This window comes from Aedes albopictus, chromosome 1, assembly GCF_035046485.1.
Source record: "Aedes albopictus strain Foshan chromosome 1, AalbF5, whole genome shotgun sequence".
NCBI classification, from domain to species: Eukaryota; Metazoa; Arthropoda; class Insecta; order Diptera; family Culicidae; genus Aedes; species Aedes albopictus.
In genome coordinates, this window is record NC_085136.1 from 318,219,042 (window position 1) to 318,360,220 (window position 141,179).

The window sequence follows — 141,179 nt, forward strand, 5'->3', positions numbered from 1 at the left end:
TTAATAGTATACATTATACAGAGTAATAACTTTTTAATGATATCTGTTAGTAATGGGTGGAAGCCAGGGTACTCGTGGCAGCTCGAGGTTAGAAGGTCACATTTTGAGGGATGGACAGGGTAAGGATTGGGTCAAAGGTTTCGCTGCTGCTCATCCGGTGGTGAATCGCATCTTGCTAGCGTATTCGGTGCCTTGTGGTGTTGGTACCAACTTGTTGTGGGACTTGGTTTTCCGAATGGCCAGGAGCAGCTTGGTAACACAAAGAGGACAAAACAGAGAAAAAAAAAAACTGGAGAAGAAAACACAAGCAAATTAAACTTTTATACCAGCAGAGCGAAGAAAGTCGAAAATACATCCCATGTATGTGACATCGCGGGTCCCCAACACATCTCTCACAAGAACAAAGGGTTGTCTACCTCGGGCCTCAAGGGTATCCAAAAGTAGCGCTCTGGAGGCGTCATTATCCGGGCATTGCCAAACTACGTGGTCGATGTCATCATAACCGGAACCGCACTTAGTACAAACATTGCTCAACGCGAGGTTAATCCTGTGTAAATGCGCGTCTAGCGAGTAATGGTTGGACATAAGTCTTGACATCACGCGAATGAAATTGCGACTTACATCCAGACCATACCACCACACTCGCAAAGAAACATTAGGAATAATGGAATGTAACCACCGTCCCAGCTGGCCATCTCGCCAATCATTTTGCCAACTTTGAAGAGAACTCTGGCGAACAAAATGGAAAAATTCATCATGTGAAATTCTTCTATCATAGATCTCACCTTCCTGTGCGCCCACCTTTGCGAGAGAGTCCGCCTTCTCATTGCCATAAATTGAGCAATGTGAGGGGACCCATACAAAGGTAATCTTGTATGATCTTTCGACCAGTGCACCCATCTGCTCCCTTATTTTTGTAAGAAAGTAAGATGAATGTTTTACAGGTTTCATCGACCGGAGTGCCTCAATCGAACTAAGGCTATCCGAGAAGATGAAGAAATGGTCTACGGGCATGTTGGAAATCATCCCCAAAGCGAAGTTGATTGCTGCCAGCTCAGCAACATAAACCGAACAAGGTTCCTGAAGTTTGCGGAAGGCGGTAAAATTTTCATTGAAGACACCGAAACCAGTGGATCCATTTATGCGAGACCCATCAGTGAAGAATCTCTTACAGGAATTGACATGTTGGTACTTTTCGTTAAAAATGCGAGGAATAGATATACATCGAAGTTGATCTGGTATTCCATGAATAGCTTGTTTCATGGACAGATCGTATTTAACAGAGGAACTGTCATTAGTGAAGTGTACACGGGGAGGATTATAACTTGGTAGGCTTATGTCAGATGACATGTAGAACAGATAGATTCTCATGAATTTTGATTGAGTGTTCAGACTGAGCATTTCTTCGAAGTTTTCAATGACAAGTGTGTTGCTCACTCCACACTTGATAAGTAACCTTAGCGAGAGCTCCCAGAATCGGTTCTGGAGAGGTTTCACCCCTGCCAGGACCTCTAGGCTCGCATTATGCGTTGAGTGCATACAGCCGAGAGCAATACGCAAACAACGGTATTGAATTCGTTCCAACTTTATTAGGTGGCAGTTTGCTGCTGAGTGGAAGCAGAAAGAGCCATACTCAATAACAGAGAGAATAGTCGTTTTGTAAAGTTTTATGAGGTCTTCCGGGTGAGCACCCCACCATGTTCCGGTAATTGTGCGTAGAAAATTGATCCTTTGTTGACATTTTTGCACCAAATACTTGATTTGGGTACCCCAAGTGCCTTTTGAATCAAACCAGACCCCAAGGTATTTCGAAGTCAAAGACTGGTCGATTTCTATTCCCAAAAGATTGAGTTTCAGTTGGGCTGGGTTCCGCTTTCTAGAAAACACAACCAATTGAGTTTTTTGCGGAGCAAACTCGATCCCCAAATCTCTTGCCCAGATTGACAGATTATTTAGAGAATTTTGCAATGGTCTTTGCAACATTTCTGCATGTGGGCCTTTTAGAGAAACCACAGCATCATCTGCAAGTTGTCTTAGCGTGCATTGTCCTTCCAAGCAACTATCAATGTCTTTCACGTAGAAATTATAAAGCAAGGGACTTAAACATGAGCCTTGGGGTAGGCCCATGTAACTAATTCTGGAAGTTGTCAGTTGTCCGAGATTGAAACTCATATGTTTTTCTGACAACAAATTATACAAGAAATTATTTAAAATTCCTGGAAGTCCACTATTGTGCAGTTTTTCTGACAATATTCCTATGGAAACTGAATCAAAGGCGCCCTTAATATCCAAGAAAACTGAAGCCAGTTGCTCCTTTTCCGCAAAGGCCAGTTGAATATCTGTTGAAAGCAACGCTAGACAATCGTTTGTTCCTTTGCCCTTGCGAAACCCGAACTGTGTATTTGAAAGCAAGTTATTCGATTCGACCCAATGATCGAGTCGTGATAGGATCATTTTTTCCAACAATTTCCTTAAACATGATAACATAGCAATTGGGCGGTATGAATTATGATCAGACGCTGGTTTACCAGGCTTTTGAATAGCTATTACTTTGACCTGTCTCCATTCATGCGGAACGATGTTGTTCTCCATAAATGAGTTGAACAGGTCCAGTAATCGTCTTTTCGCGATATCTGGGAGATTCTTTAGAAGATTGAACTTGATCATATCGCGTCCCGGAGCGGAATTGTTTGATGAAAGAAGAGCCATAGAAAGTTCCAGCATAGTGAAGGGTCTGTCCAGAGAACCGTCTCTTGGGGATGTTTCCCAAGAAATCGGTTGTGCTGGGACTGAGTCTGGGCAGACCTTTTTCGCGAAGCTGAATATCCAACGGTTGGAGTATTCGTCACTCTCATTAGAAGAAGAGCGGTTTCGCATGTTGCAAGCCACTCTCCAAAGCGTTGTCATTGAAGTTTCTCTTGAGAGACCCTCAATGAAGTGTCGCCAATAACTACGCTTCTTCGCTTTCAGCAGGTTTCTCAACTGTCTTTCGAGCTTTGCGTACTCTTGATAAAGATCTGAGGTACCGTGCCTACGAAAAGTTTTGAAAGCATCAGATTTTTTAAGATACAACTGGGTGCAATCATCATCCCAGCCTAGTGTGGCTGGTCTTCTTTTGAAGGTTGCACTTGGAACACGTCGTTTTTGTGATTCTAATGCACTCTTATATATCAGTTCAGACAGGAATCGATACTCATCCAAAGGTGGGAGGGGATTGAATGATTCGATGCCAAAAGATACCGCTTCTGCATACTTTTGCCAACCGATATTCCTTGTGAGGTCAAAAGGAACCTGAATTGGATGGTCTGACCTTTCCCTATTATGCTTTATGGTGGTTATAATGGGTAAGTGATCACTACCATGAGGATCCTCGATTACCTTCCACAAGCAATCGAATGATAGTGAACTTGACCCCAGTGATAGGTCGAGACGACTTTCTTTGCCGTCAGATGCAATACGTGTCACTTCACCTGTATTTAAAATGTTCAAATTGAAATCGTCGCACAAATCATAGAAAACGGCCGCTCTATTATCGTCATATGGTTCGCCCCACCCTGTACCATGCGCGTTCATATCACCCAGAATTAAAACTGGATGTGATAGTGCAGAAACCGCATTCCAAAGATGACGGCGGTTAATTGAAATTCTTGGAGGAATGTAAACGGAAGCTACGCAAAGTTCTTTACCCCTTACGTTTATTTGGCAAGCGACGATTTCTACGCCAGGATGAGTCGCGATTGGAATTCTATAAAATGAGTAAGTCTTTTTGATCCCCAAAAGAACTCCCCCATAATGGTCATCTCTATCCTGGTGTATAATGTTAAAATCGTGGAAGTTGAGTTCATCTTCAGAAGAAAGCCATGTTTCACAAAGGGCAAATATATCACAGTCAGAGTTGTGAATCAAAAACTTAAACAGGTCTAATTTAGGTTTTAGACTATGACAGTTCCACTGTAGCACAGTGATCATATCTTGTACCTCACTTGATGAATTATCCATCGAAAGATATGATCGCAGCAAGGAGGGGCCATGATTGTGTCAGATTCCGAAGATATTCTTCTACTGTAGGTATAAACATATCAATAATGCCTCTAAATGTTTCTGGAAGGCTGAGGGCATCATATAAGCGATCCACAAGAACCCTAAAAGTAAACAGTCCTCGCTTGGGTCTAGGAGGCTTGTTTGAACTGCGAGGAACTTTGGTAGCTTTTTTCTTGCTACCTTGTCGATTATTTCTCTTTGAAGTGTATTTAACAGGCGGAGACGGGGGTGACAGGTTCTTGCTACAACATGGATCTGAAGCTGAAGGAACCTGATTCATCGGAGTTTTTAAGTTTACCCCGTCTCCTTTAACATTAGACAAACTTTTGAGGGAAGACTTTAAAAAGACCTTTCGGCGCAATCCCGGGGAAGATGATGACTTCCTTTTTCCAGGTGCGTGTACCTCCGAAAGAGATCTACCCTCATCAGTTTCGCCATCGTCCTGATCATCGGAAGACAACTCCTGATAGGGATTTTCAACTGGGACAGCTGATTCAGACACGGAATCTGGTGTTTTAAAAGATTTCACCATCTCCGCATATGTCTGTTTGGAGCGCTTTATGATAGAGCGACTCTCATTTCGAATGCGTCTTTTGTAAGCCGGGCAAACTTGCAAGTCGTGTGGATCTCCGCCACAGTAGCTACATTTTTCCGCTTCCTGTGTGCAAGAGTCCTCCAAATGAGCTTGGTTGCATTTGCCACAACGGGGCTTGTTGTCGCAAAAGCTATCACTGTGACCAAACTGCTTGCATTTGGTACAATTAAAAACCTTCGGCCTAAAAAGATGCACTGGGTAAAAACCACCATCAATTACAACAAATTCCGGGAGGACGGAACCTGGAAAAGTCACTCGAAAAAACGCTGAAGGCGAGTACACCTTTTTATTTCCTTCCATGGAAACCTTAGATAAGCGTTTACAGTCTAGGATAGCCACATCAGGAATTGACCTATTTTTGAATCGACCAAAGCCGGTCTTGATGTCCTCACATGTCAGCATTTCGTCGAGGATCTTCCCCTCCACCTCCACTTCTCGTGCTGGCACATAGACGGCGTATTCAACAGTAAACGCTTCGTGTTGAGCAATTTCATTTGCTGCTTTGTAGCTAGGTGCGGTAACACGCAGCTTGGATGCTTTCACTTGGTGAATAACGGTCCCAGGATACTTACGCGTCAGCTCTCGAGAAATCGAAAGCATATTCAATGGTTTGCATTTGCGCCGGAAATAGACAACCCAAGGTCCAGGCGAAGATGGCTGATAAAACCGCGTACGAGCAATGATATCATTAGGAGGCGTTTCGCCTCCAATCGAATCGTCCATGTGGAAACAAATTTATGGAAAATAACTCAAAAGTGCAAAAGAGGAAGAGAAAAACCTTAAAGTATTTACAGTGCACTTTCTTCCTTAGGACGACAACTGTCTGGTATGTAAACCAAACAATGTTAATAATATATAGAAAAAAAAATAAAGCAAAAAAAAAAAAAAAAAAACTTGTACTAATAATATACTAATTCAATTCTTATGTTTATTTTAGCGCAGCCTGTAGGATGCAAAAAAACGGTATTGAAAAAAAAAAAAAGAAAAAATAGCTAATAAAAAAAAACAAAAAAAAAAATGGTCCGTTATTTACAGTTTGTACACCCTTACCCGTATACAGTAGTTTGGGAACCACTGTTATGGATGTCAAAAAAAAAACACGTGGTCGAATGTGGACTGGGGATACAATAGACAAAAGCGATCAAAACAAATTGGGCGGACAAAAGAGTGTATCGAAAGAGTGATACTTATCTGACCGAAGCAGGTAGATATTTATCACAGGCAGGTCGATGGTAAAGCTGTCCGTCGCGTCTGCCTTCGCACCCGTCGCCGCCGTCCTCTTCGATGACGGAGGGGCTGATGATGGCGATAAAGATGACTTTCTTGGATGCGATGCTTCTTCTTTGATGTACGATGATGCAAGCACCTCGCTTCCCGGGTTGCGCTGGATACCACCTTGCGACACTACACTTCGCACAAGCAGGAAAACGTACGATATAAAAAACCTTCCGCACTTGCGGGGGAAAAAACTCCACTTATACGAGGTCTATCGCGTGGTGAGATACGGAGCACACGTCCGACTCGTCCAAATGCACAACTGGGAATGGAGGTAGGAAGATTGCATTGATACGATGGTTTTGGTGGTGTAAATCAAAAGAGCAGAATTTTCATGCGCTGAGTGCGGACAAGCCTGCTCCCTGGGCATAGTGTATCATTGTGCTTGCCTCACAATATACAAATTCATGCAATGGCAGGCAAAGAAAGCTCTTCAATTAATAACTGTGGAAGTGCTCAAAGAACACTAAGTTGAAGCGAGACAGACCAAGTCCCAGTGGGGACGTCGAGCTATAAAGAAAAAGAACAAGAAAGATTCTCATAAAAGAATTCGGGAAATAATTGTTCGAATCTTGGAAAAATGCCAGTGAAAATCCGGAAGAATCGTCGGGAGGAATAGCATGGAAAAAATACGGACGGAAGGAATGTGAGAAGTCCCAGGAGGCATTCCAAGAGGTATTTCAAAAGAAGTTCCAGAAAGAAATCCCGATAGATTTACTGAGAGAAAAAAAAAACTTGAGAATTCTTTTCGCCTTAGTAAACGAATAACTAAATGGTCATCCGCAATCCAGACGCGAGACCATACATCCGCAATCCGCACGAATAAACAGTTTACCCCGGGTTGAGCAATAAAAGTTTTTCCCACCTCCACTGACACTGGTGTCCTGGCGGAAGAAAGTGGCCCACGATTGCCACATGTAAAGTGTGTTTCCTGAGGAATTCCGCTCTTTCATGTAACCCGTCGCCGTCGTCGTCGCCATCGTTTGCTTTCACTTTTCTTGTGCGCTCCATTCTTAAGGCGGGTATGGTCTGGAGGCAAAACTAAACGCCGCCGCCACCACCGTTGGAGAAAGAAAGTTGAATAAATAACAACATTGAAACGGATTTCGCCATGCCGGAAAAACGGTTTCTAATGTATGGATGTGTTGTTGTGTTGACTGTTACCACATACCCACTGCTGATGTCTGTCCGGGGAGGTCTTCTAAAGGCCGAGCCACACAGCACTGGGAGTGAAACGACTGGGAGTCGGTATAATAAAAAATTAAGAAGGATAATAACACTAAACGATTACGATTGCCCAACGGTGCTACTGCTGCTGCTGCTGGTTGGATGGTAGGGGCAGGCAGTTAATACACAGTCATATTGCAACTAAGCCTGGTAATAGTGAACAATTGAATGGGAGCGTTTGTGGTGTGGTGTTGCAATGCAGACCCCGGGGAACAAATCAATGACCGGGGTTCACCCTGTCAACACCATCGACCAGCGCAGCGGTTGCTCGCTGGACTGATTGTTGCGGAAAGCTTTTCCTCTGTTGACTAACAGAAGGACGGCTTTTGCTATTACTACTACAACTATGAAACGGACGCTTTTTACCTCCCTCGGGTCAGGATCCATGGATTGTGATAGATTGTCGACAGGATGGTAGTGACATATCCTATCGGGATTGGGTAAGGCTACAATGAGGGGTGTGGGGGTGGCTATAGTGATAAGGGGTCACTGTCTGGCCGTCTGGACCTCCAGGGGAAACACAGGGAACACAACAATGTATCTTCATCAAACGGTGGCAACGACGTAAGTGTTGTTTACATGAATAATTGATTCTCAATGCACTTCGCAGGATTGAAGATGGAAAGGGAAGCCTTCCGTAGGATTTGATGGCTTCAAAGAACCATAAATTGACACAACCGGTAATAGCTGGGTAACTGTTGAATTTCTCGATCGATATTCGATGATTGTAGTGTTCAGGTGGCATTGACCTAGATTCACATGTGGTACATTTTTTTCTGGCTCATTCGACGGAATATTATACAGGGGCTGGCCAAAATGTTTTGGATAGGCAACTTTTTTTCTTCGAATGAGTGTAATCAGTTTCGTACCTTTTAATTCCGCCCTATGTTGCTATTCCACTGGATAACTGACACTGAGGAAGATTACAAGTGGTAGTCGAAATACGCGTATCTGTCAAAGGATAAGCAACATAGGGCGGGATTAAAAGGTACGAAACTGATTACACTCATTCGAAGAGGGTATTCTGCTTAGAGGGTTCGAAAAGTTGGTACAAGAACTTTTTTTCTCACAAAAAAGTTCAACGAGCTGAAACTTTTCAAAGAGAGCATCAAAAATTCTTAAATTTTGACGGTTTATCGACCTATTTAGATGTGCATAATTGGTACAAATTTGAGCTAGATCGATTAATCTTTCGCGAAACTAGAACCGTTCTCGTGAAACATTATTTTTAGAGAACTAATTTTTTAACTGTCATATTTCCGAAACCAATGAATCAAATTCAATGAAAGTTTGAACGTTTTTCAACAAATATATTGGTGTTTTAGTTTTAACCTTTAGCTTTGCGAAAACAATATAAAAAATCTCGAATTGCATTTCACATTATTCTTAATTTTTCAAATTTTTAAAATTCGCTGTAATTTAGATATAATTGATTGTATGAAAAAAATGTCTAGTTTTTTTCTATTGAACATGAACGCAAAATTTATGTTTGATACAAAAAATCTGAAAAAAAAATAGATTCGCTCGCACTCATCATTTTGAAGGCTCAACCGCGAGCGTGTGAGAGATGGTGCTTCGAACCCAGTTTGACTTTCTATTTCAAAGAATCGTAGCTTGTCCTATGGTTTAGTTGGTTAAAGAGCCGGACTAGCGATTCGGATTCGTGGGTTCGAATCCCACCAAAATAAGTGATAATTTTTTCGACACATTTATCTCTCAATTTGACAGTTAAACACACACTGTGTCTTCGAAAAAGTATAAGTTTTTTCGTCGAAGAGTGAGGTTTTTGAAAAATTAAAATTGTATTACATCTTACATAGATACGCGATGAATATTACTCTCAGCATATTTTTTCGAAAAGTCCTACAAATACATATCCTGAAACATCTTCGAATATATTATTTCAATCCAACATACCCTTTACGAGTTATGTTTTTTGCTAAAAATAAAATGTTGGTGTTTTATACGCTCTTTTCAAAAGTTTGGTAAGGAAAAATGGTTAAGTGTTGATGCAAAAGTGAACGGTTCATGAAATCCAGCGCATAAACAAAATCTCAACTCAAAAATAATATCGAGTCATTTTCCGTGTTTTGGAAATATTTTATGGAGGAATCCTTGAAGGAACTTTCACAGTAATTTATAAGTATTTCCTAGAGAAATCCTCGGAAAAAAATAAACATTATTTTGTCAAGGTATTTCTGAGGGTTATTCAGAAAAAAAAATATGGAGGATTTGAGGAATTTCTGGTTAAACTTCGGCGAATTTTCTGAATAAATCATTGGAAACAGCCTCAAAGACATTTAACAGGAATCCTGAGACAAATATTCGGTGAACTTTCAATTGAATTCTTTAGACGAAACTTTGCGGAATTTATGTAGATTTTTTTTTAAATCATTCTTGGATGAATCTTTGGAAGAATTTCTTGAGAAATTCCTAGAGAAACCCTTGTATGAACTCTGGATTCCCCGAGCAAACCTTGGAAAAATTTCTAAAAATATCTTTTTAGGAATTTCAATAGGAATCTTGAATAGAAACTCTGAAAAAAATCGCTAAGTGGAGAAGTTGTTGGGAGAATTCTCGCAGAAACTAAAAAAAATCTGAAAATGTTCTCAAAGAAATTCTTAAAAAAAAAAACAAACAGGAGATATCTTAGCAGACATTCTTATATAAATCACCCAACCAATCTGCAGGAAATTCTGAGTAAAACTTTCGAAGTAATTCTTGGTGGAAATTCTGAAGTAGTCCTGATAAGGATAGTGAATTTATTTGACTGATTTCAAAGGAAAACTAAACAAATTCAACAATTAACAAAAAGTCCTGAGATGAGAAGATAAAACTTACAAGTAAACAATTATAATGTTACGTAAATAATATGGAACCCTACAAATGCTCTATTTTATTTTCCGCGAAAACTAAAACAGAACACTACAAATATATTACAAACAACATCACAAATTTGCAAAATAACATCCAACTCAGAATTGAGAGCCTGGTGGATAAAAACTTCCATTCACAGGATGACAATGTTTCATTGAATGTTTTTGGGTTCTATCAGTCAATCCTGAAATTATGTTTTATTTGGCAGTTCGCCTTTAAGTGCGCAGCATCTGTTGCTGCTTTCATAGCTTGTTTTTGTCTAGAAATTGTAACCCTAATTGGCCAATTATACGAAATCACATAAAAGCTGTCTAAATTTTGATGTCCCTGTTAGGGAACGGTTTGCTAGACTTTTAGATAATCATTGTCCAATGGCCTGGAAATAGTAAAATAGGGAATAAAATTATGGCTATATTTCATGAGCCTATTTTATTCCAGAGCGCTACAAATGCTCAAATAACAAAAACAAAAGAAGATATTTTTATACATTTCTTTTTTTATCAACAGAAACTTATATACAAAAAAAATCTGTAACAAATAGTTTTGAAAGTTTTCTAGAATGTCTTACGAACATTTTCTGAAATGTTCCCTGTAATTCTTACAAGAAAATCTCTAGAACTTTTCTGAAATTATCTCTTAAATTTTTCTTTTCCCTGGAATTCCGTCTCAAATTCATACAAATAGTATGTCAATTATTCCCGAAAGACTTCACTAGGAATTGTAGAAAATTGTATTATACAGGGGATGGCCAAAATGTTTGGGATTTGCAATTTTTTTCTCCCACAAAAAAAAATCAACATGCTGTAACTTTTCATAGAGTGCATCAAAAAATCTCAAATTTTGACTGTTTGTCAACCTATTATATGTGCATTATTGGTACAAATTTGGGCTCAATTGAATAATGTTTCGCAAAGTTAGAACCGTTCGGGTAAAACACTATTTTTAGACAACTCATTTTTGAGCTGTGATATCTCGGAAACCAGTGAATCGAATTGAATGAAATTTTGAACGTACACTTACAATATGTAAAGGCTTTGCGAACTTTTAAAACGTCGGTACTTTTTAAACGTTGAAAAAAGTTATCATAGATTGACACTTCTTGGATTTTTCTCGAAAAAATTTAATTTTTTTTACATCAATGTCAATAAATTTTAGTGTTGATATCCAAAGATTTTCCCCTTCTGTTCTCAAGTTATATCTAATCGAATATATTTGAGCCTATTTAGATTGAAGAAAGAACACATTTAGTCATTTTTGTGTGGTACATATTGTAAATTCGACTTATTTTCCTCTATATGGGTTAAAAATTCAACCCGGTATAACCTTATTTGTCGTAAGATAATATTACATTTTATAACTTCGTATTAAGTATCAATATATTGTTGATAAACGTTAAAAATTCATTCAATTCGGTTCACTGGTTTCCGAGATATGACATCTCAAAAATTAGTTGCCCAAATAAAAGTGATTTACCCGAACGGTTCTTACTTCGCAAAAAATTAATCGAGCCCAAATTTGTACCAATGATGCACATATGTATAATAGGTTGACAAACAGTCAAAATTCGAAATTTTTTGATGCACTCTATTAAAAGTTACAGCATGTTGATTTTTTTGTAGGAGAAAAAAAGTTGCCTATCCCAATCATTTTGGCCATCTCCTGTACATTCCTCAAAAATTACCGAGTGACCAATCTAACGAATCAGACAAAAAATGTTTCAAGTATCCAAAGTTTCCTCCAGGAGAACGTCTTCATAAACTAAAAATGCAGTCAAAAATTCCATAGTTGAGAGAAAAACACAAAAATCCGAAATACTCTTAGGGTTCTTGTCATTTAAGTAGCTAGGTGTAAACGACTTACTGTCAGAAAATGGTTATGAATTGGCTTCAATGGGTATCAAATTTAGGATAGATAATAAATAAATGGCATCCAAGATTAATTATGGAAAAGAAAATACAACTGGCAACACTGCTAAATGTCATATGAAATTCAATTTGAATATAGTTAGTAGTACATTTATGGGTAAAAATGACACCTGCTTTCTCCTCATTGCACACTGTTTTCAAAGGCCCAATTTCGTGATCGTTATCATTTTCAACCTTCAAAGTTGATTTTAATGGTTTAGTGTCTTCGAATAAGTTGGTTTAAATATTGAAACCCTTCTTTTGAAAGTATGACTAGCAAGATCACTAACGTGATGGTTAAACCACGTAGAAGTGAGAGTGAAATTCAAATTTTTCATTAGCAGCCACATTATTTTGACCTTGGTAAATTGAATTACCAGGCTTAATTTGTTCGAAGATGTGGTTCGATAGGCAAGAATCCTTCTTTTGAAAGTACTACTTTTTTGATCAATTCACCTAGCAGTGAGATGAAAATTCTGTTTATACTAGATGTGTACTGATTGATGACTAAAGAAAAGTTGTAGGAAATATCATTATTAGAAAATTTGCCGAACAAACTTTTGTTCTATCTGTTCCATTAGAAAGACATGGGTCATTTTCTGTAAACGACCCCTAAATATCCGATTTTCTTATTGTAACTTTTTTCAGACATTTTTAGGAATTTTCAAGTGTTTTACAAAACTTTTGTCTACGATAAAATACTTGTTCTCTTCATAGATTACAAAGTTGTATCTGCAATACTTTTTGAGTTTTGTGAGAATTTCAGTTACAATCTAACATATTATGTAGCTTCATTTCTATGTCAAAAAAGCTACTGCCCAGCATAAGTTGAAACAAAATTACCACCTACCATAAACTTTTTTCATATTCAATCAAAAAATCTTGCCCCATTTTGCCTCTGTAAAAGTTACAAAGTCATGAAAAGACTATTTTTAACGAATCCTTAAATATCTCTAAAATTATCAAGGATACAATGTTACTCTATTAAAAAAACGCGTATTTTGTTATAGTAAATAACTTTGTAGAACATTTCAAAATTCCTAAAAATGTCAGGAAAAACTCACAACAAATAAACTGATTTTTAGGGGTCGTGTTCAAATAATGGCTGATATCTCTAGAAATTGAGCAGATAGAACAAAAATTCATTCGGCAAGTTTTCCTATAATAATTTTTTCGACAATTTTGCGCAAGACATTGACACGTTATCTTCACTTATGAAAACATCAAATTTATATCTCACTTTTACATTTGTTATACTTTCTAAAGAAAGTCTCTGGTATGCTTAACAACTTTTTCGTGGACACTTAACTTCTAAAATCATTTTTTTATGCTTAAAATAATTTCGAACCGGGGCCCGTGACGCAATGGACTTACGTTCGCTTCATAAGCGGATGGTCATGGGTTCGATCCCAGCTCCGACACCTGCAACATTGCTTTTTACCGGATTGAGTAGAAAAATGAAAACACCATAAGGGCAGCCAGTTAGTTCGATATATTAGAATAGAATACATTTAGGCGCTGTACGAAATGTAGGTGCAGCTGCCAATGGCAATTGCACACGTAGTGCCCTAGTGGCAACAGAGCTATAAATTAGGTTACGAATTAAAAAAAAAATGGAATTGGACCGTTGGAAACAGTGTGCGTAAATTTGCCGTAGCTCTGGTTCAAAACAATGTCGGTGTGAATATACGTCCAGTGTAGGAGAATCAATTCATTTTAAGACTTAATCATCCAACATTATCCAAGAATTTAGTATTCAGTAGTTTTCATAGCACTTGACTTGAAGTTTACCATAAATGGAGGTTGAACCATCATGTTTCATTTTTCAACTCCGAGCTCCATCGAATTGTTCAAATAAATAACCCTTATCGCGAACAAAATTCAAACAAACATTGCCGCAAACAAGCAACCGCACTCACATAGCGGATAAATGCGCGTTTTACGTTTCGTTCATCACGTTTTAGTTTCATATGTTTCAGTTCATTTTTTTTTTTTCGTATGCCTAACTGAACATTCCTACTTCGTCTGTAGGTACCTACTATACAATCATAATCTGCATTTTGTTGATGAAACGAGGAAGCTCATGTAAGGCACGCATCAACGCACATCGCGCATCGTGTCCGTCCGGTTCGTAGCTCAGGCAAATATATCTGCAGAATTGCGTAGCGTACTGACTGCCACAGAACTGGCAACGCGGCTCGTATGTAAGTAAGTAAGGTAGCGGTATCAGCTAGGGGTTGACCTTCACCGACAGTTTACATACATATGATGGCTGCGTACGGATGAAGCAACGTTACCGGTAGTACCCTAATTATCAAATCTATTAACCGGGTATAGTGGGGGCCGTTCTGTCACAATTGGAAGCGACAACTAAATGTGGTGATGAAATACGAAAAGTGAAATGATGTTCGGTGTCTGAAGATAATGTCGTCAATGAAATATCCATGAGCTTTCAAGGGTTTCTTCAGAAATTTTTTCAGGAATTCCTCAGGATTCCTTCAGAAATTCCACCAGGGATTCCTTCAGGAATTTCTCTAGTGATTCCTTCAGGAATTCCTCCAGGGATTCCTTCTGGAATTCCTCTAGAGATTCCTTCAGGAATTCCTCCAGGAATTCCTTCAGAAATTCCTCCAGGGATTCCTTCAGGAATTCCTCCTGTCATTCCTTCAACAATTCCTCCTGGGATTCCTTCAGGAATTCCTCCGGGGATTCCTTCAGGAATTCCTCCGCGGATTCATTCAGGAATTCCTCCGGGGATTCCTTCAGGAATTCCTCCGGGGATTCCTTCAGGAATTCCTCCGGGGATTCCTTCAGGAATTCCTCCGGGGATTCCTTCAGGAATTCCTCCGGGGATTCCTTCAGGAATTCCTCCGGGGATTCCTTCAGGAATTCCTCCGGGGATTCCTTCAGGAATTCCTCCGGGGACTCCTTCAGGAATTCCTCCGGGGATTCCTTCAGGAATTCCTCCGGGGATTCCTTCAGGAATTCCTCCGGGGATTCCTTCAGGAATTCCTCCGGGGATTCCTTCAGGAATTCCTCCGGGGATTCCTTTAGGAATTCCTCCGGGGATTCCTTTAGGAATTCCTCCGGGGATTCCTTCAGGAATTCCTCCGGGGATTCCTTCAGGAATTCCCCCGGGGATTCCTTAAGAAATTCCTCCGGGCCGGGGATTCCTTCAGGAATTTCTCCGGGCCGGGGATTCCTTCAGGAATTTCTCCGGGCCGGGGATTCCTTCAGGAATTTCTCCGGGCCGAGATTCCTTCAGGAATTTCTCCGGGCCGGGGATTCCTTCAGGAATTCCTCCGGGGATTCCTTCAGGAATTCCTCCGGGGATTCCTTCAGGAATTCCTCCGGGGATTCCTTCAGGAATTCCTCCGGGGATTCCTTCAGGAATTCCTCCGGGGATTCCTTCAGGAATTCCTCCGGGGATTCCTTCAGGAATTCCTCCGGGGATTCCTTCAGGAATTCCTCCGGGGATTCCTTCAGGAATTCCTCCGGGGATTCCTTCAGGAATTCCTCCGGGGATTCCTTCAGGAATTCCTCCGGGGATTCCTTCAGGAATTCCTCCGGGGATTCCTTCAGGAATTCCTCCGGGGATTCCTTCAGGAATTCCTCCGGGGATTCCTTCAGGAATTCCTCTAGTGATTCCTTCAGGAATTCCTCCGGGGATTCCTTCAGGAATTCCTCCGGGGATTCCTTCAGGAATTCCTCCGGGGATTCCTTCAGGAATTCCTCCGGGGATTCCTTCAGGAATTCCTCCGGGGATTCTTTCAGGAATTCCTCCAGCGATTCTTTCAGGAATTCCTCCAGGGATTCCTTCAGGAATTCCTCCAGGGATTCCTTCAGGAATTCCTCCAGGGATTCCTTCAGGAATTCCTCCAGGGATTCCTTCAGGAATTCCTCCAGGGATTCCTTCAGAAATTCCTCCAGGGATTCCTTCAGGAATTCCTCCAGGGATTCCTTCAGGAATTCCTCCAGGGATTCCTTCAGGAATTCCTCCAGGGGTTCCTCCAGGGGTTCCTTCAGGAATTCCTCCAGGGATTCCTTCAGGAATTCCTCCAGGGATTCCTTCAGGAATTCCTCCAGGGATTCCTTCAGGAATTCCTCCAGGGATTCCTTCAGGAATTCCTCCAGGGATTCCTTCAGGAATTCCTCCAGGGATTCCTTCAGGAATTCCTCCAGGGATTCCTCCAGGGATTCCTTCAGGAATTCCTCCAGGGATTCCTTCAGGAATTCCTCCAGGGATTCCTTCAGGAATTCCTTTAGGAATTCCTCCAGGGATTCCTTCAGGAATTCCTCCAGGGATTTCTTCAGAAATTCCTCCAGGGATTCTTTCAGGAGTTTCTCCAGGGATTTCTTCAGAAATTCATTCATGGATTCCTTCAGAATTTTCTCCAGGGATTCCTTCAAGAATTCCTCTAAGGATTCATCCAGGAATTCCTCCAGGAATTTTAGGAACTGTTCCAGAGATTCCTCTACGAATTCTTCTAAAACTTGCTGTAAGGATTCTTCTAAAAACTCCTACAAGAAACTTTGCATCATAGAATATGTACCAAAACCAATAGTTAAAGTAAAATTTGTCTTCGGATCGATTAATATAAGTTCACAGAGAAAATCAAAACACTCACCTTATCTGGAAAGCCGGCGTCAATCTTCGGACTGCTGTCGTTCCATCCCGAGATTCCTAGAAAGAATTTCATAGCTCATGTACTTTGATTTGTCTTCCTGCTGAACTCGGGAGTTGAATTGTGGTTGGTTATGGTTGTTGTTGTTGTTGTTGTTTAGTTGTGAGCAGCTGAGCGCGCTAGCTAGTCTCGTGCTTCACTCGCATCCAAGTGCGGGGGTTATATGTAATGTACTACTACTCTCAATGCAGGCAGGGTATAATTATAGAACAGGTGCACTGCCCAACATTGTTTCAACTAAGCACTCTCCTACTGCCGACCGACGGTATGGTGACGGTTTGTTTTGATTTCGGGCATGATAAACGTACACAGAAAAACAACAGAACACAATAAATAACGGCCAATGGTGTTTTTTTTTCTTCGCAAGCGATTGCTACTTATCTACTGAAAATAGAGTAATGGGCTAAAAACAAATGCACAATATCTAACAACAGCTAACTATACAGCTAGGTACAAAACATCGAAGGATCGCCATCGTCGCCGCTTGCATCACCGACATCGCATGCTTCTTTTCGATTCACTTTCTTCGACTAAACTCAGCCGGTTTTCCGGGGGCCGGCTTATCTCTATAATTTCGTCGAAAACGAGTGGGTGTTTCTGTGCAGTTTATCGAAACGGATCACTTGTGCACTGGCACTGGCCGTTCACGTTGAACACCCCGAACAGATCTGTATAGCAAATCTGCATGAAATTTTGTCGTGTGTAGACATTTGTAAGGTTCTAAAACATTTGTTATGAAGATCTTACATGATACTCTATGGAGGATTTTTCCAGATTTTTTTTTTCAAAAATTCGACATCTATTTTTGGGTGCACGTTTAGCAGTTGATTGGTCACACGACTTGAAACCGAAACAAGTAGCGTATGTAATCTAAACCCCAGTCGAAAAATTAGTTTCCCAGCCAAGCTGTGTGTGGCAGTTTGCAGTGGATTGCTCATTAAAATTCCCGCGCCGTTTATTTGTTTCGCTTCCCGATCTCTTGGTGCGATATTTATCGCCTTCTAGCGTTCTTCTTTTTAGTCGTTGTTGTTTTCTTCTTTCACATACATTGCACTTCCCCAAAATGCCCGATGGATGGATGTCTCGTGAATCTCTGGCGCTGTGGTTGCGAAACTGTATATTTCTTCTTTCTTTTGCAAAGCAAATGTAAACAATCACGGTTGGGTTGATCGAACAGGCGGCCGGCGATGATGGGCGTCGTTGTTGGATGATGTCACACCACACTACAATCTCTGATGACGATAGCTCTCTCAGACGGACCAAGATCATCATCGCCTTTCTCTAAGGGGGTGGAATTTAGCAGTCAGTCGCATTTTGTATAAAATTAAACACTGATGTTTACTTCTGGTGGGGATTGGGAAATGCATCAGATGCGGAGTGTTGTCTAATGAAAAACAAGCTCCAATAATAAATTTTGGATTGATATGATGTTCATGGTCGTAAGAAGCTGTGACGACTTTACGTTAACAGTATCCATTCGACGGCTGTTTGAGCCTGTACGAAGTTGATCACACGAAGTTCGCCTCAATAACTCTGCCTGGACAGCGGTAGTACTTGCCTCAACTTTGCTTAGAATAACACTATCGATTGTCTGTCCTAATAATTAGAGTCCCGGTGACCCCTAATTCATGGTGTGCTACGTCTATATGCTAACCATACCCAGAAAGGCATGGTTAGAAGGATCTAATAAAACCCCAACCTGTAACGGAGCCTTTGGAGTACTTACAAAGAGTTAAGCCCTTCCTATCTTGGGAAAATGGTTACGCCTAAGACAGCTCAGCTCTATCTTCAGCATAAATAACAGCAATGATCCATCTTTGCAGACGCAAAATGGTACAACCCAAGTGAATCAAGTCCACGATCCTTACTTTCGTTAAGGAAAATTCTACCTAGGTCTACCTTGTGAATTCCGTGTTTGCTACTTTCAGTAAACATGGAATGGCAAACACGCGTGTCGTGTGAACATATGTAGTTGTCAATAACGCAATCGTTGCTGCAATTCGCCTCTGCACTAACTACGAGAGATGTATGTACTGTGACCACGGTGCTTCATTTACCGTTATTATCAAAAAAAATATACCATCAAAACCTGAAACGCCATTCTCTTTCTTCATCATTCCTACACCTCTGGACAAATTTTTAAAAAAATCGTTAGACGAAATTTTGAGTTACGCCCTTTTAAAGGGCCTAACCCCTAAAAAATCAGATTTTCTATAGAAAAACATCATATTTCATAACAGAAGCATGTTTCTGCCATCAAAATTTGAAACGCCATTCTCTTTCTTTATCATTCCTACACCTCTGGACAAATTCAGAAAATAATCGTTAGGCGAATTTTTGAGTTACGCCCTTCTAAAGGGCCTAACCCCTAAAAAATGAGGGTTTCTATAGAAAAACATCATATTTCATAACAGAAGCATGTTTCTGCCATCAAAATTTGAAACGCCATTCTCTTTCTTTATCATTCCTACACCTCTGGATAAATTTTGAAAATAATCGTTAGACGAAATTTTGAGTTACGCCCTTTTAAAGGGCCTTACCCCTAAAAAATAGTAGTTTCTATAGAATACCATCATATTTCATAACAGAAGTATGCTTCAAAGTCCAAAATAATGAATAGTATCATTAATAATGCTACAATATTGAATGCATTGTGTATAAAAATTAGCCATAACGCCAGTATAAGGGAAGTATTCTTTAACCTGTAGGATACGGACGTTGTTGGCTTCATTTACTATTATAGCCAGAACAATATACAATGAAAACCATAAACGACAGTTCATTTACTTTTTCATTTATATAGTTAATGCACACCCATAAACTGAATTTCAAAAATAATGTTGGTCAAATTCTCCAGTTACGCCCACTTGAAGGTCATAAGTACTTATAGTAGAATTATTATAAAACTTAGTTTCATTTAATCACGTTTATTCTTCGGTAACGTAGTTTAGCAGTTAAATATAGAACTATCATTACAATTGATCATCATCATAGTTTTGTATGTTTATTAATTGAAAACAGCATTCACCAATATATCTAACGAATGAGATAGGCACATGCCATCGCTTGTTTTGTCTTTAAAAAAGCAATACAAAAAACTTACGTCCCACGCTATGAATGGCAATTGATACAAACATGATTGCTTCCTACATGTTTGAAAATACTTCCCTTATATTAGCATAATGGCCAATTTGTATACAAACATCAATACAAATAGCCAATATTAGCGCATAGTATCAAATTGTAGCATTATTAATAATACGTTTTATTATTTGGGACTTCAAGGCATGCTTTTGTTATGAAATATGATGATTTTCTATAGAAACCCTGATTTTTTAGGGGTTTGGCCCTTTAAAAGGGCGTAACTCAGAATTTCGTCTAACGATTATTTTAAATTGTTTTTCAGAAGTGTAGGAAAGATAAAGAAGGAGCATGGCGTTTCAGGTTTTGATGGCAGAAGCATGCTTCTGTTATGAAATATGATGGTATTCTATAAAAACCCCGGTTTTTTTGGGGTAAGGCCCTTTAAAAAGGCGTTACTCAAAATTTCGTCTAACGATTATTTTAAAAATGTATCCAGAGGTGTAGGAATGATAAAGAAAGAGAATGGCGTTTCAAATTTTGTTGGCAGAAGCATGCTTCTGTTATGAAATATGATGTTTTTCTATAGAAATCCTCATTTTTTAGGGGTTAGGCCCTTTAAAAGGGCGTAACTCAAAAATTCGTCTAACGATTATTTTCAAAATGTGTCCAGAGGTGTAGAAATGATAAAGAAAGAGAATGGCGTTTCATGATGGCTTAAACATGCTTCTGTTATAAAATATGATGTTTTTCTATAGAAACCCTGATTTTTAGGGGTTAGGCCCTTTAAAAGGGCGTAACTCAAAATTTCGTCTAACGATTTTTTTTAAAATTTGTCCAGAGGTGTAGGAATGATGAAGAAAGAGAATGGCGTTTCAGGTTTTGATGGTATATTTTTTTTGATAATAACGGTAAATGAAGCACCGTGGTGACACCATTGTCACCATTGTACATCTGTTGAAAATCTCAACAGCAAATACGTCTATTGTTGGGCTTATTTACCGCATGGAACTCTGTTTTGGCCATGTTGATGAAGGTGGAACAGACGTCGTTCGGTTGGATCGCAGGGTTTCAAGTTGACTCGCATCGTAAGTCCTTCTGCTGGTCTGCTGAACGATTCAGGCGGAAATAAGTCTATCAAAAAAATTGTTTCCAGATTGAGGCAAACAAAATTCTTGTAAAATCTATGGACTTCCGAGTGAATGAACTTTGTTTCTCAAATAGCGTGAAGGATGACGATGAAGTTCTAGATTTTTTATTCAATACATACTTCCAAGGATAAGTGAACATTATATCTTCGGATGAACATGACGTCTTTTCTGGAATTTGGGATTCTCTGGCTTCAGCTCGAAGTATAGAATCGATTGCATGGTATTTGATGCTTTGCACCTTCTAAATCCTGAAGTACTGTTTGACTTATCATATTTCCCAAGTAATATTTTTATTCAAATAAACTAGAAGAGGTTCTTAGAACCTTCATAAACAAAATAAAAGGTATAAGGTTTTATGGCGGTTCACAAGACTTCTACAAGACTAATTGGACGTCAAAATGGGGATTGCTCTAGAAGAGATTTGAATACATACTTCAAACATGTTTTGAATAAAGAAATCCCGAAAATGAGTCGTGCGTCACATGAAGAAGCAAAGAGTTTCATACTAATCAGTTTGGCCTCCTGTCTCCTAAAATGTTTAGACTACATTGTCCACCATTCACATCCGTGATGTACATCTGGCTGACATACCTCTTTATGTAAACTAACATATTTTCAATTACTTCAAGGGCATAGACAAGGATGTTAAAATCCAAAGATGACCGCAACAATGACCGCCTTGCTATTCACATTGCAACTTTCAAGAGCACAAATCCGGTTATCGAACAGGTCAACAAGACTGAAAATGCTTCATGCTTCTTGCTCACTCACAACCAACAATGAATTACATTTTCAGCTCGCTTTGCTCGGTGGATCTCTGGAATTGTGCTCTCGAAAACGTGAGGAAAAATGCATAAATTGGTAAGTGGGCACAAGGGACCTCAACCTTATGCGAAACATCCTTAGCAGTGAAGAGAATTGTCAGACAAAAGAGGCACAAAACAAGCAACAAAGAAGACGCAACGATTACTCTTTATCCCATCTGGTAACAGATAATGATATGATCTCGAAATTTTTTGAATTTTGAATTTTGATTCACTGATCCTTAGGCAAAACGCCGCGCCCCTGCTTGCGGATGCTCCCAAGAGGAAGTTTTATCACCACTTATGTGAAATTTATGGAACAGTATTTCGATCAGGTGTTCTTCCAGATATCAGGAATTCCTTTAGTTAGAGATTCCATTAGTAATTCCTTCAGGAACTCCTCCAGATATAATTCCTTCAGAGATTCCTTCAGGAATTCCTTCAGAGATTCCTTCAGGAATACCCCCAGGAATACCTTCAAGGATTCTCCAGGGATTCTTTCAGGAATTTCTCCAGGGGTTCCTTCAGGAATTCCTCCAGAGATTCCTGCAAGAATACCTTCAGAGATTCCGTCAGGAATTCCTCCATGGATTCCTTCAGGAATTCCTCCAGGGATTCTTTCAGGAAATCCCTGGTGTAATTCCTGAAAGAATCCCTGGAGGAATTCCTGAAGGAATCCCTGAAGAAGTTCCTGAAGGAATCCTGCAGCAATCCCTGGAGGAATTCCTGTTCCTGAAGCAATCCCTGGAGGAATTCCTAAATTAATCTCCGGAGCAATTCCTGAAGAAAACCTTGGAGGAATTCCTGAAGGAATCGCTGGAGGATTTCCTGAAGGAATCCCTGGAGGAATTCCTGAAGGAATCCCTGGAGGAATCCCTGGAAGAATTCCTGGAGGAAATCTTGAAGTAAATCCAGGAGGAATTTCTGAAGGAATCCCTGGAGGAATTCCTGAATGAATCCTGAAGGAATCCCTGGAGCACTCCTGGAGGAATCCTTGGAGGAATTCCTGTTCCTGAAGCAATCCCTGGAAGGATTAAAAAGAGACACGGACACCGTCTTCAGCCAGAGGCTGTACAGACTAAACGACTGAATTAACACTAGACAACGGACACACGGATCATGCACCAGTGGATACGGAGAAGAAACTATTCTCACGAAAAGTTTCATCGCCCGGAGCGGGAATCGAACCCTCACCCCACAGCATGGTGCGTTTAGAAGCTTGATGGTGACCCTAACCGCACGGCTACGGGGCTCCAAGAGTTCCTAAATAAATCTCCGGAGCAATTCCTGAAGAAAACCTTGAAGGAATTCCTGAATGAATCCCTGGAGGAATCCCTGGAAGAATTCCTGGAGGAAATCTTGAAGTAACTCCAGGAGGAATTCCTGAAGGAACCTTTGAAGGAATTCCTGAAAAAAGTCCTGCAGAAATCCTTGAAAAAAATCCTAGAATTTTGTGAAGGAATTCCTTGCCGGACTCCTTGAGGAATCCATAGAAGAATTCCTGAAGAATCTCTAGAGGAATTTCTGAAGAATCCCTGGAGGAATTCATGAAGAATCCCTGGAGGAATTCCTGAAGAATCCCTGGAGGAATTCCTGAAGGAATCCCTGGAGGAATTCCTGAAGGAATCCCTGGAGGAATTCCTGAATTTCTTCAGGAATTGCTCCGGAGATTCATTTCCAGGGATTCCTTCAAGAATTCCTCCAGGGATTCCTTCAAGAATTCCTCAAGGGATTCCTTCAGGAATTCCTCCAGGGATTCCTTCAGGAAATTCTCCAGGGATTCCTTCAGGAATTCCTCCAGCGCTTCTTTCAGGAATTCCTTCAGGATTTCCTCCAGGGATTGCTTCAGGAATTGTTCTGGGGATTCCTCCAGGAATTCCTTCGAAAATTCCATCAGGAATTGCTCCGGGATTCCTTCAGGAATTCCGCCTGGGATTCCATCAGGAATTCCTCCAGGAATCCCTTCAGGAATTCATCCAGGGATTCTATCAGAATTTCCTTTAGGGATTCCTTTAGTAATTACTCCAGGATTTTCTTCAAGGATTGCTTCAGGCATTCCTCTAGAGATTCTTCAGAAATACCTCCAGGGGTTCCTTTAGGAAGCTTTCCAGGGTTTACTTCAGAAATTCTTCTGTGGATTCCTCCAGGAGTCCTACAAGGAATATGCCTTCACAAATTCTAGAAATTTCTTCAAAGATTCCTGCAGGACTTTCTCAGGAATTCCTCCAGAAATTTGTTCAGGATTTCCTCCAAAGATTTCTATAGGAATTTCTCCAGGGATTCCTTTAGGAATTCCTCCAGAGATACCTTCAGGAATTCGTACAAAGGTTCCTTAAGAAATTGGTCTTTTGGAGAATTCCAGAAGTTTCTCCAAGATTCCATCCATCCGTTTGCCGGATTTGCTCCCAGAGTTCTTTTTCAGTGTTCTTGCCGGGACTCCTGCGAGTTATTTCTAGGATATCTTCCAGAGTTTCATCTAGTTTTTCACGGAGTTTCTGCAAGAGCCCTTCCCGAGATTTCTTCCAGAGGTTCTCGGAGACCCTAACAAAGTTCTCCCAAAGTTCCTTCGAGGATTATCCTTTATGGTTTTCCGGGAAAACTTTCCAACAATCGTTGTTGAACTTCTTCCAAGGATTTCTCTCAAAAAGTTCTGTGGGTTTATCTTGGAGTTTCTCACCAGATTTCTCCGAAGTTTCTCTCTTTTTCTCGGAGTTCTAAGCTGATGGGGACGTTTATAGAAATGAGCAAAAGGAGGTCCCGGAAGATCTAAGGAGGTAGGGGCAGGGTGTTTTACGGAGGAGCAATAAGGATCGCAGAGAGGATGTTCATGGGCTTCGGGGGAGGTTTCGTGAGGGTTTTAGGAAATTCAGGAGCGTTTCAGGCAGTCTCAAGGTGCCTCGGAGGCGTTCACGGAGTCTCAGGAGGATTCAGTAGCTTTTCAAGGGTGTTTTCAAGGCATTTCAGGAGGTTTCAGAAGGTCTCAGGAGTGCTTCAAGGCGTCTCAGGGGCGTTAACTCAGGAGAATTTCAAGGGGTTTCAAGGATATTTCAGCTCCAGAGATTTAAAACCTTCGGCTATTAAGGGAGTTTAAGGTAATTTCAGGGGACTTCAGGGAGTTTCGAGGAATCTTTGAAGCCCAAAGGTCTCTAAATGAATTGCATCTCATGAGTTCCTACGCCGCCTGAACCCTATAAATGTGCATTAAAATTAGGGGAATATTGGCAAATTGAAATAAACCATAAAACACAAAGAACACTTGAATATTAAATGTAAAACACATTAAACAATTATTCTGTATTATTTATGTAACAAATATTCACACCCGTGACAAGTTCTACGAAGAACAGTGGAAGTATTCCTGGAAAAAAATCTGAAAGAAATCTCACGACGGTCACAGAAAGAAGTCTAGGAAACAACTACGAGAAAAAGCCAGGACAAATCACAGATAGAGATCAAGGGGAGAACTCCATGAGAAATATTAACAAAAACTTCCTGTAAAATTCAAGGAAAAAATCTGAATGAACCTTGGAAGAAATTTTGGGAAAACGCCTAAGATAGTTTCTGACCAACTCTGAGACACATCCGGCAGGGAACACTGAAAGGAATCTTCCAAGGTAAATCCTTTAAGAAACATCCCAGGAGAAACAATAGACAAAAGCTCACGATAACTTCTTAAAGACATTACAGGAGGAACTGTGCGAGAAATCCCGTGAGGAAAATTGGGAGCAATACAGCGAAAGCCTGTGGAAGCAATTCCAGGGTAAACTCCTGCAGAAAAATCATAAAAAACTTCTGAAAAATCCTAGTAGAACTTTAGTATAAATCCCCAGAATAACTCCTGCAGAAATTCTGGAAGAAATAGTTCAAAAGCCTCTGAGAGAAATCCCGGGAAGAGCTATTGGAAAAATCCCGGGAGAAACACCGGAAAGAATCGCGGAAACTAATTTAAGGGGAATCCCGGTGAAACTCTAGGAGAGTCTATCCTGAGATATCCTGAGAGAAACTCCGGTCCCATGAAAAATTCCCACTTAATAAATCTGCAGAAGTGTTCAAAGACACAGAACTGCTATGCATGGAGCCAGTGTCAGTTCTAGTTGGGGTGTAATGCAAGGCTCGATACCCTGCTCGATACAAATAAATACCACATCATTTTAAAGAATGATAAGGTTACAAGATTCTCAGAAAAAAAACAACCATGCGCCTCCTTCGCATTCATTCCATCACAAACCAAGCACTTGAGCGTGGTCACTGCAATCGCCTCAACATTTTAGCTATAGATACAAAATGCACCGACCCCAAGCCATTCAAAAACCTTTCAAATTCACTTCCAGATAAGGCACACTGACTGTTGTATCACAGCACCCGCACCACACGTGATTCCGCGCAGTAAATTTAGCTATTTCGAGCACTCAATTAACACTTAGGCTCCAACCATACATCCTAATCAATTCCGCTCGAACATGTTGAAAATAAACAAATCACCACCCCAAAGACCCATATGGCGGCGGTCGCGGAACAACCCGACCGTGATCGTCGTTGTTTCTTTATAAATCACACCTCGCTTGCTCGGAAAACACAATCAGTTTCAACTTTTTTTCGTTTTATTTGTTTTCCTTCACTTCAGTTCCTCATTCGCTAAATTTCTCCCTTGCCGTTGAGCTGTGTTGCGGTCACGGTTTCAGCGCTGCTGTCCAAACAATTCAATTTCGAATCAAGGCCAACGGAATGTCCACAGCAACCCACGCGGCGCACACAGTTCAGTCCGTTGATCAACGAATCGCGCAGTTTATAACTTTTAAGAAAAACCGTTGAACTCTCTCACTACTGTCTCTTTCAAGCGATCAACGACGACGACAACGAAAACCGACGAAAGTGCATCATAATAGATCACTTCCAACAGTCGCACGCAGCAGCAGAAAAAGCCAATCCCCGAAAACAGGTTAATCAGTCAATTGGCCTCCGCGCGCGGCCGCACTTGATCGCGTACGAAACGCACTCGCTCGCACGCAAGTGCTGTTGCTGCTGCTGCAGATGCAGTCTTCTTTCGCGCCTTCCGCGCGCAGAAATTATACCTCCAAACTCGACCGACCGGACACGACTAACGTGTGTAGTACTACTGCCCATCGGTTAGTCAGTCAGTCAGAGTAAGTATACGCCGCCGCCCGAGGATGTGGACATGTGGACGGTGGTGGTGCTGAAGCGCCAAAACAACAACAGCACCGTCGTCGGTCGTCAGTCAGTGCGGCCCTCGTGCAGCACAGCCGAGTCATATCATTATCCACTACCACACACCATTATTGGCCACCGCGCACGCCGCCGGCCAACAAAGTCAGGCGACACTTCCCTAGTATAGCGTGTGTGGAATGGACGGTGGTAGTACACCTATCTACAATGAAGTAAACCGAACACACTACTGCTGCTGGGCCTTAGTAGTGGCCCCACCGGTCACCAGCGTAATGGTTAATAACCGTGTCCTCACCACTCGTAGCACCCGTGTATGGGGAGGACGGGGTGAAATGTGTCCCATGCGGATCTATTCAAGGTTTCCTCAAAACATTATTGAGCATAAGTCATCGAATCTACATGCATACTCACTTAAATTAAATCGCCGACCTCAGCAAACGGATTGCCGAGAATCCAACAGCCGAGAATCCGGTAACAATTTTCACTGAATCTCGGTAAAAGTTTTATCGAGATGTCGTTAAAACTTTGCCGAGATCTCGGCAATCCAACTTTTCACCGAGATCTCGGCAAAGTTCACCGAGACTCGGTAATGGTTTACCGAAATCTCGGTAAAATTTTTACCGAGCATCAGTAAATATTTTACCGAGATATTAGCTGTTGGATTCTCGGTAAACCGTTTACCGAGATCAATTTCTGAATTTAAGTGTGAGCTTGTGTGTTTAAATAAAATTCATACTTGTGCTGTCAAATTGTGAGTTCAATTTTTCAAAGAATCTCTTAAGCTCCCTTGAGTATAGATCATCGTATCAACAAACGTAATCAGTCTGGAACATCTTGAGACCCTTCTGAAACCGCCAAAAATGTTTATGAAACGCTTTGAAACATCTCTGAAATGTTTCTAAGGGTCACCTGAAAGTCTGTAGGCCCCATTAAACCTCCTCAAACCCGCTGTAACGCTTCTGAATCGTCCGAAATCCCCCACTACGCCTCTGGAATCTGCTGAAAATCCTCTGAAAATGCTGCCTCGAACCCCGTCTAACGTACATGAAGACTACTGAAACGTGAGACAACGCCTCTGAAATCCACTGAAAACCCTCTGAATTTTCCTGAAATACCTCCGGAAGCCCCCCGAAACCCCCCGGAACACTTGTAGCGCATCCGATACCCTCCTAAGCCCCCGAAAACGCCCCAGTAACGAACGTTTCTGAAACCCGCTGAAAATTTTCTGAAATCTCCTGAAACTTTCTCGGACCCCTTATAACACACCTGACAACTCCGGAAAACGCCCCTGTAAAGAAAACCTCTTGAAACCCCCTAGGACCTCATGTAACGTATCTGAGACCCTCCAAAACCCCCGAAAACGCTCCTATAACGGCTCCGGAACCTCCAGACAACCAATCTTTCAAAAAAGCATCCGAAAACTCCCTGAAAACCCTTCAGACCCGGAGCCATATAACGCAGTTGAGACCCTCCGCAATCATTCCTGTAACGCTTCCTGAACCTCTTAAACTTCCTGAAATGCCTCCGAAAACCTCCTAAATCCACTCGGACTCTCTGTAATGCACCTGAAACCTTCCTAAACGCTCGAAAACGCCCCTATAACGCTTCTGAAACTCGCTGAAAATCCTCTAAAACTTCCTGAAATACCTCCGAAAACCTCCTGAAACCCTGTCGGACGCCATGTAACGCAGCTGAGACCTTCCGAAACCCCAGAAAACGCTCTTGTAACGCCTCCGGAGCCTCCTAAAAATCCATCGGGCCCCATGTAACGCATTTGAGACTCGCCGAAACCCCCAGAAAACACCTCTGACAACGCCTCCGGAACCACCTGAAAATCCTCTGAAACTTCCTGAAATGCCTCCGAAAACCCCCTGAAACCCCTCGGAACCCCAGAAAAGCACATCAGAACTCTCCCGAAATCGCCCCTGTAACGACTCTGAACACCGCCCTCCCCTTCTGAAACTCCCTTGAAAGCACTTGGAAACCCTGCCTGCATGGCAGTATTCTAGCCACTCCCTCTCCTTAAACTTGTTAGCAACCATCAAATCCATTTGAATTTCACTGTACATAGTCGTGCATTTAAAGGGGTTTCATAGGGCGTTTCAGGAATGTTCCAGGGGGCTTCAGGAACGTTCCAGAGGCTTACAAGCGGTTTCAATGGCGTTTTAGGGATGTTCCAGAGGGATTCAGAGGTATTCCAGGGCGCTCCAAGGGCATTACAGAGGTTTTCAGGAGCGATTCAGGGGTTTTCAAGGGGTTTCAGATGCGTTCCAGGGGTGTTCCAGGGGTTTCTACGAGTGCTCCAGGGGCTTTCAACAGCCAAGGTGTTTGAGGGGGTTTCAGGAGCTTTCTGGGGAGTTTTGAAGGGGCTTCAGGGGCTTTCAGGGGATTCCAGGGTTGCTTCAGGGGGTCTCAGAGACGTTCCATGATGTTTCAGGGGCGTTCCAGAGGATTCATTCCTGGTATCTCTTGAAACCCTAAAAAAGCTTGAAAACCTTCAATACATTCCATGAAACTTTTTTTTTAATCCGCTTGAATCTTTTCGAATAATGTTGCAGAAATAAATGAATGTGAACATTATCCAACAATTTTTATCAATCACATTTGTCATATTGAAAACGTTTTAGTCAACCAGAGCTCTCTTCAAATGCAAATGATAGAGCACCGTTGGATAACTTTTGGGTTCATGTTGAATTTGGTGGCCAAAATAAAAACCGATCAATGATAGGTTTATGTCGGGTTAGACGTCATCAGTCACGAACAAAGCTTGAACCATTCAACAATTAGCGAGAACCGTCCAACATTAGGATGAGCTAGCTTAAGAAAGTGTTCAACATTTGGGTCTTTCTATGTAAACTTTCTGTTGTCTATTAGAAAATGAAATTTAAGGATGTTCAATTCAATGGGAAGTATAAGACATGGGTGGATCTAGACGTTCTCTAGGTATTCTTCAACAGCAGGGGAATTATGCACGTAAAAACAAATAAAAGCAAAAATTTCAGTACTAACTCTCCAACAATACTCTAGTTGATTCTAGGTTCATCCGCTACGTGGCGCTAGTGAATCTTAGAAATTCTAAACTTCTGTATCTCGAGAATCAGACTACATAGAATAATCTAAAAGGTAGATTAGGACATCAAGAGTTATCCTATAGTGAGTTAGTATCTGTATCTCGAGAATTAGACCCAACAGAAAAACAAATCAAATACGGCAAAGTTGATCAGGACATCAAGAGCAATCCGATAATGAAATAATTGTATATCGGGAATCAGACCAGATAGAAAAATTTCGTCTTCGGAAAAGTTGATCAAAACGTCAAGATCTATCCGATTGTGAACTCGTTGGTTCTAGGTTTGCCCGCGAGGTGGCACTAGTGAAACATAGAAATGTTGAACTGCTGTATCTCGAGAATCAGACCACTATCCGATAGTGATGTAGTATCTGTATCTCGAGAATCAGACCACACAGAAAAATTCCGTCTACCACAATGTTGATAGTGAACTTATTGATTCTAGGTTTATCCACTAGGTGGCTACTAGGTGGGAGTCAGACTACGTAGAATAATTTCGTCATCGGCAAAGTTGATCAGGACAACAAGCTGTCCGATGTTGACCTATTTGATTCTAGGTTTACCAGTTAGGCGGTGCTAGTGTATCTTACAAATTCGAAACTACTGTACCTCGAGAATCAGACCACATAGAAGAATTTTGTTTTCTATTAGAAGGCATCAAAACTTCAAGAGCTATCCGATGATAAGCTATTTAAATCTACGTTTACCCGCTGGGTGGCACTTTTCTTTCTTTGCTGTCTTCTCTGGATAAGACAGTAAAAAATGCTACACAGCGGATAAACGTAGATTCTAAAAGCTTATCATCGGATAGCTGATGCCTTCTTATCAAAAACGAAATTCTGTGGCACTGGTGGCACTTTTTGTTAGAAATTTTTATTTTTCCGATAATTTATAGATTTCCAAAAAGGGGTTTATTATCTGCGGTGTCGACGTGAAATATTTTAGTATCACATCATTTACCAAAGTGAATACAGATCATGTGACTTTTAACCCTCCCTACTAACAAAAATTTCTTCCCGTGGAGGTCGTAGATACGCAAAGGTGATCTCGCTCTCTACCCGAGCAAAGTCCAACAACAAAATCACAGCAAATCGAAAACATGATTTGTATTCAGCAACAAATTGATATCACATTCTGATATCATTTTATCTCTAGTTTTATCTTTACTTAATTCGATTTCAAATTTTGCTTTCGGTTTGCTGTCATTTTAAATAATGTAAATATATAGTGTTACAATAGTTTTTAAATCTTTTATTAAACTACTAGCTGTCCCCGGCAAACTTTGTCTTGCCTACTGCGTTTTTTGACGTTTCAAGATTCAATGCAAGACCAAGTCCCCGGTCACAAAATGTATGGAAGATTGATTTTCTAAAACTCTCAATTTTTCCATGTTTTTTGCTTCATAAACCTTCCTTAGGTGAAAACTAACAGAACAAAACTAAAACGAACAAAATCGGACCTTCCGTTCGCAAGTTATGCGCGGTCCCACGTATGCCACTGCATTTATATATATATATATATATAGATGTGAAGTAATTCTAGGGATATATCATTAGTGCAATTGTATTATTGCATTTAGGATTTGATATCAACCGAAAAATTCTACATTTAACGATTTTTCAATTTCTTACGCTGATTATAAAAACAGTTATCAATTTGCTATCACCGATAGCAGGAATGGTTTTCAATTTGCTGTCACAGGAACATTTTTCTGCTCTCATTTTTGATGAGTTATCAAAATTTGCAATATCACAACATCAAAATTAGTTTTCAATTCAGACTTTGCTCGGGTAGTGCATTGATAACGTTATACTAACATTCCTTCAGTTCCTCGATTACCATAAGGGCAAGGCTGGCGCCGTATTGACTTGATAAAGTTTGGAGTCCTCGAAGGTGCACATTGAGAACGGTAGCTACTCCCAAGCTCCGTTTGTTGCTTCCCAAGTAACACACTTGTCACCGAAGAGTCACGGCGGCGCAGGTTTTTGTTGAGCAGAAGTCACTGTGACTTACTTCTAACAAATAATCACTTACTTGTTAGAAGTAAGTCACAGTGACTTCTGCGCAACAAAAACCTGCGCCGCCGTGACTCTTCGGTGACAAGTGTGTTACTTGGGTTCCTTGTGCAGTTTCGATTGTTCCGTTCAATCACGAATTATACGGTCATCTATGCTCATACTTATGCTCTTTTTAGTAGATTTTAGTTTCAGAGATCACCTCAACAAAATTGTCGAATTTCTGTAACGTTAGTAGATTTTTGGCAGCAGTGAAACCACTAACACTTGATGGAGATAAGAAGGCCCTTAAGGAGCTGAAACACAGCAAGGCTGCTGGGAATAACAAGATTCTGGTCGAACTTCTTAAACACGGAAGCGTGCTGCTACATCAATCAATCCACCAGATTATTGTAAAGATTTGGGAGGATGAAGAATTGCCCACCAGCTAGTTGGATGACCTCATAGGCCCGATCTACAAGAAAGGGCACAAACTAGAATGTGTGGATTACAGAGAGATTACCCTTCATCGGCGAATAGCAGACTGGTTTTCACTTGGGACGCTCAACAACGGATTAACCATCTGTTAATAGTAGCAGCGTACAAATCAGTGAAATTTTTTTGAAACATAATGCCAGGACATGGTTCTCCGGCGAAACTGATTGGGCTGATACATGCAATACTGGATGGATCAAAATCAAGCTTTCGGATTGCAGAAGATCTACCTCATTTATGATCTTGGATGGATTAAAGCAGGCTGATACTCTTTCAAATTTACTGTTCAACATTGCACTCGAAGGAGCGATTAAGAGGTCTGGTGTACAAAGGAATGGTACTATAATCACACGGTCACACACGATCTCATCGGCATCGATCGTAGGGCAGTGAAGGAAGTTTACGCTACTCCGAAGAGAGACGATTAACTCTACCAAGACGAAGTACATGATCTAGTGGCGTTAGCGATGTGTTTAAAGTTGTTGAAGAATTTGTTTACCTTCGAACACTTGTGACATATGGCAATGACGTTTCTCGTAAACTGAAAAGGCATATTGCAGCTGCGAATAGGGCATTCAAATCTTACGGCGCATTTCATACCGATAACACCTTCACGACTAATCTAGTTTGATGAACAGTTTAGCTGCCAATATGTGATGTATGAATCGGCAATCAGTCATCGTAGGAGCGGTACAAAAACCAAAGATTTAAACACTAACACAGCAGTATCCAAGCCATCATCATACATCATCATCATCATAATCATTATCATAATAAATGCAGTCATCGCCGTTACCCTCAAGCTCAATATGCATATTCAATAAAGTCGAACGGGTTCCCCAGCCATCGATTCCAATCGAATAACGTTCATAACGGCCGTCATCGACATTAATATCGATGTTCAATGGGCAGATACTATAGGTAGGGGGCACGACTCCGAGTGTACCGAGCGACACTGGAAGAAATTCACACGCTTAATGCATATGTTAGCATGGATGATATCTTAGCAAACATCGACAACACGAATCATCGTACGTCATGTGTTATCATATCCTTCTTATATTAGTTTAAGTTTAAATCCTTAGGACATTGAAGCCCCACGAAGTTATATATATATATATATATATTTTATACATTATTGTAAATGAACGATGGAATGTTCAATCACTTGAATCAAGAAATTGATCTATTCTTTGATTGCGCCTTTGTTACAGTCTAGTATCATTAAGAAAGCACAAGTGATTTCATGCTTTTTGTTTGATTGCGTAAGGCTGACACAAATTTCGATTTTCTCTAATGTCACCGCCCCCTCGGAAAATTTTGGTCGGAATCCGACATTTCGAGGGGGGACACAAATAAATTATTCAAGAAATTTAAACTTTTTAAAATGAAATTAGAGTCGTCGAGAAAATTTCTTAACAAATCCGATGAGTTTGACGCTTTTGCCTAATTGTTTGGGTAATTTTGCATCAAATGCACTTATTATTTATCATCCTCCCCCTTAACGAGTCAACGAGTAAAGTGACAAAAGAAGAAAATGAGATTTGTTCCGGCCTAATGTACAAGAGGATATCGTTTTAATATTCTCATAACAATAAATCGTAATGCGTTTGAATAAAAATAATAACACCAACGACAACCCATTGGCATTACCATCATCTCCATCATCATCGTTATCATTCACTCTACCATCATATTTAACACACCCATCAATGACGATCGTTTGGTTGTATGATTAACTTTGTCGTTCGTACTCATTCGACCACCAAAGTACCTATGGCATATTCCCTTTTTACTGTATATATTGCTATATGCCGGTATTTTCGTATAGTCATCGTCGTTGTTGTCTAAGTTAGTACACATTGTGTATTGCGCATTGCGCGGTTATAAGTGCGACGATGAAGTGCGGAATCTCAAATAAAAGTGCGATTTTGCGTCAGATCGTTCCGGTGTCTTCACCGCACTTATTAATTAGCTCGTGATGAATAAGTGCGGTGAAGACACCGGAACGATTTGATGCAATATCGGCGATATCGCACTTTTATTTGAGATTCCGCACTTTGTCGCAGTCCAGTTAGCAATGCAATAAACTATATGTGATTCATACTCTTCTACAGTCTTTTTTTTCTCTTTTATTTAAACATTTGTCAACGTTTTGTAGTTGCTCCAGCAACGCTGCCGTGTGCAGCATAGATGTCCCATGTTCTACGGGAATCCCTATTAAATGGGACAACTATGCTGCACACGGCAGAACGGTTGATTGAAATTTTAGCGTAAACATAACCGCTCGTTGACATTCCATCACATCTACGACCACAGTGACATAAGTGGTGCTTTAAAGTTCTGTTGTTGTTTACATCCCAATCAACCGGCCTTTCAACCGAGACCGGGTGAAGTAGGGAGCAAGTGCACATTGTTAAAAGAGCAGTCATGAGAGGAATCGTGTATGAATTTTGAAAGCAACTTGGCGATGGCGCGAGACAACTTTTAATTTCGTATCATAACATAAATCTCTAATAAAACGAAACTTCAGAAGATGTCAACTTGATTGAATGAATTGAACTGTTGATATAGTTTTGCTGAATTTCAGCAAACAACAAAACATAGGCTGGATTGCGGAATAAGCATCAGTTACTGAACATAATGTCACAATCGATGTCATTTGGGAACGCAAGTCACCCACCAACAGTACTATCGCAACGGTGACAGCACCCTTGGGAGTGTCATTACCCACATCAAGTCGACCCCACTTCAGTGAGAGTGAGGTGAGTCGCCTGCACAAACTAGACACATCATCGTGTCATCATCGTCGTCGTAGTCGACGTCGCCGTCACCAAAGGCGAAGAAATCTTTAATTACAGCAACTTATTATACTGTTAACTCATGCTGCAGCAACCACCACGGAACGCAGCTCGTGCTTATGTCAATATGTGATGTGTTGTGCACCTGCAAATTTGTTGAATGTTTCTCCAGTATTTAATGACAGCCTAAGTACAGCCCTAAGTTTAAAATTACCCCCGAAATTTACGGTCATAACTAGGCACCCTTCCGATTCAGGACAGGAAATGGAAATCATAGTTGACCGCATCCTGCAGTCAATGCATTGTGATTTCCTAACACTGTAATAGCTTGCACGAGAAATTCCTGAAGTCAAACGATGTTACATCATATATTCACATGCAAATAAATCCTTCAAAACACCCATCAAAGCATCATACAAACACGACAATAACTATGTACATATAACTGAAGAACGCGAACCACATCTATCACCATCACCGACCACAAAGGAGGAAAGGCGTTCTAACTGCAGTTTGTCATGAAACTTTTTCCGCCCATTATGTACTTTTCGCCGCATACAGCCGATGCGGTAAGCGCACTGGTATTCAGCATGACCAGTAAACTTTGTGTGCAAATTCGAATTTTCGGTTCAATTTAGATTTTGGGTAAAAGCGGAAAGAACAAGCTCGAAAGCATTTTCGCTCAAGTTTGCTTGTTGGGTCGGAAAAGTTTTCGATGGAAAACGGGGCAATCATGAAACTCAGATATGGAAGTTTGAGGATCTCTAAAGAAGTTCTGCGGTGATGTTAGTTTTTAAAGTTGAAGGATTCGTCATTGACATAATCGTCATCATTGAACATTCAAAAGCAGTTTTCTATTTGATTTGATATTGTTCTACCATCTATTGTAGCAAGGCAGCTGCCTATAGCACTGGAATAATCTGAAAAGCGATTTGATCAAGATTGTGCTGTTGTTAGTGGTCAGTCATTCTCCTATGAAGGGCCAAAAAGGGTTGTGCGGACCCGCAAGCAGAGACACTTGCGCGAAACCCGCGTCAGGGGAAAAGAATCTCCTTCCAGAAGAAAGTTCTCACGAACTACTGCAAAATCAAGCCCTCGATTGACAGAATACTCCCAATAGATGGAGTCGAAGAGCCCGCCCTCAATCCACGAAATGTTAACAACAAGGAGGAGGCAGTTCCAAGCTCCTGTCCAAATCGTTTCAATCGGGTGCCCTGATGGTCCCTCCCTTTCCCAATATATGATGAGATATGTATATGTAATGTATGTAAGTGTGTGTTGTGTATGTTTTGTTATACATTTGTTTGAAAAACAATCATAATCATGATTAATAAGCATTTATAAAATACGCTAAACATTTACCTCATTACTCCTGAAATCAAATGTGAATTAGCAACAAAACATTAAAAAAGCACATCAAATCTCGATCCTGGAATGTCTGCTCACCACAGATCGGCCTCTTTAGGCATGAAAACGTTAACAAGATCGAAATTTGATGTGGTTGTAGATCTTACGCCGCAACGCACCATTCTAAGGTGATCTACACACGTTACGGGGCAACATTCAAAAGCATTTTTCTTGCTCGAAACATGAATGGTAACATTGAAAATGTATTCACTATACTCCATTCTGCATCCACAATACAGTGAATACATTTTCACTGGGAATTTTCAGCTATGAACGAGAAAACAGCTTTCGAATTTTCAATGATGACGATTATGTCAATGACGAATCCTTCAACCTTAAGGACATATCTGTAGGGATCGTAAGTGAGTAGAAAAAATAGAAAATGAAACTAGAACTTATATGCCAGAAACCTGAAAAATATCGCACGTAACCAGCTCATATGAAGATAGAGGGTCTTTATCTAATTCCCGTCTATCTAAGCACCGACTAATAATGATCGAATTTATTCTTGCACCTCCTATAACGCCTTAATGTCGTGTAACAAAATATTGTGAAACAACTATCATTTCCTTAAAATAATAGGATTATCCCTCGCATTCTGTTTCCGTCTAGTTTGCGTCCATTTTGAGCACAACCTGAATTCAATTCCCGGCACACCTTCTACGTGACACTATGGAACATATGATGGTCAAAAACTATGATTTGATCGTAGGTGTTTATTCGAAAAGTCGGTGAAATTCTTCGCAATCCAAATCAAATCAAGTATTCAAAGTACGATTGATCAGAAAGCTTTTGAATTGAAATGGATGTATGAATATTTCAATTAATTGTTTTGCCCACCAGATCATAATACGCCATAACAGTACAGCAAAGAAATCTTTCTCTGTGGTTGTGAAATACTATGTTTCGTATGCAAGAAAACCCACGCACACATGTGCTTGTAAATGCTAAGGCACGGTAAAGGCTGGCTATGCTGCGTAATTCAGATCCCACCACTAGCCTCTGCCCAGCAGCTCCTATCCCTACCTCCTCGTTGTACCGGCCAGAAACTATGAGCAACCTTAGGGAAGATCGGGTAACCAACCCCGTTGGGAACTTTGGTCGTAGGCTGACAGGGAAGGGAGGAGGGGGGGGGAGGATTGCCTCGACAAACCTGAGCGTCTGTTCTCCAGGAGGAGCGGCTCACAACAGCGTCTGATCCCCATGTTAGGGACGGCTGATCTACGTCCGAGTGCCAGGGAAGGACTCTAAGCTCAACTGTGCACAATTATCCTCCGGAAAGTGGGGGGTTGGTATCAGGACCTACGAGCCAGTCGTAAAAAACCATTGTAACGGAAAATCAGCAGCAGAATAATACGAACCGAGACCAACGGCAACGTCCCCAGCGAACAAAAAGGACTTGCGATTGGAAAATCGGTACGTGGAACTGTCGATCTCCCAACTTCATTGGGAGTACCCGCATCAGGTATCAGAAGGCCGGCTCCAGAGGCACGTTATCCTCCATTTGGGACATTTGTGCCATCGCCAAAATAACAGCCTATTTCATCATCTACCTGAGGGAAAAGGAAGGAAAAAGGATTTGGATGGGGATAGGGACAGGTAGGGAAATAGGAAAAATACCCTGGAAGAGGGTACTAACGCACAAGCGTACCACAATGGGTTCGAACAGCGCCCTGAAAAGGGCACTGTAATAACGCATAAAGCGAAAGAGAGCCTATAGCTCTTTACCACAGCAGGTTAAGAACAACAGAATATCCTGAAGATTCAGGTTTCTGAAGTCAGTTTCACTTAATAAGTGTTTACCGAATACTCGGAAACGCAGTTGCGCGAAAACTGGACAGTTACATATCAAATGAAACGAAGTTCCATAATCGGATTCACAGCTATCACAGGCAAATGAATCAGCTTGATGAATATTCGCCATGTGATAGCTGAGTCGGCAGTGGCCAGTCAATGCTTTGACCAGCATGCTGCAATTCTGCTTAGACAGATTAGTTAGATACTTCGCCACCCGTAGAGATGGCTCAGCACTATACAATTTGGTTTGACGACATGACTCCAAACTATTCCAATATTGTCTGTGTTGAGTGACAGCCCAGGTGTGAATCTGAAGCTTAATCCAACACTTCGATATCGGAATAGCTGGCTCAGGGCCAATGAAGTCATGTGATGCTCCAGAGCGAGCTAACTCATCAGCCAATTCATTTCCAGCGATGGAAGAATGACCAGGTACCCATAAAAGGTGAAAAGCGTTTGCTGAATTCAGCTCCTCGATTTGAGTTCGACAAGCGATAACTATCTTCGACCTGGAGTTGGCCGAAGCAAGTGCTTTAATAGCAGCCTGGCTATCTGAACAGAAGTATATTACTTTGCCCATTACGTGCTGCTGAAGTGCTGATTGCACTCCGCACATAAGAGCAAAGATTTCGGCCTGAAAAACGGTGCAGTGTCTACCAAGTGAGTAAGACTGATACAGCCTTAGCTCACGAGAATAAACACCAGCACCTGCTCGACCTTCGAGAAGGGAGCCATCAGTGTAAAATACGATGCCGTCTGAAATACTTCTCTCCAGATAACCAGATGTCCACTCTTCCCGGGAAGGGAATTTCGTGGAAAATGTCCTATATGGAAAATTACAAGCAATTGTAAGATCACTTGGAGCAAGGACAATTTTGTCCCAATTCACTAAAAGTGGAAACAACGAGGTGTGTGTTGATGTGCGGTTCACAGGAGTTTCCTCTAGTAGACCGAGTACCCGTAACCGGTAAGTGCAAGAAAGGACTTCTTGTTTGAGATGAATGTGTAGTGGGGAAACGTCAAAGAGAACTTCGAGCGCTGCCGTGGGAGTTGAAGAGAACGCTCCAGACATCGCCATTAAGCACATCCTTTGGAGATGGCCTAATTTCGATTGGACCGTTCTCACTTCACCCTTCTGCCACCACACAAGATATCCATAAGCCAATATTGGCCGAACCACAGTTGTGTAAATCCATTTGATATACTTGGGTTTTAGACCCCAAGTTGTACCAAAAGTACGCCGGCATTGCCCGAAGGCCATACAAGCTTTCTTGATTCTGAACTCAATGTGAGGTGTCCAGGAAAGCTTGGAATCAAGAATGACTCCAACGTACTTTACCTGTTCAGTCACATCGATTTCAGAATCAAAGAGACGCAAAGGTCGAACGCCACTACGGTTTCGCCTTTCCGTGAAAAGAACAATAGATGTTTTACTCGGATTAACCGAAAGGCCATATTGGCGACACCAACCCTCAACTACCTGAAGGGCGTTTTGCATCAGGTCGAAAAGGGTGCTGATGCACATACCAACTAACAATGTTAGGTAGTCGTCGGCAAAACCATAAGTAGGAAAACCGCTATTATTGAGTTGCCTCAATAGCGTATCTGCTACGAGATTCCACAAAAGCGGTGATAAGACTCCCCCTTGGGGGCAACCACGAACACTCAATTTCCTAATCCCTGCTAGACGCAATGTCGAGAAGAGATATCGGTTTTTGAGCATTTGGTGAATCCAATTGGAAATCATTGGAGATATACCATGACTCCGTGCGGCTTCCAATATGGCATCGAAAGGCACGTTGTCAAAGGCACCCTCGATATCTAAGAAAACACCCAAACAAGATTGCTTTTGAGCGAATGCTTTCTCGATATCGTAAACAACCTTGTGCAAAAGAGTCACAGTGGACTTACCAGATTGGTAGGCATGTTGGTTCATATGAAGAGGCACGTTGGCCAGATGAACATCACGGATGTGATGATCCACAATGCGTTCTAAGCATTTCAGAAGAAAAGAGGTCAAACTGCTAGGTCTGAAACTCTTTGCTTCTTCATACGACGCACGACCCACTTTCGGAATAAACTTTACAGTAATATCCCTCCAGGATTTGGGAATATACCCTGTAGCAAAACTGCAAACAAGTAGTTTTTTCAAAACATGTTTGAAATAATCAAATCCCTTCTGAAGCAAAATAGGATAAATCCCATCTGCCCCAGGAGATTTGAAAGGAGCAAAGCTATTAAGAGCCCACTCAATCGATTCTATAGTTACAATACTCCGAGCCGAAGCTAAAGAATCATAACTACAAGAAAAGACATCAGGATCATCCAGAGATGTAATATCCACACATCCAGGGAAGTGTGTGCTGAATAAGCATTCCAAAACTTCCTCATCAGAAGAAGTCAGATCACCATTTGGCAAACGAAGTTCGTTCACCCGGAAATCCTTAGATTTAGCAAGGATTTTGTTTAACCGACTGACTTCACTCAAGCTGGAAACATTTGTACAAAGGTTTTTCCAGCCGGATCGTTCAGCAAACCGGAGAGCTTTCTGGTAGGCCTTGCGAGCCGACCTGAAAGCCTCCGAACCAGCCGAACGTCGTCTGTTCCAACTCTTTCTACATTGTTTCCTGAGTTTCGCCAGATCAGAGTTCCACCAAGGGGTTCCTCTTGTGATCTTCACAGACCGTAGAGGGCATGCTTCTTCAAAAGCTTCCATGATGAAGGTCGTTGTAGTATCAACGGCGTCATCTAAATCACTTGGAGTGTCAATGGATGGTGAATATCCATGAAATTTGGCTGCAACCAAATCAGTATAAAGATCCCAGTTTGTTGACCGAGGATTCCTGAAACGCAATGTTTGCTAAGTAACATTTAAATGTTCAAAAAAGATATAGCGATGGTCAGATAAAGATTCTTCATTTGACACATGCCAATTGGTCAGCTCGTGACTAATTCTGCTAGAGTAAAGCGTTATATCTAACACTTCCTCTCTAGCAGATACCATGAAGGTTGGGCAGTTGCCTATGTTAAGTAATGCAAGATCTGTACTACTTAAGTACTCCATCAAACTGGAGCCTCTCAAGTTAATGTCTGAGCTGCCCCAGATGATATGGTGAGCATTAGCATCACTGCCAACAATTAGCGGAAGGCCTTTTGAAGTACAGTATGCGATGACTTGTTTGAAAGCATCCGTAGGGGATGGTTCATCATGCGGTAAATACACAGAACAATAGACGTATTTCCTGTTGAGGTTTCCAACAGATACATCAATTGTGATAGCACATACATCTCTGGTGGTTAGTTCAGAGATGAGTGTAGCAACTATTGCGTTGTTGACAAGCACACAGGCTCGAGGCATGACACGCGAGTTTGCCATTTCATGTTTACTGAAAGTGGCAAACACCGGGTTCACAAGGTTTCCTAGATAGAAATTTCCCTTACGAAAGTAAGGTTCTTGTACCAAGGCCACTTGGGCTGTACCATTTTGCATAAGTCTGCAAAGATTGATCGTTGCTGTTCTTTTATGCTGAAGATTGATCTGAGCTATCCTAACCGTAGCCACTACCCAAACTAGGTAAGATTGAACTCTTCGCAACAACAGCACAACAAAGAACAGCAACAATAAAACCAAATCGGTATCGATTGGAAAACGCCAAAGGCGAGGATACACAGAATACACTGTGTAAATCGCATAATGCGAAACCATATAGGTGAAAATTTAAACTAATTAACAACATCTTCATAATCCCGCCATTATTTAGCCTCAAGTGAGACTAAAGAAGGGCAGCTGATTGTCTCGGAGAAACACAAGGTCCACTGCACCATTGCTCCGGTTAGCGCAGTAAGGGCTACATACTGTGGAGGGCGCCCTGGTACTCCACAGGCTCCGTTAGCGGTTAGGTTTTTATTAGACCCCCCTAGCCATTCATTCCTAGGCACGGTAAGCATAAAGCCGCATCACACCATGAATTAGGGGTCACCTGTTGGTGGATTCTTACCACCGGAACAGGCGGTCCGTAGTGTTATTCTTAGCCAATTGAGACAATCGCTACCGACACTACACAGCTATGTAGGCTGAGTGAGAAAAGAAGTTAATATTGATGATCAACTTCATACGGGTTCGAACAGCCGAAAACCCCGTTGGGAACTTTGGTCGTAGGCTGACAGGGAAGGGAGGAGGGGGAGGGAGGATTGCTTCGACAAACCTGAGCGTCTGTTCTCCAGGAGGAGCGACTCACAACAGCGTCTGATCCCCATGTTAGGGACGGCTGATCTACGTCCGAGTGCCAGGGAAGGACTCTAAGCTCAACTGTGCACAATTATCCTCCGGAAAGTGGGGGGTTGGTATCAGGACCTACGAGCCAGTCGTAAAAAACCATTGTAACGGAAAATCAGCAGCAGAATAATACGAACCGAGACCAACGGCAACGTCCCCAGCGCACAAAAAGGACTTGCGATTGGAAAATCGGTACGTGGAACTGTCGATCTCTCAACTTCATTGGGAGTACCCGCATACTCGCCGATCTACAGAAGGACCGCGGGTTCGGCATCGTAGCGCTGCAGGAGGTGTGTTGGACAGGATCCATGGTGCGAACGTTTAGAGGTAATCATACCATCTACCAGAGATGCGGCAACACACGCGAGCTGGGAACAGCTTTCATCGTGATGGGTGATATGCAGAGGCGCGTGATCGGTTGGTGGCCGATCGATGAAAGAATGTGCAGGTTGAGGATTAAGGGACGATTCTTCAACTTCCGCATAATAAACGTGCACAGCCCACACTCCGGAAGTACTGATGATGACAAGGGCGCATTTTACGCGCAGCTCGAACGCGAGTACGATCGCTGCCCAAGCCACGACGCGACGTCAAGATCATCATAGGAGATTTAAATGCTCAGGTAGGCCAGGAGGAGGAATTCAGACCGACGATTGGTAAGTTCAGCGCCCACCAGCAGACGAACGAAAACGGCCTGCGGCTCATTGATTTCGCCACCTCCAAAAATATGGCCATACGTAGCACCTTTTTCCAACACAGCCTCCCTTATCGTTACACCTGCAGATCACCACAGCAGACGGAATCTCAAATCGACCACGTTCTGATTGACGGACGGCACTTCTCCGACATTATCGACGTCAGGACCTATGGTGGCGCCAACATCGACTCCAACCACTATCTGGTGATGGTCAAACTGCGCCCAAAACTCTCCGTCATCAACAATGTACGGTACCGGCGACCGCCACGGTATAACCTAGAGCAACTGAAACAACCGGATGTCGCCTCAGCATACGCGCAGAATCTCGAGGAGGCCGCGTTGCCAGACGAGGGCGAGCTCGATGAGGCCCCTCTAGAGGACTGCTGGAGTACAGTGCACAATGGGTCCAGAGCCGTATTTACGAAGACAAAAACGTTTGTGCGTAAACCATAAGTTTTAGATACATGGTGTCTTTGGGAAACTTTCTTTTTATTTTTCGACCTTTTTTCTCATTATTGTGAAATTAGGGTGGTCCCTTTAGTTTCCCTGATCCAAACATCTGCTTTTAAATATTTTTATGAACGTTCACAAAATGTTCTACAAAGTTGTAAAAGAACTTATTTGGAGCAAGTTTGCCGAAGAAACCATTATTCTATCTGTTATGGTTCCTAACTTATATTTTTTTAAAGATTCATGTTAGGGTGATCCATGAATTTCAATTTTCCTGAAATATCTTTTTATTCGTTCGTTTTTAGTAAATACTTTGTTCCGAGCACTTTTAGAACTATCAACGACGCATATTTTTTCCAAAGATTTCAAAGTTCTAACTCTCATAGTTAAAAATATATTGGCATTTTTCTTCGAAAAATCACTTTTTTTTCAAAATGTCATATCTCAAAAAGGAGCAAATGGATTTTCAATCTCTCGGTTGCATTGGAAAGACCGTACTCTGTTCTATTTATGGTGAAAAAACTGCAGGTACCTTTTTTGTTTAAAACTTTTTATTGAATTTTGAAAATGCAACTTTTTTCATGGAAAAGCAGCTGATACTTTGAAAATCGATGAGATACAAACTTGGCGTCTTCGACAAAATTGTGAGTTTTTGGCTGCTATAAAAGTGCCCACAACAAAGTATTGCGACAAAGTCAACACATAAAATGATATTGAGTAAAAACAGATTTTCATATGAAAAATGACACATTTCAAGCAAATTCAACTCGCCTTTGTTAGATAGATCAAAGTAGCTTGGTAAATGGTCATCCATTTCATTCTAGAACCAATGTTTATTTATACTGTCATCACCATTTAGGCACAATGTTGAGAAGATATTGTAAATCATGTAACTTTGATAGGCTTTTACGTTAACATAATAACATAAGTGATTGACATTTTCACTATCCATACATTGAAGTGATGAAATTGAAATTGAATTGATGAAAATCAGCTCAAAATCACATTTTAAGCTGAGTTCGTTGACTAATTATGGACTAAAAGCAAATTTAAACATTTTCGACATGGTTACTTCGATCTATCTAACAAAGACTAGTCGAGTTTGCTGAAATTGTTCCGCTTTCCATATGAAAATCGGTTTTTATTCAATATAATTTTATGTGTTGATTTTTTCGCAATACTTTGTTCTGGGTACTTTTAGAGCAGCCAAAAACTCACAATTTTGTCGAAGACGCCAAAGTTGTATCTAATCGATTTTCAAAGTTACAACTGCATTTCCATGAAAAAAATCGCATTTTCAAAATTCAATAAAAAGTTTTAAACAAAAACGGTACCTGCAGTTTTTTCACCATAAATAGAACAGAGTACGATCTTTCCAATGCAACCGAGAGATTGAAAATCCATTTGCTCCTTTTTGAGATATGACATTTAAAAAAAAAGTGATTTTTCGAAGAAAAATGCCAATATCTTTTTAACTATGAGAGTTAGAACTTTGAAATCTTTGGAAAAAATATGCGTCGTTGATAGTTCTAAAAGTGCTCGGAACAAAGTATTTACTAAAAACGAACGAATTAAAAGTAATTTCAGGAAAACTGCAATTCATGGATCACCCTAACATGAATCTTTTAAAAAAATATAAGTTAGGAACCATAACAGATAGAATAATGGTTTCTTCGGCAAACTTGCTCCAAATAAGTTCTTTTACAACTTTGTAGAACATTTTGTGAACGTACATCGAATTATTAAAAAGCAGATGTTTGGATCAGGGAAACTAGAGGGACCACCCTAATTTCACAATAATGAGAAAAAAGGTTGAAAAATAAGAAGAAACTTTCCCAAAAACACCATGTATCTAAAGCTTAAGGTTTAGGCACAAACATTTTTGTCTTCGTAAACACGGCTCTGGACCCATTGTGCAGTGAAAGCAGCCATCAACGACGCAGCCGAGAGCACCATCGCACGTGGCTGATTTCGTCATTTTAGCCCGCTTAATTAATAACTTTTTAACTATCACGTTTAGCGTCATGGTGTCTTCAAGAAAGCTTTTCACTATCATCGGGTACGTGGAACGGAATCGACCGAACGAATGGTTCGACGAAGAGTGCAGAACGGTTTTGGAGGAGAAGAACGCAGCAAGGGACTCGACAGAACGTGGAACGTTACAAACAGAGGCGCAAACAGCAGACCTGCCTCTTTCGGGAGAAAAAGCGCCGCCTGGAAGAAGCGGAGTGTGAAGAAATGGAACTGCTGTGCCGTTCCCAAGAAACACGAGCCGAAATATGCAGGGATAAAGACGGAGGTCTCTTGACGGACGGACGTGAGGTGATCGAAAGGTGGAAGCAGCACTTCGATCAGCACCTGAACGGCGTGGAGAACGTAGGCACGGGAGCCCACGGCAATGGAGGAAACGACGACGCCAGTGCAGCGGAGGACGGAAATGAACCAACTCCCACGCTGAGGAAAGTTAAGAATGCCATTCACCAGCTCAAAACCAACAAAGCAGCTGGTAAGGATGGTATAGCAGCTGAACTCATTAAGATGGGCCCAGAAAAGTTGGCCACCTGTTTGCATCGGCTGATAGTCAGGATCTGGGAAACCGAACAGCTACTGGAGGAGTGGAAGGAAGGGGTAATCTGCCCCATTCACAAGAAAGGCGACCATTTGGAATGTGAGAAACTTCAGGGCGATCACTATTTTGAATGCTGCCCTACAAAGTGCTATCCCAGCTGACTAGACTGATTAAAGCAACCATGGACGGTGTGCAAAACTGCGTAAGGGTTTCGGGTGAACTAGCCAGTTCATTCGAATCTCGTCGGGGACTGCGACAAGGTGTTGGACTCTCATGCCTACTCTTCAACATTGCTCTGGAAGGTGTGATGCGACGAGCCGGGCTCAACAGCCTGGGAACGATTTTCACAAAATCCGATCAATTTGTGTGCTTTGCGTACGACATGGACATTATTGCCAGAACATTTGGAACGATGGCAGAGCTGTACACCCGCCTGAAACGCGAAGCTGAAGCAGCAAAGGTCGGACTGGTGGTGTATACCTCTAAAACAAAGTACATGCTGGTAGGCGGAACCGAACACGACCGGATCCGTCTGGGTAGTAATGTTACGATAGACGGGGATACTTTCGAGGTGGTGGAGGAATTCGTCTACCTCGGATCCTTACTGACGGCTGACAACAACGTGAGCCGTGAAATTCGGAGGCGCATCATCAGCGGAAGTCGGGCCTACTACGGGCTCCAGAAGAAACTGCGGTCGAAAAAGATTCACCCACGCACCAAATGCACCATGTACAAAACGCTAATAAGACCGGTTGTCCTCTACGGGCATGAGACGTGGACCAAGCTCGAGGAGGACCTGCAAGCACTCGGAGTTTTCGAGCGACGCGTGCTTACGACGATCTTCGGCGGTGTGCAGGAGAACGGTGTGTGACGGAGAAGGATGAACAACGAGCTCGCTGCACATTACGGCGAACCCAGCATCCAGAAGGTGGCCAAAGCCGGAAGAATACGGTGGGCAGGGCATGTTGCAAGATTGCCGGACAACAACCCTGCAAAGCTGGTGTTTGCAACTGATCCGGTTGACATAAGAAGGCGTGGAGCGCAGAGAGCACGATGGGCGGACCTGGTGGAGCGTGACCTGGCGAGCATTGGTCGCGACCGAGGATGGAGAGCGGCAGCCACAAACCGAGTATTGTGGCGTACTATTGTTGATTATGTCTTGTCTTAAATGTGATGTTGAACAAAAAAAAGTATGTACGTTTAACAAAAATTGGCAATTTCCAACACACCATACCAAATAAGTAACCAATGAAATAGCTGCTTGGAACTAACAGGTATGTTCAATGTGTGAGTGTTGATGATGTCTCCCACTTTTAGGCGAGGAAGCGTCTTCAACGTCAAGTTGCAGCTCAACGTGAAGAAGAAGGAGAATGGAGGGATGATTGCAATCGTTGGCTCACGGCATGCAGTACATATCACTGCGTCTGCACAAGTTCATGCTGGTATCGGAGTGATATTGGGAAATGGTTGTCTGGCAGGGGGTTCACGTTTGATCAGAGCTGCTAAGTATCAGTCTCAGGCAGTCGTTTTCAGTTCCTCGTTATGAAATTTGGGAAAATTGGAAGGCGGATGCATTACCGGAAAAATGGATGGAAGGTATCGTGTGTCCCATCTACAAAAAGGACGACAAGTTTGATTGTGAGACACTACTGAGCGCTGCCTACAAGATACTCTCTCAAATGATATGCCGCCGTCTTTCACCGATTATTGCGAGAGAGTTCGTGGGGCAATATCGGGCTGGATTCATGGATGAACGCGCTACAACGGACCAGATGCTTGCCATCCACCAGGTGTTGCAGAAATGCCGCGAATACAGCGTGCCCACATATCACTTGTTCATCGATTTTAAATCGGCGCATGATACAATCGATCGAGACCAGCTATGGCAGATTATGCACTAATACGGATTCCCGGATAAGATGATATGATTGATCAAGGCGACGACGGATCGCGTGATGTGCGTAGTTCGTGTGTCAGGGACACTCTCGAGCCCCTTCGAAACTCGCAGAGGGTTAGGACAAGGTGATAGCGTTGATAAACACGAGTGGAATGTTAGGCCAAGAAGAAGGAAAAGGTTGAAAAATCGAACAACTTTCATCGCAAACCGATGTTTCGTTCTTGAAATTTGAACTATTGAAAATGTGAGTACACATTGACCTCCAATACTAGTGCTTTTACGCTATTTTAATATGCAGAAGCAACAGCTAAATCTGTTCACTCCAAAAAACCCTCCTCAACAGATCCATTACCTTTCAACTAACAGGATTATATGTCACTTATCTTATGAAAGCCATCTGCTCCTGAAACGAATTACAAGAAACAAAAAGACAGATTTGCACACCTAAAGTAATCCGACATCCGAGCTACATGGGGCACATACGGTACCCATCTGTAACTTCCCGGGAAAATTTATTACAACAATTTTCCCACCTACACTGACTGACTGCAACGACGATGCCGACAGCATTCCCCCACACTAGCACTGCACCGGTTTCTTCTGTTTGAATTTGACCGACAGCAGGAAAGCCCATGAGCCCTAACCCAAACTCAGGTGTGAGATGTGAGTATTGTGCCGTGTAAAAACACGAGAAGAAAATAATAAAAGAAAAAAAAAAAAGCTGCCGGGGATCGGATTCCGAAATGTCAATTCCTACGCTCTGTTTGATTTGGGTTTTCCGGAGAACTTTTAACCTAGGGAAAATCGTGCCTCCAACTTTTTACATGTGCATATCAGGAATGTTTGCTTTTTGAAGTGAAACGAACGAATAACAATACACCCTATTGTGGATTCCTGCAAGTGGGTACCACCCGCGCAGACTATGAGCCAAAGTTGTTGAAAGTTGTTTACTTTTTTCTGTTATTGGGACAGAGCGAGATGGAATTCCGGCATTTTATCCTTCAATAGATGCTTTTCCACAGAATAATTTTAACGGTTTTGTTAAGTTCTACATCTCGTGGGTTGTTTTGCATACAAAAAGCATTTTTGTCAGATGACATAAATTCAGAAGTCACGTACTCAAATCACAAATCGGTTCCGATAATTCCATTCCGAACAGAGTGGCGTCGTCGTCTGATAAATTCTTTCACTGATCGACTGGGATAAAAAATAAGCCAAACGAGCGTATTAATTTCCGCACTCAACGAGCGTGGAATTCTAACGATTGCAAATTGGCGTTTTTGCCTTCTTTTGTGCGATATCGATTTTCACGTTCAGAAGTGTCTGCACGATATGGACGCAATGGTTTTTCCTTCTGCTGGCTTCTCGGTGGTTCATTCGACCAAGCACAGATGTACACAGCAAAAAAATATTATTTTTCTCCAGCCACTATATTTGCATGATTTAATACGTCGAGTTTGGGAATCTGAATCGAAACAATCCGAATTTTGATAAATACAAACTGCCAAATCGGGTTAAAATAAGAAACCGTTGATTTAATACAATGTTTGCATATCGTTTTTTTTTTCAAAAATATATCTCAAAGTAAACAAAGTTAAATAGGGGCTGTCCATTTATTACGTAAGGGAATTTCCACGATTTTTCGACACCCCCACCCCCCTTGTAAGGTTTGATGTATGAGAACCAAAATATTTTTGTATGGCCCGTATGTTTAGGGTTTATGGGGGAGGGGGGGTTTGAGAAATCTTACGCGCCATACAAAAAAATTTGGGTTGTCATACAAAAAATCTTACAATGGGTAGAGGGGGTGTCGAAAAATCGTAAAAATTCCCTTACGTAATTAATGGACAGCCCCTAAGAGACTTTTGATAAGATTGCCTTAGATATTTTTTTTAGGAAATTTGAAGGAATTGCTTAAAGTATCACGATTTGTTTTCGAGTATTTTACTTAAAGTTCCAGTAGAGGCAGATCAATTACAAAAAAATGTCAGGATTGTTTCAGATGATTTGAACACCCACCTGGAACTTCTCCAAAAAATCAAATTCTAACTAAATAGAAACTTAAATAATCTAAATATAAATATAATCCTATAAATCCTTTGGAATTCCTTCAGTATTTTACCCTGGAATTTCATCCGATATTCGCTAAATTATATCATTAATTCACTAAAAGGGTTTTCAAAGAAATGTGTTACGATTTTTTTCCCAACATGTTGTGTTTTATGTTACAGTCATTGCTTTTTTTCTCGATGATTTGATATTTTCGAGCTTTACTACATTTTCCCAAAATTCCCGACTAGGTGGACACCCTGTAGTATTGGCTGAAAGACTAAAAGACACACAAGGGTTTCTGAAATCCGGTAATAATTATGTTTTCAGAACTTTGAAAGAACATTGAACAACAAACGTACCCACTGTTACGACATTCGGAGATTCAATATACCACTTTTCTATGGAATGGCAATTACATTCGAAATTATTTCCGAAGTTTCAGAAGTGTCAGAAACTTTTTTATGAGTTAAGATTTCAAATGGTAGGGTGGAGAATTGCAGGTAGAGTTATTTTTTTTCTAAAAATCCGTCATAATTTCCTTTCTCCGAAGTTGTCTTTCTCTCTGTTTTTTTTATAAGAATTCCTACAAGATCCATTTTTTATCAGAAAATGTTTGCCAGTTTTACCAGAAACTCTTTTGGAATAACCGAATACTGATTTTAACAGTGGAAATCTTATGCAACTGTCAGAAATTCCATTTCTAATTTAATTACATATTCTTCCAGACTGTTTCTTCAACAACATGCCTGTACGCAAAAGCATATCGACTAATCAAGCACATGTGGCATTATATCTAAAACAAGAAAAAGAAAGTAAACAAGAGCTACAACAATAGCAAAAACTAGAACTTGAAATCGAAGCAGTCCTCAAAGGGAATCTATAACAATAGTTTAATACTGAGATTTTGCCAACTCCTCCAGGTTTCTAACTCACATAATTCTGCTAATAATACTTCCGGGATTCTGCTAAGTATCCGGATTCTACCAAGAATCTTCACATAATTCTACCAAAAGTCCTCACGGAATTCTGCTTATAGCCCTAACATGATCCTGTTCCGAATCCTGATAGGATTCTCCAGGAATCTTCGCAGAACTTTGCTAAGAATCTTCGCTGGTTTATATCAACAAACTTTGCAGGATTCTTTCAGGAATTCTCGTACGATTTAGCCAAGAATACTCACGGAATTTTGCTACGAAACTACACGCAATTATGCTAATAATTCTAACAAGATTCGGTCCGGATTCCTCGCAGAATTTTCCTAAAAACTTTTCGCAGGATTCTGCCAACAATCCTAACAGCATTTTGCTAAGAATATTAAGTAGAATTAGGCTGACACAAATTTCGATTTTCTCTAATGTCACCCCCCCCCCCCCTCGGAAAATTTTGGTCGGAATTCGACATTTTGAGGGGGCACACAAATAAATTATTCATAAATTTAAAAATTTTGAACTGAAATTAGAGTTGTCGAGAAAATTTCTTAACAAATCCGAAGAGTTTTACGATTTTGCCTAATTGTTTGGGTAATTTTTCATCAAATACATTTATTATTTATTATCCCCCCCCCCTTGACGAGTCAACGAGCAAAGTGACAAAAGAAGAAAATGAGATTTGTTCCGGCCTTAGAAGATTAGAAGAATCAACACAGAATTCTAATAATTCTTACAAGATTCTGTCACGACTTCTCATAGGATTCTGTAACAAATCCTCGCGGGATTCTGCCAAAAATATTCACGGGATTCTGCTAACAATCCTCACAAAACTTCTAGGGGTGGTGGGGGTAAAGTGGACAGGTGGGGTTAAATGGACAAGGTACAGTTTCATGGCTTTTATTGTTTTTCAAAATGTTTCAACGATTGGAGTTGATGCCTAAGCATGAATCATTATACTTTTGCTGATCTTGAACATTAAAATCAAATAAACCTCTTCAAGATGACAAAAACTTTGAAAATCACGTGAAAAATCGGAAATGATGTAAAATCTGCTTATAATTGCTAAGGTTTTCTCGTAAGTTATTTTCAAATTTTTACAAGTTTTAAACCCTAAACCAATCAAGTCCATGTAGAAGAATATATTTGACCGAAAAAAAAATTAAGTATTGTAAAAAACAAAAGTTTCGGAAATAATTTTAACAAAATCAGACCGTGGGGGTAAAATGGACAATCGCTTCAAATTTCACCAAAATTTTATATTTTTTTTGCAAACTTCAGAATCATCAGCCGTCATACCTATCGTGAGATAGTTGAAGTAAAAAGGTATAATTTTTTTTTATCGACAAAATATATTTTTTATCCAAAACAGTGCTTGTTTTATACACTATTTTTACAATAATTATTTAAGTGTGTTTTAAAGTTTGTATTAAAAGTTTGAAAACAACAAAATAAAGGTATCGTATGTAGAGGTGTGCGCCGCCGCGCCGCGCCGCGCCGATGAGAAATCGGCGTGAATCGGCGTGCGGCTCCCCAAGCCAACAAGAATCAAAAATACTATATTTTTTAAACGGGGGATAGGTAAAGGGGGGTTATACCCATGCACTGGTGGAAAAAGTTTATGGTTATGTTGTTTGAAGCCGATCCAGGAAGCATCGGCGTGTCGGCGTGGCAAACTGCGGCGGCGGCGGCGTGAAAACCGCACGCCGATCGGCGTATCCCTTCTCAGAAAGGCTACCATCATCAAAACCAAAAAATTTCTGCAGCAGCACATAGCTAGATGTCCATTTGTTGCAATCCAATCATTGAAAAGTAGTTTACTTTGTTCATAATTGTTTGAGAAGCCCCACGCCGATGCACGCCGATTTTACGCCGAATATTCGGCGCACACGTCTAATCGTATGAAATTTGATAGTTTGTATTTAAAAACATAGAAACAATATGCTGTTATATAACTTTTAACGACTTGTTCATTTTACCCCATTGATTGTCCATTTTACCCCCACCAATTTTTTTCACGCTATTTTGATGCACGATTTTGTGAAGAAAATAATCGAAGAAAACAATATTTTTTAAATGCAACCCCTTACAAGATTTCTAGAGTATATCATTACCTTCCATGTAACTCGGAAAAGCAGATGGATTTTGCCGCATTTCCGCGGGAAACGACCAAAATGCTTAGGTTGTCCACTTTACCCCCACCACCCCTACCAAGAACCTTCATAGGTTTCATCCAAGAATCCTCACTGGTTTCTCGCAGGAATCTGTTTAAAATTTTTACAGGATTCTGCTAAGAATCCACGCTGAATATTACCGAGAAACTTCGAAGGTTTGTGCACAGAATCTTCGGAAGATTCATCCAAAAATTCTCGCAGGAATATGCCAAGATTCCTCATAGGATTATTCCAAGAGTCCTCAAATAATTCTGCCACCAATCGATTCATGATTCTGACAAGATTACTCATAGGTTTCTAGCCAAGAATCCTCATGGCATTCTGCCAAGAATCCTTCCACGATTCTGCCAAGAATCCTCCCGGGTTTCTGCCAAGGGTTCTACTAATAATCTTTCCAGCATTCTGTCAACAATCCTTTCAAAGACTCTTCCAAGATGCCTTCATAGAATTCTGTCGTGAATCATTAAAAAGAATCCACCAGGATTCCTCTCAAGGATTCAGCCAAAAATTCTCCAAGGATTCTGCCAAGAATCATCCAAAAAATCTGCCAAAAATCCAAGTTTTCTGCCAAATATCTTCAAAGGATTTTAGCTAGAATCTCCGAGTAAATCGCAAGAATCTTTGATGGATATTGGAGAACCTTTATGTTGCTCTGGCCAGGATCCCTCATGTGAATTAGGTAAGAAAAATTGCGTTTTCTGATGAGTAACACGTCGTTCTAAAAATGAGCGCTGTAACTGTAGCAGTAACCTACAATCTTTGACGTAATATACGTCAAATTAACATAGATGCCTATTGCTACCCTTGACGACTATCGCATTGCCAAAACCTACATACGTCCAATGACCCTTTTTGAGACCATGAGTAGATGGGATCACAGTTTAGAAGATTCACCGGCGATGTGTACCCTGTATGTTGTAACTGTGTAAAGTTTACAGCCTTGGCCCAGAGTTGATCAATCTATAAAACGAATACAATCCGAAACTAGTCGCTGAACATTGTAGTCCAACTGATGTGGGTCCTTCACTATTTCCATGGTGACACGCAAGCACTGCTCTTAGGTCAAATCCGTCACCAAGCAGAAGACTCCTATTAGAATCACAAATCAAATCACGATGCATCGATATCTCGATGGTTGAAAACTGAAACTGAAGCAATCGCAACTGAACTGACGTAGTATACGTAGTGTCTCGTAAGCCTCGGAGTGTGGGTTCGATTCCTGCTTCAGTCGGGGAAAACTTTTCGTTGTCCGTTGTCAAATTCAAATGTTAGTAATGTACAGTCTGTTACGGCCTCTGGCCAAATACGGTGTAATTGTTTTTTTATACGCTCAACGTTCCTGTCGGGGTCAAGAAGAACGACTAGGGTTAAGGGGCTGTCCATAAACCACGTGGTCATTTTTTTTGGGACTTTTCAACCACCCCCCCCCCCGCGTGGTCATTAGTCCATACAAAAAATTTTATTGGTCCATACGAAATGATCATTGGCCGAACCCCCCCCCCCCCCCCCCCCCCCCCAATGACCACGTGGTTTATGGACAGCCCCTAATAGAAATTATCGTGAATAAACTACCAAAGCTCGTAGTTTCCTTGGGTGAGCATCATACTCCCAGTCTTTTGGTCCTCGAGCACTATGTTTTCCTGATCTTCTTGTCTGCTGGGCTTTTGGTCCTCTAATATCCTGGTCAATTGTCCTTCTGGTCTTCGGCAAATTTAGCTCACTTGTTTTTTTTTTTTGTCTTTATTTTTGAGATTTTCAGCCCTAGGCTGGTTCATCTCAATGAGCTCACTTGTTTTCTAGATAACTGGTCTTCTGGTCTTCTGATTTTCTTAATTTCTGGCAGGATTAATAAGCTGAATTTGTGGTTTTAGGGTCTTCTAAGCTTCTTCTTGGCAAGTCTTCTAATCTTCTGGTCTTTCGGTGTTCAGGTCTTATAGTATTATGATCTTCTAGTCATCTCGTCTTCTGATTTTCTGCGTCCTGTCTTATTTTTTTTTATTTCTGTTTCTCCAAACTTCTGGTCTTTTGGTTTTCTGTTGTTCAACTCCCCTGGTCTTCTAGTTTTATTAATCTTAGTTTTCAGGTTTTTACGTTCTGCTGGTCTTCTGGTCGTCTGGTCTCCTGTGTGCTGTCTTATGACTCTTGGATTTCTGGTTTTCCAATCTTCTGGTTTTCTGTTGTTCGACTCCCTGGTCTTCGGGTTCTATAATCCTCTGGTGCTGTAGTGGTGTAGTCTTAAAATTTTCTGTTTTTTTTATCTTCTAGTCTTCCTGGGCTTTTGATTGTCTGGTACGCTAATTATTCCGTATCGTCTGTGGTTATGGTCTTCTTGACTTATAGTCTTATGGTCGTCTGTTTTTGCTCTCAACTCACTGATCTTCTTGTTTTCTAGTCATCTGATCAACTAGTTTTCTGATCTTCTGATCTTCTGATCTTCTGGCCTCCTGGTTCTAGTCTTTTGATCTTCTGGTGTTCGAGTGTTCTGGTTAGCCGGTGTGCTGGTTGCCTGATTTACAAACCCACCGGTTTCATGGTCTTCTTGATATAATGTCTACTGTTCTTCTATGTTTTGCCTTCAAATCTTCTGGTTTTCAGGATTTCTAGCCAACTTACTTTTCGGGTATCTAGTAATCATATCGTCTGTCTACTTATTGATTTCTTGGTCTTCTTGTCTCCTATGAATTTTGATGCTAATAGATCTATATCAATATCTTTGAATTTCTAACAATCTAACAATCTGTCAGACATTCCGCCATGAATTTATCCTGAGGCAGTGCACAGTGGGAAAAATCGACCCAAAAAACGGATCTTTTAACGCCGCTGGTTTCGGTACGAGAGGTTGACCATTTCTGACGTAAAAAATTACGAGAAATCGATTGGTGCTATTTTTATTCACCGCACGGCACGGGAAGTGGTCCATTTTGCTCCATTTTACCCAATTTTCATACAAAAAGAAAATCTAAATGTACTTTCAAACAACTAACACGACTGTAGATCATTAAAAATAGCTGCAGTTGTAATTGGAAGTTAACAGGAATCATAAGAATACATGAAATATTATTTTAAATGCTTATTTTGCCCCATATGCCCCAACAACTGTCGGATATTCACATTTTTTCCTAATTATGAATGGATTTTTAATGTTACTGACATGAAGTTGATTTCTTTGGCATAAACAAAAACCGCTAGATCTTTTATCACCAGAATCATTTTCGGGAGTTGTCCAATTTACCCCATTTTGCCCTATTTTCATGAAAAAAATAGATTTAAAATGTATTTATGAAAAACAAATACTGCTATGAAACGTTGAAATTAGTTTTAGGTACAATTAGAAGCTAACAGTTATCATGCAAACATATGAAAGATATTTACCCTATTTTACCCTACATGCCCCTAAAACTATTGGATAATAACATATTTTGTATGATTTTGTAATGTCGCTGGATGCAAAACATGAAGCCCTGGATCATTTTTATATAGACAAATGCGGTTTATCGATTAATACTACAATCATTCTCGGAATGGTATAAACAGCTGTCCATTTCACCCCAATTTGCCCTCATTTTTGTCATGTAATGAATAAATCAATTTGCACTGATTTTTTGTCAAGTTATGAATAAATTAATTTCCCTTATTAGCATTGGTACTGAAACCAATGTTATCAAAAAGACACATATATGACTTTTTTTTTAAATTTAAGGGCATAATAAGCACTTTATAAAATATGTCAAATATGCGCTAAACTGATTAAATAGGGCGTCTCAAAGCACCAAATTATATATATTTAAGATGCTTCATTTAATCAGTTATGTGCATATTTGCCACAAATTAAGATTAGGATTAATGCCTATTATACCCTGTAATCCCCACCAAAGCCATATGTTTTAACAGTCCTTTCGATTACATTGGTTTCAGTGACAAAAGTCCATCAATTCGGACTGAAGCAAATGGGAGAAATCAATTCATTCATGTGGCGACAACAAATCAGGGCAAATTGGGGTAAAATGGACAGCTATGTGTACCCTCCCGTGAATGATTCTAAACCTTATCGATAAACCTTATTTGTATATATAAAAAATGATCTAGGACTTCATGTATTGCAACCAGTGACTAAAGACACTGTATGCTAAAGACACGAAATCTGATGATTGCGGCTGTTGATGATGATTATCGCGTCATGACGATGATGATGTCGGGCAATACTTTCAAAGCGCGTTTGACAGGCCTCCTGCTCAATTGGAATGACATTGACAGCAAATTTGTAATTCCAATTGGAACATTTCGTGTCTTTGCATATAGTGTATTTACCAGTGACATTACGAAACAATAGAAAAAATGTTATCATCCAGCAGTTTTAGGGGCATGTAGGGCAAAATAGGAAAAATATCTTTCATTTATGCGCATGATAGCTGTTGGCTTCCAATTGCAACTAAATCTATTGTCATCGTTCCATTACAGTATCTGTTTTTTATAAATACATTTTAAGGCCCCTTAGCGTGTCATCGCAAAATGGCTTCTTCAAAATCATTGACCGAAATCAACTTTACACAACATTGCACCAATACATATTTGTAAAAAATCGACACTTATCTTATTCTATAAAATAATCAAATTCACGCGAGATATTCGGCATAAAAATGTATTCACACTACTTCAAATACAAACCTCTTTCCAAGTAATCACAATTACTAAGCATTAGTTCACTCGAAAGTAGAATTTTTTAACGATTTGGTTCGATCGCACTAAAAATGTGGTTGGCGCTGTTTACCACCCACCGCAGTACCAACGACGACGACGGCAGCGCGGTGATGTCTTTTGGCGCGCACAATCATCGATCATTGCACGCAGTGATGTCGATCCTGCTGGCCAAAGCATCGATGAAATTGATCGAAATCAATTAAAAAATCCAGTCAAACACATTGGTTATGCGTCATTAAATCAAAAATAATTTCTGGGGTGAATATTTTTGAACTTTTTCAACACAATTGTTAGTGAAATAAGCAAAGGATTATAATTTACGAAAACTTCACCAAGCGGTCCGCCAGCACTGCTGTTGCAGCAAACATAAACAGTGGGAGAGCGTACCAAAATAATTCGATCTTTTCTAGCTTGTTACATAAAAAATCTAACATTTTTCGTGACATTTGGATATGTTTCCTTGTTATTCGTTGAAGTAGAGTAGTTTACTGCATGAGTTGCTTTCAAATGATTCATATTCTCGAAATGTTTACATTGGAGGTACCGAGACAAAGAGGTGCTATTTTTGTTTGTTTGTTTATGGAATTGGTATAGAAAGGCTACACAACTACTATCGTGCTTCATGATTGTTTGGAATAAGAATCAAATAAGAAGAGCAAAATTTGAGCTGACACGCTAAGGGGCCTTAAATCTCATTTTTCTATGATAATAGGGCAAAATGGGACAAATTGGACAACTACTTAAGATGGTTCTGGTGATAACAGATCTAGTGCTTTTTGTTTATGCAAAAAAAAAAAGAAATTCAAATCAATAACATTAAAAATCCATTCATAATCATGAAAACTCACAATTTCCAGCAGTTGTTGGGGCATAGGGGGCAATATGAGCATTTAAAAGGATCTTTTATATATGTTTATGATTTCTATTAACCTCTTATTACACCTGCAGCTATTTTCAATGATTTACAGTCGTGTTAGTTGTTGGAAAGTACAATTTGATTCTCTTTTTGTATGAAAAAAGGGCAAAATGGGGCAAAATGGACCACTTCCCGTGCCGTGCGGTGAATGAAATTAGCACCAATCGATTTCTCCTACTTTTTTATGTCAGAAATGGTCAACTTCACGTATCGAAACCAGCGGCGTTAAAAGATCTGTTTTTTGGGTCGATTTTTCCCACTGTGCAGTGTAGACAGCTACAGATAGACAGCTTTTCAAAAAATCTGTCAAAATTTTCTCCCCACTAATGAAGTTGTTTTTCTTTCTATATTTTTTCCAAAAATTCTGTTCAATATTCTTCTAAATATACTGCCTGGATATGTTCATTAGGTGTTCGTTTAGAAATTCTGTCAGATACCCCTTCAGGGATTCCTACTGGACATTTGTCAAATGTTTTTCTAAGAGATCAAACAGAAAACACTTCAAGATTTGTACTAAAAAAACCACCAAGAAATATCAGATCAATCAAAAATTACCAGTTTCGCAAGATTTTTTTCAAAAACAAAATACTGGGTTCAATTGAGAATTGAACCATCAAAAATGTGATTTTTCAAATAACTCAACGTACATATGTACAGATGGGTGAATTATCTGTTAAATTGGGAAAAAATCCACAACTCAGGTGAGATTTGAACTGACGACCCTTGTTGTTCAAATCTCACTTGAGCTGTGGATTTTGTTCCCAATTTAACCAATATTTTACCAAAAAATGATAATTGACCACACGGATTGGTATTACCGAAAATTTGCACTTTGAGTGAATCAAAAATCTGTTTTCTAATTTGGCTGCATTTTCGCAATTTTTTTTCTTCAGAAATCATGCCGACAGGGTCCCAAGAAAAGTTTTACTATATCGAAATTTCTGCAAGTAGTATAGCCACAAAATCCCTGAAATATTTCCTTAACAATACCTACAATAAGTATTTTGAGAAACATTGCAAAAATCCGGAAATTTCACCTAAAAATCGAACAGTCGTTCTTACCTACGAACGTGTCCTAGACCGCTGTTTATGAGGTTTGCCTCCTTTACTTGTTTACCAAAGCACAAAGATTTTGGAAAAATCTCTAACTCTTCGGCAAGATTGACGTATGCCTCCAAAAACCGATAGCTGCTCTGGCCACGTCCTTGCGACTGCTGAGAGATGGGAAGAGATGGCTAGTTGGACACCCGAGAAAGATGTAGAAAGCTCTACGACCTCTCTCTTAGGCCTAGGTTTCAAAGGAACATGGATGTTGTTAGTGGAAAGATAACATATGTCTTACTGAGATTGCTTCAGAATAAAAACTCATATTTTACTAAAACTAAAAAAAAACTGTGCTGCAGAGTTGGAGGGAAGGAAAACGGGTATTAAAGCCGTTTCTGGTATATGAATACATTTGAGGTGTATGTATTTGCAGAAAAGAGGGAGAAAGTAGATATGAAGATACAAAGTAGGAGGAAGCTAATGAAATTCAGAAACTTCTGCATCCGAATCAGAAGCCACTAATCCTTCAAGCCCGTTCATTATCCCGAAGGTTTTCAAATTTCTTTTGAATTATAGTGAAAGTAAATCCTTCTTTGGAATAAGTTCCAAAGTGAATTCAAAACATATTTAAATTCCGATGATGGCTACGTATGTATTTTAGAAAACTTCTTACTGTGCAACCGAAGCGACGACTAAATGGTGCGTTCTCTCGTCGTGTATGGTATTTAGTCTGCCATCCGTCTATCCGTCCAGTCCGACCGTCTATCGTCGATAGTTAGGTCGAGCCCAAATGACGCTGCCGCTGGTTGGTTGGAATGGAACGACTGAATGGTTTTTGGAAAAATTCAAGCATAAAATATGCTGAGCGCATTATTCTGCCTATGTGCCGTGGATGGAATTTGCGCTTCGTTGCCGCAGTGAGAACTGAGCAGTGTTGGGAAAAGTGGGCTTTCTAGAACCTCTCTAGAATGACGATGACTTGGGTGGGGAATTTCGTTGATGTAATTCAGCAAGATTCAATGGAATTACATTGTATGTAGCACAATTTTTCATGATTTCAGAATAACGCATGATTCGAAAGAAATTACAGTTTTTATTGGATGGGTATCCGACAAATGTCTATACGTTGTGAGTACCATTCAAATCAACACACGTATAGTGTGAAGAATCAACATCCGTTAAGATAAGATAATTTACCAATCACAGCAATTGATAGGAGACTATGCAATTTAACATAACTGAAAACAGTCTGTTGAAATGCATTCGTTTTCTGAATAAACCCGTTGGATGCTGACTCATCATCTACGTGGGATTCTAGCCATCACCCAAACCGACTTTCTTAATAGAAAATCATCATTCCTACGGAACCTCAACAGTGCACTTTTCGCTACAATTACACTGCTCCCTCATCCAAACATTCAAAGTTCGTATTATTACCATCAAAGACCCAGCCAAGCCGGGAAACTTTCCGGTTTTCCATCCAAGCCCCGCCGGATATCTCGTAGCCATAAATTTTCCTAATGAGACTCAACGGAAGGAAAACCACGGAAATGAGGATATCGTTTTTCATCCAACGAAGACGACTCGACGGCAATTTCACGCCATGCCACGCGACACCTCATCACCACCGCACCGGTTGGTTGGTTTACCTACCACCTGACACCACACCGTCAAACAACGACGAAAGAAAAACGCTTGACAAGGGAAAAGACTCAAATTTGAAACGACGGAAGTAAGAGCTTTATCCTCCTTTTTTTGCCGGTTTTCAATTTTTCTTTTCACCGGCCGACGACGAAGTTCCATCAAAGCCCCAGTTTGTGCCCAACGAAACGGAAGAAGATCGGCTTAAAATCAGCTGGCACCAGCCCAGCCAGCAGCGCCAGTGCTTTGTATCATCAAAGGAATCGATGGCTGCCTGCTACCTATGTTGCGCGATGAACGGCTTAACGCCACCGCCGCACACACAGTGGGTGTTTCGTCTCAAGTGGGTGGTCAAAACCGCTAGCTTTTTTTTAAATAATTTTCCATTTTTTCTGAATGTTCGATTATATACACATCAAACGCTTTCAGCAAAATGTTGCTAAAGTTCTAGCAATTTATTTTTGCTGATTTTTCAGCAAATTTTCTGAATTTCAGCAAAACGTTACAGGTAATCAGTAGAATTTACTGAAGGATTTAGTAAATTTTACTGAATTTCAGCAAATTGTTTGTTGATACCTTAAGCTTGGTAAAAATCAGCAAAAATTATTTAGGGTGTACCCTAAATCATAAAAAAAAGTTTGAAGGATTAATCTGAGAAAGTCGCGATCCGTTTTGGCCGTCAGGATACCCACAGTGCACCGCTTCTCCGTCCGGTTGATTGGAGCGAAACAACACGGTTGAAAAGTCAGCTGATTAAAATTCACCGACTCCGGTTCCATATTTTGACTGTATATACTGGTGGGATAGGTGATTCAAAACTGTAGCCGGGGGAAAAAGATTAAACCCAAAAGGATCGATATTTGCACCCGTCGTCGTCGGTCAGCTGATTGACATCGGAGGGGGACTGTAAATCACGACGCGTGGGATCTCCAAGACTTTGAACAAACCGCAAATCACTGCCATTAAATTATAAATGTGAGGTATTTGTTAGACATCTTATCAGAAGGCCGATTTTTATTTTTTGTGTCGCATGATAGATAACTGAAAATCGACCATTTCAAATCTATTCAACCGTCGTCTGAACTTTATAATTATGAAAACTCTCATGGCACTACTGTAGGACCAATATATTTAGGAACAGGATGTTTAACTATCGCAAAAATGACTAAAAATACCCGCGTTCCACATTCGGAAGACTTGCCGTCGGTGAACTTATCTTATCGGAAGCTTGACCGAGTTCGAAACAAAACCGAAACAGACTGACTTATCGGGACGTGTAGGTGGGCGGGCAGGGATTATCATAAATGTTACTTAAAGCCTTTGTGGACATTGATAGCTACAGCACCACAAAAGTTGTACCTATTGATGATTCATAGAATTAATTGTTTTTGTTGGGAGGAGCGGGTGATAGCTTGATTGATCGTCCTAGTGCTAGTATCGCCAGATCAGCTAACACTTACACAAGGAATTAATGAGACGACTGCTTGAGACTAGCAGGCATCCTTAGTGTATATGTATATACTAACGATCTTCTATTTTTAGTCGAGAATGGCGCCGGCCATGTTAGAAGCTTTACAGAGCTTCTCTGGTAAATCTCATAAAACATCTCCTGAAAATCTTGGAAAGTTTTTTTCTGAAATCCTTAAAAAGGTCCTCTAAAAAGCCCTACCCCATTTGGCATAATGCTATTTGACGTAATGCCGTTTAGCATAATACGAAGAACAGCCATTATGCCAAATGGCTTCATGCCAAATGGGGGAGAGCCTTGGATAGCGCCCTGCTGGAACCCTTACAGAGCCACTACTGGAAGCCTTACGGAGCTTTTCCTGAAAGGCTAACACAGCTTCTTTTCGAAGACTTTCAAACTTTCTTTAAAGAAAACTGGCAGAATTTCCCTGGTAGTCTACCCAAGTAACAATCTTGATTCTAATTGGTTTTATTTGTTTTTATGATAGTTTTATCGGAACATTGCATATTCTTGTTGATCTTATCGGAGTTTCAGCTGAGCACAACTATTCTTCGTCAATATGTGGTTTTAAAAATACCTCCAAGAATACTTCAGATTCAGTTCATAAAACCACAAACACAACAAGAACTGTTGAACTTATTTTCAATTTTATAAGGCTCTTGTAGTTAACTTCAATCATCCGTTCTTGATCAAAAACAACTGTTCTCGCATAAGAACAGTTTGGTACATGAAAAATACAATAAAAAACTCAAGCATCAGATTTTGATTCTCATCGTTCCATTATTGCTGCCAACCAAGAACAGCTACCCGGAAACCAAACCGCGACGCGGTGCGGTGCAGTACCAAGTTCCTCCGGTTGCAGCATCCGAAATGAGGTGGGATTGGTCATCCAGGACGTCGATTCCCGTGCAATTCGGGTTCCACTCATCGATCTTGAAAATCAACAACTACTTACCTGTTGGAAATGCTGACCGGAGGAATGAGGCACTGTACCGCATCAAGGCCGGTTATCGAAAAAAGTCTGCCTGCTTGGCAACGGTACCGAGCTGATGATAAAATTAATCGGACGAGATTCACAAAATCCACCGCTGAGCGATAGTTTATTGTTTGTTTACAATTTGGTGTACATGATTTATTATGTTCTCGGCGGAGTTTGCATAAACCTACATCAAGAACGTTATAAACCTGAGTACTCTTGAGAAATACTTCTCACCCTTGCTTAAGATGAAATAAATTTAAGACGTTCTTGATGGAGGCCAACCAGGCTGCATTGAGAACGTTATAAACCCTAGTATTCTTGAGTTATGCTTTTAGCTCTGGCATGAGTTGAAAGGAGTTTAAGATGATCTTATGGTGATGTTGATTGAAACCATCGATAATGGACCGACCACCGGCCTAGATTTCAATGGAAGCCATGTTGAGAATACTCATGAACAATGTTCTCATGACCAGGAATACTATGTTTGAATATTTTATTTGTGCATTATAATGGAAGCGCGTTGCAATTTTTGGAAGTATCTTGCAACATATATACGATGAATTTTGCTTGGCATTTGGCATCCTTGTTACACCACGGAAATATTTCCAATTTGTGTAATAAATTAATCCCAATTACAATAATGTATCATTTTCATTGTGTTTTTTTTTTATCAATTTATTTCATCAAACTTTTCTGTCGACATAAGAGGTGCATCAGCAACAACACTGACAAATTTATTTTCGTTTTATCGTGCACTTGAAGAATTCCACAAGGAGAGAGCAATTCGCCTTGAGGACAACTTGGGAAGTACAACAAGTTTTAAGAGAAATTTAAAAACAACTCTCCAAGAGCATCTTAGGATGGGCCTCTTTGGTCTTATGGCGGGTTTATGGTTGAGTTGATGTTGTTTTGCAGAGTAATTTGGTTTATGCATGGTTTTAAAGCACAGGTGTTGAAGAATACTTCAAAAGCATTATAAAATTAATGTTGTTACTTGGGTAGTCTAGTCTACACATACACAGACATCACTCGGAAGAATCCGGGAAAATGAGAGATGCGATACAAGTATTGAAGCGGCCAGGTTTACTGTGCAGCGTCATTGAACATCATCAACAAATCATAGAACGGGGACATCTCGTACCAACCGCTCCGTATACAATATAATAAAAATATAAGGCAAATACGTTGGGAGTGACGGTGCTAAGAAAGTTAATGTCACTCCGTTGATGAACTTCTTCCTAGGATGGGACATAGGGATTCACCTCTGCTGTTCAAGCACAAAAGCCATGGCTTAGTGCCAATACTCGCTCTCTGAAAAGATAAGAAATGTGGTGATCCCTCCGCAATTTTACAAAGTAAATCAAATGAAAAAAACAAATATGAGAAGATTTCACCAGTTTTAGGGGAATCTTGACATCAAAGTTCACTAACGATATCCTCTCTTGGCGTAGCATGTCTTCGATTGCATTTCTTGAGCGTTGTTTTAATGTACAAAACGTCGAACGCATCATCTCTTGTAGATTGATTCTGAAATGCGCTTTTTCAGAGAATGATTGCCGAATGGGGCATTCACCACTTTTCATTAGCCTGTTCCAGACACGAATGCTACCACCAAACGTGGTAAAGTGTCTTTAAGGACAAGGCATTTGGAGTACATAGCTCAAAATTTCTAGAGCACCGTTTTTTAGAACCGTTGAACAGATTTGGATGAAAATGCATCACGCTAATTGTTCAGTGGTTGTCAACAGCGTGATGCATTTTAATCCAAATCCGTTCAATGGTTCTAAAAAACGATGCTCTAGAAATTTTGAGCAATGTACTCCAAATATCTTGTCCTTAATTAAAAAAAAAATAATAATAATAATAATTATCCTGTTCCTCTATCGAACATTGCCAACTGGAACCACGGCTATCTTCTTAATCCAAATAATATTTTAGGACTTTTACAAACACATATATTGTCACTTCTAGTGATAGTACACGCACTTGTTCGTTTCTAGCTCTGTTTTCAGGCACTATAATTTTCACTTTTTGCACTAGATTTTGACCCCATCCTTCATCGTTCAGAACCAACCTAAACTGGTCACCACTTCCAATTTCACTTTCACAAATCCACTGCCTCTCAAGCCTTCTCCCAACACCCAAAGTCAACATAATCACTACAGAACCATGTCCGTTTTAACACACTGTCCAAGAACCGAAGACTTACAGAGCTTCCCTGGTAGTGTAACAAAACTTCTTCTGGAATCGTTACGGAGATTCTCTTAGAATCCTAGAATCTAGAAATACAGTTCAAGCTCCAATACAAAATTTGGGATAGAATTGGAAAGTATTTAACTTGGAAAAGACGGTAAGTAGAAATGTCGTGCATGAGAATGTTCTTCTTCAAAGAATCATTGATGAAGAATCAGTGGAATTAAATGAAGAAGTGCTCAACATGTAATTACAAGACGCTTATGAAAGCACATTTGAAATATGCAAATTTTTAACTACTGCCAGGTTATGTAATTAAAATGAATCTGAAAATCTCTCTAATAAAGAAAAAATATGTGAGAAGTTTTATTCCTAAAACTACAAAATCTACCCTAAAATCGATTTTTGGGAAATTTAACTAATAATTTCTGAGAAAATTCCTACCACATTCGTTTGGAAAACTCTTCCGGCAATTCTTTTTATTTCTGCAGTACATTTGTTAATTTTTTAAAGAATTCTTTCCAAATTTTTTATGGAACTCCTTTGTGAATTTACTTGTCAACTTGTTGGAATTTTCTTGTAGTAATCCTTCGGAAATTGCTTTGAAAATTTCTTCGACAATTGTTTTGTGAAAAAAGGTAGAAGGGAAAAGGTAGACAATTTCATTGTAAATTCTTCGGAAATGCATAATATCATCGATACTTACTTTATTTTTTTTTTTTCGTTGATTACTCTGAACAAATACTTTAAGGAATTGATTCGGCATACCAAAATGATTTTGGCAGGCAACTTTTTGGAAATTGCTTCATTATTTATCTTGGAAAATTTTAAGGCAACCCATCTGAAAACTATCGGTAATTATTTCGAAAACATCCTTCCCAGTTCCTTGGGAAATCTCTTCAACAATTATTTTGTCAATTACAAAGCCGATCCTTCAAATTTCTTAGGGATTTTTTTCGCCAATTGTTTAAGGATCTTTCCAAGCTCTGTGTTTTATCATTCTGTAATTCTTTCAGCAGTTTCTACGAAAAATGTTTGAAAATTACTTCAGAAACTACTCCACAAAATTCATTTCAAAATTTCTTCTGAATTACTAAAGGAAATTGCATAGAAAATTTCTTCAGCAATTGTTTTGTAAATTCTTTTTGTAATTCAGGTGATTAAAAGTAGACCATTGCTATGCGAATTCAACGAAAAAGCTGCAATCTCTGCAATTTCTTTAGAGACTGTTACGATAATTACATTGCATCGGAAGCTTCTTTAGCAATTACATTGGCTCGGTTCTTACTTAGAAAATTTAAAGGAGAATTTCTCTGTAAAATCCCTTAAGCAAGCAACTTTGTGGAAACTCCTCCGGCATTACTCTTGAAAAATTTGAGGGGCAACTTTGAAAACTTTTTTGGTAATTATTTTGGAAACGTCTTTGGCAATTCTTATGAAAACTACTTCGGCAATTCTATTCTGGAACTAATTTGACAATAACTTTGGAAATTTCATAGACAATGCTTCAAAATTTTTAGGAAATTTCTTTGCCAAACATTTAAGGATTTTTTAAGCAATGGTTTTTCAAAAACTATTCAGTAATTCCTTCGGCAATTCCTTTCAAACTCCTTCAAAAATTATCTGGAAATATGTTCAGAACTTTCTTTCTTCGTAAACTACTTTGACAAATCAATTTCGAATTGATGTGGCAATTTATTTGAGAATGCATCATTTGATAATTCCCTTGGAAAATGCATTGGCAATTCCTTTTAGAACTTTTCAGGATGTTTCTTTTATTTTTTGTAATTGTTCTGGAAACTGTTATGGCAAATCCGTTTTGAAATTATTGATTTTGAAAACTGTCCATTCTATTCGAAATTCCTTAGATAATTATTTTGTGAATTCCTTCTGTAATACCTACATGAATACGATTGGCTGAGCTCTTTTGGAATTTGCCGAATTTCCTAAGGAATTGCCTGCTAAATTTTTGAAGGAAATGCCGAAGGAATAGCCAAAGAAATCATTAAAGGCATTCCCAGTGGAGCTGCTGAACAAATTTCAATTGCTGAAAAAATACTGAAAATGCCAAAGGAATTTGAAAATAATTGCCGAAGAGCTACCCAAGGAATTTACCGAGGTAATGGGGCACGTTCGGTGTAGTACTAGATTTGTAGTAATGAGCTGAATTTCAGTATGGTGAGAAGGTAAATTCCCCATTTCTGCAATGAAATGGTGCAATAGCAAGTTAATAATTACGAAATTGCATAACCTCGCATAGCATATATCTTGTTTTGTAGTTCTCAATTCGTTATAATCAAACTATTAGTATACATCCATTGTATAACATTTCAATAATATGTTTTGTTGATGTACAAGTTTCAATATTCCTGAGAATGGACAGTATTTGATAAACAATAGCACAACAATAACAAGTTTTTTAAAATAAAAACTACCTCATTCGAGATATGTGCTGTTTACGTTGTTTTCCATGATGGGGAGCATGTGCGTACATACTTCATGTCAGTTACTCTTTTTAATCTTTCTAGCATTACATCCTAACTAGGACAGAATCAGCTTCTCGTTATCACCTGTTTTTTTTTATTCCGTTTTTCTGTTTTGTTTTTTTTTATGTATTCAGTTTTGAATTGAACCCTCTGAAGTAATCCTTGAGTAATCACTTGATAAACACTCAAAAAATTTTTGAGCAAACTGTGGATTAAGTCCTGGAAAAACGTTAACAAGCACTCTTGGCACAATAATCGTAGAAATTCTAAGAAAAACACCCAGAAACTGTTGAAAGTCTTGGAAGAATCTTCTGAAAAAGTCCTGGAGAATCCTTCGAAAGAACTCCTGGTGAAATCTTCGAAGGAATTTTCAGAGTAATCTAAGGGCAAAATTCTGGACCAATGATCACAGGAATTTCTTGAGAAATCCTTGAGGAATTCTAAGCAAAATTCTGGAGGAACTTCTAGACAGAATCTTTGGAATAACCAATCCGTGAAAGATTCCGCGGAAGAACTGTCGGAGCAATTTCCTGAAGATTTTTTGGAGTAGTTTATGAAGAGAAATTAATAACGGAACGTTTGATTTAAGAAATTGACAACAAATTTCTTGAAAAAAATATCGTGGAAGTTTCTGGATTAATCCTTGGAGAAATCCCTGAAGAAAAATAGAACGAATTCTTGACGAAATCTGTAGAGAAATCGTTGGAGGAATTTAAAAAAAAAGAAATTTCAGTTATTTTCTGGTGTAATTCCTGTAGGAATCATTAGAGGCAGATCTGGAGAAATTCTAGTGAATTTTTTGGAGGAATGCTTCCAGAATCTTGAAGGAGTGTTTGACTTAATTCTTGAATTCAGGTAAATCATTCGTGGATTTTTAGCAGAAATAACACACATTAACACAAAGTTTCCAGAAAATTTGCAATGTTTCTGTGTAATATTTTCAATATCCCAAAAATGTTTAATAATAAATCAATAAATCAATAAATCAATGAATCAATCAACCTTAGGAGGGTAAAAATTAAGAAATTACTAAAATTTTATATCTTTTGTTGTAGTGAACCAACTAAAAATCTCTTATGAATTCACAAAAGACTTTTCAAAGGGAAGCTAAAAAAAGATAAATGAAGAAATATTCTATGAAATTACCAACAAAATTCCCTGAGAAATTGAAGAAGTGCCAAATAAATTGCCGAAAAATGATGACATAAACTATTACGTTAGAAGGAATACCTTTTTATTTCTGTTCGGGTCCATCACTGCCACCAGTGATTAGACCTATTGAGATTTTTTTTTTTATTTACTCAAGCCTTCCAGGGCGCCACATGGACATAACACTTTTGTTTTTACGTTGTTTTTCAAATTTTTAACTGCCTTAATACTATATTATTTTGGAAAGCAGAAGTACTCGCGGCTCTTTTGAGGTAAGGGATAACAAATATTTATAATTGGAAAGGAATATTGAGACATTACCGGTGTCCTTAGTATATTGCATGTTGCGTTACTCCGTTGCAAATGAAGGGCAATAAAATATTGATTTTGCTACAGTTTTTTTTTATTTTGTTTGTCAGAACCTTCCGAAGCTATCAAACTTGATAATAAAGTCACACTATTTACACTAAGGAACCCCCGAATGATTTCAGGGAGGAATCTCAGAAGGAATCCCAGGAGGAGCCTGAAACAAACTCCTGAAGGAATCCATGAAGAAAATTCTGGATAAATCTCTGAAGGAACTGCTGTTTGTAACATTGAAGAAACTTCTGCAGAAATTTCAAGAATCTCTTTTACAGATCCCTGCAGAAAATTCTGAAGAAATCCCTGAATGAAGTTTTCGAGGAATTTCAGAAGGAAACTAGGACGAATCTTCGAAAGTAATTCCAGGAGGATTCCCCAACGAATTCAAGCAGTAATCCCAAGGGAAATACAGCAGGAATTTCCAAAGGAATTCCAAGAGGAATCAACGACGGAAATCTAACGGGAATTTCTAAAGAATCCTCGAAGAAAGTAAAGAAAGAATCCCCGAAGAAATTCCAGGAGAAATCACTGCAGGAATCCAAAAGGGCACCTCCGAAGGAATTCCGGGAGGAATCTCCGAAGGAATTACAAGCGGATTTCTCAAAATGGAAACCCCGAAGGAATTCTAAGAAGAATTTCCCATAGAATGTCAAGTAGGAATCTCCAAAGAAATTCAAGAAGGGATCCCCGAAGGAACTCTAGGAAGAATCTTCGAATACCGGGAGAAATTTCCGAAGGATTTCTAGGAGAAATCACCGAGAAAATTCAAGAAGGAAATCCCGAAAGATTTCCAGGAGGAATCCTGGAGTAATTCCATGAGGAATTTTTAACGAATTTTAGGAAGAATCTCCGAAGGAAATCTAAATAGAATCACCAAAGAAATTCCAGGAGGAAACCCCGAAAGAATTCCAGGAGAAATCCACGACGGAATATCAAGAGGAATCCACGAAAAAATCTCAGGAGGATGAAGTCCAGGAGGAATCCCCAAAGAAATCCCAGATTTTTTCTAAGGAATTCGAGAAGAAATCCTCAAAATATTTCAAGGAGGAACCATCAAAAAATAACCAGGAGGAATCCTCGTAGGAATCCTCATAGGAATTCCATGAGAAACCCCTAAAATAATTCTAGGAGGAATTCCCGTAAAAATTTCAGGAGAAATCCCCGACTGAATATCAGGAGGAATCCTCGAAGGAAGTTCAAGAGGAATCCCCGAAAGAATTCCAGGAGAAATACCCGCAGGAAGGCTAGGAGTAATCCCCGAAAATTTTAAGGAAAAATCTTCAAATTACAGGTCGAACTCGATTATCCGGAGTCCGGTTCTGGCGCTTCCCAAAATAATATCTCGCAAACGGAATGCTGTAAGAAGCTGAAATTTCGACTGATCACTTATCAAAGTTGGCTTGATAAAATGTCAAAATTTCAGCTTTATAGAGCATTCCGTTTCCTAGATACATGTTGGAGAAGCATCAGAACCCGACTCCGGATAATCGAGTCCGACCTGTACTTCCAAGAGGAATCCCTGAAGGAAGTCCAGCAGGAATGCCCGACGGGATTCCTGGAAGAATTCCTGAAGGAATTCCAGGAGAAATCCCCGAAAAAATTACAGAAGAAATCCCTGCAGGAATCCCTGGGGGAACCCCTGAAAGAAATCTGGGAGGAACCTCCGAAGAATTTCCAAGCGGAATACTCGAAGGATTTTCAAGAGGAATCCCCATAGGAAGTCCAGCAAAAATCTTCGAAGGAATTCCAGGAGGAATCTCCTAAGAAATTCTAGGAGAAATCAATGAAGCAATTCCAGAAGGAAACCCCAAAGGAATTCCAGAAGAAACCCCAAAGGAATTTCAGGAGGAATCCCCAAAGGAATTCCAGGAGACATTCCAGAATTAATTCTAGGTGGAATTCCTGAAAGAAGTGCAAGAGGAATCCCTAAATGAAGTGCAGGAGAAATACCTGGAGAAATATGAGGAACCAAGGTGGGATCTCCGAAGGAATTCTAAGAGGAATAACCAAAGAAAATCGACGGAATATTAGAAGGAATCCCCGAAAGAATTTCAGGAGGAATCCTCGAAGGAAATCTAGGAGAAAACTCCGAAAGAAAATCTAGGAAGAATCTCCGGAGGAATTCCAAGAGGAATCTCCGAAAGAATTCCAGGAAAAACCAGGAGGAATCCTCGAAGGAACTCCAGGGGAACCCCTGAAGGAAGTCTAGGAGGAATCCCCGAAAAAAATACAGGAGAAATCCCTGCAGGGATTCCAGGGGAATGCTCGAAAGAATTCCGGTAGGAATATCCAAAGGATTTCCAGAATCCTTCGAAGGATTTTCAGCGGATCTTTCCGGGTAGGGGAAGGATTTGCAGGAGGTATTCTCTTAAGAATTCTTGGAAGATTTCCAGAAGGAAATCCTTGAGGAATTCTTGTAGAAACTCCATGAAAGATCGCTCAAGAATATTCTGGAGATATGCCTGATTGTAATCCTAAGGGAATTGTTGAAGGAACTCCTACGAGACTCCCTGAAGGAACTCCTGTAGGTATTCCTGAATGAGCTTCTGGAGAAATCTCTGATGTAGCTCTTGGAGGCATCCATGAGTCTTCCTGGAAAAATCTCAATCTGAATCTACAATCTGAAAGAATCCCAGGAGTGATCCCTGGAAGAACTTCTGGAAGAATTCCTAAAGGAGCAATCACTTAAGGATATGCTGAAGGAATCTTGGAAAGAACTCTCATATAGGAATCCCTGAATAAACTTCTGGGGTAATCCCTGGAGGTATCCTTGGATCTTCGTATAAGATTCTCTGAAGGAACTTCTGTAGAGATTTCTGAAGGAACTTCCAGGAGGAATCTCTAAAGCAACATCTGCAAGAATCCCTGAAACTCCTGGAAAAAACTCCTGTTGGAATTTCTAAAGATACTTCAGAAGGAATCCCTGCAAGAGCTTCTAGACCAATTTCTGAAGACCTCCTGCAGGAATTCCTGAAGAAACTTCTCACGGGATTCTTGATGGATCTCCAGGTGGCGTTAATGAATTCTCCCAAAAGAATCTTTAAAGGCACTTCCGGAAGTATACATGAACGAACAGCCGTTGAAATAGCTTAGGGAACTTCTGAAGGAATTCCTAATGAACACCTGGAGGCATCCCTGTATCCTCCTGGAGCTATTAGCGAGATCCCTGAGAGATCACCGAAGGAACTTCTAGAGCAATCTTTGAAAGAACTCTTGAAAGAATCTCTGAAAAATTTTCTTGAGGCATACCGAAGTAATTCCAAGAGGAATCCCGGAAGGAATTTCCGGAGGGATTCTTGAACAAATTCCAGCATTTTCTGAAGGATCTCCTGGAGTAATCCCAGGACTAGTTCCTAAAGAAACTCCTGTAGGAATTCCTGAAGGAACATCTAAAGGAATCCATGAAGGAACTCTCAGACTAATCTCTGAAGAAGCTCCTATGAGAATCCCTGAAGGATCTTCTTCTGGATGAATCTCTGATGTATCTCTAGGAGACATCCCTGAATTCTCCTGAATGAATTTCTGAAGGTACTCCTGTCGAGATTTTCTTGAGAGATCTTCTTGAGAAATCTTCTGAAAAAAAAAATCATCCTGGAGGCATCACTGAATCCTTCTGGAAGAATCTCTGAAGAAACTTCTGAAGAGATGTGAAGGTGTGTTCTAAAAGTTGAGAAATCAATTATTGTGATAAGAGTTTATAATGATCGTGAGATTTTTTTTTTAATCTCAACTTAATGTAAACTTAATTTTGTTCGTGCACTGATCACCGGCGCGAAAAATGGAAATCGGCGGCGTGACAAACAGCGGCGTATGGTGCGCCGCCGATACCTCGGTCGGCGTCGGCGTGGGACAAAAAGTGTCGGCGGCGGCGGCGTGGCGCGGCGGCGCACCGGTCTATTACCAACAAGAATTTGGAGAAGTGTCCAGCAAGCTTCTCCCAGGAAGAAAGGAGCTGGAAAGCTCCAGAGAAGACGCATAGAAAGTTTCCTTTAAAAAACTTCCAGCAAGAAGTTCAGAATATCTCAGCATGAATCTTGAAACACTTTCCGAGAAAAATCATGGAAAGTTACAAGGGTTAATCATCAACAGATTCCTACAAAGATTTCAACAAACGCTTGAATAAATTTCAAGAAGAATTTTACAGAAAAGCATATTCTACATTCACAAAGAAAGTTTCCAGATGGAAAAAATCACTATGAAGAACGAATATAAACAACCAAGTGTATTCATAAGATTGTTCGTATCTTTCATAAACCTGATTTTGAACTCCTTAACTAAATTAGTTAATAAATTTACAGAATTTGCCAAAAACTTTTATTTTTTGTTGAAGAGTAGCTGCAGCGAAACAACCTCCTTGATTCAATGCCTGTACCGTACGAATGCATAAGCATCCATTCTGCACCATAACCTTCTTAACACTTCATTTAACTACTCGTAACATCGTTTCCTGAACCTTCGTTCAGCAACCAACACGTCGCATTCCTACTCCAATTCCTTCTAGCTTCGAGAAAAGTGTAAAGCATCTCCCTCATCTCAAGAGTTCACAGTAGTCTAGCACGGATCTATGACAAAAGGTCGAAGGACAAAAGGTCGAAGGTCATAAGGTCGAAAGTCGAAAGGTCGAAAGGTCGAAATAAAAAAATAACTAGGACAAAAGGTCGAAAGGTCGAAATGACAAGCGGTCAAAAGGTCGAAAGATCGAAATAACAAAAAAATAACTAGGACAAAAGGTCGAAAGGTCGAAGGGTCAAAAGGTCGAAAGGTCAAAAGGTCAAAATAAAAAAATAACAAGGCCAAATGTCGAGAGGAAGAAGGTTGGAAGGTCAAAGGCTCGAAGGCTGTAGTTAGTAATAAAACTGAAAGGCCAGGACTCGTTAGGTACGAAAAGCGGATTTCAAATTTATTGAAGTACCTGCAGCGCGATGATTTACTCCATAAATATTTTTCGCATTGCGTCACTCATAATCAATATGAGTTTTTGGATGGATTAAAAAGAAATGGTCAAAACGAATAGAAAAATTACGTATGAAGTATCAAAAATGCAATGTCTAATAGTACATTGAACTAGAGGTTATTAATAAAAATAAAACGTAACGTTGATCTTCACATCTTTTGATATTTAAGTAGATCTTTGTAGGAGATCTCTTTGGACATATTAAAAATCAAATTTAAAATAATCGCTGTGATAGTATAACTAGAAAGAACGACCTATTTTTAAAAGAAGGAAACATATTATACACAATTATATAATTAGTAAGTACGCTAAAAATTATCAAAAAGCATTACTAGAAAGAACAGCTTATCTTTGAAAAAAGGCTAAATTCTATAAAAGAAATTAATAGTAGTAACGCCAATAATTGTTCAAATGAATCATGCATTCTAAATACAACAAACTAGTACTAGGAAAACGCCAACTATTATAAAAACCCACTGTAATTAAAGGTTGGATTCCCGTTCCGGTCAGGAAATATTGTCGACTTCTTAGGAATAGTGTATGCTTGTCATATAATATAAAAAATCATACAATGACAGGCAAAGAAAGCCCTTCAATTAATAATTGCGAAAGTGCTGAAAGAACACTAAGTTGAAAAGATGCAGGCCTAGCTGCAGTGAGAATGTAAAGTAAGAAGGAAGAGGAAAGAAAAGATTAATGGTTATTTTGATCTTCTGTATCATCGTCATTGTTCCCCTTCACCCATTTTTCAATTCGACCTTTCGACCTTTTGTCTTAGTTTATTTTTTTTTCAATTTCAACCTTTCGACCTTTCGACCTTGCGACCTTTTGTCCTTTCGACCTTTTGTACTAGGTATTTTTTTTTATTTCGACCTTTCGACCTTTTGACCCTTCGACCTTTTGAACCTTCGACCTTTTGACCTTCGACCTTTTGACCTTCGACCTTTTGTCCTACAACCGTCTAGTACATGTGCCATCCGGGAAACGGGGAACGCTTGATTGCACACATTCGTGTTGAAATTGCTTTCCCTCGGATAAAGTCGAACCCGAGTTTGACAAGTGTTCGCCCTCATATGGTAAAGAGGGAGGCGCCACGCGGTTATCACCATCAACCCATCCATCCATCCGGAAAAAACTAATTGCATGTCAATGTTTGTGCAATAAACACATATCAGTCCCGCAATCTGTTTGGAGGTTGGTTGCATTGCATCATCTTCGCCTCCCTTTCCGTCACAGGGGACGACCCTGTAATCAAGATCGAACCGGGCGACCGTATCTCTCTGTCACACGATGATGATGATGATGAAAATTGGCGTTGACATCGTCGTATCAGATTCTGTAGCACATAGCATAGGCCATCATCATCGTCGTCGTCGTCGTCGCTGCGTTGTTATTACCCATCATCTCAGCAAGGTACAATCAAATCTGGAAAGTAGGGTGACAGACTGTTCAATGCTTTCAAAGAATACAAAGATTAGTAGCGTCATATGACTTCACTGAATCCGGTCCATTTGTCTGCTTCGCGAGTATCACGTGCACTGTTCGTGCTATAACTGGAGGATTTGGTGACAGATCTCTACCCCCAGCTGAAACGTGAGTCTGCAATTAGTCAGACTTAGCTGAAAAATGTTCATCCTGTTTCTGATCCATATAATGTTTTTCGAATGTCGCAAAAACCTTCCTGACAAAGGAGAATTGCTTTGCAATCTATTATGCGCTTCTTGGAAGGAAGGATGCTGCGGCAACCAGGTTTGATATTTTAATCACTCTCATTCAGGGATATAGAAACAGTGTTCGGTCGGGACTGGGATGAACTCTTTCGCAATCTTTCGAAGAAACGGAGAAACTGCATTAGCTTTTATATCGATTAGAGTAGGTGGTTATTCAATATTGGAATTGGATAAATTCCGTAAACAGATTTTACGATGTTGTGATCCAAACAGGAATCGATTATGCATGTGAATATGTAGCATGTGATATGTTTCGTTTAGTTCATGGAACTTCTATGGTTATGATGTATCACAGCTCTTGATGCAAAATTCATTCGTAATTAGCACTTTTAGGCGGCGATGGCGCCCCCATTGTGAGAACATCATGTGACATCATCATCTATAAACCATTTCCGATTATTTCAGGAAACCGCATCGTCATTGGCTGTGCAGAATCGATTGAAGCACACAGCATATAGGGTATGTGTTCCATCATTAATCTCACGCTCCCATATTCATCCTATTCGAAAACAAGCGATTACGGCACCGATTGAGTCCGTTCTTTTTGTTTTCATGGGTGCTCACTTCTAACAAAAAATACAAAAATAAGAAACAAAACAAACAGCGCTTCAATCCTTTGTTTTTCGTAGGATGAAAATGGGAGTCACATGCTTAAAAAGGGAACCAATACCCTACCTACACAAAAGCGACGAGTGATGCGCTGGTAAACGAAACTCCTTGCATTGCAAGAGCAAGTCCCATCAAGCGCCCCACGGGAGAAGAGAATTTAATTCTGAAACATGAAATTCCACTAATCCGGAAGCTTTCCGTCCGGCAGCTTGCACTTCAGGTGGTAATGGGAGGAGGAGATGCTTGGGTTTGGATTTATAACACATTCGCGCTCGTCTCGTACCCCCATTGACGGGAAGGTGCTGGCGTCATCGCGTGTGTGCTAAATTCCTTCTCTCCGGGAGGTTGGTTTAGCTTTGGGGGTCTTTGCAGTTCAATCAATATGTGGGAGAAACTTAGACGTCCTCAGCTGTAATATACGCTGATTTGTTTGCTGATGGTTGATGATGTACAGGTTGAGAGGTTGAAATCTCAGGATTAAGGCAGAATCTGGGAATACAGTAGCAAATCCGCGAACAAATAGTTTTTGAAAGCATGTCCAAAATATTCATATAGATTCTGGAGCAGAAGCGGATAAATATGATTGGGAGATTCGACGGAGGCAACTTTATTAACAGTCAATCGATAACCACGATCAGTGCTGTGCAATTTCATGATGGTTAATTCCTAACGATAATCACCGTACAGTGAGGATCAATTGACCAACGCCGACCATCAAAACAGAAACGAACAACGCTAAAGCTACTCAATCTAATGCTCTTTCGAGTCAATATCAACAACATCCAACGGCAGCGATAATCTCTTCTCCTCGAAACACACGATGAAAAACAAAGCTGTTTTTTGATCAACGCCTGATATTTATATTCACTCGGCGTTTTATATTTGTGTTTGTAGTGCCATGCACTAATACTAAACCCATCGGCCCTCATTCGGGTATAATTTGATCTAGCAGTGAGTGTCATAATTACTGCGTCGGAGCGACGGTAATGTACGTTGGGCTGCTATTGAGATTTGCAAGCAATGAGCGAAGTGGAAGTTCCCATCTATCGTTGCGTTCGTTGTGCACATGTTTGTTAGCGGCATAGAGACGATCGGCTGTAGCGTTGATGGAGGAAAATGTAAAATGTAGATATCGGAGCCTTTTTGTGATAAAATCGTGATGGTTCACAAAACTGGTTTCGATACTCCACGGACCTTGCCGTGTGCCCATATAACCGAAATGGTAAACTCGCAAGTTTTCAGCAAGATCGTGCTGATTGTTCAAATCCAGATCGGTCCCGGATCTTTTCGAATACAAATGGTCATTAGCAGAGAAAGCTCCCCTTTGATAACAATGAAAGTGCTCAAAGAGCACAAGCTGAGGTGCGGACTTGGTCTCAGTTGAGACGGACGTTACGTTAAGAATATGGAGTGATGAGTAGTGACAACACTACTTTGGAAGCCTGAATTCCTCCACAAGTATTCCTCCCGGAATTCATTCGCGGATTCCTCCCGGTGAACCTCAAAGGATTCGTACAGGGATTCCTCATGGAATTTCTCCCGGGATTCCTGCTTCCGGGATTTATCCTACAATTCATCTCTGAGCTCAACTCGCGATGTCTCCCAAGATTCCACCCGGAATTTCTCCATAAACTCCAGGGATTCTTCGCAAGATTTTTTCAGGCATTCCATCCGGTATTCCCAAAGAGACTCTTCCACAGGGTTTTCTTCAAGGATTTCTCCAGAAATATCTTCTTGGATTCCTCCCGGGATTTGTTTCGTATTTCCCCTCAAGATTTCTTCAAAGATTTCTCGAAGCATTCCTACCTGAACTTCAGCGGGGATTTCTTTCATAGATTTTCCCGGGATACTTTCAGGAAATCTTTCCAGCATTTCTTCAGTGTTTTTTTTTTCGGAATTCAGGGATTTATACGACGATTGGTCTAGGAAATCCGGAAATCCTTGTGTGTAATCTAATCGGCATCCCTCCAGGGATTCCTGCTGGAATTTCTTCAAAGATTCATTCCGGGTTTAATTAAGAATTCCTTGAGAGATTCCTGTTGGGATTCATTCAGGGATTCCTGCCAAAAAGATCATTTGTAAGAATATAGATTTCTGGCGAGATTTCTCTTGGCAATCCTGGAGGGATCCTTTTTCAGGTATTCGTGCTGGGTTCCTTCAAAGATTCTTTCTGAGTTGTTTCAGGAATTTTTCCCGGGGGTACTTCCATGATTCTTTAGGGATTCCTACCCTGCTTCCAACCGGGATGCCTGCTGCGATTCATCTAAGGATTTCATCATAGATTTCCTATGGGATTTCTTCAGGTGTTTCTTCCAGCTTTGCTTTAAAAGATTCTAGTCAGGTATTCCAGTCGGCATTTCTTCAGAGATTCCTGCTGGGATTCCTTCACGGATTCCTCGCGGCATTCTTTCAAAGACTTCTGTCGAGATTTATTCACAATCCTTGTTAGGTATACGTGCCTGATGGGTTTCTGATGGTATTCCTTGAAATAATCTTCCCAGGATTTTTTCAGGAATTCTTTCCGTAATTTCTCCAGTAATACCTCCCGGGATTTCTTCTGTGATTCTTTCAGGGATTCATGCAGAGCTTTCAGCCAGTATTCCTCTCAGGATTCTTCCAGATAGTCTTTCCGGAACTCCTGTGGGGAATCCTCCTGGGATTCCTTCAGGGATTTCTGCCGGGATTGCTTGAGAAAATTTAGAAAGAATTGTTTCAGTTATTTTAGTAGGCATTTCTTTAGGAGTTCTTTCCGGGATTTTTTTCAGGGATTACTTCCGTGACTCCTTCATCGATTCTACCCGGGATTCTTCCAGATAATCCTGTAGGGAATCCTCTCGGGATCCCTTTAGGGATTTCTGGCGGGATTGCTTTAGAAAATCTTGGAGGGATTTTTTTTTCAGGTATTCTAGTCGGAATTCCGTCAGGGATTACTGTTTATTATTATTATCTTTATTATCGAGAATTTCAGCCAGGGGCTGGTTCATCTCCGAGGGATTACTGTTAAAATTCATTCAAAGATCCGTTTTGGGATTTCCCCCAAGAATTTCGTTAGGTGTTCCTGCTGGTATTCCACAAGGGATTCCTAACGGTAATCTTTCATAGATTTCGTTAGGGAATCTTGGCGAAATTATGTTAGGTATTTGTACTGGAATTTCTGATGAAATGCCTTCAAAGATTCTTCCCGGGTTATTTTTCTCCAGAGATTTCTCCAGTTATTCCTTCCGGGATTTCTTCAATATTTTTTTAGGATTCCTGCCGAGCTTCCAGCCGGGATTACCTGTTTATTTTTTTGTCAAGCATTCTATCAGGAATTCTTCCGGGATTGCTTCAGTGATATCCCAGAATTTCTACTGAGATTCTTCATGCAGGTTTCTGAAGTTATTTCTGGGACCCTTCCAACATACCTGCCGGGAATCCTGCAGGAGTTTCAAGAATCCTTCAGGTTTTTTTTTCAGAATTTCTGCGTGAATGTATCATTAAAATAACGAAAACTGCCGCAACGAAATAAACGGATAGCGCCACCATAGACTTGTGTTTTCAACATAACTGCTGTCACAATGTTAAAGCCCATATAAAGTGGCTGCTTTGATTTGATACGCCCACTGCCAGAAAAGATTGCTTCAATGATTCATTCCTTTCATGATATCTCCAAGAGTTCCTTCTGAGATTCCTCTAGATGTTACTTAAGAAATCCATTCAGGAATTTCTTTTAAGATTACTCCTTTTGGTATACCATCAGGAGTTTTATTTTCTGAGATTTTGAGCTTGATTTCATGACAGAATAAATGGCACGACTAGTGACAGAAACCCAGAAGAACTTTTGGGCGATTCCTGTTGGAGTAATTCCCTAAGAAGTTCAACGAATGCCTCAAGGAAGCCCTGTAGGATTTTATTTAAAAAACTCATAGAAGAATTCCATACGCAACTTTTGAAGTAACTTCATAAGGGATTTCATGTGCATGAAAATACAACATCTGAGAGAATTCCAGAATGATTTTTTTGAATCTTTTTGTTTTTGTGAAATTTTAACATTTACGCTAGTTACTTCTTCACATACTTGCAGAATGAACTCAAAAATCAGGAAGAACCCCGGAACAAGGAATCGTGGAAGGAGCTCTTGGAAAAATGCCGGAAGGAGTTCCTGCAAGAATTACAAAGAGAGTTCCTTCAGGAATCTCACAAGGAGGAATCCTCAAAAGGAGGAACCCTCAACAGAAGGATTCCTCGAAGGAACTCCAAAAATTCCAGAAAGAATTGCTAGAGGAATCACAGAAGGAGATCCTCAAGGTACCTTGAAAAAAACCTCGTGGAAGAATAAAAAAAAGGCACTCCCAGAGAAATTCTCAGAATGGCTATCTAAACAAATGCCTCAGAATCTGAGAAGGGTTGCGTTCGTGAGTAATCAGGAGTTCCAACATTGTCATTATTGTTGCGCGATGGTTGAAATTTGATTCAGTGCATGTGTCCAAAAAATCAAGTCGATGGGTTAAAAATTGACCGAGTTATAACGGAAAAACAACCCGTGCAAAAAAAAAAAGAATCGAGTGTATTATTAGGACTAATCGATTAATGATATGATATGATGACTACTGCGACCACACGTGGTATATTCACTGCGATTGAATTGTGACCATCATTTAAGACCTGGAAAAGTAGTCGTCTTTACTGTGCTTTCCATGCAACATACAATATTTTTCTTTAATAATCGCTCTTCAGAGAGCAAGTTTATGATATACTTGCTCATGTGTGCCAACTGCTTAACTTTTTTAGAGAATCTAAAATATCCAATGATTACATAGAAAACTTTTCCGATGTAACCAAGGAATTGGCATCCCTATCCCATCAATGCAATGTTTTCGTAGCCAACATAACTGCGGCTCAAGCGTGAGGCTCAAGCTGACAACCTATCTTTTAACACAGCAGCATAGTTTTAATGCTGGGTAAGAAAACAAAAAGACCATAACAGTCCCCTGGATGTAACAAGCAAATACTTTCGAACTGTTGTTCCCCTCTTTTGAACTTGAACTGAACTGAATTTGAACTGAAAATTCGAATTGATATCCGCCGCTGAAAGTTTCGTCCTGGCCCGGTTGTTTGGGCGGTTACGGTGCTTCTTGACAAACGGGAAAGATTGGCTACTGAAAACGCATTCAAAGTGTGCAAAGTTGAAAGCTGTTTTCAATGCGGTTCCGTTGCCGAAAAGAAATGGGCGGAAAAAGTTTCACAGCAAACTGCAGTTAGAACGTGTATTCTTCTTTGAGGTCGGTGGTGGTGGTGATGGATATAGTTTGCGTTAGTTATACATAGTTGTTGTCCTGTTTTTGTGTTGCTTGGAAGGAATTATTCACCTGTGAGTAGAGTAAGGGGTTGTTTAGATTGAACTGACGGGAACTGAGTTCTTGAATTTATGATTGGTGCTCGTAAGATATGGTTATCTGATATCACGTTTACGAGATCTAAATCACAAATATAATTGAGTTGCAAGTTTCTTCATTCGTGATGTTTTGTTTAGAAATATTGGGACGAAGTTTTTTTCACGTGTGCCTCTACAGCCAATCTACTTGTATACTTGAAGTTATTTAAAACGTATTATTCAGAAAACCTTGAAAAACAGGTCATGCACTGAATTGTCTTCCGAGAACCGAAATCAGCGAACCGACTGATTGTAATTCGCTGTGCTTCCAGCGAACTTCGCAATTTACGTTTCCCAAAATAGCAAATTTCAGTCGAATAGCACGCAGTCAAAATACCCCTCCCTAAGCTTTGATTTAGCACTAATCGAATTTCGCTGTGACGTGTTGGCATAACGTTCTGTCGTAGTCGCCATTCATGAATACCTCCCGGTGACGTCACTTTCAAAGAAATAGCAATCTAGAGCAGTAGCAAATTGCCTTTTATTGTTGTTTGCTCTGCCCAGACTGCTGAAAACCCTTAAGCTGATTATAGCCGATTTAATGTTGATGGCGTTTTTTTTTTGCACTTTTGTAGTACAGACATAGTGTTGGTTGGCATACTTGAGCATGAGCATGAGCATGAGCATAGATGACCGCACAATTCGTAGTTGCTACTCCGTGATTGACCAGAGCAATCGAAATTGCACAAGGAACCAATGAATAGGGCTTGGGACTAGCTTACTATTCTCAATGTACACAGTTCGAGAGCTCTCAACTTTAATAAGGTCAATAACGGCGCCGGCCACGTCCTTACGGTCATCGAGGATGGAAGGGAATGTTAGTAAGCCAAACGTTGTTAAAAAGACCGCGAATCGCTGCATCTCCAGGTTTGTCTCAGGAAGGAATTTTTGTTAGTAGGGTAAGGTACATTGTCAGTCCGGGAGTCACCTATGGTTGGTGATATGATTTGACAATGGATCAATATACACAAACCGCCGTTAACAACCGATCACTTTTCGACGCAAAAACTAGCCAAAAAGAAAATTCTATCGCGCGTCTCCACTCCACTAGGGAGCAGAAACCTTTAGTCTATTCCACACAGAAATACACTGAACGCGACTCACTTGTCGGCGCCCGGATTTTTTCTCGACCGGCGAACCCGAAGTAACATTTTTCACTCTTTTGTGTAAATGCAAAAAATGAAAGAAAATATTTATTATCAATCAAAAGTGTATTGGAAACTAGCGCCGAAGGGAAGCGAAAAATTCGGAACCGACTCGAACCACGGCGCGCGCACACTCGTCCCGTCGTTGGAGCCCCGCAGAGAGAAGAGGAAAAAAAAATCGCAAAAATCTAGCAAAGCGAGCGCGCGAAACTTTGCTGCTGCCGAACTACCGCACACTACTGACTGCTTGGCGTCCCGTCGTCGGAGCCCCGCAGAGGGAAGAGGAAAAAAATCGCAAAAATCTAGCAAAGCGAGCGCGCGAAACTTTGCTGCTGCCGAACTACCGCACACTACTGACTGCTTGGCGTCCCGTCGTCGGAGCCCCGCAGAGGGAAGAGGAAAAAAAATCGCAAAAATCTAGCAAAGCGAGCGCGCGAAACTTTGCTGCTGCCGAACTACCGCACACTACTGACTGCTTGGCGTCCCGTCGTCGGAGCCCCGCAGAGGGAAGAGGAAAAAAAATCGCAAAAATCTAGCAAAGTGAGCGCGCGAAACTTTGCTGCTGCCGAACTACCGCACACTACTGACTGCTTGGCGTCCCGTCGTCGGAGCCCCGCAGAGGGAAGAGGAAAAAAAAATCTAGCAAAGCGAGCGCGCGAAACTTTGCTGCTGCCGAACTACCGCACACTACTGACTGCTTGGCGTCCCGTCCCCGTCGTCGGAGCCCCGCAGAGGGAAGAGGAAAAAAAATCGCAAAAATCTAGCAAAGCGAGCGCGCGAAACTTTGCTGCTGCCGAACTACCGCACACTACTGACTGCTTGGCGTCCCGTCGTCGGAGCCCCGCAGAGGGAAGAGGAAAAAAAATCGCAAAAATCTAGCAAAGCGAGCGCGCGAAACTTTGCTGCTGCCGAACTACCGCACACTACTGACTGCTTGGCGTCCGGTCGTCGGAGCCCCGCAGAGAGAAGGGGAAAGAAAATCGCAAAAATCTAGCAAAGCGAGCGCGCGAAACTTTGCTGCTGCCGAACTACCGCACACTACTGACTGCTTGGCGTCCCGTCGTCGGAGCCCCGCAGAGGGAAGAGGAAAAAAAATCGCAAAAATCTAGCAAAGCGAGCGCGCGAAACTTTGCTGCTGCCGAACTACCGCACACTACTGACTGCTTGGCGTCCCGTCCCCGTCGTCGGAGCCCCGCAGAGGGAAGAGGAAAAAAAATCGCAAAAATCTAGCAAAGCGAGCGCGCGAAACTTTGCTGCTGCCGAACTACCGCACACTACTGACTGCTTGGCGTCCGGTCGTCGGAGCCCCGCAGAGAGAAGGGGAAAGAAAATCGCAAAAATCTAGCAAAGCGAGCGCGCGAAACTTTGCTGCTGCCGAACTACCGCACACTACTGACTGCTTGGCGTCCCGTCGTCGGAGCCCCGCAGAGGGAAGAGGAAAAAAAATCGCAAAAATCTAGCAAAGCGAGCGCGCGAAACTTTGCTGCTGCCGAACTACCGCACACTACTGACTGCTTGGCGTCCCGTCCCCGTCGTCGGAGCCCCGCAGAGGGAAGAGGAAAAAAAATCGCAAAAATCTAGCAAAGCGAGCGCGCGAAACTTTGCTGCTGCCGAACTACCGCACACTACTGACTGCTTGGCGTCCGGTCGTCGGAGCCCCGCAGAGAGAAGGGGAAAGAAAATCGCAAAAATCTAGCAAAGCGAGCGCGCGAAACTTTGCTGCTGCCGAACTACCGCACACTACTGACTGCTTGGCGTCCCGTCGTCGGAGCCCCGCAGAGGGAAGAGGAAAAAAAATCGCAAAAATCTAGCAAAGCGAGCGCGCGAAACTTTGCTGCTGCCGAACTACCGCACACTACTGACTGCTTGGCGTCCCGTCCCCGTCGTCGGAGCCCCGCAGAGGGAAGAGGAAAAAAAATCGCAAAAATCTAGCAAAGCGAGCGCGCGAAACTTTGCTGCTGCCGAACTACCGCACACTACTGACTGCTTGGCGTCCCGTCGTCGGAGCCCCGCAGAGGGAAGAGGAAAAAAAATCGCAAAAATCTAGCAAAGCGAGCGCGCGAAACTTTGCTGCTGCCGAACTACCGCACACTACTGACTGCTTGGCGTCCGGTCGTCGGAGCCCCGCAGAGAGAAGGGGAAAGAAAATCGCAAAAATCTAGCAAAGCGAGCGCGCGAAACTTTGCTGCTGCCGAACTACCGCACACTACTGACTGCTTGGCGTCCCGTCGTCGGAGCCCCGCAGAGGGAAGAGGAAAAAAAATCGCAAAAATCTAGCAAAGCGAGCGCGCGAAACTTTGCTGCTGCCGAACTACCGCACACTACTGACTGCTTGGCGTCCCGTCCCCGTCGTCGGAGCCCCGCAGAGAAAAAAAAAATCGCAAAAATCTAGCAAAGCGAGCGCGCGAAACTTTGCTGCTGCCGAACTACCGCACACTCCATAGTGTTGGTTGGCATACTTCGACGACAAACTTTTTCAGCGTAAATATTTCGACAAAATTTTCAGGAAAAGTGTACGTTTGAGGGTTCCAAAACAACGAAAGTATCAGTTATAAATAATTTGTACCATATGTGGTTTCTTAATCACACAATGTGAAGGATTGCTTCTCTTCTAACGTAACATTTCCTACACAAAAATAAATTACTAGTTTTTGCTTCCCTAAAAGATCCATCCACTTCAAGAACAGCTCCCCCTAACTCTCTCTAGGTCAGGGGTTCTCAAACTTTTTCAGCTTGTGACCCACTTTGGATTGCAATAGAAGTTGGCGACCCACCAGCACATAACATAAGCCATTTTTGAAAACTTAGGCTGACCCAAGCGTTCAGTTTCAAGTGGTCTTAAGAATTTGAGATAAGTTGGCATGTTTCTAATGCAAATTGAACCCCAGTCTGGCTCCATGCAACAAAACAAGACTTCACAGATTTTAGGTAATCTATACAATATTTTAGAGAGAAAGAAAACAGCTAGTTTATACGAACTCTTTGAAGGCATAGTGAAAATTTAACGCTTTTGAAGAACTTTTAAAATTTACTTTCAAATGAAAGGAAGTCTAGGGTAATTCATGTATTTTGGACAGGCTGAGGACAACTTTGGAAAATATTGTCCCTTAAATTCCTTATAAACCAATTGAATATTTTGCAAAGATACTAATACGCTTATAATATGATTTGTTTAATTTCTATTCTGATATCTGTAAAAGTTCAGATTATCAAAATTGTACTGAAATTAAGATTTACCGAAGTTCGGCGAGGATTACCTAACGTTCGGTGGTTTCTTGTCGAAATTTGGTAATGTTAATGCTGATTGTTATTTACATAAGTATTCATTTTTTTCTGAAATTCAAACTACTGAACTTGTCATGTAAATCTTAAAAAAAAACTCAAAAATCTGTTAAGAAAACAATTTTTCAGAACAAAAAAATCTGAAATTTTCTCAGCATCTTTAGACAGTAGCTTCAATGATCAACATTCGTCGGGCGAAGACTCATACTAGCAAAATTCAATTTAATTAAGGAAAAATCTAGTTCCTTGAAATATCTCTGCCAATTCCATAAGAGAGTACTTGCTAATTTCAAATTTTTCTTACAGTAAGTAAGGTATTTATACAGTATCGCTCAAGCTTTCGCGACCCACCAAATTTCAGCCCACGACCCACCAGTGGGTCGCGACCCATAGTTTGAGAAACGCTGCTCTAGGTCAAACAGATCATAAAATAACTCCACCATCTGCCCAAGTTGTGTCATGGTTGATTGTTTTTGCACCGCTTGTGCCGCATTTTCGCGACCCATCATCCGCCAGAAACGTATTCTCTCATCCAAGAGTCCCAACAAAGTGCCATAGAGCTAAACCACCAGCAGTGATCCCAAACTGATGTGACGACGAGTATGTATAGGAGTCAGAAGGCCCATCACGTCGTCGACATCATCACGTAGAACTGTAAGGGCATTCTCCACCCAAATATAGCAGCAAAAGCCAAATGTCGTCGTGTCGTCCTCGCCCCTGCACTGCCACCGCCGTCATCATCATCATCATCGTCGTCGTCATAGATAAGCGCGCTCGACCTCCCACATACCAGCTGTCGCTGCGCCGGTTGCATTCATGGTAGAAGCTATAGGATCGCGTCAACCGAAACCGTGTGTATGTGGGCTTCGAATAGAGACATAAATAATGCGCCAATTTTTACTTTATGAGTGGTCCGGAAAGGTTGAAGCACAGTGTAGAAATTCACTAGGGTGGGTTTTGTTGTGATATAGTTGACAACATTACTGCATCCTAAGATGAAGTTCATTTGCAGCCTTCCACTTACAACTTTTAGGAGTGGTTGCTCAGAACTTCAACAAGAGCAAGGCTGTCTGAGAACAATTGGTCAATTTCACTTCTTTGTACGACAACTCTAGCATAATCCAAGTCACGCACCTGAGAATTATTGCTTGAATTCAATTGCTGGCAGATCTTCTGCGGAAAATCAAGATCAACTCTGTAGAGATTCCTCTCAGGAGAATACTCAGGAATCAGTGGAGATTACTTCCAGGATTCTGGAGAGATTCTTCCCAGGAATCTGGAGAGATATCTCTCAGGAACCTGGAGATTTATCCCAGCAATCTGAAGAGATTCCTCGCAGTGATCTGGAGAGAGAACCCTTCCAGGAATCTGGAGAGATTTCTCCAAGGAATCTGGAGAGATTCCTCCCAGGAATCTGGAGAGATTCCTCCCAGGAATCTGGAGAGATTCCTCCCAGGAATCTGCAAAGATTCCTCCCAGGAATCTGGAGAGATTCCTCCCAGGAATCTGGAGAGATTCCTCCCAGGAATCTGGAGAGATTCCTCCCAGGAATCTGGAGAGATTCCTCCCAGGAATCTGGAGAGATTCCTCCCAGGAATCTGGAGAGATTCCTCCCAGGAATCTGGAGAGATTCCTCCCAGGAATCTGGAGATTCCTCCCAGGAATCTGGAGATTCCTCCCAGGAATCTGGAGAGATTCCTCCCAGGAATCTGGAGAGATTCCTCCCAGGAATCTGGAGAGATTCCTCCCAGGAATCTGGAGAGATTCCTCCCAGGAATCTGGAGAGATTCCTCCCAGGAATCTGGAGAGATTCCTCCCAGGAATCGGGAGAGATTCCTCCCAGGAATCGGGAGAGATTCCTCCCAGGAATCGGGAGAGATTCCTCCCAGGAATCGGGAGAGATTCCTCCCAGGAATCGGGAGAGATTCCTCCCAGGAATCGGGAGAGATTCCTCCCAGGAATCTGGAGATTCCTCCCAGGAATCTGGAGAGACTCCTCCCAGGAATCTGGAGAGATTCCTCCCAGGAATCGGGAGAGATTCCTCCCAGGAATCGGGAGAGATTCCTCCCAGGAATCGGGAGAGATTCCTCCCAGGAATCGGGAGAGATTCCTCCCAGGAATCGGGAGAGATTCCTCCCAGGAATCTGGAGAGATATCTCTCAGGAACCTGGAGAGATATCTCTCAGGAACCTGGAGATTTATCCCAGCAATCTGGAGAGATTCCTCGCAGTGATCTGGAGAGAGAACCCTTCCAGGAATCTGGAGAGATTTCTCCAAGGAATCTGGAGAGATTTCTCCAAGGAATCTGGAGAGATTCCTCCCAGGAATCTGGAGAGATTCCTCCCAGGAATCTGGAGAGATTCCTCCCAGGAATCTGGAGAGATTCCTCCCAGGAATCTGGAGAGATTCCTCCCAGGAATCTGGAGAGATTCCTCCCAGGAATCTGGAAAGATTCCTCCCAGGAATCTGGAGAGATTCCTCCCAGGAATCTGGAGATTCCTCCCAGGAATCTGGAGAGATTCCTCCCAGGAATCTGGAGAGATTCCTCCCAGGAATCTGGAGAGATTCCTCCCAGGAATCTGGAGAGATTCCTCCCAGGAATCTGGAGAGATTCCTCCCAGGAATCTGGAGAGATTCCTCCCAGGAATCGGGAGAGATTCCTCCCAGGAATCGGGAGAGATTCCTCCCAGGAATCGGGAGAGATTCCTCCCAGGAATCGGGAGAGATTCCTCCCAGGAATCGGGAGAGATTCCTCCCAGGAATCGGGAGAGATTCCTCCCAGGAATCTGGAGATTCCTCCCAGGAATCTGGAGAGACTCCTCCCAGAAATCTGGAGAGATTCCTCCCAGGAATCGGGAGAGATTCCTCCCAGGAATCGGGAGAGATTCCTCCCAGGAATCGGGAGAGATTCCTCCCAGGAAACGGGAGAGATTCCTCCCAGGAATCGGGAGAGATTCCTCCCAGGAATCTGGAGAGATATCTCTCAGGAACCTGGAGAGATATCTCTCAGGAACCTGGAGATTTATCCCAGCAATCTGGAGAGATTCCTCGCAGTGATCTGGAGAGAGAACCCTTCCAGGAATCTGGAGAGATTTCTCCAAGGAATCTGGAGAGATTTCTCCAAGGAATCTGGAGAGATTCCTCCCAGGAATCTGGAGAGATTCCTCCCAGGAATCTGGAGAGATTCCTTCCAGGAATCTGGAGAGATTCCTCCCAGGAATCTGGAGAGATTCCTCCCAGGAATCTGGAGAGATTCCTCCCAGGAATCTGGAAAGATTCCTCCCAGGAATCTGGAGAGATTCCTCCCAGGAATCTGGAGATTCCTCCCAGGAATCTGGAGAGATTCCTCCCAGGAATCTGGAGAGATTCCTCCCAGGAATCTGGAGAGATTCCTCCCAGGAATCTGGAGAGATTCCTCCCAGGAATCTGGAGAGATTCCTCCCAGGAATCTGGAGAGATTCCTCCCAGGAATCTGGAGAGATTCCTCCCAGGAATCTGGAGAGATTCCTCCCAGGAATCTGGAGAGATTCCTCCCAGGAATCTGGAGAGATTCCTCCCAGGAATCGGGAGAGATTCCTCCCAGGAATCGGGAGAGATTCCTCCCAGGAATCGGGAGAGATTCCTCCCAGGAATCGGGAGAGATTCCTCCCAGGAATCTGGAGATTCCTCCCAGGAATCTGGAGAGACTCCTCCCAGGAATCTGGAGAGATTCCTCCCAGGAATCTGGAGAGATTCCTCCCAGGAATCTGGAGAGATTCCTCCCAGGAAGCTGGAGAGATTCCTCCCCGGAATCTGGAGAGATTCCTCCCAGGAATCTGGAGAGATTCCTCCCAGGAAACTGGAGAGATTCCTCCCAGGAAACTGGAGAGATTCCTCCCAGGAAACTGGAGAGATTCCTCCCAGGAATCTGGAGAGATTCCTCCCAGGAATCTGGAGAGATTCCTCCCAGGAATCGGGAGAGATTCCTCCCAGGAATCGGGAGAGATTCCTCCCAGGAATCGGGAGAGATTCCTCCCAGGAATCGGGAGAGATTCCTCCCAGGAATCGGGAGAGATTCCTCCCAGGAATCTGGAGATTCCTCCCAGGAATCTGGAGAGACTCCTCCCAGGAATCTGGAGAGATTCCTCCCAGGAATCTGGAGAGATTCCTCCCAGGAATCTGGAGAGATTCCTCCCAGGAATCTGGAGAGATTCCTCCCAGGAATCTGGAGAGATTCCTCCCAGGAATCTGGAGAGATTCCTCCCAGGAATCTGGACCGATTCCTCCCAGGAATCTGAAGAGATTCCTACCAGGAATCTGGAGAGATTCCTTACAGGAATCTGGAGAGAATTCTCACAGGAATCTGTAGAATTCCTTCGCAGAAATCTGAAGAGATCTCTCCCAGAAATCAAGAGAGATTCCTCTCAGGAATCTGGAGATTCTTCCCAGGAATCCGGAGAGATTCCTCCCAGGAATCCGAAGAGATTCCTGCTAGGAATTTGAAAAGATTCCTCCAGAAATCTCTAAATTCCTCCCAGGAATCTGGAGATTTCTCTTAGGAATCTGGAGAGATTCTTCTCAGGAGTCTGAAGAGGTTCCTCCCAGAAATCTGGAGATTCCTCCGAGGAATCTGAAAAGTTTACTCCTAGGAATCTGGATAGATTCCTCCCAGGAATCTGGAGAGATTCCTCCCAGGAATCTGGAGAGATTCCTCCCAGGAATCCGAAGAGCTTCATCCCAGGAATCCGGAGAGATTCCTTCCAGAAATCCGGAGAGATTCCTCCCAGGAATCCGGAGAGATTCCTTCCAGGAATCCGGAGAGATTCCTCCCAAGAATCCGAAGAGCTTCCTCCCAGGATTTCGGAGAGATTTCTCCCAGGAATCCGGGGAGATTCCTCCCAGGAATCTGGAGAGATTCCTCCCAGGAATCTGGCGAGATTCCTCCCAGGAATCTGGCGAGATTCCTCCCAGGAATCCGAAGAGATTCCTCCCAGGAATCTGGAGAGATTCCTCCCAGGAATCTGGAGATATTACTCCCAGGAATCTGGAGAGATTCCTTCCAGGAATCTGGAGATTTCTCCCAGGAATCCGGAGAGATTTCTACCAGGAATCCGGAGAGATTCCTCCCAGAAATCCGGAAAGATTCCTGCCATATGTGGTCGACCTACTTATACTTGATAGAGTGCAAACAAGTGTTTTCACATCGAATGAACTTCTGAAATTTAATTCAGTTGGAGACTAAGACAGAACAGTTCCCCCGTTAGGTGAATGAATATCAGCTCGCTTTTCCTCATTTCTCCCCATGTGGTGTGGCAGCGCATTATTTCGGCTCACACGATTAAAGCATTCGTTTGCGCCACTACCAGTAGTGGCGTATACTTGACTCGTTCCGGGTGGGAGTTCAAATGTGACGATTGCCACGAACCGGTGCTCCATGCCGCCCGCCAACAAACCCAGTTAATCGTCCGTCCGTCAGTGTCCTATATTCGTGGTTACGAATATAATGACCACTTTTTATGGAACGAAAACCACATGGCGGAATCCTTATAACTACCGTTAGAATATCGATTATTATGAATGGCGACGTGTAGTTATTCTTTGCCTTGGTATAACGTCCCAACTGGATCACAGCATGATTTTCAGCTCAGTGGTTCAGAGTCGAGATTCGAATACATCCGGCGCTAACACCGCGAATGATGAGAGCGGGATTTGAACCTCTGCATGGTGTTGTTTCGTAGCTGCGCGTTTACTGATTTAGCCAAGAAGGTACTCAGTGAGTTGTGCAACTGCGAATCAAACGAATACGCGTCGTCGTTCCCTTATGTTTTGGACGCAAAACTTCTGGACCATTATGCAACGCTATCATCGTCATTATCAACGCCGGTTGGCAATTTTCACGTATGCTTTGGCTACGACGATGGGAAACTGTGCTATTTTTAGTAGTATCCTTACAGAACGACCACCACCGTGGAATGGAAGTCAGATAATTACAAAGACCTTTGTGCCCAAATAAAACCTATTTGTTTGCCTTTGACCTCCAGCCCCGAATAGACAAGGAGGAGAATCGACACACCTCAATGCAATCGAGGTGCAAATTAGAAAATTGCAACACGTACCATTATTATTAGACTTGCTAATGAAGTACGTTTCTATATGCAATAGCAATGCACTCTGATGGTGCCTGCCTGCAGCTTTTGCATTGAACGCTTCAGGTCATTTTTGGAGCAGTCTGCGCCGCAACAGCGCAAACCACCACCACCGGTCATTCCGAATGTGTTAATCTAGCTGTCGTGACCGGTTGCTGTTTGGTGCGGAGTGTAAATCCGACTCGGTCGTGACGTGTACCTAGGTACAGTTGGCAAAAACTAAGGAAATGTCCATAGACAGAAAACAGAAATACAATTTAACGAGTTTTCTTCAGTTTTTTCCCACTGTGAATTGACAAGCTTCCAAACCAAAATTCTTCTACTGCGGATGTTCCAGCAAAATGCCAAATCTCCACACTGATGAAGAAGGCCGATGCTACTGATGAAGAACATCCTTGCTAATTGAATTAAGAGCGAGCCATTGTGCTATTCCGAGACTAGCTACAGCAGAGCATGATTCTGTCAAACAATGAAACAGTCGCTTGGCATCGGCATCATCACTCAATTCCGGACGCAATCTTCATTAAAACCTACGCTGCGTAACACATATAGAATGGTAGGTATGTGGCCGCGTGGGGGTGTACCACCAGTACCACCTGTACCAGTAGTGTGCGATATCATCTGAAAAAGACAAACAATGAGTTCCCGTCTGATGATGTCGAGAAGGTGAATCATTTTTTTTAGTACCGGTACTTTGCGACTTTACGACAACCTCAGTGCCAGTGCCAGTGGTCGTGACTTGCGGAACGTTCACCACACAAGAATAAGGTGAGGAAGCTTCTTTGAGGAACGCACTTTGCGAATCATGACCAAGTAGATAAGTAGAGATGTTTTGGCTGAATGGGCTGCCAGCCGGCGGCGGCCGCGACAGTGACTCGTCGTTATCTCCAGAGCGGGTCCAACGAGGACGCGACCGACGACGATCTCTTAATTTAATAAAGACTGCGTATGGCATGATTGTGTCTTCGTGATAATGTCTTATTCTCGGTATTACAAGTATATGAATTAGATAAAAACAGCTACTGTTACAATGCGGAAGCTTCGGCTTAAGTAATGTATTACGTAAGTAATCGATAATTAACCAATTTTCTACTTAGCCAAACGTCCGTATTCAAGACGTCCTGCCGTCGTAGCAAACATTGATATGTACAGTCGAACCTCCATGAGTCGATGCTCCTCTACTCGATATCGACTCATGGAGGTAATTTTTTCCATACTAAAAAATAATTTCTGGGTTACTAAGATGGTCCTCCCAAAAAGCTTCCCAAAGGATTTTTTGGGGGTCTAATAAAAACCTAACCACAAACGGAACTTGTGGAGAATTAGGGCGTCATCCACAGTATTACGCCCTTACTGCGCTAACCGGAGCAATGGTGCAGTGGACCTTGCGTTTCTCCGAGATAATCAGTGCCCTTCTTAAGCCTCAAATTTGAAACTAAATATGGGCGGGATTATTCAAATGCTGTAAATTAGCATACATTACCACCTATATGGGTTCGCTTAAGGCGTTTTCGCCATTGGCGTTTTTCAATTGACACCGATTTGGTTTGTCGTTGATGTTTCCTTTTTATGCTGTGATTGTGAAGAGTGTAATCCTGTCTAGTTTGGGTGGCTACGGCTAGGAAACCTCAGATCAATTTTCAACGTAAAAAGCGTAGCCCAAGTGGCTCTACTTCAAAAAGTTCATTTTCGTAGGATAACTTCTGTATATGTAGTTTACCTTGTAACCCCAGTTTTGCTTCTTTCATTATAAATGAAGTGTCGTGCCTCGAGCATGCTATATCTTAGTATGTTTCAACCTTTCCTTATGGATGCCTTCAAGCAAGCTCTTGTATTCAGCATCTTTTCGCTGATATTTGACAGTATTGATACGATGGTTACATCATCTGAAATAGCTCAAACAATAATTTGAGATGCTTCAGTTTGATGGATTACTTAGGTACATAGTACAGTTCATGGATAACTTAACATAGAATTGCACCTAACCCAACTCTGCATTAACAGAATTTGTCATGAGTTGACTGAATGGCATGTGTCAGATGAGGAGTCTTCATTTGACCTTCTTTGCACTTTTTAGTGTTCCTTCGCAAAATTTGCGTATTCAGGCGTCCCTGCTCAATAAACTAGGGAACCTGTACTAATTGTTTGCGACCACATTTTATAGATAACTCGCTTCCATTGCTACTCCAATAGAGTTTCATTGTGGTTTTGTACCTACAACGCCCTCCATTGTGGTATACCGAGTCGGTTTTCTCGATAGGGCGATGGAAGTGCGAGTGAAAAATCCGGGATCAGAATCGCGCTACAATATTCGTTGGTCAGTCGGTTTTCTCGGTAGAGCCATGCAAGCGCGAGTTTGGAATGCGGAATCAGATTAGCTTGAGAATTTTCGAATGGCTGACAATTTTCAGGTAAGAGTGATGGAAGTGCGAGTGAAAAATCCGGGTTCAGAATCGCGCTACAATATTCGTTGGCCAGTCGGTTTCCACGGTAGGGCGATGGAAGTGCGAGTGAAAAATCCGGGATCAGAATCGCGGTACAATATTCGTTGGTCAGTCGGTTTTCTCGATAGGGCAATGGAAGTGCGAGTGAAAAATCCGGGATCAGAATCGCGCTACAATATTCGTTGATCAGTCGATTTTCTCGGTAGAGCCATGCAAGCGCGAGTGTGGAATGCGGAATCAGATTAGCTTGAGAATTTTCGAATGGCAGACAATTTTCAGGTAAGAGTGATGGGGGTGCGAGTGAAAAATCCGGGATCAGAATCGCGCTACAATATTCGTTGGTCAGTCGGTTTTCTCGGTAGGGCGATGGAAGTGCGAGTGAAAAATCCGGGTTCAGAATCGCGCTACAATAATCGTAGATCAGTCGGTTTCCACGGTAGGGCGATGGAAACGCGAGCACGAAATCCGGGATCAGTAGTCATCGTGATCAAATAAATCATAATCGTGATGAAGACCGCGACGTGTATTTCCATATAACTAGTGGATCATATCACCTAACAGAGGTGGCTCCTAGATCCACACCTTACCCTACCCTACTAACCACCATTCCTTCCCGTGACAACTGTGGGGATGCTGTGGATTCCACGGTTTCTAGTAGCAACGGTTGTCGAACTAACATTCCTTCCCTTTCCTGATGACCGTAAGGACGTGGCCAGCGCCGTTATTGACTTTAAATAGCTGAACTCTCGAATTGTGCACATTGAGAATGGTTAGCTAGTCCCAAGCTTTCACATTCATTGGCTCTCTGTGCAACTTCGATTGTTCTGGTCAATCACGGAGTAGCAACTACGATGTGTACGGTTATCTTTGCTTTGCTTTGCTTGCTTTGCTACAACGCCCTCCATTGTGGTATACCATTACTATTGCTTTGAAAGAAGCTTGTCCTCTGCGGTCTGTGCGGACCGCAAGAGGTATTCCTGAATGGAACTCTGATCTGTTAAGTTTGAAGTTCAAAATATCTTCGGATAAACCAGTCTTTTGTATAGTTACGGATCTTTAGCTTCCGCCAGAGAATTATAGCTATATAATTGACTTAGTGGGCACTAAAACGCTCTGCTTACTTCAAATCTCCAGGAGCAAATGGTGTTTTGTCCTATTTTTCTCCAGAGGGATTTGAGTATTTCAAACATGTTTTGAACTCTTGTAATTTTCTATGGGATAATTTCATGGCGTGAAATTACTCCATAGTTTTATCCCGAAAGGGTGCGTGCGTTGTATAAAGAAGGAATGAGTTCCTGGTTACCTCGTTCTTTCTGAAATGCTTAAAACGCATTGTCGATTATCACATCTGTGATGTTCGTCTGGCTGACATGGCTATTCATGTGAACTCACATACCTCCCAATTTGGGATGTCCACAGTGACTCTTTTACACCAAAGTTGTATACGTTTTCAAGAAAGTACTCGCTCAAACGTAGTTTTTTCTTGGGTGATTTCTTGAATATTGAGGATGCTTTCGATGCCGCGCCTTTCAATGTCATATTGAAAGTCGCATGACGTCACAAGCTACCTCCAATGAGCTATAGGCTCTCTTTACTCTTATGCGTTTTACAGTGTCCTTTTCAGGGCATTGATTAAACCCGTTGTGGTATGGGCTATGAGCTCTCGTTGCGCTTATGCGTTCATTCCCTCTTCTAGGGTACTCCTTCCTATTTCATCACCTTTCCCTTTCCCTTTCCTAATTCCCACCCGTTGTCCCATGCTCCCTCAGGTAAATGATGAAATAGGCTTATACGTATGGCGATGGCACAAATGTCCCAAATGGAGGATAACGTGCCTCTGGAGCCAGTCTTCTGATACCTGATACCTGATACATATAACCTATGCTAATGTGCATGGTTCTGCATGAAACATTAAAATAGCATAGAACAACACATCAACGATGTTCACCGGATTTAGAGCAATGACAATATAATGTACACCTTCTACACACCACCGACACAAATTAACTCTCATCCATCTCGTGAACAGACGATGACCCCAATTAGTGAGGCTTCATTTCGCCTGTCAGATAAACTGAGAATTTCATTTCGCAGTGGAACTCGACAGTGACCGACTGTATGCAACCCGTGCAGTTAGTATAGTGCAGACGGGCAACAACGGAACTTCATCAATCAAATTCGCTTACAGTGATGGCAGCCGTCATCAACGATTACCTCACCATGACTAGCTGAGATTATTGATGGACGCGCGGACAATAATGCACAGCTGCAACTGTATGCAATCGATTTAGGAGCATCACAACGGTTTCTAGTATACAATATCGAAAGGCGAAAGTCCACATACAAAATACTTAATATACATGGCAAATCTTGTGACTGTTTTGGCTTATCTGGTTTTGGGTAATGAACGTTGAAGGGGCAAAACAATAAAAATGACAATTTTACCATTGCTGCGAGCTATCGTGACTATCACGAGAATCGTCCGATCCGATTTCTGATATCACCCTCGCAAGCTAAATGACACGCATTTTCGTGGATTTCACCTTTCATCTCTTTGTAGTGACGGCAGTTGCTGAGAATCAACATCTCTGAGCAGTAACGAAGGACAAAGTGAGTGCGTTCTAACGGAGCTATGCGAAACGAATGGGATTCGTGACGTCATGCCATGAGTCATGACAATCACATCCATATCAATCAGTGATGTGATGATGGTCGCAAAACGAAGTTTAGTTTAAGAGACTGTAGAGCGGTGGAGCGAATCAGAAAGCGTCAAGACAGGGTGGTACAAATTTGGTTTTAATCAGCGTCGATGTGATTAGAACGCTGATGGTTCGAAGAACTGGGTTTGACATTCAACGAATTTGATTTTGGACGTTAGTCTTACAAACCACAACAGTACACCTTATCAGGGATGGGATCATTCATTTGCAAAGAATTACATTCACTTGCTACTATCTCAGTTCAGAAGCATGCTATCAAAAAACAATGTATGGATGAATTTAACCTTGTAGCTTTATCTGAAAGTTTACCGAATGACATTAGGGTCGCACACGCATACCAAAGTCGTGAGCGAGCTGTGAAGGCAACTCTCCACGCCGTGAATGTAAATTACATTCACGCCGTGGAGAGTTGCGTTTGCTGGTTTCTGTTGACCTAATTATTGATGCTACGCTAGTACATTGTTCTACAAAGTTTCAGGTAAAACAAAAATGAAAATGTGTTCCATACATTGATTTTTGCTACGATGTTTCTGAAGCGAGTTAACAGCAAGTGAATTTAACTGGTTGCAAATGAATGATCCCATCCTTGCACCTTATACCTTTCTCGCTAAAAAGAGAATAAAACAACCAAAAATCATACTGATTTAGTCCCTCCTTTAGTCTTCTTCATGCAGTTGTTTTCCTTATATTTCATAATTGAATGTTTATTTCAACATTGTAGTTATTCAGTGAACATTTTATTTCTCGACATCTAATATCCAAGTTTTGGTATTTGACAAAACATTCAAAGAGCAGAGCATCGAAAGTACAAAACGTCAAATTTTCAAACCGAAAGAAAGTTAAAAAGGATGTTTGGGATTACAAAAGGATGTTTGGGATTAAAAAGGATGTTTGGGATTCTCATGAACAAATATCAGAACTTAAGGTTCGAAAAACGATGTCGACCTGTCAATGTTACACTTTACACCTTGTGACACTTCATATGAACGTTTGACCTTTCTCTTTTCGACCTTCAACCTATCGACCTTTTATCTATTCTGACATTTTGTCATCCAACTTTTTGTCATCAAATCCATCTGCACTGCACAGCACTGCATCATGCCCCAAAACTCGACTGGAATGGAAAATTTAATTTTCCGTAAAAAGCCAGCGGGAATCTCTTCCCTCTCGGAGCCGGTTACAATTATTAATTGACACTCTTATCGATACGTCGGTTGATAGAAATCTGAACTGCCGTAAAAGTTTCCACTACCTCTTAACCCACATTATGCGCGCCAACAGTCAGTGAAGGCTATCTCAGAAACGGCTAACCGCGATAATCGATAATATACATGGGAGTTATCCTTGAGTGAGTCCTAGTTTTAGGTTACGTTGGTTTGTCATCCAATTACAGAGCGTTAATGATTAATCATAATTCATAGTAAGTAGTAGTAATAGTAGTAATCATAATCATACGGAAAATAATTTAATCAATCATTAATCATTCATCATTAAAAATTATTCACCAAATAAAATACATGATCCAATTTGAATTAGTTTAAATGCTGTTCTAAGTACTAAAACCTTTTTTATGCAGGTTATTTTTATGCACTTTCAATTTATGCACCTTTTTATTTCCTACATAAAAAGAGGGTGAGCTATACTTAGAATCAATATTGTGCATAAATGTCATAATGACGCTAACTATGGCCACGGCGCGTTTATGGTGGCGAGCAAAGGGAGGTCACAGGGGGTCCCAAAGGAGTACCAGGAGATTGCAGGGGAGTTTCAAGGGGGTACTAGGAGATCCCAGGAGCATTTCTGGGTTCTCTCAGGAGGCTTCAGTGATTCTAGGAGGTCTCAGAAGTTCTTCAGGGTGTCTCAGGGGCGTTTCAGATAGTCTCAGAGGGATGCCAGGAGGCCTCATGGGGTTCCAGGGGAGTTCTAGCGGGTCTCAAGGCCATTCCAAGAGGTACTAGGGTGTACCATGAGGTCTTAGGGGGTCTCAAGGGATTCCAGGGCGTCTCAGGGGCGTTTCAAGGAACTTTCGGGGCGGTGGGAGGGGGGTCCAAAGGCGTTTCAGGGGCTTCCAGGATGTTTCATTACAGGCAAAAAAATGACGGTTTCGAACTGTTCCAAAAACCGCGAAAGAGTCATGCGGGTAACTCGAGAACAGGAAGTATGGGGACATTGATTTTGGGAGCAGGTATCAGGGGCGTTTTGGGGGGCATTTCAAGAAGCTTCAGAGGATTTTCGACGGGTTCCAGAAGCGTAACGCAGGCGTTTTCGGGGGTTTCGGATGGTCTCAGGTATGTTACATAGGGTCCATGGGGCGTTTAGGGGGAATTAAGAGGCGTTTCAGGAAATTTCAGAGGATTTTCAGAGACCCCTTCACGAAAACCCTCGAACCTGCCTTAAATTGTCCTTGAATCCTCCATAATCTCATTGAAATGCCCTTGAAATCCCCGTAATCAATTTGAAATGCCCCTGAAACTACGAAATGTTTCTGAAACCCCCCACATGAATTGCCTCGAAACGCACCATGAAACCTGCGTAATCACATTGAAACGCCCTTGAAAGCATCATAATCAAATAAAAAACCTTAAGCCCCAACGACCCTACAACTCTTTGAAATGCCTTGAAAAGCCTCTGAAATCCCCTTTATACTATTGAAACGCCCATATAATCCTCGCAATAACATTAAATGTCAATGAAACCTAAAGGAACGCTCTTAAATCCTCCTGAAATCCCCTGAAACAACCCCCTGAAACGCCCCTGAAGACCCTTGGAACCCCCTTTCGATTGGCTTTCTGAGAACTTCCTGGAAATCCTCTTGGCCCCATCTCAATTTCCCTCTTTTTTATACCCGTTTTTATGTATGCACATTTTTTATAAATTATAGCATAAAAAGAGGTTCCAGTGTAATATAATTAATTATTTCAAACGTCCCAAATGGAGGATAACGTGCCTCTGGAGCCGGCCTTCTGATAAGGCGCCGTTCACAAATAACGTAACGCTCTAGGGGGAGGGGGAGTATGGCCGAGCGTTACGGTCCATACAAAAAATACATACAAAAAAGCGTTACGGAGGGGGGGGGGTCGAAAAATGTCACTTCCCCTCATACTAGATCAGTTAATAAAAGTACTACTTGAGCGCTTTACTTGGGAACAGAAAACTTGACTTTACTTCTGTAATTTCAAAAATATTTTAAATAACTCATATATAGTTAATCATTTAACATTTCCAGGGCGGAATTAAAAGGTATAAACCTTTTAACACGTATTCGAAGAGGGTATTCTTCTTAGAGGGTTCGAAAAGTCGGTACAAGACAATTATTTCCAGTTGTTTGTGATTGATTAATCATGAATAATCATGATTATTAATCAATGAGCCAATTTTAATCATTAATCATCAATGAGAGTATATGACAGGTGGGGAAGAAGAAGAGATGGCTATGTATTAGTAAGGAAAGAAAAATATAAACACAAATAGTGACGTCACTATTTGACACGCGTTCTTATGGGAGCTCGCTTTGCTTGTAGTAGTGACATGTTTTGCACCAGACACGGATCTCACGCACACGAAGTATATTCTTCCCCACCTCTATTAGACTCTCATTGATTAATCATAATCTCTAATCACAGATAAAACCAAATTTAATAATAAATCATAATCATTAATCACCCTAAAAATTAAATTAATCATTAATCTCAATCATTACTCACAGAAATTGGAATTTCAATCATTAATAATTAATCATGATTAATTTTTTTGTTAATCATGAACGCTCAGGTGAATCATCATCCAGCGGAAAACTGGAAATGCATCCTTTTTGTCTCTAGTGAAATATTCATCTACCCGCAGTTCATTATCTAGACAGAACATATACGTACCAAGTAGCATTTTGATGACCAATTAGTGTTGAAGTGGTTTTGAAAACCGTCATAAAACCTAATACCTTTTATTTATTTTTTCTCTAGTTTATTATACTTAAATCATCTTCCTACCTTGTTTGTGTTACGCCAACTTCACTGGTGTTCCAGTTTCTGGTGCAAATGTGTAGCACTTTTTGACCAGTCCAAATTAAATAGACTAAACAAAATAGACGTATTAATTTGTGTCGAGGTCGGATTCATGAAAGGTCGGAGGTCGGATCTTCATGAAAAAGCTGATGATTTCCTATATGCGAGAAAGAGTACATGAAAGACTTTCAGAAAACAAAACTTACAATAACAGCCTCAAAAAGCCTCGAAGGATCTTCTAGGGGAATTTCAAGAGGATTCCTTGGATAGAACCAAGAAAGAGTTCATTGAGGAATCTCAATTCATGGTTGAACTCCTGCAGGAATCCCAGTAGAAACTACAGGAGGAACTCATACAAGAGACATCTGGGTAAATTCCAGAGGAAACTCCTGAAGTAATTCAAGAAGATACTCCCGAAGAAACCACAGGGTTCGGGAACTCTTTTGGGTATACAAACAAAAATTTCTCATCGAACACCAAGTGATAAACCAGTTTCCAGAAGGAACCCCCTTGAGGAAACCTACAAGTAGTTCTGGAGGAATTTCAAAATCCTAAAAGTATTCAAAAAGAAACTTCTCAAGGAGTCGGTGAAGAAATTCCTGGATGAATCACAGAAAAAAAAAACTTCCGGGGAGCTCCTTCCTGATATGATTTCTAAAGGAACTTTTACAAAAGCCTCAGATAAAACTTCTTAAGGAGTTCCACAAGATTTTAAAAAATAAATCCTAGTAATTACTGGACGAATACCATAAGAATCTTTCAGGGGTTCCGAAGAGACCGAAAATCCAACGAGAATATTAATATTGTTGACTCTTTATTATGGGGAAATTCAGCTCGAGGCTGGTTGATTCCCGACGAGATTAACAGATAAATCTCAGAAACATGCTCGGAGGGATCTTTGGAGGAATCTCAGAAGGAACTTCTTGAGGAATTCCAAAAAAATCAGCGTAAAGCAAGAGATATCCAAGCAGATTACCTAGAGAAATTCCAGAAACATTCTTGGTGCAATATCGGAAGGTATTCATCGAGGAATTTTAGAGGTATTTCTGAAGGAATAAGACTTACGTCCATAACCATTACTCGATAGATGCGCATTTGCATAGAATGAACCATCCAGCAGCCGAAAACCCGTAACAAATTGATACTAACATCAAAGGAGACGAAAATGCCAAGATATCTCCCGGATGAGCTGCAGTGCACCCTGAAATCCTATCCTCGCAATCATGTGACCCACTAACCTCGAGTAGCCATGCATGAGTACCCGCCTCCTCCCAGTAGTAACCTTGATTCCATTGCATATACAGAAATGAATTTCGGCTCCGTAAAGCGTTACACGTGATTGAGCCCTAAATAAACAAACTATATTAGAAAGAATTGCATTAAGGCGAAACTGGAAGCATTTCCTCATTTTTCTGGTATTTGATTTTTTTATTAACCTTCCGTAACTCGCGCGGTTGACTGCCTGGGTCAGCACCACACTGGTGCTGAGTACAAAAAGCGAGATTTTTTCAACGTGTTGTACAAAATACAAAAGCGCGATCGCTCGAGGGTTAAATAACGAAGCAACATTTTCAAAAACGGTTTTCGTACACATGTAGAGTAAAGGTCAAGGTATCTTCTGATTATTTTTTCGTGGTGGAAAATGTTTTCCATTTTTGCAGAAACCATTTTTTTTTTGTGAAATTTTGTTTAAAAATGGTTTCTGCAAAAACGAAAAACCTATTCCACCAGGGAAAAAAAATCAGGGGATACCTTGATTTATACTCTACATGTGTACGAAAACCGAATTGGAAAATATTGCTTCGTTATCAAATAAAAATCAAAAACCAAAAAATAAGGAAATGGATCGCCTTAAGAACATTTTCAAGAATTCGTTAGAAATTCCAAAACATTCTAAAACTAAATTCAAAAGAAACTCATTCTGGATTTCCATCTCAAAGTCTTCTACACAACTTTCTTCAGAAATTTTTCTACGATGCCTGTCGCAGAATACCGTCAAATTTTCTGTTTACAATTAAAACGAAAAAAAAGACAGAAAGTCGAAAGAACGCAAGTTCGAAAATTATTTGCTCCAGGGAAATTTACCATTAAAAATAATGTTTCAACGTTTTGTCCCTAAAGTGTTGCACTTCGACCTATTGTATTTTGACCTATGATCATATATTTTAGAAATATTCGACTGGGGTTTATAATTGCTATGGGGTTTCGCGGCATTCAGACACGGGAAAGGCATTGATAATTCTATATCATTGCGAACGTTTCGATCCTTGGGTTGGATCTTCCTTCCTTGGATTAAGACCGAGCCCTGAGGAAGATCCAACCCAAGGATAGAAACGTTGACTGTGATATAGAATTATCAATGCTTTTCCCGTGACTGAAAGTCGGAAAACTTCATATCTATTAGATCATAGGTTCAGTTCATAAAAACCTCTACCTCTACACAAACGGAACTTTTACCTAAATTGATTTTAACGTTACAGGTTACAGGTCAGTATAAGGCAGTTTAAGTGGTTAAGAAAATTCAAAGTGATGCCATGTGGGGTTTCAGAGGGGTTTAAGAAAGTTTCATGGGGAATTTCAATGCGTTTCCGGGGATTTCAGAACAGTGCAGAAGTTCAGTGGCTTCCAAGAGATCTTCAGAGGGCCTTCATAAGGGTTTCAGGGGGCTTCAGTTGATTTTAATGAATCTTAAAGATCTTAAAGATTTGGGCTTGCTGTTGGACTCGCATCTAACACACTTTTACTATGTATCCTATGTCGTCGATAAAACATCCAGAACCCTGGGTTTTGTGTTTAGAGTGGCGAAAATTTTCACCGAGATTTACTGTCTAAAAAGGCTTTACTGCTCCCTTGACAGGTCAACGCTGGACTGCTGATCTGGAGTCCTAACAGAGCGAATCGAATCCCAGAGGGAGCCGCTTCGCCTTCCGCGTTACGAAAGCCGGTTTCAGTTGATTGACTTGCAACCTTTGTGTGTACGAAGGGATGTTTGTAGAGCCTTGACCGTGGCCGATACTCTACAAGGGCGAATAGATTGTGATACTACGCTACAACAAGTGAACATCAATGTTCAACCACAACTGCTACGGAACAGCTATTGAGGCTTCTACTTCGTCGTAGCAATTACGGGATACAAAATGCTTTGCTAGGTTTGCAGCGTATTTCAACCGTGTGGCATCAGTCTTCGACTTCCATATGACAAGGAACATACTAAAGCGAAGGATCACTTACTTTTTCACGAACCTGACATAATTTTAAGTAGGAAAAATTGTGATTCGTAATGTTATTGCTGTTTGTGATTTGTGACATTTTTTAAGAGTTTTTAGTTTTCAATATCATTGGGACTACAAATAGTCTGTTGATGTAAACACAAATAAATGAGACGAATGCCGAGAACGGTCAAGTCTCTCTAAACAAAAAAAAAAACACAAATAAATAAATAAAAGAAATAATTACGTTTTAAGGCGTTTTAAGCCGTATCAAGCCGTTTCATGGCGTTTCGAGAAGCTTCGAAAAGTTTCAGGGGGATTCTGGAAGGTTCGGTAGAATTTAAGAGAAGTCTCAGGGAGGGTTTCTGAGAGGTTTCATTGCAGTTTGAGAGGGGGTTTCTAGAGGCTTCAGTAGAGGTGCATTTCAAGACGATTGATAACGTTTCGAGAGAATTCAAGAGGTTTCATGGGGCTTCAAAGGGATTCAATAGAGTTTAAATAAAGTCTGCCTCGGTCTTAGGAGGTTTACTGATAGGTTCCAAGGCAAGTCAAGACATTCATTGAGGTTTTTGGGGGCTTCAGTAAAGTTTAACAAAAGCCAAGAAAGTTTTCAAGGCGTTTCAAGGTGTTTCGAGATGTTTCAGATGTTCCATGAGGGCTTTAGGGGGCTTTAGTACATTTTAAGGGAAGTCAACGGAGGACTCACGAGCAAATTTAAAGGAAATCTACGGGAGTCTCAGGGAGTTTTGTGACGGGTTTTAAGGTGAAACTTTTCAAGTGGTTTCAGGGAGCTTCAGCAAAGTTCAAGAGAAGCCTATGAGGGTCTCAGGGGGTTTTCTGAAGGGAATCAAAGCGTTTCAAGGCATCCCGAAAGGATTCAGGGTTTTCAGAAGGCTTTAGTAGAGTTTAAGAGAAGTTTACAGAAGTCTCAGGGGGGTTTTCAAAGGTTTTTCAAGGCGCTTCATGGCGTTTCAGGGGGTGAGTACAAACCTTTTTCGTACTACAGCGGGAGATCACTAGTTACGCTTGTAGATTCGATGACATATACTGCCCTGAATCGCAAGTCAGTCCCATCTGTAAAAAGTAGGCATTGAGGAAATGGACTCTAAAGGTTTCAAATTCGATTTCTATGTAAAACTTCAAAAAATCGCCGTGAATTGAAAACTTCTGCGATCATCTTGAAACTTTTACATATTGTTTCAATCGTGAAAAGGTAACTGTGAAAAATGTAAAACTGTCTAAAACAGAGTTCGGTTATGTACTGGAGGGTACCCAAGTTCGTAATGGAACTGACTTGCGGTTACATTTCATTATGGGACAATCTGACTGGTGTTGTTTTTCGTTTTACTGAACAAACTATATATTTCTATTTACGCGGCTGAAAGATCATCCGAAGAAAGTTCGAAAATGTCCATTAAGCCATTTTTGCTCAAAATGCAGATGGAAATGACTTGCGATTCACGGCAGTATACTCAAAGAAGCTTTTGAAGATCTTTAATGATTACTGAACTCACTGCTTGAGCGAGCCTAGTTGTAGCATATTTTAGGTAGTGCTTGTTTTTCTTCCACTGCGTCCATAAGCACTTTTGTGGCATTTTGTGGTAGTGCTTAGTAGTAGTAGCACATTGTAGGCACTACATACTCACATAAACAAAATGTGCTCGATTGTGTAAAGTGAATCACGCTACGTTTTTTTTCTGGACTTATGGTCCATTAGAATTTCAACCAGAAATTCCACAACTTTTTTGAAAGAGGTGAACCGTTCAACCCTAAATTCTTCTAGTTATTCCGGCAGAAGATCCTCTGGTGATTGAACTTCAGAAAACTCTTAGAAATTCCTCCAAAGGAGCTCTACACAAATGTATCAAAAACTTGTATACAGTTGATCCTTCCAACATTTTAATACCAACAATTTGTAACAAAACTGACAACTACTAAAATCAACTCAAACTAGTAAGCTAATGATAAACTATTCTACCCCGCTATATTCATTGTGTCTATTTCTACAGAAAAAAATATCTCAAACTACAAAATCACCTGGAGATGCCGGCCCAGGGCTGAGGCTGATGCTCTCGGACGAGGGCGCCTTCTGCAGCGGAACCAGCAGCGACGTCCGGCGAAACTTCTTCTCTTCGGCCGAACGCGGGTCTGCCGGTTGTTGCAGGTGATGCAGATGAAAGCGTGTGCGGCCGGCGGCGGTTCGCACCCACACAAAAATATGATGTAAATACATATGGTGAACCAAAGATGTTGTTTTTGGACCGCCGTGTTTTTTGAGGTGGCGTGGTGGAGAGAGAGAAGGCGGCGCGGCGGTGCCAAGAAGAAAAGAACAAATCAAGAGAAGCAAATTGTTAGCTGACCGAGATGATGACATGTGGCAGGATTTGTGGTGGGAATCTAGGCACCTAATGTGGGGAACTACTGAACTACGGTGAAGCAACTACAAGTAGGTCAATAAAGGTAACTGAATTACAGATAGCTACCTCATCTATATATACAAGCAATATTTACATAAACTCACTATGATGAATAGCCACTGTACAGAAGGTCAGCGAACACTAAAGCTACAGCAGTTTGCAGAATCAAAAAGGAAGAAGTCAAGCGAAACAAATGATTACTTGATGGTAAACTAATCAGGTTGGCACTTATTTTAACTAGTTAAATATGATATACGCTCATTGATTCAAGCAATCACAATTAAAGCAGGCATGAAAAAGTTTACCAGTTTACCAACTTAACACCAATGTTTAGTAATCAAAAACCATGCCTCGTTATTTTTTATTTATTTTTTTCATTTCCCCTTTGCCCTAGAAGTCGTCATGCAATGTAGTAACTCGAAAATTATTTTCGAGCAACAAAGAGGTCGCCTGAGGATGCACACATTACATCGTATAAAGTTCTATTTTAAATCACATCATCGCATCAATGTTCGGCGAACGTACAATTTCCATCGTATATAATCTTATTTTGTTGAACTTACTGCGATGTATTTAATAAACTCGTATGGAAATGTGTGTAACTTCGTAAGTGCAGGTATATCTCGATTTAGAGGACATTTCAATTTTCAACATGTCTATAAAATCGAATTTTACATGAAATCGAAGCATTTTTTTTTATTGTTAATGTACACCAAAATGTAGCAAAACATGTAAAAACTGCATGAAAACTGAACTTTACGAATTGCTTCAAAAATTCCTCAAGGGCATCGGAAATTTAGAGATTCGTGACAAAGATTTTTTTTACAAAATCTGACATGAATTGCTACACGGCTACATCAATTCCACCATATTTTTTTACAAATCATTTCAGAGATTACTTCAGAAATTCCTCTGGATATTAATCCAGAAATTTCGTTTGGAGAATCCTTTAGAAAGTTTACCAAAAATTTCTACAGAAATACATCTAAGAAATATTTTAAAAAATCTTTCGGAAATTTGTCCGAACTGAAATCCATCCTAGAATTCATTCAATAAATCATTCACGAGATCTTGAAAAAATCTCCCAGGGATTCTTGATGAAATTCGTTCGGGGACGCCTTTGGAAACTCCTCGAAGATTTACTTTAAAAAATCATCCAGAGAAATTCAGTCAAAACGCCCTTCTCAAAATCTTCTAGGGATTCCTTTAGACTTTTGAATGTCCTCCAGAAATTTCTTCAAGAACTTCTTAAGAAAGTATTGCACGGAATGCTTTCAAAAATGTTGCATGGATTCCTTTAGAAAATACTCAAAGAATTCCTTTCAACAAATCTTGCATAGATTGTTTCAAAAGTCCATCTACGAATTTCTTCAGATTTTTTTCATAGAGAAATTTTTCAAAGCATTCATCTTCTAGAAAACCTTCCATGAACTTTCTCAAAAAAAAAAATCCATTATTTTTTTAGAAACATACATTGAGACCCATATAGCCGAGGCGGTAAACGCACGGGTATTCAGCATGACCATGCTGAGGGTGACGGGTTCGATTCCCGGTCGGTCCAGGATCTTTTCGTAAAGGAAGTTTCCTTGACTTCCTTGGGCATAGAGTATCTTCGTGCCTGCCACACGATATACGCATGCAAAATGGTCATTGGCAGAGGAAGCTCTCAGTTAATAACTGTGGAAGTGCTCATAGAACACTAAGCTGAGAAGCAGGCTTTGTCCCAATGAGGACGTTACGCCAAGAAGAGAGAGAGAGATACATTGAGAATAAGAAATTCAGAACTCCTTCAAATTTATTTTCAAGTTTTAAAGTTGAATTTTCTCCCAGCATTGCTTTAAAAATTCTACAAGAAATTATTAATATTCCTAAGATGTTACGCCAGGCACACTACGATGGCACAGTGTAGTTTAGCGAGCCTGTCTGAGTCATATTGACCCCAACATCCTACTAGGGTTAAGGAAATTCCCAAGATTTCTTGACATTCCTTTAAATATTCCTTCAAGACATTTCTTTTCCAGAAATTTCTCCAAGGATTTATCAAGAAAGTCAATGGATTCCTTTGGTAATTTTCCTACAGATTTTTTCCGAGATTTTCATAAAGAATCGTATGGAAAGGCTGGAAGACATTTTGCAGAAAAAATTCCACCGGGAATTCCTTTATATATCCTCAGAAATTTCTCCATGATTTCTTCTAAGCATGCCTCTAGGAATTTCTCTATGGACTCCTCCAGGAGTTCATTAAAAAAAATTTTCAGGATTATTATTAGGGGATTTCTCCAGATTTTTTCTTAAAAATATTTCAAAAGGTTTCCAGGGGTTTCTAGGTGTTTCTTCAGGTTTTCCTCCTGGAATTTTGTTACGTTTGTAAATTGTTGTGAACATTTTGTCAGTTTATTTTGTATGTTTACTAAGTTTTGTACATCTGTTCCTGAAATTTAATGTGCATTTGTAGCGCTTCAAATATTTCAGGAGCGATCCAGTACAAAACACGCAAGCCGTCCCCTAACACGGACATCAAATTGTAGACGGTCTTGTGTTGTTGCCCAAATCAGCATGCCCCCTTAGGATTAGAAATTCCTAGACCAACACAAGCTATGCATACAGAAACAAATACTGCGAACTAAAAGGCGAACTGCCAAACAAAATACAATTCTAGGATGACTGATGGACCAAGAACAATTATGAAACCTCGTCATCCTGGGTTCGGACTTCGTTATCCACATGGATGACTGGGCACAAATTAATGTTATGTGTTGCATGTTTGTGTTTTGTGCATTTGTAATGTTCCATTTTGTTTTTCGTATCCCACTAGTATCAAAATGTGGGACTCGATGCGAAAAAGAAAATACGCATTTGTAGGGTTCAGTTAGCAGTTGTCTACATTGTGGTACCCATCGGGAGCACAATGCAATTGTAGTGTTCCGCAAAACTTTTTTCCGTTACAATTTCTTCAGAAAATCCATCTATGGAATCTTAAAATATTCTAAGTTTTTTTTCAGAAATTCTTCCAGGATTCATTTAGAATTTTCCTCAGTTTTTTTATAAATTCCTTCTGATTTTTTTTCAGTGATACTTTCGGAAATATCTTTAGACTTATTCTTTACCTATTCTCTATTCTCTAAAATTACTTCAGAAATTTCAGCACTTTCTTCAAAATTTGTTCCGAAGCATTACAATAAGCTTAAGTACACGCTAAGATAGTAGGTAACTACTAAAAATATCAGGAATATATAACAATTCTCGGTGAGGAAGTCATGAGAAATGTTGATAGAAGTTTGTTAGAAAGCTTTGAGAAAAAGTCTGGCGAATGGGCAGTTTGCATTCATCCGCCAAAAATATTGTCATTGCTAAAGGATCTGTAAAAAATCGTGATCATCGACAAAGCGAGGGATATTTGTAAAAAATTAAGTCAGAAAGGGAAGAATGAAATTAAGGTAAATATATAAAACTAAGTATGTCATGAGGTATGTATGCTTTGGTGCTTTTATGGGTTTTCCACAAAACAATTTATTTATATGAAGTGCTCCGCGAGTCAAAAGGCTGAAAACCCCTGCATTATAAGTCATCATAATACAAGCTGCAAGTTTTAAACTGATTGGATATTAAAATGTTACCATAAAAAATGTACATAAAATCGAGGAAAAATTAGAATTACTATTAGCAATTAGCAAGTCGCACAAATTCGTAGGTGGTACAGTCCCAGACCGCTGTTAAGAGAGGTAAAATGTACATAAAAACAAAGTACATGAAATCGGGTGTCTATATAATCGGGAGTTCACTAAATCGAGGTATACCTGTATACATACATATCAATTTACACATAATAAAGCATAACTAATTGGCAATTCGCATAATTGGCTATACGCACTTCACTTCAAATTTTTCTTATTACAACAGTTGACTTCGTATTATTGTATGAATAAACTCTCATTAATGCATAAATAAACTCGCTCAAGTGTACTTGCATACTCGCATAAGCGAGAATCGTTTTTATTAACATAATGCGATTTAATATGGGATAATAATGTCTTATAATGTTATTATTGTCCCCTCAATGCAGGTATATCGTCTCCACTTTTATACGCATAATAAGGAATAAGATGCTGCAAATGCGATGTAACTTGCACGGATAAAATACGATGATTAACTTTATTATACGCGTAAATTGGTTGTAAGGGTCATCTGTAAGTATCTAACTACAACTTCATTGATATCTTCACATTGAACTCTATGGCTCTGGTTCTGCCTTATGTCAGCCAGAAAGCGCAATCTGGAATAACCGGTCCAATTAACGAAGTTCAAGTCCAACAATCAAAGGCATCCGACACCTTCAATTCGAGTTTCAATTCGTGCACTCTTCGACCAGTAGGGGTATATGCCTCGCCCTCCGATGATTGATACCCAACCCATAGCTACCGCCGAGGCATTCAATCAAAACTGGAAGGAGGGCTCTACAAATAGCCAAAAGGCACTGAAAGTGAGTTCGGTGCAGGTACGCAGCACGGGATAATAGCAGCCCCTGTAATTGCATAATCGCATTGCTGCGCCTCGCACGGTTGCTTGGCTTCGAAGATCGCCTGCTAGTCATGCCGATGATGATGATGGTGGTGATGATGACCGTCATCGTCGACTGGGCTGGGGGGCTTTTAACAACGCAAAAACGTCTTGTTAAAGAGGGAAATGAAGTGTTTGGTGTTCGCTCCGACTTTAAGGCATCTCGGTCGCGCTCATCCGACTCTTACGGTTAATTACCAGTTCCGGATAGGTGCGTACATGCGTGTGGACTATGTGCGCGCGCCATCCCCAAGTGAATCCATTAGCGAAAGTAATTTACACTTTGATGGAATTGGTTTCTCGATCATAATAGGAATTTTCCCCCGGGAAAACATTGAATTGTGCCATGCCACTAGCACTCGTGGCTCTAGTAGAGAGAAAGAGAGAGAGGAACGGGACATTCATCCAGCTTTTACCGATATTGCTTTGAGACATGCCAGGGAAGGTTCAGGACACACATCAATAACAACAAAAGTAACGCAACGGCCAACCTGAAGCAATTTATGGAATGGGAATGGAACGGAAGCCAGAACATCGATGTCGGAAGCATGGCATGGCATCGATAAAACTGGCTCAGAACGGGGACCTTGCGGGTGGAATATGTTGTCTGCATTTAGTCGATTGATGAGAATTAACAATACATTTAGTCATCTCTGCAATTCAACTTATCGAATTGCATACCTATAGAATTACAGATCAGAATAAATGAACCAGCAAATTAAGCAGAAGCTATGAGGGAAAATACCTTTTTATGTACTGACACCATTACAGAATAATTGAGTGGAGCAATCTGTATGAAACTTCTTACAAAATTCTGTCAAGGTTTTCTTCCAGGAATTCTATGCGAGATTCCTCTCGGAACTCCTTCTGAGATCCTTCCAGGAATCTTACATGAACTTTTTTAAAAATTCCTCCAAATACTTCTCCAACATTTTTCCAGGAGCTCCATCTGGCATTCTTTCAGAAACTACTTCTGGGATTGCTTCAAGAATTCTTTCCGGGATTTCTGCGATAATTCCACCAGGAATTACTTCCAGGATTCTTTCGGGAACTCCTTCAGGGAATACTCTGGGAACTTCCTCTATGCTTCTGTCAGGAATTGCGTCTGGAATTTCTTCAGGAGCTACTTTGTGGATTTCTTCGGCAACTTCCTCCGGGGTTCCTTCGGGTACTCTTTCCAGGATTCCTCTTGAAACATCTTGCGGGAAGTTCTTTTGGATTTTTTTTTCAAAATCTGCTTCCAAAATTTCTTCAGGAATTCAGGGATTCATCTAGGAACGCTTGTCTGGTTTCCTCCAAACGTTTCGTTTCATTAGGAATTCCTGCAGATCTTTCTGTAATTCCTTTGGAAATTCATTCTAGAATTCTTTCAGATGTTTCAGATGTTTCATCTCCGGGAGTTTATTAGGGAGTATTTTGAGAAATTCTTCCTGTAGTTTTTGTTTATGGAATTCCTCGTGAAATTTCTACAGGATTTCCTTGCTCCGAGATGAGCCCGCCCAAGGCTGAAAATCTCGTGAATAAAGGTAATAATAATAAAGGATTTCCTTAAGGAAATACTCCAGAAAGTTCCTTCTGGTTTTCCTCCAACAGTTCCTTCCGGGATTGCATTTTCGAGAAATAGTTTCTGAAGGAACACCAAAAAAAATCTCAGGTCTTGCTCCCTGAGGAATCACAGAATGAAATGCTAGAGGGATGCTAGAAAAAAATGTGGAGAAACCACGGAAAGAATTCCTGGGAGAATCTCAGGAAAAATTGCTGGTGTAATCCTGGAAGGAGTAATCCTGAAGGGATCTCGGAACTAATTTCTAGAACAATTTCTGAAGTATTTTGAAGAAATTCAGGAACTCCAGAATCAATCGCAGAAGGTAATCCTCAAGAAATCCAGGACAGAATCTCTAGAAGAATCCCGGGAGTACTTGCTGCAGGAATCCTGGCAAGACCTCTTGAAGGAATCCTACAGGTATCTTAGAAGAAACTACTGGAAGACCCCCAAAAGGAACCTCAAATAAACCCCTCGGAAGAATCTTATCAGGAACTCCCTGGGAATCCCACAAGAAACTCCTTGAGAAGTGCTGGAACAAACTTGTGGAGAAACCGCGAAAAGTTCCTTGTAGGAATCCCGGATGAAATTCCTGTGGAATTCCAGAAGGAACTCTTGGAGGGATGTCACCGTGTCGTCATCAAGTCATAAATCTGCACACTTTCCCACGCTCGCGAACCCCATATTTTGAGTTGAATCCACGGAATAGGTTCTCTAGGCATGGCCATGAGTCAGAATGCGCTGTTCAACACTCTTCGAACACGCTTCATACTCAGCGCTGCAGCCCATGCTGGGACATCATAGTATTGAGTCTGCTAGGCTCACCAGAAGACGCCTTTTGCTGCTTCGAGGTCCCCCAACGTTCGGCATGATCCCTGCTATATCGTTAACACAGCCTTCACCGTCTTTTCATCGACGTGTCCTTTGAAGCACAGACGATCATCGATCATCACACCTAGGTGCGTAGAAGCGGGTTTCGAAGCGATTATGTGCTCTTCGACTACAATCCCCATTCGTAGGACTGCTTAAAAGTTGCTGATCAGAAGCACTTCTGCTTGGTGATGGACAATCTGAAGCTTGACTCTAGTCATCGATCTTTCCACAGTGGCCATTGAATCATTTAAGTATGTATTTTTTTCTGTTACCGTCAACACGAGGTCGTCTGCGAAACCTGTGATGACGACTCATTTCGTGTTTTAAAGTTAATACTCCGTTGTATACAGCATTCCAGAGCATTAAATCGAGTATGGACCCTTGTGGCGCAACTGCCATCGCTCCTAAAGTCCTCTATCCTGCGTTGGTCTCACATACTATCAGTTACCCTGTTCTGGAAGTAGCTCCGTAAAATTTTACACAGTGGGAAACTCGCATACTGTACAGCGCTACGACAATAGTTTCCCAACTGGCGCTGTTACCGTTACCACGGCACAGAATCGGTCACCACTCCGCTGTTTCTAGGATGCCTTCCCGACATTCCCGGTCCCGCAACGACTTCCTGAATAGCATTCACCGTCGATTTTCCCTTGCAGAATCTGAAATGCATCGCAGAAAGTCTCCCCTCTCTTTCGGCACATTCTGGCAACGTGCTCAAGATGATCTTCTCTAACAGTTTTTTTTTTTCTATAGTATGCAGCAGGTATCAGGTATCAGTAGGTCGGCTCAAGAGGCACGTTCTCCGCCATTTGGGAAATTTATGCCATCGCCATGAATACGAGCCTATTCATCATTTACCTGAAGGAGAGCGAATGCAGCAGACATATTGGTCTACACGATCCTGGATCCAATGGAGGCTTTACTGGTTTGAGCAGCAACATGAACTTCTGGCCCTTCCATCCGCCTGAGAAGTAACCTTCATCCAGGCATTTTTGAAACGCCGTCCTGACCATGTCCAGAAACGCAAGTATCTTCGTTCTAGATGTTACATTGGGGATCACATCCGGACCGGGAGCTTCTTCCTCTTCTTCAGCCCCATGGCGATTATCAATAGCTCTGCAATGGATATCCGAACGCCTCCAGATTCGGTACGCGTTGCTCCAAGGGTTGGAGCATCGGCTTCTGGCACGACTCTTTGTAGCATAGCAGTTCGACTTTCTCAGCCTTATTTCACGTTTAAGAACAGCGGTTCGTGCATCTTCGAAGACGAATTTCTTCTCTCTCAGCTTCATATCTGGCCAACTGAGCGCGCTTCCTGGCTCGGAGGTAAGCAGCGTGGAGGGTACCGTAGCATCGCATTCCACCGGAACGCTTCTCTTGCTAGGCTAGGCTACAATGGCTCTGCAATGATACTTACATAGTCTCTGTTGTCGACTGTCATAACAGTTGCTGTACGATATCGCAATGATTGAAATTGATTTGATTGAGATCTATGATATCTTCTATGTGGGAGTGAGTAGGTGAGTAAATGAATGAGTGAGTTAGTTACTAAGGGTGAGTTGAGTGAGTTATTAAATTAATTTTAGCGAGTGAGTGAGTTGTTAAATGAGTGTGTTAATAAGTAAGTGAATGAGTGACTGGGACTAAGTGAGTAAGAGTTAGTGGATTGGTGAGAAAGTGAGCTAATGAGTTAGTTAATGAGTTGGAGACATAACAAGTTTGAAATTTAGTATGTAAATGCATTGGTAAGTTAGTAAGTGAGAAAGCGAGTGAGCGAGCTTGCACTCTATACGTATACACGATCTTTCCGCAAGTGGGCTACGCTATTTATTTCACACACAAGCCAGCTACTCGCTCTCCGGCATTAAACAGTTGCACGCACTAAGCGAGTTTCTAAAATTCTAAATCTTAAAATGTATTTAATGATATTATGAAAAGATACACTTCTGTGACACTGATGAAAATATTGAGGATTTAGCAATGGGCCCTTGAAACAAATTGAGTTTTCTCAAGGGAGTGTGGTTAAACATTCTCAAATCCAAATCTAACTCATACCTGAGAGCCACGAATTAACGCTTCTTTCTATTTACTCTTCAAAAAACAGAAAAAAATGAGGCAATAATTCCCCCAGAAATTTGCTAATAAAAAATCACCAGAACTTTTTCTTGGAAAGTTTTGCCGAAAATGTTCATAAGGATACTTTGACTTTCCGTATTCCAATCGAACGGCAATTCCGACAGTGAATCTGACATCGCAAATCCTCTAAATCTAATCTATCTAAACAAAACGCTGTGGATTGCTAGTTTTTTTTTTGCAAAGGAAAAAGTGTGATAACTTAAGTACAGCTTAACAATGGACGGCAATGACGGCAAACAATCCATGGCACAGTGTCATTCAGCAAATCAAAACCAAAGCAGATTCGTCCGAGCGATGCAATAAAATGTAGATGTATTCGTAATGAGCTTTATTGTCGTTATGATTAACATTTCTGTATAGCATTAGTCTCGTCTAATTGCCTTTGAGAACATGAACGCTTTGGCGTGGTGACCAGTTCATGGTTTTGAATAAATATTGCATTATATAATCAACCTGGTTCATTTATAAGTCTGTATTCTCTACTGTTGTTCAGTGAAGAACAATCTTACTAACCTATCAAACCAATTTGAGTGCGAAATAATCACAAGCTAGTCTTATATGACGACCGTCACACTACTATACATGGCGACCGCGAGCTGATTAGTTTTCTTTCCAGAATTATAACAAAATTAATTCCAGGACTATTTTTTTGCTAAGGAATTCTGCTAAAATACTTTTATAGTAACAGGAAAGTTTAAAAAAAATCATCATTGTCAGTTCTCAGGAAGTTCTCTTCTCAAATGTCCAAGAACGTACCGCCAATCTCCACCGGTTGATAAATATCGCACAACCGAACCAATTCATTATTCATGGCACCACTAATGCGCCCCATCAGCATGTTCATGTCATCATCACCGATTTGGGACGATTAACACACCCATCCGGTCCAATCGGCCCAGCCTCGACCCACCCAACCGACCGTCAGGCATCCCATCCCACAAACCCACCTCGGACTTTCGGAGGGTTGTCAAACTTTCGTCCCTCTAAATTCGCAATTTGTCGCCAAATAAATAGACAGCAGGCGGCTAGCGCTGCTGGTTCTACATCGATATGGCCCCACAGTTGACGAGACGCCTCAGTTTTCCACGAAAATGCCGACCGGCATAATTTACGTCGGCTATGCTAATTTTCGAAAGCTTTATTGAAGGGGGCTGGCTGGCTGACGTTCGCAGGGTGTGGGAGCAGCACAGACAACTAGACGTTTCGTTCACCAGCATTGTCTTCGAAATCCATTGTTGCAGTTACAGTTTTTCTATTTTTATTGAAAGTGCAAAAATTGATAGGAAGAGATCGAAAATGCGGACGATGGGAATTTCACCAACTGTCGCGGATGTTTGTCTTTTGTCGAGAATACTTTGGATTTTTCCAGCCCAACTCACTGTTGACCAGCAAACCACTGAGTTCTGCTCTGTAACAGAAACGGCAAACAGAATTGATTAATGTTCATGACTAATGGATGGAGTATGGGTGAACCTTTGTCGTCCATCAAGGGTCAAGGACCAAATTGTGCCAGACGTACGTTAGATTTCTAGGCCCTGGGTGTCGAGGTCGATGTTGCCACAAAAAAGGAGTTCTCGGAATATGAATTCGCCCTACGTTTAAACACAACGTCGTGGTTACGACTACATCCAGTTGGCGACAGTGGCTGGCGCCGAAAAACCTCTATTCGAAAGAAATTACACACTGTGTATTGCCCGCTGTTAGCAAGGGAAAAAGTGTGATAACTTAAGTACATCTTAACGATGGAGCAATGACGACAAACAATCCATGGCACAACATCGGCCAGCGAATTAAAGCCGAAGCGATGTAATAAAATGGAGATGTAGGGTATCGGGATGCTTCGTTGGCATAGCCCCCTCGTTCGGCCTATCTCAACGTTAACCAAAAACTCAAACAAACACGCATAACTGGATATCGGAAAAGCTATGCGGCAAACAACTGTAACATTTCGTTTCAATTTTAGCACTTTTGAGCATTAAAAATGGATGAAAATATCGCTTTGTTTAGCTTTTGTAGACGCCATGATTCTTCGGCTTAGTGGGTAGTCTATACACATGATCATAGATGGCATGATTCTGGAACATTTCGAACTGACTTTTCAATAACTGAACATTTGATGCGACGGTCAAAGACGCTATTTTGAACTTGTATATTTGTTTTCAACGAATAATAAATATTTTACAAGTTGAATGTGGGCCGAATATTGAGGACATTTTTTTCACTATGTACCCAAATCTTGGCCCATCAGTAAAGTGACGTCAACAACACCGATAAAGTGACGTCAACAACATTGCTTGCGAAATAACCAGAAAGAACGAACAGGAAGAAAGATTTTGTGTACGGTGACTGTAAAAATATAACACAATAAAAGGTTGCGTTTTGCGTTGCTTTCGTTAATAAATTAAGAAAGAACTTAAGTTTAAGTAATTGATTTACAGTTTTTTGAAAATTTGGCTCCAAAAATGTAATGTACAAGTAAGATTGGTGAACAAACAGAGATAATACTTCAGCAGAAATATTGAAAAAATGAGATAATAAGTGGTTCTAGTGCATGGAAAGCAATAGGCCAACGTTGTATCCACTAATAGGCCAATTTTTGTACCATAGACCAACGTTGCATACCATCGCATCGAGTCTTTTCAACTTAATAAAGTAAATTCTTGAATATTTACGTTAGTTTACTTCCAATTGGGGAAACATGCATTACCTAGAGTGTGTAATAGGGTCAACATATTATTTCTAGTGCTATTAATTCATGAGTTATGGTCAAAATTGTCAATGCGGCTTGCAAATTAGGCCAAGGAATGGTACATATACCCTATTCGCAATGAGCGTCATTGCCGTTATTTTTAACATTGTCGCGTAACATTAGTATCATCCATTTGCCTTCGAGGACGGAGGACAGTTCAGCGAGATTTACAGTTCAAGGTCTTGGATAAACGCTTGATACGTAAACACAAAACTAATTACACTGCATTATAGAATCAAACTGGTGTGTTTTAGTCAGCATTCAAAACTTATGTTCAAAACAATGTGGAAGCGAAGTAACTACCAACTAACACGATATGACGATCGTTGCATTACTAGACATGGCGACCGTGACTTAAAAAGACACTAACGTAGATACACTGGATATTAAATTTCTGAAAAAAAGTGTTTCTATGGATTGTCAAAAAAACAGAAACTGTTTTGTCTCTACCGTAGCAGAAAACTTGGATCCTCAACGTGGCACGCTATATCTCTTATGGTTACAATAAAACAAGAAGAAACATTATAACGCCACGTCCACTGGCACCGATGGTGCCATCGCCAGCGACGGTTGTAAAATGGTAATTAGAACTCCCTTAACAACGTAGCCCCGTGCTTGTTCCGGTGCTATCGCAAACAGATTACGCCAGCCATGAACAAATTAACGCCAGTCATGGACTGACAGACGACAAACGGATGGCAGGACCAAACAAAAACCAACATGGTGGATGAAACAAAAATGCAATTCAGAAGGGATGCGAGCGAATCTCTAAGAAGCAAGCGATGTGGTGTTATGTACAAGTGGGCTTTTCCTCTAGTTTTGAACCAACACGTCAACAACCTAGAACTAACTTGGGTAACTTTTTTTAGGAATAATAAAACGAACAAACAACTCACCGAGATATTTCCCTCCGGATCCTCCGGAATTCGGCGGTGTTGATGCCTGCTGCTGTTGCTGCTGCGATGACATACCGTGCGACGATCCGAAAGCTGGTGCCGAATCGGGCCGCGTTCCGGCGTTGATCGGCGTCGAAACGGCACTGGCCGTGGCCGACTGCCCAACGCTGCTGTTTCCGCTCATGCCACCCGCTGCGGTTTCCTCTCCGGACACTTCAATCGTGAGACTGTTCTTTCTTCTGCCGTTGGGATGTGGTTTTTCTTCGCACACTCACACAGACACACACAATCCAAGAGTTTTACCAACTTATTTTTACCGCTTCCGGACTAATCCTGGGATGCGGAAGCCATTTGTGGAGACACTTGGAACGAACACTTTGAGAGCACTTAGCACTGAACGAAAAACTTTCCGAATGATATTCTTATAATCTTCCGGTGTGGTGGCAGCACCACGGGTCTGGTTGGCGCTTGAAATCTGAAATGGAAACAGCCGGAAGAAAAGAATGGAAATTTATTTAAATGGGAAGCCTGTTAAAGAGGATATTTTAGCTTATTGTTTTAAACTTATTTTTGAAAGTGCTATTTCCGGCATGATATTTCCCATGCATCTAAATAGATAGAAAATAGATAGCATCGAACATGCTATACATTAGAAAAATGTCGAACACGTTTATTGTTCACTTTATTTAACACATGTTGAACATTTAGGATGCTTTCAAGTTGTTACATACTACTACTGTGTTACATATTGTGACTTTAATCGGTTTAATCGAAAGCTTTCAAATAGGCCCATACTGCCGTGAATCGCAAGTCAGTCCCATCTGCATTTTGGGCAAAAATGAGTTAATGCCCGTTTTCGAGCTTTCTTCGGATGATCTTTCAGCTGCGTGCAAAATAATATATAGTTTGTTCAGTAAAATCGAAAAACAACACCAAGTCAGATTGTCCCATAATGAAATGTAATCGCAAGTCAGTCCCATTACGAACTTGTGCACCCTCCAGTATAAAACCTGACACTATTTTAGCCAGTTTTATATTTTTCACTGTTACGTTTTCACGATTGAAACAATGAGGGGATTCACTAAACAGTGTAAACTGATTAAACGTCGCGATCACCAAGGCAATCTTTGATTATTTCATTCGCAAAATCATGAAACATTTCAAATAAGCAGAAAATCATGGCTTACGCAGCAATTTAATCTGTTTAGTGAATCCCCCTAATGTGTGAAAATTTCATGATGATCGCAGAAGTTTTCAATTCATGGCGATTTTTTAGAGTTTCACATAGAAATCGAATTTGAAAACTTCAGGGGCCATTTTCTCAATGCCTACTTTTTACATATGGGACTGACTTGCTATTCACGGCAGCATAGGGCTTACACGAAAGCTCCTGTGCTCTGCTGAACAATTATCTCTAAAGAGATTTCTGTATTTTTAACATGCCCTGAATATCGGCTCTTTTGTCGTTTCAATATTTTGTATTTTTATTACTATTATTATCTTTATTATCGAGATTTTCAGCCCAGTGCTGGTTCATCTCGGAACATTTTGTATTTTCCAATTCCTAGATTCTGTGAAATCGCCATAAGGTTCAGTTGTAATGGTTCAGGAACCGTCTAACTAAGCTTCAGATTCCAAGAATCATTGCTTCAGGATGCTGTTCAGGTCCTTTTTCAATTCCAGCTCATCTAGGAGAGATTTAGGGACTATTTCAGATACCGAGAGGACAATTGGAACTACATGGAATAGAGGTGTGCGCCGCCGCGCCGCGCCGCGCCGATGAGAAACCGGCGTGAATCGGCGTGCGGCTCCCCAAGCCAACAAGAATCAAAAATACTATATTTTTTAAACGGGGATAGGTAAAGGGGGGTTATACCCATGCACTGGTGGAAAAAGTTTATGTTTATGTTGTTTGAAGCCGATCCAGGAAGCATCGGCGTGTCGGCGTGGCAAACGGCGGCGGCGGCGGCGTGAAAACCGCACGCCGATCGGCGTATACCTTCTCAGAAAGGCTACCATCATCAAAACCAAAAAATTTCTGCAGCAGCACATAGCTAGATGTCCATTTGTTGCAATCCAATCATTAGAAAGTAGTTTACTTTGTTCATAATTGTTTGAGAAGCCCCACGCCGATGCACGCCGATTTTACGCCGAATATTCGGCGCACACGTCTAACATGGAAATCCTCTAGGTGTCACATAGACTTCAAATCCTCCGCTACGTCGTGGTACTTGGTTATCTTGCCGGAAAACGTAGATTGGACATTATGGTCTAACGGTACAGCGATGTCGATGAGGGATACCAGTTTCATCATTTTGTCGTAAACCACAATGTCGGGCCACATGGCACGAATGAGGACTCTCACAAACCCAGTACAGTTTTATGCGACCATATTCCTGAAGCGGGTCCGGCTGATACTTGCAGTAGGGTACAAATTTGACGACCAAGTTGTGCTATAAAGCAAGCTGTTGGTACACAATCTTGGCAACTTCGTTGTGACGATCCAGCTAACACTGAACAGCCTGCAACGGCATGCTCGATGGTTTCTCCTACTGAGTTGCACTTCCTACAGCGATCCTCCACGTCTTCGTGCAATATGTACACCCAGAAATTTATCGTCAAATATACCATACACAAAGCTGTAGGTCAACAGGGACACAGCAAACATGTTGGTCGCCTTCACCTTGTTTTCGGTTGACATTAAGCTCCTCAGAACACAGTTTACACGATGCAAGTTCCTTCTTGATCGCTATGTGGCGAATACCTCTAAGTTGAAGGAAGCCGAGGTATTTGTATGCTTCGCCTTCATCCATATTCCGAATCTCCTCCTGTTCGTTAAAGCTGACATCCACTATTTGCCCCTGGCGAGGATGGATTGGCCGGCATTTGTCAATTCCGAACTTCATTCGGATATCGTTGCTAAACACCATCACAAGCTGCAACAGTTGATGCAGCCTCTATATTGATTCCGCAAACAGCTTCAGATCGCCCATAAAAAAGGTGTGGGTTATTCTTGTGCTCCTTCTCCTAGGGCCTAGGACCTAGGCCCTTAGCTTTGCTATCCCAGCAAGTTCCACATCGGTGACCGTCTCCTCATCGCCAGCTCCAGTCCCCGGCTGTCCTACGAAAGGAGGCAAAGAGGACTAGGATAATCACGCGGAAAAAGTCCTCCAATGATCCCCTCCAACATCTCTGGAGGTTGCTCTGTAGGAGCTATCACACCTCTCGTTTTGGCCATCCCTATCCTGTAGGCAATATCCCACGGATTCGCATTGGCACTCTGACAGATACCCTCGAAGCATGCGTTTTTGCCTTGCCCTTTTTTTGGCTTAAGTGCGGCTTTAGCAGCGGCAGATCGTGCTCGCTTGAGTCCACCAGTAAGCCGGTGGTCTCTCATTTCTAGAGTGGACTCGCCTAGGCATGGTCGCATCGCACGCATGCGAGACACCGCTACCAGCTCGTCGTCGTCTAAACCAAGTAGGTTTCGCTCACGGTGGAGCGTCTCTCTAAATACCCCTTCGTCGAAGTATGATGTCTTCCACCTGCGAGGGCTTGGCCTTGGCCTAGCCGCCTCTTCCTCTACCCGCTGCCTGCTGTTGTTGTAGACGATACAGTAGGGAACCGCCAGGTGATCGCTGTGAGTGTAGCTATCGTCTACTCTCCGGTTCGAACTACTTGTTAGGCCAGGACTACAAAAGGTCACGTCAATAATCGACTCCGCACCATTTCGACTAGAGGTACTCTTGGTACCGACATTAGCCAAGTCGACATCTAATATGGCCAGTGTCTCTAGCAGGATCTGACCCCGCTGGTTCGTGAAACGGCTTCCCAGTTCTGGCAGCACTGCACGAGCGCCGGTTACCACACGGCATGATTTGGACGATGAGGCAGCGTGCGTAAGTGTCGGTTGACAGGTGTCAGAATGACAAGAGAAGGAGAGAGAGACAGATAGCCGTCAAAGGTATGATGTAAATAACAACAAAAGTAAGTAATCGCCTGGGCGAGATGGACCGGTATCGGTCTTAGCCGTGTCTGACAACAGACCCCACAAAGAAAAAAAAAAGTAAGTAATCGAATGAATTAGTTTGGAAGATACCATTTTACGATTGCTGAAGTTGGTGGTAAAATAGAAATAGAAGAGAAAAATAGGAAGTTTATTATACTTTATACCTTTATACTTTATACTATACTTATCTATATAGTTATATCTATATGTTATATATCTTATCTATATATCTATATATCTTATCTATATGTTATCTTATCTATATAGTTATATATGTTAAATGTATTTTTTTTCAATAAGAAAAAACCTACTTAAAAATTCTTCCTCGACGTTTATTTGACATATCATATGTAGGCGGGTTACAGTAAAAATTTCAGCTCAATCGGAGCATTGATTACGGAGAATGAGATGTTTGAAGTGAGCGACTTTGCTTAAAAATAGAACAAAAATCGATTTCAAATCATCAACCTTGTATGGAAAGTCGAAAAAATTTCCGCTCTACTGTAATTTTTTTCTTTCGCGTTTTCGAGCTCAGGGCATAATTCTACACCAAAAATGATCATCAGCTTACCGAGTTCAAAAATGCTGTAAACTAGTGTTACAGGGGGTGGCCAAAATGTTTGGGATAGGCAACTTTTTTCTCTCACAAAAAAGTTCAACGTGCTATAACTTCTCATAGAGTGCATCAAAAAATCTCAAATTTTGAGTGTTTGTCAACCTATTATATGTGCTTCATTGGTACAAATTTGGGCTCGATTTATTAATCTTTCGCAAAGTTAGAACCGTTCGGGTGAAACACTATTTTTAGACAACTCATTTTTGAGCTGTCATATCTCGGAAACCACAATTCAATCGAGCCCAAATTTGTACCAATGATGCGCATATAATAGGTTAATAAACAGTCAAAATTTGAGATTTTTTTATGCACTCTATGAAAAGTTACAGCATGTTGATTTTTTGTTTAGGGAGAAAAAAAGTTGCCTGTCCCAAACATTTTGGCCACCCCCTGTATGTTGACTAAAATGATAAGACAATTTTGAACAGGGTGTCTACAACCTGAAAAAAAAAATAAAAAAAGAGAATCCTCAGGGAATTTTATTTAACAGGGAAAAACCTGGACTACTCAGGGAATATTGTTACTCAGGGAAATTTAATAAACATTGCGTCGTATGAATAAAAAATTACTAACTTTACTACTTGTAGATCTACTCAGAAGTAGAGTATTCGATTTTGTAGTGTAAAGGTATCTATCTAGAAAATCGGCTACAAGAATTTTCCAGAAGTTCCACCAGGTTCTCTTCCTGGAATTTCTTAGAAAATATCTCTTGGAATACCTCCTTTTTCTTGGTACTTCTTTTTGAATTCCTCCCGAAGCTCCTTCCGGATTCCTACCAGCATTTTTCCAAGATTAGAACATTTGTTTTCGGGATTTTTCCATAAAAATCCTCCAGGATCTTCCCTGAAAATCTCCTGGAATTTTTAGAAAATGTCTTCCAGAGGTTTTTTTTCGGTATTGTTCCCAGTTACAAAGGGGGTACAAGAGTTTATTTTAGGATATATCGCAGAAGTTGTCGCGAAATTTCTGTTAGGATTCCTCTTGAAGTCGCGATTCCTTCCAGTGTTCCTCTTAGGACTTCTCCAGGAAATCTTCCTGGAATTTCTCACAGCGATGCTAAGATTTTTATTAGAACTTCTCCAAGGGTTTTAAGAAGTTTTTCACCAATATTCTGCAGGAATTCCTTTTGGGACATCTTCCAAAGTTTCTCCTGTAATTTCTCCAATAAATTTCCGATAAATTTCTTCTAGATTTTCTCCTTGGATTTATACAGAAAATTGAGCTGGGATATTTCCTAAAGGTCCTCGCGGGATTTCTTTTGTAGTTTCACCCGAGATTTCTCTTGGAGTTTCTCCAGGAACTTCTCTAAGAAGATTTATTTTGGTGTTGGTGCTGGGATGACTTTCAAGTTTTTCAGAATTTTCGCTGGACTTACTTCTAAGATTTTTTCAGAGCTTTACTAGGCTATTCATCGTAGTTGTTTACCAGATTTCTTGCAGTGATCCGCCTGAAATTTTTTCTGATTTTCTCGGAATTACTCCCAGAGCTCTTCCCGGAATCCCTACCAGAAATTACGGGATTTCTTGTAACAAATTTCCGAGAAATATCTGAAGGAATCCCGGTGAAATTTAAAGAAAAAAATCGCAGACTTATTGAAGAAATCTCGAGAGGAACTTCGAAATAAATCCTGAGAAAAACTGACATATATATCTGAAAAGAAAAAGTTCTGGGAGTAACCCCAGGAGAAAATCTATATATATATATAAATGCAGTGGCATACGTGGGGACCGCGCATAACTTGCGAACGGAAGGTCCGATTTTGGTCGTCTAAGCTTTGTTCTGTAAGTTTTTACCCAAGGAAGGTTTATGAGGCAAAAAACATGGAAAAATTGAAAGTTTTTGAAAATCGATCTTCCATACATTTTGACCGGGGACTTGGTCCTGGCCAGAAACTTGAGAAGTCAAAAACGCAGTAGGCAAGACAAAGTTTGCCAGGCACAGCTAGTATTAGATAAATTTGAAGAGGAAATCTGAAAACCTCTAAGAAAAATCCCGGGAGAAACTACGGGCCAAGTCCAAAAGAAATATCAGGAAACTCTCTGGAAGAAATCCCAGGAGAAACTTGCAAAAATCTCAACTTTTGGAAAACTATCCTAAAACCACTAGACAAATTCCTGAAAGAACTGCGGATAAATGTTTCAGTATCTCTGGGAGGAATCCAACGAGAAACTATTGAAGATATCCCTGGGGGGTACGTATTCTTGCAGAACCCCCATGAAAAACTCCTGCTGAAACTCTGGGAGGAACTGTGGTAGAAATCCCAGGATAAACTATCAGAAATCCCGACAGAATACCGAAAAAAAATCTTTGAAGGATCTGTTTATGGAAGCAAACACGTAAAACTCTCAAGTTCTTCCCAAGTTTAACCTAAATATTACCAAGTATAAAACTGGAGAAAGCCAGAAAAAAAAAACCTTCGATAATTTCAAGGACGGCATCGCGAGAAGAATTCTGATGAAACTGAGAAAAAATCGCGGAGGAATTGCGGTAGAAATCCAAGGAGAAAATCTCGAAGGAATTCGGGGAAAATCGTGAGCTGAATTTCGAGCACTACTAGCACAGAGCACAGTTCAGTTCCAAAATATAATGGTCATAAATGGTCTGTGGAATTACTGATTGGACTGAACGCCTTTTTTCTGATTTTGGATTTGAATTCCTGATTAGAATGTTTGGATGGCATTGTAGGTGTAAATATCAAAGGAATTTCTTGCAACTAACCCAAAATAACTCTGTGAAAAATTTAGTAAATTCCTTAATCGATTTTTGTGTTATTTTCGAAAGAGTTGAAAATGTTCTTGGAAGAGTTCAGGAATTTTGTGGAATCTCTTGAATAATAAGACTTTATAACTTTATAAGCATTTTTTACTTATTTTTTTTATGACATTTCAGTACAGTTTTTAAGAAAATAAGAAATTAAAAAACTGGCTAATTTTTATATAAATAGGGTCTGGGACTATTTGGGCAGGAGCACCTATTTTGGGCACTTGTTGCTATAACTCAGTCAATTATGAACCGATTGTCTTGATTTTTGAGACACGATCAGGTACGCACAGTATCTAGCCATGTGCAAAAATTCAAGTCAATCGATTTGAAATTGACTGAGTTATAGCAGCAAGTGCCCAAAATAGGTGCTCCTGCCCAAATGGTCCCAACCCCTACTTCAAAATTTCCTCCTGGAAAAATCTGGACAACTCAGGGAATTTCATTTTGTCTCATGAGTAGACACCCTGTATGGGAACTTCTAATTTTTCAACAAAAAATCATCCAAGTATTCCAGTAAAACTCCTTCCGAAATATCGTCAGAAACTTTTTGGACCATAGGGTAGAAGCTTCAGTTTTGGCCAGCCCGGAATTTTGGCCATAGTGCGGTTTTTAGCCTGTTACGATCTAAATCGGCATAAATTTATTTTTTTTATTAGTAGATTCTAATGTAATATGATGATTAAAGTTGTGAAAACCTTACATTATGAATAGATACTAGAAGAAAAAAATGTCCTTAAAAAATCAGCTCCCGTATGTCTATTTTGGCCAGGGTGCTTCTAATTTGGCCACTCCCATAAGAAATACACGTGATTGGCCAAAATAGAAACCAAAGTTGAGAATATGGCCAAAACTGCGGCAATGCTTCTATTTTGGCCAATGCCACTTTTAATACAAAAATCAAGTAGTAGCTTGAATAGATATAAACCTTTCATTTGACGCATTGGTTGTTTCCATAGGTTTATTGGTTATTTTTATAAAAATAATTTCTCTTAGACTGGCCAAAACCGGTGCCCGCACCCTACTACAAAAAAAGATCTTTAAATTATGTGTATAAGAAATCGACTTGGAATTCGAAGAACTTGATTAAACACCAAGCACTGTTGAATATCTAAAAATAATATCAACTAATACCTTCAAGTAATTAAACAGATTTTTTTTAGAAACATGTTTAGGGACAGCTAGAAATTTGTATTGATTCAATTCGTTCTTCATGTGTTATCATATAGGGAGACCAAACTATACTACAGTATTCTAGAACCGATCTGACATAGACTATATACAATGTTTCAATCGTATAAGGGACCTTGAAATTGTATCCGAAACGCTTTATAAAACCCAGCATATTGGTTGCTTTATGGATTATGGCATTATAATGGTCAGTGAATGCTAACTTAGAATCAAAAATAACTCCTAAATCTCTAATTCTGTCACACTTTACAACTACTTGATTTCCTAGAGATACAGTTATAGGCGGTGTGCTATGTTTCCTACTGAACGTAATCAAATTACATTTTTTGACGTTCAACTGCAGTAGACTTTTATTACACCATTGATCGAAAATACATATTTCCCTAAGATACATGTCCATGTCTTTTTCGTTTGTGATTTACATAAAAAGTTTCATATCGTCAGCATATATTAAAATTTTTGGATGCTTATGAATGTACGAAATATCGTTAACAAATAATATAAAAAGTAAAGGTCCTAAATGTGATCCCTGGGGAACTCCTGATGATACATTGATAGGGTGTGATTTTTTCCCCTCAAATTTTACTATCTGTTTTCGATTGGTTAAATACGATTCAATCCATTTCAAAAGTCTCAATTAAATTCCCAATCTATCAAGCTTGAAAATTAGCATAGGAATGTCAAGTTTGTCGAATGCCTTACTGAAGTCAGTATAAAGTGATTCGACGTAGTTACCTTTGTCCATTGCGGTTAAGGTGTAATTTACAAATTCTAATAAATTGGTAGTAGTTGAGCGGCCTTTGAAAAATCCATTTTGTGCATTTGTTATTCTATGTTTTATTTGATTAAATACACTTTTGTTTATAATAGATTCAAAAAGTTTTGGAATGCATGAAATAATCGCAATTCCACGATAATTACGAACATCAGATTTTTTCCCAGATTTATAGATGGGTATAAAAAAAGATTTTTTTCCATTCATTCGGAAACATTCCAGTTTCAAGTGATTTGTTAAAAAGCCAAAATAATGGCGCTGCAAATTCAGTTGCCAAGTTTTTCAGAAATATCGGTGGAATCCCATCTGGTCCTGATCCTTTGTTGGCATCTAAATCTTTCAGATCTGTCAATATGTCCCGTAACAAAATTTGGTTGACACCAATATCGCTGGTCAAATCAGGAAAACGTGTGAAATATTCAAAATCACGATCTGCATCCGTAAATTTACTATAAGTTTCTTGGAAAAAGGTCGCGAAAAGGTTGCAAATTTGCTCGGAATTTTCACCTACTTTGCCATCCAATGACATTTTTGATGAAAAAATACTCGAGTTCAACCTAGTTTGTGCATAATTGAAGAATCTCTTTGGGCACGATTTTACTTCATTCTCTGTTTTCCTGTTATACTCTTCAAGTGCAGCCGATACAGCTAAATTAAGATGATCACTTGCACTCAAATACTTTTCTATATTTTGTTGATTTTTGTTTTGTCTGTAAACTTTGTGAAATTTTTGTTTTCGATTTTTTAAATTGATAATTTGCTTGTTGAACCAGACTGGATTTTTAGAACTATTATTCCGACGCTTCTTCATGAGTGGAACCTCAGAATGAATTATTTCCATCAAAATGTTATAAAAAAACCTCTACGGCACAGTCTACTTCGCAATGTTTCAAAGCGAATTGCCAGTTTGTATTATTTAGTTTATTTCTAATGTTGTCATAATCGGCATTATTGTAGTCATAGACATCCTCATATTCTCAATTATAATGATTATGGTTATTATGAACAAATATGGAAAACTCGATGGCAGTGTGAAAAGCTTCATTTTTCCATAGGGGCGATGGAGATTCATCCACACAAAAGTCATCAAATATGTTTGTTAATAAGAAGTCCAAATAACGATTCTGTTGGTTCTTTACGTGATTAATTTGGTTTAAACCTAGACAGGCAGCTTTATCAAATATTAATTGTAATGTTTCATTCTCACCTACGACTGATAGGAGAATACATTCATTTTCTGAATCATAAATAAAATCTGCATCACGTTGGTTAAGATCCCCATAAACGTGTACTTTGAATTCCGGTGGAAATTGTGAAATAATCTCCTCGGCATTTTGGAAGAACTTTTCATACACTAATTTACAAGCTTGATCAGGTGGGAAATAAACTGACACAAATATATGTGTTTCACCGGCTATATGAGTTTTCACCCACACGTGCTCGAATTCACTAAATTTAGTTGAAGCAATAAGTTCGTAGTTATATTTCGAGGATATTGCAATAAGGACGCCACCACCAGACATTCTTTGAGCAAGGGTTAAATCGCGATCATCTCTGTATACATTATAATTGTTATCAAAAACTTCTTCACTTCTTACACTATTATTCCAACTGGTTTCCGTACCCAAAACAACCGAGTAGGATGAACTCAAAACTTGTTTGCGAATTTCATTAACTTTTTTAGCACTTTCCATGCGATTGAAATTCTGACAATAGACCAAAATCTCTATAGCATGTGGTTTCAAAGAAGTTTTTAGTATTACATTTGTCTTTACAATATTATTTAAAACAAGAGATCTACCAGACAGTTGTGGCTCGTCATTTAAACCAGTCGATGAATTGTCATTATTATTATTAAAACTAATTACTTCTCTTCGCTGCAAAGAAGTTCTCAAGTCCTGTTCAGCTTCATCGGGTTCTACTGGAGCATCATCGTTGTTTCCCTCAAATGGGTCCGTCAATTCTGTTGAAAACACGACTGTCTGCAGTTATTACACCATGCTTCACAGGTTGCAGCTGACGATGTACTTGGTGCCATCCAATTGGGAGGAGGTACTGTAACGGAACGCTGGTCTGCCTCGCTCGCTGGATACGGGTTCAAGATTTCTACACGTTTGAAGTGCATCGTCGGCTGATAGTTTGTTGGCGGTCTTGAAAAACGGTCTTTCGCTGTCGCTAAAAGCACTCTGTCCGGCGGTAGAAAGCTGTGATTTTTTGCTGCTTTGTGTGAGCAATTGTGGTGTTTATTGTTAAAGTTGGTGTGGTTGTTTTTAAGGTGGTTGTACTGACTATAGTCCCTTGCTTTCTCTGCCTTCTTTGCCTTATTTCGTTTATTGCGCTTTTTCGCCTTATCGGCCAATTTCTGCTGAGCTGCACGCCTGGATTTCTTCTCATTGTATTCTGTCCAGTCTGATTTCCATACATTCCTGCGCTACCAAGTTTTCGCCACCCTGAGTTGTCCATGGAGTTGTCCTTTTTGTTATTTACAATGTTCAACTCAGCTTCCAAAGAGGGATATGTTTCTATTGAAGGAGGTGAATTTACAGAATTTTGGCTTGCGATAAGATTTGCTGACCATGACTTCAGCTCATCAATAATATCAAACCCCAGCATCGGGTTATTGTTCATTGTAGCTGATGCATTCATGTCGATGGTCAACTGGTTTAGGTGGCATATTTCGTCGTTTATGCTTCGCAGCCCATTGGATAAGTTCGTTGACATTTTTTGAAATGAGTCAGCGAGTATATCATTTGATTTCTTTATGGACATATCGCAAAGCGAGGTAATGTGATTTTTTAAACTACAGTCGAACCTCCATGAGTCCATGTTCCTTGACTCGATATCGACTCATGGAGGTAAATTTTTCCATACTGAAAAAAAAATTCTGGGTTACTATGATGGTCCCTCCAAAATGCCTCCATGAGGATTTCTGTTCCACTACTCGATATTTCCATGAGTCGATGGTCCCTTCAATATCAACTCATGGAGGTTTTACTGTAGTTACACTACCGGCCAAGCTGCTTGTTTTGTTTATTGCAGCTAGTTCATTTTTAATTGCGGACATCTCGAGCCCCTCAAATGCTTCATGAATAAAAGAAGGCTTCTCTTGTTGCAGCGCGAGTCTATGTGTGACTTCGGTGTTAGAATTAATTTGCTCTGCCAAACATTTCTGTTCGGTAATGAGCCGTTCTATGTCAAGCTTGTTTTGAATGCGCTCTTGACATGACTCACAGCATGGTAGAATGTATGAACCAAAGTCTACCGTCTTCTTATCTTTCCGGCGTAGAGAATTTCGCTGGACGGTTATGCCTATGCACGCAGCATGGAATTTACGTAGACATCCCGCACATGTCCACAACACTGAATCCGCGTTACCGTCGAAAGCGCAAATTTCGCAGTTCATGCCGGCGAAAAAAAAGTTAATACTGTTTAGAAGAAGTTCAGGTTCATTCTTTTGGAAGTAGTTCCGGTAAAATTGGACTTTCTAGCTAATCTGAGAAATTTGGGGATAGTCGTAGTCAGAATTTTCTGCAGAAATCTAGTTTTTTGCGGAATTCCTCGATCTTTTTACTGGAAATCCAAGCTGTGTTGGTGAACAATAAAAAAAAATACGAGGGATATCAAGCATTCAGATGTTGGCCTGATATGACGTGTACATATACGGTGTGTATAATGCAGGTGGAAAATTTCTAGAAGGAACACAAAAAGGCCTCCCAAATGAACTTCTGCAGGATTTTCTGAAGAATCTTGGGAAAGATTTTTAGAAGGATCTCCTGGAGAACGGAAATCTTCAACACAGTAACAAATCCTGGAGAAATGTAAAGTCGATTTTAGAGGTTACCCAGCACAAGGTCTAGGAGAATCCAATCGAAGTTCAAGAAGGAATTTTTATAGGAATATTAAAAAACGCCCGTTGGAATTCTAAAAAACAAAACTACTGCAGAAAGCCCAGAGAACTCCTGGAGAAATACCTCGACGATTCCCAGCAAGATTTCCTGAAAGCATGCCAAAAGGAACTCCTTATGAAATCCCGGGAAGAATTTCTAAAGGGATTACAGAAAACAATCTTGGAAGAATTCCAGTAGGAAGAAACCTCTAGAATTAAAGAAGGAACATTCGGGTGACTCTCAAAGCAACTTTTGAAGGAATGTCAAGGTTAAAACCCAGAATGAGTTCCATTATGAATTTTTATTTCTGGTGGAATTCTCGTAGAGTTTTTAAGGATCAGGAACTCTGTTTGGAAACCTCCCATCGAATTTCAAAAGGTAACAAAACAGAATAGTACGAGTTGATCCAGAGGAATCGCAGAGTGAAGTGACTAATGAAACCTTATAGCAGTTTTGAAGGAATCCCATGAGATATCATAGAAAAAATCTGAGATTTTTCAAAGGCATCCCAGAACAACTTCTAATGGAAACTGAAAAGGAATTCTTGAGTTAATCTCAGAAGACATTTATGGGAAAATTCCTTACGAGAGGAATGAACATGTCCTTCATTGCAAAGATATCGATGTGTTTCGGTAGATTGATCATTCCGGGAGCAAACACAGACAAATATGTGAATTTCAGCTTCTATAATGTCCCAGACGCATCCCGGAGGCACTGTGGTGAAAACCAGTTTTCGGCGTTACATAGAATACCGTAAAAATGTGGATTGTGCAACTTATAATGTGCTAAACGAAGTCAAAGAACAACTGCATTTGATAGTAAACTGCATGATTTTAGTTTAGGAAAGTGTTTTATAATAAAACATCCAGTCCAAAATGAATTGATCCAAATAGAATGTCAAAGAAGGTTATTCCTTTTTTGTCAATTGAAAGGGTTGTTATCCGTGTTCACAAAAACGGAAAATATTTGTAAATGGGACTTGGGATTAGCACATCATCCTCAATGTACACGTTCCGAGAACTTAAGCTTTATAAATCAATAAGGGCGCTGTTACCAACTGGCATCACTGGCCCCTTGATCTTTTCGGCAGGCCCTTTGACAGCTGTCATTAGGGAGAAGCTTGTCAAAATCTATTGTCGCATTGACAAGCAGCGGAAAGAAACGTGCAAGGTGAAATTGGATTTGCTAAACCTATTAAAACTAAATTTGTTGAACTTAATCTAAAATTTGTATTGTAGCTAAAATTTGGATTCAAGATTATCGTTAAATTGAACTACACATAAAACTAAAACTATTGTATCACAAATATATCACAGTAAGTTGTTCCTTAAAACTAGTTACATCGACTTAACCTAGAATTATAACACAGATTGTGACAAACACACCAACTACACAAAGGACAAAACGTTGAGGCAAAAGCGAAGAACTAAAACGCTCGAAACCGAAAATTGTGAGTATTATAAGGCATGGTAGAATTGTGAATACAACAAATATATTTCCAGCTAAAAGCTGTTTTCGCACCAACCTAATCGAGTTGCGAGCTGCTGAAAGAAACGGCCCAGAGCTTCTTGTTCTCCGGAACAAAACCTTTTAGAATTTTCGCCATGGCCTCTGCGGACAATGGAGCACCGAAGGAACCGGTGGAAAATGAAAAACAGGGTAGTTGTGCCCATTGCAACAGACCTGACTCCTACGACAACTACGTTCAGTGTGACCGCTGTCATGCCTGGTGGCATTATTTGTGCGCTGGCGTAAATGACTCAGTAGCCGACCGGTCGTTCACGTGTGAAGCTTGTTCCCCCGTCAGTGTGTCATCTCGCGCATCCTCATCTAGCAGCAGGGTAGCAGCGATGCAAATTCGCCTGCGGGAAATGGAAGAACAGTTTAAAAAGGCTCGGCAGGAGCTCGAGAATGAACGACAAGCATTCGAAAAGGAGAGGAAATTACTACAACAAGAAAAGGTAAACGACCGCCGTGACGATCAACGGACCGCCGAATGGGTCGAGGCACACGGCGGATACGGGACTAGCGCCAAAGGTCAAACAGCCGACCGGGAAGCAGCTGCAGCTACCGACCCACATCGCCAGGGAAATGTACAGGACGTAACCTCCCTCAACCCAGCCGCTATTTCTTCCGCAATGCAAGCGGCAATCAACGCAGCGGTACAAGCGGCCGTGCAAGCGGCATTCCAAACGGCCAATCCTACTCGGATTCATCAGCAACCGTCTGGTTCCGAAGCGCCGCCTCGATATACGGGAGCGGTTCCTAAATCGAAGCCCAAAGATCTCTCTTCTACCAGGATTGGGAATGATGAAGTAGGTAGCCTACAAAAAGGTAAACAAGATACTCCTCTCCCCCCCGAAAAACCATCAGGTAAGTCGCTCAAAAATCAAACTCTCACCTCAAATTACGATCAGTGGATCCAAGAAATTACGAAAAGGTTCGGCAATACCAACCTAGGCCACCCTACGGCCCCTGAAATGCCTTCCGTTGGAACTGTCCCTTTGCAACCAGGGCAGCCGGCGAAATCCATTCAAATTTCTACTTCGGAATGGAACAAAGTTACCAATGATGTGCCAAAACTTGATGTCACTCTTGGCACTGGCCCAAATTTCAATAATTTGAACCTTCCAACTCAGGCAAACGTATACCCAGTCTCTGTCAATGCCTTGGGATCCTTGGGTACGCCGTCATACATTCCCACCCCCTCGCAGCTAGCCGCAAGGCAAGTGATGCCCCGCGATTTACCGTCGTTCAATGGTGATCCCGCGGATTGGCCCATGTTCATAAGTAGTTTTGTCAATACAACGCTCGCGTGTGGTTATACCAGTGCAGAAAATCTTGCTCGTTTGCAACGGAGTTTAAAAGGTGATGCGTATGAGGCTGTCAGGAGCCGCCTGTTGCTTCCGGATACTGTTCCCCAGGTGCTGAACACGTTGCAGTTACTGTATGGACGTCCGGAGCTGCTGATAAATTCGCTTCTTCAGAAGGTTCGATCGGTTCCAGCCCCGAAAGCAGAAAAACTCGAGACGCTAATAGAGTTCGGTATGGCAGTTCAAAGTCTTTGCGACCATCTGGAAGCGGCTGGTCAGCATACTCATCTCTCTAATCCAACGCTGCTGATGGAGTTAGTAGAGAAGCTCCCTGCCCACACGAAAATGGAGTGGGCATCCTTTCTGCAAAGATGCCCGGAGGTGAACCTGCAGAGCTTTGGTGTGTTCATGTCGTCGATCGTGATTTCAGCCACAAAAGTGACGGGTTATGCTGCCGGACTCAAACCGAGTACATCGGACAAGTACAAAGGGAAGCCAAAAGGATTCATCAACGCCCATGACGGAAACGGAGAAGAAAAGGTGCAAGAAGATAGAGTGTGTTGTGTATGTGACGAATCAGGGCATCGTGTGACAGAATGTGAATTATTCAGATCATTTTCCGTGGACGGCCGATGGAAGTGCGTGCAGTCCAACGGACTGTGCCGTAACTGTTTGAACGCTCATGGGAGGAGAAGCTGCCGCTACAGCAGATGTTGTGGAGTCGGAGGGTGTGAGTTTCGTCATCATCCTCTCCTGCACTCGGATCGAAGCACCAGGACGTCATATGATGGAACGCCCAAGGGAACCGCAAGCAACAACACTCATCGACCCGCGAAGCAATCTACGTTATTCCGCATTGTTCCTGTTACGCTCTACGGCCCGAAAACTTCAGTCAAGACCTACGCATTTCTCGATGACGGCTCGTCATTCACGCTTGTCGAGGAAGAGCTTATAAATGAACTAGGAATTAGGGGATCATCGATGCCTCTTTGTCTGACGTGGACCGCTAACATGACACGATCAGAATCCAACTCGGAGGTAGTACACCTATCGATAACTGGTACGGGTGACAAGAAACGGATGGAAATGATTGCCCATACAGTGCAGAATCTTGGTCTTGCTAGTCAGAACTTAAATTATGGCGATCTCGTCAAGAGGTTCCAGCACCTTAAAGGTCTGCCGATAACCAGTTACAAGAATGCTGTACCGCGGTTGTTAGTGGGCGTGAACAACTTAAATTTGACTGTGCCGCTGAACATGAAAGAAGGTGGAAGATACGAGCCGGTTGCGGTGAAGACCCGATTAGGATGGTGCATCTACGGAGGAGAGGACCACAGTTCATCGTCGAATGTGGTGAATGTGCACACTTGTTCTTGTGTAGGGGATCGAGAACCGTGGAAGACGGTTCCCAACCGTGGAAGACGTTGGGGCGAAATCAGAGGTGGCGTTGGAATCAACAGACGATCAAAGGGCCCGGATGATTCTCCAGGAAACCACAAAAAGGGTAGACGGGCGATACCAAACAGGGCTTCTGTGGAAGTACGACATAATCGAGTTCCCTGATAGTTTTAATATGGCGTTGAAGAGACTCGAATGCCTCGAGAGGAGGATGAATCGTGACCCGAAACTGAAAGAAAACATCCACCGCCAACTAGTGGAGTATCAAGCTAAAGGTTACGCAAGGGCAGCAACTCAAGCTGAACTCGATCGTGCTGATCCCAGGCGGGTATGGTATCTGCCACTGGGAGCAGTAGTTCATCCCAAAAAACCGGGCAAAGTAAGGCTCATATGGGATGCTGCTGCCAGTGTTGAGGGGATATCACTGAATTCCCTTCTATTGAAAGGACCAGATCAGTTGGCGTCGTTGTCGGCGGTTCTGTCAAGATTTCGGCAGTTCTCGATTGGCGTTTCAGCCGATATAAAAGAAATGTTTCACCAGATTGAAATATGCGAAACAGATAGGCATTCCCAGCGATTTTTGTGGCGGACAGATCCCTCCAGGCCGCCTACAATCTTTCTTATGAACGTAGCAACCTTTGGGTCATCATCATCGCCAGCTTCAGCACAATTTGTAAAAAACAAGAATGCGGAAGAGTTTGCCGATCGTTATCCGAAGGCAGTCCAGGCAATCGTAGACAACCATTATGTAGACGACTACCTGGATAGTTTCGAGAATGAAGAGGAAGCGCTACGAGTATCACAGGAAGTTAGGATGATCCACAGCCGAGGAGGATTCCAGTTAAGAAATTGGCTCACCAACGGAAAACAGGTTCTGGAAGGTCTGGGAGAAAGCAGCACAGATGAAACCAAAAATTTGTTCCTGGACAAAGGATCGGAATGCGAACGCGTATTGGGAATGCTATGGAATACGAGAGATGATGTTCTGTGCTATTCTACTGAACTGAAAGAAGATATACAACAACTGATGGACAGCAACGTACAACCTACCAAAAGACAAATGTTGAGATGCCTCATGAGCTTTTTCGACCCACTGGGTCTACTCAGTGCGGTCTTAGTGCATGGCAGAATCCTCCTTCAGGATGTTTGGCGAGTTGGAACGCAGTGGGATGAGCCCGTTGGTGACGACATCTGGAATCGCTGGATGAAATGGATCAATGCGGTGAAAACAATCGACCAAATTAGAATACCTCGCTGTTACTTTCGGCAAGCTACCATGAGTAGCTATGAAGAACTACAACTCCACATATTTGTTGATGCAAGTGAGCTTGCCTACTCGGCAGTCGCTTACTTCCGAATAGTAACAGCAAGCACAATGCCGGATTGCGCCCTGGTTGCGGCCAAAGCCAAGGTTGCACCCCTGAAACCTTTATCAGTACCAAGACTAGAACTACAAGCAGCGGTATTGGGAGCAAGGCTGATGCGATTCGTTATCGACACGCACACGATAACTACTACGAAACGATTTCTATGGAGTGATTCTTCGACTGTTCTGGCTTGGATACATGCAGATCACCGGCGTTACAAGCAATTCGTAGCCTGCAGGATCGGAGAGATTCTTACGCTGACTGATGCAGATGAATGGAGGTGGGTGCCTACGAAGATTAATCCAGCAGATGCGGCTACAAAGTGGGGTAAAGGACCTTGCATGCAAGCAGAAAGTGAGTGGTTTAAAGGGCCGGAATTTCTACGCAGACCCGAGAAGAAATGGCCCAGTTCGAAGTTCATCTCTACGACTACTGCAACAGAAGAAGAACTCCGTCCGTGTCACGTTCATCGTGAGGTCGTTGTACCTGGATTAGAAATCGATTATCAACGATTCTCTAAGTGGGAGCGTGTGCTGCGGACTGTGGCTTATGCCCTGCGATTCACCAATAATCTTAAACTGAAGTGCAGCGGTGTACCAATACGTCAAGGAATACTCACCAAGGAGGAACTACAGGAAGCGCAAATCACACTTTTCCGATCGGTGCAGTGGCAAGTGTTTCCGGACGAAATGGCAGCATTGGCAGCTGATCGAAGATCTCCAATAAAACCATCAAGCGATCTTCACTCGTTATGTCCATACCTGGATCAGCAAGGGCTTCTACGAGTGGATAGTCGTATTAAAACAGCTAACAAGGTGGCACTATCTATGAAGTTCCCCATCATACTTCCACCAAAACATCGGCTGACACTACTACTAATCGACGAATACCATCGTAAATACCGTCACGCTAATTTTGAGACTGTTGTTAACGAAGTACGTCAACGCTTCCACGTATCGCGATTGCGCCCTACGGTTAAAAAGGTGACCCAAAATTGCCTGCGGTGCAGAATCGACAAAGCGAAGCCCTGTATTCCTCGGATGGCTCCTCTGCCGCCAGCAAGACTTGCTGCATATGTCCGCCCTTTCTCCTACGTAGGACTTGACTTTTTTGGTCCATTTTTGGTAAAATTTGGACGAAGCAACGTCAAGAGATGGATCGCCTTATTCACCTGCCTTACGATACGGGCGGTTCATGT

General features: G+C 41.0%; 2 protein-coding genes and 1 long non-coding RNA gene across 3 annotated transcripts in view; 2 read left to right on the top strand and 1 right to left on the bottom strand.

Annotated features, from left to right (window-relative positions):
- Nucleotides 1-16,496: 16,496 nt before the first annotated feature.
- LOC115264153 (uncharacterized) lies at nucleotides 16,497-121,654 on the bottom strand. Its single transcript, XM_062847201.1, has 3 exons — nucleotides 121,169-121,654; nucleotides 108,035-108,145; nucleotides 16,497-16,603 (listed from the first exon to the last, which is right to left on the bottom strand). The coding sequence occupies exons 1-3, from the start codon at nucleotides 121,350-121,352 to the stop codon at nucleotides 16,512-16,514; spliced, it is 387 nt and encodes a 128-aa protein (XP_062703185.1). The 5' UTR covers nucleotides 121,353-121,654; the 3' UTR covers nucleotides 16,497-16,511.
- On the top strand, nucleotides 111,789-117,652 carry LOC134285763 (uncharacterized). Its single transcript, XR_009996606.1, has 2 exons — nucleotides 111,789-116,150; nucleotides 116,269-117,652. It is a non-coding gene; the product is annotated as an uncharacterized LOC134285763 (long non-coding RNA).
- A 17,171-nt stretch (nucleotides 121,655-138,825) lies between the features above and the next one.
- Nucleotides 138,826-141,179, top strand: part of LOC134292186 (uncharacterized) — an 11,609-nt gene continuing 9,255 nt past the window's right edge. The window contains exons 1-2 of the mRNA XM_062861096.1: nucleotides 138,826-138,993; nucleotides 139,300-140,916. Coding sequence (XP_062717080.1) covers nucleotides 138,826-138,993; nucleotides 139,300-140,916 — 1,785 coding nt within the window. The remainder of the gene's footprint in view (nucleotides 138,994-139,299; nucleotides 140,917-141,179) is intronic.

What these genes read in the sequence shown, in the direction of transcription:
- LOC115264153 (XM_062847201.1), bottom strand. Translation starts at nt 121,352, where the DNA reads ATGAGCGGAAACAGCAGCGTTGGGCAGTCGGCCACGGCCAGTGCCGTT. An exon ending in ATCCGGAGGGAAATATCTCG is followed by an intron (nt 108,146 to 121,168) that starts GTGAGTTGTTTG and finishes AACAACCGGCAG; the next exon opens with ACCCGCGTTCGGCCGAAGAG. An exon ending in CCCTGGGCCGGCATCTCCAG is followed by an intron (nt 16,604 to 108,034) that starts GTGATTTTGTAG and finishes AATTCTTTCTAG; the next exon opens with GAATCTCGGGATGGAACGAC.